Raw genomic sequence first — 126,239 nt, forward strand, 5'->3', positions numbered from 1 at the left:
CAGGCCAATGCTCTAACCGCTAAGCCAAACTGGCCAGGGCAAGACATTGATTCTTTAAAATTATTAAAATAGCCTGGCCGACGTGGCTCAGTGGTTGAGCGTGGACCCCTGCACCAAGAGGTCGCTGATTTGATTCCTGGTCAGGGCACATGCCCAGGTTGTGGGCCTGATCTCCAGTGGGGGGCATGCAGGAGGTGGCCAATAGATGTTCTCTCTCATTGATGTTACCATCTCTCTTTCTCCCTCTCCCTTCCTCTCTCTCTCAAGTCAATAAGGAAAAATAAATAAATAAATAAATAAATAAATAAATAAAATGATTAAAATGTGGACAAATTTCTGGTAATGAGAGTTAAAAAAAGAAAGAAGAGACAAATAAATATTGTAAAGGAGGACACCATTACAAAGAAAGCGGAGATGAAAATGATAATAATTTTTTAAAAAAATTATTTATTTTTTTGTTGCAGATATTTTACCTTTTTTACCCCATTGGCACCCCCCTCCCCACCCCACCCCTACCCCGTCCCCGGCTTAGTTGTCCATGTCCATTGGTCATGCATACATGCATATAAGTTCTGTGGTTTATCTCTCCCCCACCCCCTCTTCTGAGGGATGTCAGTCTGTGCCCTACTTCCATGTTTCTGGGTCTACTGTATTCCTCAGACTGTTATGTTCATTATATTCCGTATATAAATGAGATCATGTGGTATTTGTCTTTTTCTGCTTGGCTTATTTCACTTAGGATAATACTTTCCAGGTCCCTCCATGTAGTCTCAAAGGATAAGAGATCTTTCTTTCTTACCGCTGCATAGTACTCCATTGTGTATATGTACCACTGCTTTTTTATCCATTCGTCTACTGATGGACACTTGGGCTGTTTCCAGATCTTAGCTATTGTAAATAGTGCTTCTATGAACATGGGGGTACATATATTCTTCCTGATTGGTGTTTCAGGCTTCTTAGGGTATATTCCTAGAAGTGGGGTTACTGGGTCAAATGGAAGTTCAATTTTAAATTTTTTGAGGTAACACCATATTGTTTTCCACAGTGGCTGCACCAGTCTGCATTCCCACCAGCAGTGTATTAGAGTCCACTTTTTTCCACACCCTCGCCAATACTTGTTGTTTGATGATTTGTTGATGGCGGCCATTCTGACAGGTGAGAGGTGATACCTCATTGTTGTTTTAATTTGCATCTCTCTGATGATTAGTGATGTTGAGCATTTCTTCATATGTCTCTTGGCCATTTGTATGTCCTGTTTGGAGAGGTGTCTATTCAGCTCCTCTGCCCATTTTTTAATTGGGTTCTTTGTCTTCCTTTTGTTGAGTTGTATGAGCACTCTATATATATTGGAAATTAACCCCTTATCTGATACATCATGGGCAATGATGTTCTCCCATATAGTGGGTTGCCTTTCCATTTTGATGATTGTTTCTTTTGCTGTGCAGAAGCTTTTTAGTTTGATGATAATAATGAATTTTACCAACAATTTTATTGCATTTGAAAGCTTAGAAAAAATAAACATATTCTTAGAAAAATATAACTTATTAAGACTGACTTAAAAAGAAATAGAAAGCCTAAAATAGTCCTTTAAATAGCCCTGTTAAAGAAACTGAAGCATTGGTAAAATGAAACAAAACAAAAACTTCCCATAAGGAAAACATCAGTTCCAGATGTGTTTCAAACAAACTTACTAGAGTACTCCAATTTTATACAAACTTTTACAGAGAAAAGAAAAAGAGATAATACTTCTCCAACTTATTCTATGAAACTAGGATAACTTAGATACCAAATCCTAGATAACAAAGACAGAAAAATATCAGGCTTGTTTTATTTATTAATATAAATAGATATAAAAATCCAAAACAAAATATTAGCAGATCAAATCCAATGGTATCTGTAAAATAAATAATAAAGCTCCTTGAGTAAGTTGAGTTTATCTCAGGAAAGTAAAATTTAGTATTAGGAAACTCTCTAAATGTAATTGATCAAAACAGACTAAAAGAAAAAAAAAACATGTCAAAAGATGCAGAAAAAGCCATTGATAAAATTCAACATGAATTTTGTTGTTGTTGTTAATCTCCATCCAAAGGGGTGTGTGTGTGAGTGTGTGTGTGTGTGTGTGTGTGTGTGTGTATTTATTTTTTCTTTTGTTAATCCTCACCAGAGGAGGGAGGGGGGAGGGGAGAGGAACATAGATGTGAGAGATTGGTTACCTCCCTCATGACCCTGACCAGGGCTGGGATTGAACCTGCAAACCAGGTATGTGCCCTTGACCAGGAATCAAAATCGAGACCCTTCCATCCACAGGCTGATGCTCTAACCACTGAGAAAACCATCCAAGGCGCAAGAATATTTTTTTCATTGATTTTTTAGAGAGAGGGGGAGAGAGAGAGAAAGAGAAACATCAATGTGAGAGAGACACATCAATTGGCTGCCTCCCACACTCACCCTGAGTGCTCCTACCAGGGCTGGGAATTGAACCTGTGACCATTTGGTTCATGGGCTGACACTCTAACCACTGAGACACACCAGCCAGGGCCATCATACATTTGATTAAAGCTCTCAGTAACTTAGAAATAAAATGGAACTTTCTATAGCTGATCGATAGAGGTCTCCAAAAAATCTTACAATAAGTATCATCCTAAAGAGGAAATGTCAGAGCATTAAAGTTATTATGAACAAGACAAACATATCCACCACCACCACTTCTAACATTGTTTTTTGGACCTAGCCAGCACAATAAGACAAAAAGTAAGACAAAGGCAACAGGACTATTTTATTTTTCTAAATGTATGTATGCATATATATCTAAATATATATCTATGTGTATATATTTATACACACAGTTATTTTATAGTATCTCATAATTCTAACTGAGTTCTTTGCGGATGTGTTTCTGCTAGTCTTGTGCCATGTTTCCTTGTGTTTGGTGATATTTGACTATGTACTGTTCATTTTCTTTGGAACATTATCTGTGGAAATTATTCGAGGCCTGAGATGAAGGTGGGTTCTTCTAACAATGATTTACATTTCCTCTGCCAGGCACTTGGGGCACTATCAGTTTGGGACCATTTCATATTAAATTCTTTTTGTTGTTGTTGTTTGTTTATCTTTGCCAGAGGATATTTTCTTCATGGATTTTTTTAGAGAGAGTGGAAGGGAGGGAGAAAGTCGGGGGGGGGGGGGTTGGTGGAGAGAGAGAGAGAGAGAGAGAGAGAGAGAGAGAGATTGATGTAAGAGAAACACATCAATTGCTTGCCTCCTGCATGAGCTAAGACCAGGGCATGAGCCCTTGACTGGAAATAAATTTGTGACCCTTCAGTGAGCAGGCCGACGCTCTAACCACTGGGAAACACTGGCCAGGGCTATACTAAATTCTTGATTTGAAGTTTTTCAGATCACCCAGGTAGACTGAATTTGATTGCATATGGTGTGAGGTCTAAGTTGTAGTTATGGATTCTCAGGAGGAGATTCTTCCTCCTTATACTCATTGCTATTGTCAAGGTTTAAAACAGGTAATTTTCCTTGCAATTTCCTAGGTGTGAGGATGAGGTGAGTATTTTTCCTAGATCACCTGTACATGAAATAGAGAGAGGCCTTTTGGCTTCTAAGTTTATGCAGGGGCGTATTTTCTCGACTTGGAAAAACCCCGTACTTTGTCTTCTTTCCTAGGTGCCCTGAGAAATCATGAAAACTGAAGTTCAATTTCATCTGTTAGACAAGACACGTGTATCAGTTATTTACATTGTGGAATAAAACATCATTAAAAAATTCAGTGGTTTAAATTTAAGCATTTGTTATATTTCAAGAGTCCTCAAATTGGCTGGATGGTTCTCATTCAGCTGGGCTCACTTAAGTGTCTGTAGGCAGCCATGGCCAGGTATATATATCTGTTGCTTTTGGCTAGGCTCTGTCACATGTTTGGGGGTCAGCTGGCTATAGGCTGGTCTAAGATGGTCTTGGCTGGGATAGCATGGCTGTCTTGCACCTTATTCTCATCCTCCAGCAAGCTATTCTGGGCTTGTTCCTATGGTGGAAGCAGAAGACCAAGACAAGGAGTAAAAGTATACGAGCCTCTTAAACAGTGGTTCTCAACCTTCCTAATGCCGTGACCCTGTAATACAGTTTCTCATGTTGTGGTAATCCCCAACCATAAAATTATTTTCGTTGCTACTTCATAACTGTAATTTTGCTACTGTTATGAATTGCCATCAGAAATATGTGTTTTCCGATGGTCTTAGGCGACCTCTGTGAGAGGGTCGTTCGACCTCCAAAGGGATCGCAACCCACAGATTGAGAACCACTGCTCTTAAAGCTTAAGCTTAGAACTGACATACCGTGACTTCTTCCACATTTTATTGGCCAAAGCAAGTCACAGCTCACCCAGATTCAAGGGCTGGGAAAACAGAGTTCAACTCTTGCTACAAGGAGATGCAAAGTCATGTGGCAAAGGCCATGGATTCAGGGAGGGGTGAATTGGTGCCATTTTTGCAACCAATGTACCACAGCCCCTGGGCTAAAGTTGGCTTCAGTGTTCTGCTTACTTCTCTGGTTCTGCTTTCACTTACGTTTTGGCTGGAATAATTTTTATTTTTTGTCAGCTCATTGAGGCATTTAAAAAGTTTAAAAATATATATTTTCTCTATCATTTTAAATCATTCATCACATTTTCAGTGAGAGGATCAACCAAGAACCTCGTCTGCCATACTGTAACAGTAGGAATTGTAACCCCCTTACCATCCGTTTGGCATTGTTTCTGTAAATGCTAGCTATTCTCTGGCTCCAGGAACAGGCCAAGCTGTTTGGAATGGGTTAAGCTGCTTTGACACCATGGATGGATTTTCTTACAAACCCTGGGAAACTAAAGGACGTGTTATAAGAAGGAGAAGAGGTCCTGGTGATAAGGCAGCCTGGAGTGTGTAGATCAAGGACAGGACCTATCTGAAGGAAGACAGCGTTCTGAGGCTAATCTTTGCAAGGACAGTGAAAGAAGGCAGACCCTGGGAACTCGCTAACTTTAGATTTTTTTTCCCACCTACTAACCCTATATAAGAGTTTGGTTGAAATGAAATGTCAGGGCAGTTTTTCAAAGTACTAATGCCTGCTGCTCTCTCAGATTGCTGCTCACAAAAGATTCAACCTCGCCTCTGCTTCTTGGCTTAGTGGCGATAGGCAGCTTGGACTCATTGTAGTCCTGTAACAATACTGCTTGATTGACATTTTGATGAGTTTCTGTCTCTGCACATGTGTGGCTCTCTGCCCTCATTCTCTCTTCCAATCTTTGAGACTACTCAAATGCCTCCTTAATGCTTCTTTACTTCTTTGATTGCCCCTCTTCATCTAGGCAGAGCTGCTGTTGCCTCTAGACTCTACGAGTATTTTGCACCCAACTCCATCAAGACATGGGATTGCTAGCATAGCAATCATAATTTGTGGAGTGCGGGGTTCCTTGCTAAAAAATTATTAGGAATTTCCAGACAGTGACAGCAGAGCATTAAACTGAGAGTGGGGACCTATTTATTTATTTATTTGTAATCCTCACCTCTGTGTGTTTTGAAAATTGATTTTGGAGAGAAAGCAAGGGAGAAAGAGAGAGAGAAAAACATGGATGTGAGAGAGAAACATGCACCTGTTGCCTCCCGTATGCACCCCAACTAGGGGATCACATCTGCAACCTGGGTATGTGCCCTGACTGAGAATTGAACCCACAACATTTTGGTGTATGGAACAATGTTCCAAATGACTAAGCCACCTGGCCAGGGCAAGTGGAGACCTTTTTAAGTGTGGGCTCTGTGTGAATACACAACACACACTCCCATGAAGCTAATCCTGATAGTAATTATTGGTTTACATCTTCATCTCCCTTGTATGTCACTGGGTGGGTACAAGACAACACTTCCCAAGGTAAGCCTGTCTGCTTAGTCTTTATGCCCCAATAGGCTAGCAGGGTGCCAGGTATAATCAGTAAATGGTTGTTGAATGAACAAATGAAAACTACACTATGATCTAAAACACATCAACTCTTTGATAACAGCTTTAAGAAAAAAGTAGATAATCATATTAAATGTCCCTCTCCACTTTAATATGCTTCCCAATTTCAGAACAGTTAACAAAATGTACATCTTAGAACGGGAAAAACATGGTGGTGCCTTTTAGCATCTTACATGATAGCTGTTCTCACACTTCATGGAGAGTGAGATGTTTCTTTCAGTTCTATAGTGGGTTCCTGGGACCAACTTTCTATCTTATTTTCTCTGATGTCTGCTCTTGGCTGATCCCTGGGTTGGGAATATCTGATCTTAGTTCATGATTGAAAAGTTTTGGTTTTACTGGTTTTGAAGGCAAGATAGGTGACCAGTTTGCCAATCTCCCACCAGACTTCTAGGTTTCCTTGGGGGAAGGGCTCTCCAAACTCCTTTATGTCATTTGGCATCTTTAAACATCTCCCTGGGGAAAGGAGAAAGGGCTTGGCTCCCAGTTATAACTCTTTTGGGCCTGTGACTTCTGTTTTGTGTCAGTTTCCGTTTTTATACAAGGAGGAGAGCCAGTGACCAGAGTGGTACAGGGAGAAAGGAATTGTTGGGTGGGAACTACTTCAAGGTCTGTTCCTAGAGAGGAAGACAGTCAGTCTCCCAAATCCACGCCTCACCACTCCAAAGCTTTCAAGATCAGAAAAGGTGGAGGAAGGGAGAGAGGAACAGGTCTTTAAGGATGCACACTATTCTCCACCCCAACTTCGGGTGCCTGGGGCAGTGTTCCCTCACACCCACCGTGGGAAATAAGAATCCAGAACCAGACCCTCCCCCACATCTTCAGCCCCTCCCCCTGCGGCTTCCCCAGTGCGGCCCCCTCCCCCCATTACAGCATTGCTCTGGGCGCCAAGACGGATTCAAGCCAGGGACTGCTGCAGTCAGCTTCCCTCCGCCTCTCCTGGCTCCTGCAGCCTGTGTCCTGGCTCTGCAGCCTCAGACTGGGCTTCGGACGGTTCCCTTTCCCTCCTCCACCCAGCCTCCGCCTTGGCACAACCCCTGGCTCAGGGCCTAGAGGTGGGCGGGCACCTTGGGCACAGGTGGGGGCCCCAGCAAAGTCGGCAGGTATAGCGGGGTTCTCCCTCCACACTGGGGATGCCTCGGCTGTGCGGACAGTGGGTGGGGGACGCCTGTCAGTGGCTCTGACGCCAGGCACAGCGCCCCACACTGGCAGGGCTGGGGCAGAGAAAGGGGGCTCCTTGACCTGGGCCAGGAACTGAAGTCGGGTGGCTGACCGGGAAAACCTGAGGGAGAGTCTCCTAGGGGATGTGCCTAGGGGGCTGTGTGTGACATTCAGGGTGTGACTGCCTCGATGGGGCGCCAGACCGTATTTGTGAAACTGTGTGACTGTCTCCCCAACAGCCCGCCTCTGGGCTTCGGTCCCTGTGCCTGGGTCGGCTGTTCGTGGCTGTGACACTGTGTGCCTGGTCCTGGGTCCCCGGTGGACACTAAGCCGGTGGCCCCCCAGCTGGGCCTCCTCAGTGCGGCCGCTCAGTGAGGCGTGCGCTCCTTGGAGACCCCAGCTGCCGCCCGCTGGCTGCGACCTCGGCCCTCCCGGGTCCGGTGCGGGGGCGGGGAGCTCGGTCAGCCTCCCTCACCCAGCTCCGGGCTCCACAGCCCTGCGCGGGGGCGGGGGCGGGGGCGGAGCGCGCGGGCGGGATCCCCCCGCCTCCCCTTCCTGGTCCCCGGGAAATCCAGCCTCCGTGGCTTGGCCGCCTCCCGCTCCCGCGCCCGCTGCCGCTCGGCGCTCGCTCGGGGCTCCGCAGCCGGCGCAGCCCCTCCGCTGGGGGCTCCGCAGTGCCGGGCCCCGTCCCTGCCCGCCTGCCCGCCGCCGCAGCGCCCCCAGCCCGGGCCGCCGGCACCATGTAACCCGGCTGGAGCTCGAGCCGGGCCAGGTAAGCCGCGGGGAGGGGTGGGGACGGGCCGTGCTCGCCGCGCCCTCTGCAGCGCCCCCCATCCTCGGCCTGGCTGCGGCCCCGGCGCCGCCCACGCCCCGGGCTCCGGCGGGCTCGGCTCCTGGCTTCAGGAGGGGCGAAGGCTGGGCCTCCTCTGCTGCCCCCACCCCCGCCCTCGCCCCGGCCTGGCGGCCCGCGAGTCTGACCCGAGGGACGGGCGGAGGGACCACGCGGAGCGAGGACCAGCTCTCCCGGGTAGCGCCCCGGGGGTTGGCCAGCCCCGGTCCGGCTCGGCCAGGCTGGAGGCTTGGGTCTGGGAGGGAGAAGTCAGCTGGGTTGTGGGGGGAAGTGGTGGTGTTGGGGAGATCCGGAGAGAAGTTTCCTCTGCAGGTGTGTGAGTGTGAGTACGTGTCACTATGTCTGTGATGAGTGTGTGAATGTGTCACCGTGTGGGTCTGGAGGTGATTGTGTGTACCAGTGAGTGTATGCAGTGAGTGTGTGTCTGTCCTTGTGGGCGAGTGTGTGCGTGTCAGTGGGTGTATGCAGTGTGAGTGTGGAGGGTGTTACTGTGTATGTATCTGTGGACATGTGTGTGAATGAGTGTGTTGTCACTGCATGTGCCTGTGTATGTCTCTGTGAGTGTGTATGTATGCATGTGTGCCGGTGTGACTGTGTCTCTGTGAGTGGTTCAGGTATCTGTGGCCTGTATGAGTCTGTGTGTGCGTGCGTGTGTTGGCTGTGTGAGAATGTATTTGAGCAGGGTTCACTCTGAGTCACCCACATCTGGGCTTCTTTCTCTCCCCCCTCCCCCAGGGGATTCTGATGGTGGTGGGGGGGGGACATGGGACAGGTATATCAGACTTTTTAGAGGTCAGATCACCCCTTTCACCAGGGACTCCTCCCCTGGACACCCGCTCAGGCAAGAGCTGAATTGCACTCCCCACCTTGGTCCCCACCTTCACCTACCTCAGGGGGTACTTTCTGTGATGCCAGTTGTGTCCTTGCTGCATGCTGGGGCCCCTGGTGCTAGTAGGGCCTCAGGTGAGCTAGAGTATGTGTGTTTCTTCTTGGGGCCTGGGAACTTGTGTCATCCCAGTACTGTTTCATCGAAAGACCTTTAGAACCAGGAACTGAGGAGGCCAGGTGGAAGCTTCTGTCCTGTTCTTAGTCACCAGAGTAGGTGGACGTCCCCCAAACTTCCAAGCCCTAAATTTCCAAGTTCTAGGTCATGGGTTCAGCCTACTGGCTCTAGGTGGGTCTGTGTTGAAGCTCTTTGAAGTAGTAGTAGTCCCAACAACAACAACAGCAGTGCCCTTCTAGCAGCCCAGAGCTTCTGAAAAATGCTACCCTCTCAACTCTTTCTTTTTAACTCACCAACAGCTCTGGGAACCAGAGCCAGGTTAAGCCATATGAAATTGCCAATATTCAACTGTTTCGTTTTGTTTTTCTTTTACCTACAAAAACAGCAATTTCATATAGTTCATCCTAATATAATGCCAATTTATAGATGAAGATGTTGAGGCTCAGAGATGAATTGCATTTCCCACAATCCCACACTGCTAGTCAGTGGTATAGAAAGGTTCCAATCCAGGTCTTTTGGTGACTCAAGGAGCTGTGTTGGGCCAAGGTTAGAGAGTGGTATTCCCTGGTGTGCTGTCTCTGACCCTGGGGGCACTTACCTCCACTTCTGCCCAGCATTTCCTGAGTGCTGGGGCTACTTCTGCACCCAGCTGCCAAGGCCTAAAAGGGAGAGGTTGGGGGGGGGGGCGCAGAGAAGGGTGGGTACGGAGAGGCTTCGTGAGTTGGCAGTGAATCAGGGTCTAAAAAGGGAGTTGGGAGGGCTAGGGTGGCAGGTGTTTCTAAAAAGAATGTGAACACAGGATGAACATCCTTAGATACCACCCCCACATACTCGACCCCCACTGTGCCACTGTTCTGACAGGCAGTGCCCACTGCATTTTATGCCAGGGGGCTCATGTGCAAAGAATGAGTTTGTACATAGCAATAAAACGATGGTTAGGGGAGGAATTAGAATTAATTTGGTCCAAACTCTTAATTATAAAGTGAAGACACTGAAACCCAGGGAAGGGAAGGGACTTGCCCAAGGTCACACAGCAAATGTGTGGGTTCCTGGCTAGTCTTAGCCCAGGAACCTTATAACCCTCCATGTTGCTTTCTATTCCTGGAAACCCCTCCTCCTTCCCCAAGCCTATCAGAACTCAGCAGAGATTTGGGGAGAAGAATGAGACTCAGTAAGCTTAAGACTATATATAGATCCTTCAACCTGGGACCCCTTTCCAAAGAGAGGGAGCTACAGATGTTTCTGGAGATGGGGATTCCTAGCCATACCCACCACCAATGTAGACCATGGACTTGTCTTGATTGCTGCTGGTGAGGGGCTGGAGCTGCTGCAGGCCAAACTCCCAGACTTTGTTCTGTGGCAGTGCCTGCTTTCTCCTGCTGCCTGGCACCTCACATCATCTCTCTCCAGCTGATGTTGGGGCTTGAGCCGGCTGAGCTATTTTCTCTCATTCCACCCAATTTCCAATGCATTTTGCCTCTAGCTGGCCTGACAGTTCCTTACTTTATGGGTTCCTGTTGGACAGAGAAACTTCTGGGGCTTGTTTGATTTTGTAAAGGTTTGTAATTACCCTTGAGCCCTTTCTAATTAAACCTTCCAGGAGTCCAGGGTAAATGATAATTGTTCCCATTTTGCAGATGGGAAAACAGAAATTCAGAAAGGGACCTCTTGTTTGGTTGGTTTTCTCTTAATCTAGTAAGATCAGTAGAAGAGGTTCTTGGAATGAGGTGACAAAGGGAGCAAATAAAACAGAAGCTTTTGTCTAGAGGGGCTTGTACTGACCTCTTCCACTGTCTTACCATCCCCATGGTCAGGACACCTTTCCAGAGTCTGATTTCATTCCCACTTGGTGGGTTCAAAGCTTTATCTGTCAGTGGGGGTTGGAAGAACAGTTGTGTACCCTCCGCTATACAAGGATTTGTCTCGATTCCCCCTTTACCCACCCTCCCTGCAGTCTGAAGGCTGCTGGCTCAGCGGGCCTCCTGCTGTCTGGGGAGTCTGGGTTTGAGCTGGGGTGAGGCAGTGGCACCATCGTTATGGTAACGGGCTGCCAGCTCATCGTTGCTAATAACTTGTTAAGTCCCTGGGCTCGAATGCAGCATGCCTTCCCACCAGCTCTTCTCCCCATGTCACAGAAAGAAAAAGTGAGGCTGTGAGGGAGGGGCCTGTGAAAAAGGGTCTGGGGAGGTGTTTGGCCTTGTCCTTGGGGTTATAGCTGAAGAGCCGGGGGAGGTCACGTAGGGCTGGTTTATGCATATGATTACGTAATTTGCATATGATTGTATGGGCTGTTACATGTCAATACATTCAGAACATACTTGAATAAACCTGTACATGCTAGGTGACATGTTCATGAGTTTTTACACAGCAGCCCACATTCACACATGTTTCCAAGCATCAGAACATGTTTGTGTATGAATAGTGCCTCTACCATCTGTACATAAGGCACCCAAGAAATCTGGGTTTGTGGGGGTGTCCAGGTATGTGGGTTGGGATCTGATCTTTTTCTGATGCAGCTTCAAAGTGTCTCGTTAACAAAGGGACAGAATAGTCCCAGGGTTCCTTCTTCCTTCCTTCCAGTCAAGAGCTCAGAATAGGAGTGGGTTGGGGATAGTGTGGGGGCCCCAAGCTCCCAGCTTCCAAAGGCCCCTGCCTCTATGCCCTTTGAGCTCAGGTATCTTCTGCCCCCTCACTCTCTGTTCTTTCTCACCCTCTCCTCTTCCTGTGTGTAAATATTAAAGAGCTGAGCCTGCAGAGCTGATGTAGACATGGGGAGAGAATGAAATTAAAAAGGATTCCCTCACCCCCATCCCAACACCCCCACCCTGCAGTCCCCTGCTCCTGCCTCCTTCCCTCTCCTTTCTCCTCTCCCCATCACTCAGTGCTTCCACATGTCTCTCCTCCCCCCAGTCCAGATGGGAGCTGGCTCCTTCAGAAAGGGGGCTTAGAACAGGGTGTGGGGAGCTACCTCTCTCTGCCTCCCCTCACTACATCTGCCTACAGGGCTGGCAGCCCCCACGTGAGTATTTCCTTTATTTTGGGGGTGGTGGTTAGGAAGGAAAGTGATGTTTAGAACCAGCTGTGAGTGGCGTTAAGAGGCTCAGGGCTGAAGGAGGTGGGTGGGGTCCTGTCTCTAGGCTCCCTCAGGGAAGCCTCGTGTCTGGGTTTCTTTTCTCTCTTTGGACAGAGACTGATAGGAGGGGTACCAGATGCCTCCGGTGAATAAGAGCTAGTGTGGGAGGGGCAGGAGAAGAGGGGCTTCTGTTCTAAAGAGGGTATGTGGTAGAGCAAGCCTGTTCCTTTCTGGCAGGCTGGGTTTCTGGCAACGCGGCCCGCAATCCCTGGGAGCTGTCCCGAGTACTGAAAGGGACTCAGCGGGGATTTGCTCCGTTGGAACTGTCCTGGGTCCTGAATGGGGCTGCGTTGGGGCCCGAAGATGATGGAAAGGCGGTTGGGGCAGTGCTGAGGGCTCACTAGAAAAATTCTCCCAGATGACCCACTTTCCAAAGACAGAATTCCTGGATGGAAACATAGATTTGGGGGTCCTTCTTCTGGCTTTAGGCCTCACAGTGGTATTTGGAAAAGGGACTCCCTTTCCCTGTTTCAGTTCCCCCTTCCCTGTCCAAAACCACCTTACTGTTAGTGTGGGGGTAGGGATGGAGGGTGATTTTGGCTGTGAGCTCTCTTCTCATAGATCGTTTTTAGTACAAAAGCTTTGGGGTACTGGCACCAACCCTTCTACTGGGTCCCAGAAGTTCAGGCTCCAGGCAGTTCTGGATTAGGAGAGTTCAGGTTTTGCTGGTTAGGCCTAATGTGGTTAAAGCTCAAAAGTTAAGTATAATTTGAATGACTATGTGGCACCCCCCTGCCCACCATATCTTGAGATTTGGGATGGCGCACAGTACAATATCCTGCAAGCCTGTCTGTTCTCTGCACACCCCAACCACAGCTCAGAGCAGCATTTGGGAGAGGCTTTTACTGGGGAGGAAGATTTCCAAGCAAAGGATTCAGGGAGTGGGTGGGGTTGTTCAATGCCATGGAGCAGAGAAGGAGGAGGCTACTGGAGATGGGGCAGTGGGAAAAGAGGAAGAGCTGGCAGAGAAAATCAATTCAAATGGGGGATAGGTTTGGGTTTCAATCCTCAGTTCCCTTGGAAATCTTTTCCCCACCAACCCAGGGCCAGAGTAATTTCAATTTCCGGGTTCTTATACTCTGTTTTTGTAACTCTGAAGGGAATAGAGCAAGGACTTATGTCTCCAGGCCCCTTCCCTTGTCATCCCAGGGGGATGAGAGCCAAATGTCAGGACATGCAGATGAGACCGTGGGGGAACAACAGGCAGGAAGAGTTGATGGCTGCTTTGCCTTCCATCCTCAAGAGCACAATCAAATATTCAAATAGGATCCTTCTTGAGGGGAGAGAAAGGAGAGGGTTTCCAGATGATGTTGGGCAAAATTAGGTGTGGCAGGAAGTTCAAGAAAAGAGGTTGGGTATCTAGGGACCCCAAACTGCACCAGTTCATCCCTTTCCAGATGTGACTTCTAGTTAATAAGGAACCCCCTCACCCATCATGTTTTTGATGTAACTCATCAAGTTGATTTCTCCCATTCTCTAGCTACTTGGGAGGAGCTGAGTTTTCCTATGCTGTGGGTGCTGGGAGGTGGTGGGTGTGGGTGTGGGTGCCTGTTTGGGGAGGGGAGGTGTTTGTGCTTCACTCAGCTCCCTTGGTTACATAACAGCTTTGATAAGACTTTACTTTGGAGCTGCTGCTACTGCCTGAGGCAGTCACCCCTCCACCCCCACGTGGAATGCTGGATGTCCACCCCCTTCTCCCTGGCCTCTTGGAGAGTCCTGCTGTTCATGATCCAGTGTTTCAGTGGCAGCTTTCCTGCTGGGAGGTGTCTTCAGCTTGCCTCCCTGCTCTCTACCCAGCTCCTGTTTATTTATTTATTTTTTAATACTTGCTTCTTTTGTTATCTTGAGCTCAGGTCACCCCCTTCACATTTTTAAGTCTCCAGGTCTACCATCTCCTTGGCAGGGCCCTTGGGCTGGGCTGGGAGGGGTTCACTGAACATTATGAAGCTGCCCTCTAGGGAAGAGAGAGGCATCCTAGGAGGTTTTAGGGACCAGAGATAATTTTCTTACTGTTTCTGCAGCACATCATACCCAGAGGTACTGGGAGGAAGAACTCCGGTCTTGATATTTTCTCTTCATTTTTCCTTTTAGAACTAAACAGTTGTATATATAGGGAGTGGGGACTGCCTTTTAGGCATATTCTATTGATAATAGAAACAACTTTCCAAATAGAGAAGTGGGAGACTGGCAAGAGTAGAGAGCAAACGCAAACTTGGAGAGAATATGGACTCCTGGCTTTGTTCACAGGATAGAAGCCAGAGGAGGGGCTGGATATCTCTGCTATTCCAGTTCATGAGCATGTGTATTTCTGCCTATGAGTGGGTATAGCACTGTGTATATGCACATACGTATGTGTGAGTATGCTGTTTGAATGTGTACAAACATTTATGGGTTTGTGTATAAGTGGACACACATACATATATATATATATGTATGTATTACTTATGTATGGATCCATGTATATATGTGACTGTGAAGGCAGTTACTTGATTGAACCGATGTGTATGGTCTTACCCAGTGATGCATATATGTGAGTGTAAGTATGCATGTGAACATATATGTGGGAGCACATACATGCACACATGGGTTGATAGCATGTGAATATATGTACATAAGTTGAGTCATACATGTGAATAAATGTGACAGAGAGAAAGAATGAGACACACACACACACGGATTGATTCTGACTGAACATTGAGACTGTCCCGAATTGTTTTTTCACAAGCTTCAACTTGATCCTCTCTGATGCCAGTGACTCTTCTCCAGAACGCAGGTTCCTTGAGGTCTCTCAAATTCTCATGTCGGAGGGACCCAGTTGTTCCCCACCACCATCCATATGAAGGGAGATTGCGCAGGAGAAACCTATACAGCCTTGGGGACAGCTAAGAAAGGGAGCCTAAGGCTGATCAGATGCCATGGTGCGCAGGGATGTATGTGGGGAAAGAGTTTGGGAGCTTGAAATTTCACATTACTACAGAGGTTTCAAGAATCAAACAGAACCAGTTGAGTTTAGTGGATGAAAGGGGCAAGGATAGTAGGTAGGCCCAAGTGTGTGCATAATCCTCACACATATGGGGCATGTGGTAATATGTGTGTACACGTATATGTGTATATTACTGGTCTGTGCCTTAATATGCATATCTCAAAATAAATGCACTTCTTAACATTTACACATATGAAAAAATCTACAGGAATAATATCAACACAGGGATTTGTCAACATGTATATTCATGCTAACGCACATCTATGTTTGAACAGAGTATGCAGAAATATGTGGATATATGCTAACACTGGCTTGATTGCAACCTGTGACTGCATACATACACATCTCACTCAGCCAGCTTAATAACAGCCTATAAGTAGTCCATCACTTACAGTAGTCCCAGTGCATCTGTTCATTCAACCAATGCTTATTTTATGCTTGTGATGTGCCACATACCATGCTGGACATTGGGGATGGCCCTTGACCTTGGGTAACTTACAATCTAGAAAAAACCTGGAACCAAGTAAGGAGAGTGTTAAGGAAGGTAGGAGGACATAGTGTTCATCGGGACAGTGGGGACCTCCGAGAGGTTGGTCAGCTCTGGAGTGGGGAAAGGAGGAGTTTGGTAAAGTAACTAGAGAGGAGAAGGCCTTTGAACCGAGGCTTGAAGGTGGAACAGGTGTTCATCAGGTGAGCAACTGTAGGAAGAGGTTTCAATGACAGGAAATGTCCCAACTGGACTCCCTTCTTTGCCCCTTGCCAGCCCCTCCTCCATAGATTCTCCTCCAAAGAGCAGCCAGAATAAGATGAGGTCATGCCTTTCCACTGGCTTTCCATTTCACTCGGAGTGAAATACAAAGTGCTTCGTGGGGCCTGAGTGACATAAGTGCTGTGTATAAAATAGCCCCCGTGACCTCCCCAGGCTCAGGTGCCACCCCGACACAGGCTTTCTTTTGGTCCCACAGGACGCAGAGCACAGTCCCCCCTCGAGGCCACTGTCCTGGCTTTCCCTTCGGTCTGACATGCTCTTCCCCCAGATACCTACATGACTTGCTCCCTCACTTTATTCAAGTTTTGGCTCAAAAGTCACCTTTTTGAGAGGCCAAAGTCTATCTTAAGTAACCCCTTGTCATTGTATCCTTTTACCCCACTTTTTTTTTTTCAATTTTAGCACTTACCACGTCCATCATTTCACGTATTTGTTTATCACCTTTTCCCACTAGAATATGCACTTCATTTGTTTTGTGTATTGCTGTATCCACTGTGTCCAGAGGATTTCTGGCTTAGAGTAGGCACTCAATACATATTTGTTGAATAAACAAATTTTAGGTAGATCACACTGGTGGGCAGTGAGGAGAATGGATGGAGCTGGGCCAAGAAGCGAGACAGGAGACCAGTTAGGGACCTGTCGTAGAAGCTTTGGTGAGACCTTAGGATGAGAGTGGCCTGATGTAGAACGCTGTTCGTGGGCAAACACAGATACAGGGTACTGCCACGTGCACACGTGCACACGAGTGCACAAGTATATATTGTAGCCAGTCAGATCTGTCTTAATCAGTAGGGGAAGGGTCAGGAAGAAAGCAGAAGTGTCTGTATGTGTATATGCGCTATGTATGTCACGTGTAACACCCTCCAGCAAACCCTGGCTGCTGTTCCACCTTCCTTCTGGATCTTGTCACCACCACCCCTGCCAGCCAGGTGCAGAGGGCTGCCATGCACAGGTCCCACTGGTTCTATTCAGTTAATGACACAGGGTTTCCCATTTAGGGAACAGGGGTAGGGAGCAGGGTCGTGAACAGTGGGAAGGGTCTTCGGAAGCTTAGAGACACGCAGAGAGAGGCATGTGGACCCCGAGAAGAGTGCTCAGAGTCAAGGGGGCTCAGGCCTGGCCCAGACTTCCTGAGACCAGACGTGGTGGGAGGCAGGGCAGCACCCTCAGACAGCATCTGCAGTCAGCCCCTCCACTTCTCTCCTCTCTCTGCTCCACTCCTGCTCCTCTCTTCTGATGGGGCTTAGTAGGGAGTGAGTGCTCCCCCCCGCCCCCCCCCCCCCCCGGCTGTGATGTGAATTCAGGTATGGGGACACTCAGCCGAAGGGGACCCAATTTCCAGAGGACAGGCTGGAGCTTTGGTTGGTAGAGAAGGAATCTCTCCGAGTCTCAACTTTGGCTGTTTTCTTCTCTCCTAAGAGAGCTTGGAGAATTGAGCTTGTGGTTCAGTGTGAGGAACTGAGTTTAGACCCCAGGCAGGACCAATCAGCTGTTAGCATGAAGGGACTGAGACTTAGAATGAAGGGAAAGCTGGGAGGAGAGTTGATAAGAAATGGAGGAAGAAATAGGAGTTATGGGCCAGCTCCTCCCGGTGCCATTCCCTGACCTCTGAGGGGCAGGGGCGTGGTGCTTCAAGACCTAAGATCCTCTTGGAGAGTTCCTTTCCTAGACCTCCAAGCCTGCGCCTGGGTTGCCTCATTCCCAAGAGGCCAGTGCTAGAGCCCTTTGCAGATTCTGGGGTGTATGGGGCCTTCTGCCAATCTCCTCTCTCATCTGGACTAGGGGCGGGGGTGCTGCAGCCGCTCCCCTCCCACCTGGGCGCTGAGCATGGGGGTTGGGACGAAACAGCCGCCAGAGCCGCCCACCTGCCCGCGGTGTCATGGCAACGACTCTGCTCACGTGGACGGTGAGGAAAGGGAGGAGAGGAGAGGAAACATCACGACAGACGTGAAGATGGGAGGGGGCTTCTCAGGGTCCTGCATGCTGGATCCCCCATCCCTCCAGCTTGGCCCGGCCCTTGGCCCTTTTACCCCAGGCCCCCCAGGGCATGGTGGGGTTTGTGCTCCAGTCCTGGCCTCAGAGTGTGCATGTCCTTGGGTGTCCTGAGTATGATGACCTTGGCCTCCTGTGCTGCGGGCCGGCGGAGTTCTGGGGAAAATGGGGCCTTGGTATGTGCAGACTTCTCTTTCTTTCCCCAATCCTGCAGGCCCGGGATGGTGCCTGGAGCTGAGGGGATGAGAGCCCGACCTACTTCTCCATTTTCTCACTATTTTTCAAAAGGGAAATGACCCACTTTTCAGCCAATCGGACTGGAGCCTGTTCCCAGGCTGATTGCCTTAGCCCCCCTGCCCAGGCCTCTACCCCATCCTCAGCCTATTAGCCACGTGCTGGACCCACTTCCTGAGGGAAGCAGGTGCATTTTTGTGGAGGGGGCCTTCCCTGCCATCTGTGCCAGGCTGGGGAGGGGTCTATCCTGATTGGAGCAGGAGTGGGCCAGGGCCCGACTGATCCTGCCCTCAGCTCCACTTTGGGCAGACCCCTTTGATAGCCACAGTCCTGGGCATTTGAGTGTCCTGTCCACTGTCCCCATACTCTCCCAGGACTCACTCTGTGGAGGGGCAGGGTGGGTTGTGGGTATGGAGGGAGGGCTGTACCCCTCCTCTCACTCTGTGTAAGTGGATAGTGCTGGGCTGTCATCACAAGCTGCTTCATTTCCACCTGGTAAAGGAGTGTCTGTGGCACTGGAGAACCATGTTTGTGTATCTGTCTGCTTGCCTGTCAGAGCTCCTCCCAAAAAGCCTTCCTAGAGAATTCTGTCTGTGCTTCTCTCTCCAAGCCCCTTCCCCCTCTCTAGGATATTGGTCTGGGCCTCAGAGCCCCCTCCCTCCCTCAGCTATATTGGCCTGGCTGGCTTGGGGGGTGATTAGGGATTTAATTATTTAGTTTCTCCAGCTCAGTAGATTAATTCCATCCATCACAGGCAGGCTGAGCCTTCTACCCCTCTCAGGGCTGCCTGGCCAACCCCAGAGGGAGGAAGCATCATTGCTCACCTGGGCCTAGTATTGGATCTGGGAACAATGGATAAAGTTCTTGTTGGGGGAGGATTTGGTGTGTGATATTGAGGAGATGTGAGGCCTAAGTAATGTGAAATGAAGGTGAATATCCGCTGTATGGGTATAAACATGGGGACATGTATGTAAGGTTCCATATCTGTGCAGCTTCTGTGCGCACAGGCGTCAGTGTCCATTGGATGAAAGTGCACGTGGACATGAACCCCGTGGGAACATTTGTGTCTGTGTACATTGTTTGATGATGACTATATATGTGAGGACAAATGTCATGTGAGTTGTGTTGGGTGACTCTGCATGGTTGTGTAAGCTGCCTCTGGAATTGTGAATAAGCTGTCTTGGGAATATATATGCCCATGTATGAGGGAGGGATGGCAGGGGTGGAGGTTTCCGGAGGCTGAGTGGTGAGTCAGGGCTCATTGGGGGTTCACCTGGTGGCCTCATCAGACCAGTTGGGTCAGAGAGACACACTACGTTAGACCTGCCAGGGCTCGGTCTCTTAGTGGTTGAGAATGCCGAGGCCTGGACTCAGACCCAGATTCAAATTCCTCTTCCATCACCTGTTGTGACCTTGGGCAATTTTCTTTACATTTCTAAACCTCAATTTCCTCATCAATAAAGTGGGAGGAATGTATCTAGTGATAGTTGCAAGGACTACACGAAAGAAGTGCATCTAAAGCATTGAGCGTAATGCCTTCTCAGTTGTAGCCATTCTGAGCCTTAGACTTCAGACGCTGTCTGGTCTAAAATGTGTTCAGTGCTTGAATCCATCCTATACCAGCTTCCAAAGTGCCCAGCAACCTCTGCTCACATGCCTCCCTGGACAGGACACTCCCGGGTCTACAGGGAACCCACATCATACTCGGCCTGCTGAGGAGTTCTGGTTCAGCTGCAGGAAGTCATTGCCCTCCTGCCTTCTCCTGTTTCTTCCCCTCTCCCTATGCCCCAGCTGAGGGGTACTGCTTCTTGATGGCTCAATCACTGATCCTGACCTTATTGAGCACATGCTATATGTCAGGTCTTGTTCATACAGAGATAGATCAGATGAATACTAGTTTTCAAGGAGTTCATAGCCTGCAAATATTTACCCCACCATTGAAGTATGGTGAAGTATGGAACCCATGATGAGGTAGCAACTGCTGTTTCTTGGGGTTGATGGGGTGGACACTCCTAGGGAAGCTTTCTTAGAAGAGAGGATACCTGAACTGCATCAGAAGGCAGAGTTGGGAGGACAGACCTTCCACATGACGTATCTCACAGTCTGTGCTGCCTCCTCTCCCCATGCTCTCTCTCACTGTGGTCCTGCCTACTGCTGAGCCCAGAATCCAGAGATGAGAGCAGGGGCTAAAGTACTCTGGAGGTTGGGGCAAGATCAGGCAGAGCCAAGGGGTGGAAGGTACCATCACATGAAACTAGCAGTCAGCCAACTCACCAGCTCTGAGGGGTCCTCTGGGGCTCAGCCCTGAGCTTGACTCCTCTGTGAGAGAGGCTGAGAGGAGACAGGCCCTGGTACAGGCAGCCCCTGTCCCAGCTCACAGAGAGACCTTCTAGGAGAGTGTGCTAACCCAGGAGCAGTCCCTAAGCTCTGGATTCCATAGGGGAACCAGATATTTGGGGTAGAGGGTAGGAAAGGCCGTGGGCCTAGTCTGGATGAGAAACTGCTGCCCAGTGGACCTTGCCATTGGGTTGGGGTCCTACCTGTTGTTCTCTGATGGCCCTGGAAGGTTCAGGTCTGCAGTATCCTGGAAACCAGGGCAGCACCAGCCCAAAGCTCTCAAATACATACAAATGAAAGAAGGCACCAGGAGGCTAAAGTCAGGAGAAGCCAACACATGGAGATATGTGTGCCAATTGCCTTGGGTAGATCCGTTTATTTACTCATTGCCACAATCTTAGGAGGTAGGTATTATTATTTCTGTTTTACAGACATGAAAATTGAGGTTCAGGCAGATTAAATAAATTGTTCACTGTCATGCAGCTAGGCTGCAATACAATGGTTGGAGGCAGATGATGGTCTTTCTAACACCCAGCGATAAGGTCGCTGTTCCTTCCCTTCCAGGTCCCTGGCTAAAGGGGTTGGTGCGGACTGCAAATCAAGGGCCTCTAGTTCTCTCAGATGCCACCATCTTTGGCCACCAGGGCTGCTCTGCTGTCTCTGGCATGCTCAAGGGGTAGGAGGTCTTTGGAAGGAGTCCAGGCAAACAGAAATCTAGGCTGGATTTCTAATACCGAATCCTCCAAGGGCTCTCTGAAGCCTCTAGAGGAAAAGGAGTAGAGGTCCTTTCTGTGGGCTGTTGGGCACAGGAGTAGAGTGGATGAGGACAGCAAGCAAAGACTCATTCATGCGGTAGATAGTTTTTGAGCACCTGTCTCTGCCAGGCGTTGTTCTAGATACTGAGGATATACTGCAGTGTGTGAGGCAGACATAGTTCCTGCCCTCCTGGGGCTTCTATTCTGCCACGGGGAGAAATACTCTAAATTATGTAATAGATAAAGAAAATAATTTCAAGGAGCAATAAGTGTTATGAAGGCAATGAAACAGGTGATGGAGAGGGTACTTGGGGGATGGGGCTCGACTCTGGTGAGTGGTCAGGGAAGGCCTCTCTGAGCTGAGACCCAAAAGATGAGACAGAGAATGGGAATATCTGGGGCAGAGCGTTCCAGCAGAGAGAACATCAAGTGCAGAGCCCCCTGAGGTGGGATTTTCAAAGAGATTATAGGTACTGTGGGTTATTCACAGGCTGAGCACTGTCCAGTGGGTTCAGAAGATGGATTTAGATTTGGGTCTGCCTAAATGTTTTCAGTGTTTTGGAGCAGTAAGTTTTTTTTCTTCTTCTGTGAAATTCTTACCTTAAACTCCTAGGAAGAATTGATTAAATAAGATAATAAAGGTGGATGAAAAACACCCCAGAATTTTCTCCTATTTTGTTTCTCTTTCCTTAACCAATTTTCTGGGACAGTGAGAGCGGGAGAAGGTTTTCTTTCGGAATCCTAGGGGCTGGGGTTGGGCCCCAGGCATATCGAGTCTTCAGCAACAGGGCTTTGGGGGGGCGTTGAGAGAGGCCAGGGGCCAGGACACCAGCCCTGCCACAGAGACCCTGCCAAAGGCAGCTGGGCAAAGCCCGTGTTGAAATGGTCAAGGGGCTCAGGCAGACCTGATGCAGGAGGAGGTGGGGGCTAGGGGAGGATGCTTATCCATGGGCTCAGGAATGTGGGCTATAGGTCAGAGGCTCCGTGTTAAGGCTCCCTAGGAGCTGGCCCTTTCACAGTGGACACTCAGCGCCAGCCATCCCAGCCGCTGTCAGGATGGGGGTGGGGGAGAGTGGAGAAACTGAGCAGAGTCCTGGTCATTCTGGTTAAGCCAACATAGGGAAAGGGGATGGGTAGCCAAAGCCTGAAACTTTGGGGTCCCAAGGGCACGCATGGCTCACCCACAAGCATGGAAGAGCTCAGGTCTACCAAATGAGTTCCAGGCCTCACCTGCTGTAAGTTCTGCTGTGTTGGAACTGGTATGGGGATGACCTCACAGGCTCCAGTGGGAAGGGACTAGATGGGCTGATCCCCAGCAAGAGAGCAGCTGTACCTGTTTGCTGCCATCTGGACTATTATGTCTAGCTTATAGCCCTCCCAGACAGTTTTCTGAAGAAGTGAGTCACTTAATATTTGATATTTGAAATCTTTATCACTACCTACGGCATCACTTTATGTCAACTTCTGAGATGCTAACGTTTGTCAGACACACCTGGATCCCTAGGTGCCCAGGTGTGGACCATCTTGAGTAAGAACTGTTTTTCCTCAGCAGAATACCTTTGGTCTTATGTGGCTGCCCCAGAGAGATTAAATGACCTGCCCAAGGACACACTGTAAACTAATGGAAGTCATGAAAATGAAAGTACAAATAATGATCACTACCTTTATTGAGTAATCAGCAAGGTACAGTACTAAGGGACTTAATACTTTACCTCGGTAACCATCATGTCATTAGTCCCTTTCTGATGACTCTGTTATTATCCCCATTTTACAGATGAGGAAATAGGCAAAGGAAAGTGAATCACCTGCTCAAGTACACACAGTAGTAAGTGAGTGGAAAGGGACTTGAACCCGGAGAGTCTACACAGATGAGTGCTTTGATCCAGGGAGTGTGTGAGCTGCCTAGGTCTCAAAAAAGGAACATCAACCGATCTGGCTGGGCAGGGCCCTGGGGGAGAGGAAAACGCCCCGACTCCTTCCTCTGCAGCCCTTTTTCTTCCCTCATTTTCCGTTCTTTTTCTGGAAGGTAATTGCTTGGGGCAGTGACAACCTCCTGGCGAATTACACAGCTGGTTTCCCAGTGAGATTTGTAACAACAGCCCCACCAGCCTGGCAGCCCCCAGCAAGTTCCGGTTTAAGAAACTAATTGCTGGATTGTGTAGTTGGTGCTAAATTGGGTAATTTCTTGGTGACGGCATGTGTGCCACTTCTTCCATTCCCAGATAGATTCAAGCTGCACCAAAGAATTTGTCACACAGGGCACCCTCCCGGACTCCACTCCCCACTCCCCAGCCAGCCACAGGCCGTTTCGAAAGTGACTGCTTCCCTGGGCCCAGAGGGTCACCATGTGGGCAGCTCTCTGTGCTTTGGGGCAGAGAGAGATGACAGAGCAGTCAAATGGGGAACATAACTCCAGCACCCAGAGTTGTCACAGGGCTTCAGGAAGCTTCCTTTTGTACTTATCTGACCTTGGACTTGGAACAAGCTCAGGACTCACCACGCAAGGGGAAAGGCTAAACCACACTCTGGTTAGCAATAGAGTATGTGGTGTGTGTGAGGAAATCCGTTTGTTTGTTTCCTTTTCTTAAAATTCGTTTCCATGACTGTGTTCACTTCCGAGTAGCATTTAATAAGTTTGACTTCTCTGGGCTGGCGTCCCAGGGGGGAGAAAAGCTAAGCGTTGGAGTAAGGCCACACTGGGTTCGACTTCTGGCTTTGCCACCAAATCTGTGACCTTAGGCAGGTCAGTTAGCCTCCTCAAGCCTCAGTTTCTTCTTCTGTAGATTGGAAAGGGGGATAATATCTATCCCTTGGAATAGTTGTGGGAATTAATAAAAATGTCATAAGTGAAAGGATGCTGTTCCTTGTAAGCTCACGTTCACTCAGCACACACCTGTCATCTGCCAAGCACTGTTCTGGGGGTTGGGGATAATGCAATGAGTAGTCGGCTTACATTTCTGCACTTACATGGAGCTTACATTCTAGTGGAAGAGACAGACAATCTCTGAATCACTCAAATGGAAAATGGTAATGATTTAAGAGCTATCCAGGCCCATGGTGCCTTGAGAGCAAACAGCAGGAGGATCTGACCTAGTCAGAGAGGCCAGAGAAAGCTTCCCCGAGCAAGCAACAACTGGGCTGAGATCTGAAGGGTGTGTAGGAGTTAGGAAGGCAGAGGTGGGCGGGCAAAGCTTTCTGGACAGGGGGAATAGGCCCCATGATGGGAAGGATCCTGGGACTGCAAAAAGACTGGCTTGGCTGGAACAGAGGAAGTAAGGGGGAGCATGTTGTGAGAGGAGGTGGAAAAGAAGGAAGGGCCAGACCCTGCAGGCCTTGTTGGACAGGCTAGGGTGTTTCATCTTAAGAACATCAATAAGCCAATGAAGAGTTTTAAGCAGAGAAGTGACAGGACCAGGTTTGTGTTTTCAAATGACCATTTGGATTGGATCAGGGTAAGAACAGAAGAAGGGACAGCAGTTAGAAGCTTTTGCAGACTCTTCCAGGCAGGAGGTGACGTTTCTGAGGTAGTTGGATTAGTTAGCAGTTCTTTCTGCTGCAAATACAGAAAATCTGGCCAACAGTGATTTAAATAACGAGGAGTTTATTTCTTACCACATTTAGGTCTGGAGGAAGGCAACTGCTTGTGTTGATTCCATGGCTCAAGGACTGCAAGACTAGCGTTTCTGCAATTCTCTGGGCGTTTCTCTCATGGTGGCAAGACAGCTGCCTAGCTCCCGCATCATGGTTGTATTCAAGCCTAGAAGAAGCGGGGCAGGGCGTGGGTGGGGAGAATGGTACTAGCAAGTTTTACCCCTTTTTATTTCAAAGCCAAAATCTTCCTTAGAAACTGTCATTCGAGATATATATATATATATATATATATATATATATATATATATATATTTAACCAAAAGGGAATCATGTGTCCTCTAGTTCCAAGGGAGGCTGGGAAAGGGGAAAGGAGGTTGTGAATGGGTGTCAGCTAGTCAGCTAACAGTGATTTGGTAGGTATGGAAACAAGTGGGCAGATCTATTGTTAGGGAGCAAAATTCAGAAGACTTGATGATGGATCGAATTATTAGCCCCTTCTTTGATTTTCCTTTTTATTGATTATGTTTAGTAATAAGATGGCGCTAGGAGGAATGTGATGGTAAAATATAATACAAAGGAGAAAGCTTATATAATTAAACCTATATCGATTCAATCTTTTCTTTAGTGAATCCATAAATTGGATATCTCCTTCCTTCAGTAATTTGGATTTGACCGTATTATTTACTATTTAGACATTGGAAATTTTGGAAATCCCAAATAAAGGCTGTTCCATCAGGGATTACACTGTATAATCTTTTAGAGTTGGTGAAGTGGTTTCACATACATTGTATAATTTGATATTCAAATCCTGGGAGATGGGTGAGCAGATGTCATTAGGCTTAGAGAGGGTAGGCCACTTGGCTAGTGTCACACACCTTCTGGTCTCAGAGCTTGCGTTTTTCTGCTAGACAGTGTTGCCCTATAAGACATGAATAAGGAAGTTGGGAGGGGTTGTCTGGAGAGGAGCAATTGCAGGGACCCATCTTCCCCGAGACCAGAGCTGGGAGGGCATGGATTGATGCTAAAGACTGAAGTTTGATAAGATCTTGATGAGGGCTCAGTGGCTTGACAGCAGCCCCTGTGTGGGTGTAAGGCGGGGGGGGGGGGGGATCCTGGGAACAGTCACCATTGGGAAGCTCAGTGTTAGGCTCTAGCTTGATGTGACCACAAGCAAAGCAAATAAGATGGCCTTGGTTTCTGTCAAAGTGGTCTTTTATGCTGTGAGTCTCAGACATGGGTCCTGCCTGGGGCAGGAAGAGGAGGACCATGTCATGGATGAAGGGCCACGCTATCTAAGCTTCTTTCTAAAGCTGGGAGATGCTGTCAGGTGCTTTTCCAACAATGGCTTGTGAGACCATTTTGGTCTGAAGTCACCTCTGCTTTCCCAGAGAAGGGCAATGGAGGAGAAGAATTGTCACCCAGAGCCAGCAGTTGATATCTGTGAGGTCAGTGCAGTTTCCTTCGAGGCAAGATAACCAGTGGCCTCTCCAGCCCAGGCCACAGGGTGGACTGGGGGTTGGGAATGTCTCAGGAGACTCCACAAGCTTCTTCACTGTCTCACATCCCTCAGAGTCAGGAAGTTCTTCCTGATGTCTAATTGCATCTCTTTCACCACTGTTTTTTAAAAATATGTTTTTATTGATTATAGATAGAGAAAAAGGAAGAGGGAGTGAGGGGGGAGAGAAGTGGGGAGAGAAAGAGAGAGAGAGAGAGAGAGAGAGAGAGAGAGAGAGAGAGAGAGAAACATTGATGTGAGAAAGAAACCTTGATTGGTTGCCTCCACCTGCACCCTGACTGGGAACCAAACCAGCAACCTGGGCATGTGCTCTGACCGGGAATTGAACCAGTGAGCTCCCGGGGCACGGGACCACTGAGCAACATCGGCCAGGGCTCTTCCACTACTATTAATCATGCCTGTAAAGCTGCCTCTTCCTCCTGATATCCCTGTGTTTAATAATGGCACCATTAGTCTTCCAGTCACGGCTGTTGAAAAATTTAGAGTTATCTTCCTTTTGGACTCTTTCTCTCTCACACCTCTTAACAGTATTTTGCCAAATGTCTGCTGGAACTCTCCTACCTCACCCCTCAGAGTTCCTTATTTTTCCACCTCTTCTGCCTTTGTGCATGCTGGTTCCACCACAGGGGATTCTGTCTCCCCCAGCACCTTCGTCTGTGGAACACAAAGCCATCTTGTTCCCATCTCCAACACTTTCTTCTTTGGGAAGTCTTCCTCAGTTTCCCTCTGTTGCATCTGGTCTTGCTCTCATCCAGACTAGCCTAACATCTTGGTACCGCTTCCAGCACAGTCATTTATTCATTTACATAGTGAATATTTATTAAGGACCTGCTCTGGGCAAAGCCCTGAGTTAGGTGCTAGAGATCCCGAGGTAACTAGGATTTGGTTCCTGCCCTGCAGAAGGCCACATTCTAGTTAGGGAGACAGAAACTGAAGCAGTTTCAATGCAGTATGATAGCTGCTTTTGTGGGGGAACCCAGGGTGTTATAAAAGCCCAATAGAGAGGCATAACCCAGAATAAGAGTACAGAAAGTCTTTGAGGGAAGGTGGGGCTTAATATGGGCAAATCGTAAAGGGTTGGGGTAGGGAGGTGGATGAAAGGAGATTCTAAGATGAGGGACCAGTTTGTGTAAAAATACAGGGACCTAAAATAACCCTGCTATGTAAGAGGTTGTTCCCTGTTAGACTATAAGCCTCTCAAAAACAGGGATCATACTTACATCATCCCTGTACACTTCTTACTCAGAATCTTGTTTATGGTAGCTGCTGAACAAATTTTTGTGGAATGGAATCATATTTGAGGGCAATGAAAATGCAGTGGCTCAGCACCATGGACAGATCACTAAGACACCTGCAGTTGGAGGTAGTCCAACCTGTAAGCTCATTTCCATGTATTTGCATAATGAAGCCAACCTCATTTCCCCAGGGGTCCAAAGGCTCTATACATCATGGGGTATACAATCAATCCTGGTTTGGGGGAGTTGGGAAGGGAAATGGTCAAGGCCAGAGGCTGGTTCTCAGAGGACTCTGGGAGAATCTGTGTCCTCTGCTCTTTTCACCATCCTTTTCTTTTTCTTCAGGAGCCAGTGGTCCTGAGCCTTCCGAAGTTAGGATTCTGCCTGGTGGTGGGGATCCTGACACCAAGGATGGGACACCCAGGATGGTGAGTGGTAGGAGAGTCTGGGAGATGGGGATTAGATCGAGGTTCTCAAATCAGAACAACTTGGGTTTGAATTTTGATTTAAAGTGACTTGCCCACTCCCTGGCTTTGAGACTACACCTTTTGAGCTCAATTTTCTCATGAGTAAGTGTGGACAATATCTACACACAGGATTTTAGTGGGATTAGAGAATGTCAGTTATGCACAGTACCTGGCACATAGCAAGTCCTCAGGAAAGAGTAGGAGCTGAGCTGTGAGTAGGATCTGGAGGAAACCTGAAACACGGTGGGTACTGGGAGGTGGTGGTGGAGAGCAAGGGAGAATGAGTCTTGAAGGGGCGGTTGTCTGGAGTCGTTGAGGCTGTCATCCCTCCTGGTCAGCAGATGGCCCAGGAGCCTGGTCTGGGATGAGGGAGGGCACCGTCTGCCAGCTTCTCTGTCCCTGTTCCTCCTGCTGTCACCTCCTGCCATAGCTCCTGTCCTGGCAGCTCTGGAGTCCTGATTGGAGGCAGCTCCTGCTGAGAGCTGACCTCTCTGTCCTGTAGCCTTGGAAAGCCAGGGAAGGGGGCAGGGGCACTGCTTTCAACATTTTCCCTCCATCACCTCCCTGCCCTGTGAGCCCACTGCTCCTGGGAGGAGAAACTCCTGGGTTCCGATGCTGCCTGGTACAGCCAACGTTCCTCCCATTAGTGGTTTCTCCTCCCTTCACGATTCCCCTTTAGTGGAATGGGGGTGGCAGGTAGGGGTAAAAGGCGAAAGGGGAAATTCCACTGGGGAATATTTGAAATCGGGAAGAGGAAAGGAGTCATCTCAGTTTATTCCTTCCTACCTCAGTCATGGAGGGGGAGGGAGAATGAGCCTGCAGCCAGATGGAAGGAACAGGGTGTGGAAGGAAGGGGAGGGGCTCCCCTGAATAATCAAGCTGGATATTTAGAGTTGGGTCTGTATTCTCTTTGGTTATTGCTGCTCGGGGAGTTGTGACCCTGGGGCCTGGTTCTTCACAGCACTGGAAGTGGGGGATGGGTCAGAGGTGTGGCTCTGGAGCAATTTGCCTAAAGCCAGCTTGATGAAAGCCAGTTCACCTAATGACTGGTTTCTCTGAATATTTTGTACATCTTTTTGGGTATCCTTTTATTTTTGGTAACCCTGGGATTAAAAAAAACACACATATTTGGCTGAGGGCATTTCTTTTTGTGAATAAGTATTTATCAGATTGGCATTTGATGAATGATGGTATTATTTTGTGCCCTTGTGAGTGTCTTTGTCTAGTATGACTCTTTTAAGGACTTTAAGCCTGTTGTGGAGAGATAGTACAATTAATCACCACAAATTGATATGCATTACCTAAAGGGGTACCAGAATAGCTAATAAAAGATAGTTTTAGGTAAAGTGGCTTATTGTTCAATCTGAATCCCTTTCTCCCTGTTTCCCAGGAGGTTCCTGGGGCCTGGCCCCCAACACTATGAAGAGCCCTTGCTGAGGCCATGAGGGGTTACCATGGCGACCGAGGCAGCCATCCCCGCACAGCCCGCTTTGCTGACCAGCAGCATATGGACGTGGGCCCAGCTGCCAGGGCTTCATATCTGCTGGGCTCCGGGGAGGCCTTCTCCACCGAGCCCCGCTTCTGTGCCCCGAGAGCTGGCCTGGGACACCTTTCTCCCGAAGGGCCCCTGAGCCTGAGTGAGGGGCCATCGGTAGGCCCCGAGGGAGGGCCAGGGGGGACTGGAGTTGGGGGGGGTAGCAGCACCTTCCCCAGGATGTACCCCGGCCAGGGCCCTTTCGACACCTGTGAAGACTGTGTGGGCCACCCACAGGGCAAGGGTGCCCCCCGCCTGCCTCCCACACTCCTGGACCAGTTTGAAAAGCAGTTGCCAGTTCAACAAGATGGCTTCCACACGCTACCATACCAGCGAGGTCCAGCGGGCGCCGGGCCCGGGCCCGGGCCAGGGTCTGGCTCCGCCCCGGAGGCCCGCAGCGAGAGCCCCAGCCGCATCCGGCACCTGGTTCACTCCGTGCAGAAGCTCTTTGCCAAGTCCCACTCTCTGGAGGCCCCGGGGAAGCGGGACTATAATGGGCCCAAGGCTGACGGAAGAGGTGGCTCTGGGGGAGACAGCTACCCTGGCCCAGGCTCCGGAGGCCCCCACACCTCCCACCACCACCATCACCATCACCACCACCACCACCACCAGTCTCGGCATGGCAAGAGGAGCAAGAGCAAGGACCGCAAGGGGGATGGGCGGCACCAGGCCAAGGCCGCCGGCTGGTGGAGCTCTGACGACAACTTGGACAGTGATAGCGGCTTCCTGGCGGGTGGGCGGCCTCCTGGGGAGCCAGGTGGTCCTTTCTGCTTGGAGGCTCCAGATGGGTCCTACCGGGACTTGAGCTTCAAGGGGCGCTCGAGCGGGTCGGAAGGCCGCTGTCTTGCCTGCACCGGCATGTCCATGTCACTGGATGGACAGTCGGTCAAGCGAAGTGCCTGGCATACCATGATGGTCAGCCAGGGCCGGGATGGATACCCAGGGGCTGGGCCAGGCAAGGGGCTCCTGGGTCCAGAGGCCAAGGCCAAAACCAGGACTTATCACTATCTGCAGGTGAGGCTTTGGTGGGAGTGGGGACTGGCTCGTCAGTGCTGTCACCCAGTAGCTATGGAAAGGGCTGCATGGGAGCCAGCTGTCGCCATGGTAGAGGGTCTAGATGCAGGGATGTTCTGCCCTGCTTCATTCTGTAAGACCTTGAGCCACTTGGGGGACCTCAGTTTCCCCATTTGTGCAGTGAAGGGGCTCATCTATTCTGACGTGTTGGTGCCAGGAAGCCTTCCCTTTGACTTCTGTTTGGACAAGCTGTGCTGGCCTCTGTCTGGTGAGGCTGGAGGCAGAGTGAGGTCGAGGGGAGGCAGTGGACAGGACAGCATGGTGCTCTCTGGCTGTAGCTTCCCTTGAGATTGGAAATCAGCAGCAGAAACCAGCTCTCCTGCCCCCAGACCTCTTTCTTCTCAAATGTGGGTGGTCCAGATATTGTTTGAATATGAAGGTCAGTTCCAGAATGTGCCTCTGCTAGGGTTTGTCATCCCAGGGTGCCTGTGGTAGGACACCCGTGCGGCTGTGGAAGAGCCCTGGGAGCCTGCCTGTGGGTTTTCCTAGGCTGGGGGACACACTGAAGTCTGAGCCAGGACAGGGTTTCCTGGGATTGGATGGAGCAGATGATAGCTGGCATGCTGTCCCCATCCTGTCCGACCATGTCCATGGTCTGCAGATGAGGCTAGAAGCTCCGACCGCTTCTTATGGTGCTTTCATCCATCCTACACTGTCCACTCTCCATCAGGGGCTCATCTCACCATCGATCTTCTTCTTCCCTGTCTCAGGCATCCCTCCCATCCCCCCCGGGAGGTTTTCTTGAACCCTCCCATAGTTATAGGAGAAAAAGTCAATTCAAATTCTAGAAGTCTAACAGACTTCACGCTATGCCCCAAACCCACATTCCACATAGTTAATCCACAGTCATTCAGTGAGTATTTACTGGGTTCTGTGGATACAAAGATGAAGGCATAGATGCTGCTTGTGAGGAGCTCAGCTCAGAGGCGGGGCAGACAGAATATGGTGCAATAAGGCTGTGGCAGGAGAGAGGGGTGGGCACCATGGGAGCACAGAGGAGGCATCTCTCCCACCCTGGGATGACGGTGGTCAGAGCAGCTCTGGGAAGAATGTCTCCTGAACTGAGTGTCAGTGCAGAAGTGAATTGAGGGTGTCCCAGGAAAATGCCACAGTGAGTTTAAAGGCATTGGGAATGGAGCCTACATGTGTCTTTTGGGTGTCACTGGTCTTACTGCTAAGTTGCTCACACAGTAGGACTCTCCTAGGTGGGGAACTCATAAAGCTCAAGGGAACAAATGGGTCACTGTGGAAGCAGGAAGGGCTAGAAGACACAAGGGGAGGTTGGAGACTGCTAGGATGCAGGACTTCTGGGTTGGCCTTGGGTTGCCCCCTCCCTGGGTAGAGAGGTTCTCTAAGCTGCAATCGAAGGGTCCAACAAAAAGGGCCGAGGAGGGAGTACCCACCCTTCTCCCATAACCGAGCCTTCGTCCTCGTCATTTCTGGAGCCTCACTGCCACTCCGCTGCTCCCTGCTGCTACTCCAGGGCTGCCCTGACCTCCCTGGGGGCTTCCTTTTTAATATGCACCTCACAATGTCCTGCAGAGGAGCCAAGAGCTCCGCAGTGGCTCCAGAGTGGGAGCCCTGCAGTGTGGCAGAGCACGCCCTGGCTGGCCCATCTGCTAGCCTGCCTCCCGCTGCCTGCCTGTGGCTCCCTGTGTAGAATACAGGGAAGGGGAATGATCATCAGGGTCCGGGGTTCTTGGGCATCTTGATACTGGGATGTCTGGACCCACTTAGGGGAGAACAAGGGGATGCGGGGATCCTCCAGACAGCCTGGTGTTCCCCTGACACAAAAGCAGGGGAAGCTGATCCCAACAGACTAGGTTTTTTATGGAGACCCTTTTCTCTCACTGGTCGCCAGCTCTCCCTCAACCCTGTCCCTCTCTGTGGGTTCCTTCATGGGACTCCATTGCATCCTGGGTCCCTGTGTGTACACTGATCTCTGTCCCCTCACCAGTCTCATCCCCGGAGTCTATTTCTCTCCCTTGAACCCTGGTCCCTCTCAGACCTCCAGTCCCACTCCAATTTAATGTGTGTGTGTGTGTGTGTGTGTGTGTGTGTGTGTGTGTGTGTGTGTGTAATAACAGGTGTTTTAAATCTTCCTGCCCTGCCCCAGCCCTCTCCCCCATACCTTCGTTTACACCCATTCTTTACAGTGGATGCTAACCAGCATGGACTTCCTCGCTTCTCTGTTAGCCCACTCATGTAGATTCCTGCCCACCCTCATCCTCTTCCTTCTTGGCTCAGGAGGCACCAGGACCACCCATCCCTGGCTGATGCCTCTAGCGGGGCTTAAGCCCATCTTCCCAGGGTCCCCTCCATTCCTGAACTGTCTGTGCCCCTCCCTCCCCACATTTAAAGACTATCTTTACTGGCTCTTTCGCTCATCTTGAGAACATGCCCAAGTCTCTCATCCTAAAAAAGTCTTTCCTCAACCTTATTCCTCTCTCTGTTTCCTATCTTCCCTTTATATCTAAGTTCTTAGACCATAATCCCCACTTCTTCACTTCCTTTTACCCTCCTTTTCACTACAGTCTGACTTCCACACCCTGTCCCCTAAAATGTCCTGGCAGCGGTCATTGAAAGGTACCTTTCAATGCTTATAAAGATAGTTGACATTTATTGAGCACTTCTATGTGCTGGCCCTCTGTATTGGCTCATTTATCCTTCCCAACAGCCCTGTGATGTGGGCATAATTGTTATTACCAATTCACCGATGAGGAAACTGAAGCTTAGAGATTAATCCGATTTGCTCAAGTTCACCTAGGTAAGTCATGGGGCCAGAATGTGAACATAGGTCTGTCTAACTCCTGAGCTTGAATTACTAACCTCTGAATGTCCTTGACATTTGACATTATCAACTCCTTTTATTCTCAAAATGTCTCCTGTTTCCATGACATGTCATTCTCCTGACTTCCCTCCTACCCCTCTGCCCACTCCTTCTTAGGTGACTTCATAGGTTCCTCTGCAGTCCCTTTTTAAATGTCAGTGGATTCCTCCCCAGCTCTTTCTTTTTCCCCCTGGGCTCTTTCATTCACTCCTGTGGATTCAGTTGCTGCCCATGACTCCCACATGTCTGCCTGCAGCCCAGATCTCTCCACTGAACTGCAGAACCAAACATCCAACCACCTGCTTGATAGTCTTCTGCCAAACTCAACATGCTCAACCCTGAGCTATCACCTTCCCCCACCTGTTTCTCTGGGATTCTATGGCTCAGTGAGCGACAGCACCATCCCCCAGGTCCTCAGGCAGGAGCCTCCCAGTCATCCTCCACTCTTCCCTGCCCCCTCACCCCCCACATCTCATCAGGCTCATGGATGCTCCTTAACACCTCTCATTTCCATCTCCTCTTCCCCCTCATTGTCATTGTCTTAATTTAGGTCTCATCATTTCTTGCCTGGATAACAGCATCAGCCTCCTAATTGGTCTCTCTCCCACCACTTGAGCTCCTGCCCTACTCCTGGCCCTCTACAATCCATCCTCTGCTCGGACTATTAGAATGCTCTTTCTGAAACACAAATCTGATGTTGCTCCCCTGCTTAAAGCCCTCTATGGCTCCTCACAGGAGAAAGCGGGGAGAGATGGAGGTTTGGGGATATAAGCAGTTTAGGATGAAGGACAAGGAAGGGTGAAAGGGGACTGAGGTCAGGTGATACTTCACGGCTGGGGGTGGGTTGACACAGGTCACTTTGGCCTCTGATCTTTGACCTTTTGGCACCTAGCATGTCACCACCCACCTAGACTCTCTATGTGGCCCTCAGTTAAGTAGCAAAGAGTCCATGCAGGATGGTGAGGCATCTCCTCTAAGGGAGGGTACGGCCCGAGACCTGCCTCCGAGTCTGTAAGCTCCTGAGTGTGGCCTGCCCAAGTCCGGGTATAGCGCCTCTTACTGGAAGTGGGGAAAGAGGATCCTAGCCTGCAGACTGAGTAGGGACGCGTCTGAGAGACAGAGGCCCCTGTCCCTGCAGGTGCCGCAAGATGATTGGGGGGGTTACCCCACTGGGGGCAAGGACGGGGAGATCCCCTGCCGCAGGATGCGGAGTGGCAGCTACATCAAAGCCATGGGGGATGAGGAGAGCGGAGACTCAGATGGCAGCCCCAAGACATCTCCCAAAGCAGTGGCCCGGCGCTTCACCTCCCGCCGCTCCTCCAGTGTGGACCAGGCCCGGATCAAGTAAGGATGGGAGGGGCGGGGCCGGGTGGGGGCCAGGGGCACTGGGAAGCTGACACTGGGTCCTTCAGATGTTCAGAGTGGGACCAGTCTGTTCCCTGCTTAAGGTTCAACTGGGGATATCAGTCTGCTCCATATAAAGAAGGGGTCCCTCTGATAGCCTCTTTGGGAGAGTCCCTTTACCAGGAGTCTTCTGTGGAATCTGTCTGGGGGTTTCTGAGGGATAGAACCTGCTCAGGAGCCCCAATGCTCTTGTTCCCCTCCCCTGCCTCCTCACAGACCCCCATTCTGAATCTGGAATTTTGACCTTTCCCAGCTGCTGCGTCCCACCTCGGATCCACCCCCGGAGCTCCATCCCTGGCTACAGCCGTTCCCTTACCACCGGACAGGTAGGGAGAGGCCCAGCATGCCTGAAGGAAAGGGCGGGAGGGGGTTCAGTCCCATGCTCAGCCTAGGCCTTAAAATCAAAGGTCTGGCCAGGGAGAGAGGGCAGGTGTGGCTCTGGGGAAGCTGGGAAGCCTGCCTTGAGACTCCTGGACCTGACTTGGATTGGGGATCTCAGTCACGTCCTCAAGGTGGCGAGCATGTAAGGGCACCCCGTTCTCTCAGCTCCCCAGCCCACCCCATGCCAGAGGCGGTTGTACAGACGGGACAGGCAGAGCTGCAGTCTCAGGGGATCTGGGCTTTCGTTCTTTCCCCGTCACCTCCCCCTGTGGGACCGCCAGTCAGACGTCTCCAACGACTCCATTTTCTCCTCTTTGAAATGACATTAGTCGTGGCATGTATCTCACAGGGGTTTTGTGAGCATTCAGTGAGAAAATGTATGCGAACACAAGGTACCTGGCCTAAAATGGGCACTTTATAACTTTGAGTTTCATGTCCAAGTGTAGACTCTCCCTCGACTAAAGGGAAGCAAGGCAATTCAGTAATTAAATGCATAAGATGGGTTTGAATTCCAGCTCAGCTACTTGCCAGCTAAGTGACCTGGGGCAAATTACTTGACATTTTTGAGCCCCACTTTTTCTATTTAAAAATAGGCATTATAATAGTGTTCTTGGCACATAGCCAGCAGTCCATAAACGTTAGCTATTTTTACTGTTTGCTGGGGGAAAAAGCAATGCAAAAGGCCGTCCATACTGGCTCCTATTGTTTGCTGCTGCAGTCTCTCAGCATTTCTTTGTTACAGTCCCTGAATCAGGGAGTCTGATTGGCACAGCTATCTGTCCACATCAGACCAGCCCCTGTTGCTAAAGCTACTAGTTAATACGCCGTTCTTGTTTTACCTGACCCATCAGCAACCTCTAACACAGCTGAAGGCTCCTTCCTGAAATGCCGCGCTCAGTTTGCGTTGAGGACACCACACCTTTTAGGTTCTTCTAGAGTCTCTCTCTGGCTGCTTATTTTCAGTCTGTGCCTGCAACTGTCCAGGATCTGAACACTGGAGTTTTTCAGGGCTTAGTTCCTGGATTTCTGTCTGTACTTACTTCTTAGGTGAGCTCATCTTGTCCAGCTCATGGCTTTGATGATTATTGAGAGCCTGATAACTCCCAAATGTATATTTCCAGGCCCAAACCCTCCCATAAATGCCAGGCATGTACATCTAATGGTATATGAAAACCTCACTTGGATGTTTAATAGACATCTCAAACTTAAGATGTTTAAAACTAAACTGCTGATCCCCCTTTCCCCCAGTTCCCTGCTCCAGCCAGTGTCTTCTCCATTTCAGGTAATGACACCTTGATCCTTTCAGCTCTGATCTACATGCTCGAGTCAGTCTTGACTTCTTTCTGTCTCTCCCATCCCACATTCAATCCTTCAGCAAATCCTGTTGGGCCACCTTCAGAGTGTATCCGGGATCCCACCACTCCTTGCTACCTCCACTGCCACCATTTCAGTCCAGGTCCATGTTCTTCTGTCGGGACTATTTCACTGCCTTCTAGTTGGTCTGCCGCACTTGCCCTTGTTCACTTCATTCTGTCTCCACATCGTCAGAGTGATCACTTAAAAATAGAATTACATTCACTCAAACCCTTACTGTGCCCAGCCAGTGTGGCTCAGTGGATTGAACATCGTCCCATGACTGAGAGGTCCCAGTTTGATTCCTAGTCAGGGCACATGCCAAGGTTGTGAGCTCAATCCCAGTAGGGGGCATGTTGGAGGCAGCCGATCAATGTTTCTCACATTGATGTTTCTCTCTCTCTCTCTCTAAAAAATCAATAAAAATATATTTTAAAACAAACAAACAAAACTCTCACCATACGTAGAGGAAAATCCAAGGACTTTACTGTGACATATAAAGCCCTGCATACTCTGGCCCTTGCTACCTCTCTAAAAAAAAAAAAAAAAAAAATTTAAATTAATAAAATCCAATTAATTCTGGTAAAGTATGGACGCACTGTTCCAATATATCTCTTTCTTCTCTCCCCTCTTTGTGCTGTTATTGTTATATGCATTATTTGTCTATATGTTAGAAACCCAGCAATTATTATAAACCAATGATGGTATTATTCCATCTATCTTCGGATAGAGTGGGAGGGAGCAGGAGAGCGGGAGAGAGAGGGAGAGAGAGAGAAACCTGACCAGGGCCAGGGACACGAACAGCAACTGAGGTGCGTGCCCTTGACCGGAATTGAACCCGTGACTCTTTGGTCCATGGGACGATGCTCTAACTGCTGAGTCAAACTGTCCAGGGCCAATGATGGTATTATAAATGCCTTGTACAATTTTATTTCTTTTAAATAAGTGAAAAAAATATATTTATAGAATCTTTTATATTTATTCACATATTTACCATTTCTGGTGCTCTTCATGTCTTCCTGTGATTTTGAGTTACCATTGGGTGTTGCTTCCTGTTAGTCTGAAGAACTTCTATTAGTATTTCTTTTAAGATAGGTCTTCTGCCAATAAATTCTTTGTTCTATATTTATTTGGAAATGCATTTTTACTTCATTATTGAAAGATAGTTTGATGGGTATAGAATTCCTGGTTGACAGTTTTTTTTCCCCTTTCAGTACTTTGAATGTACCATTCCACTGCCTTTAGATGTCATAATTTCTGATGAAAGTCAGTTGTTAATCATATTGTTGTTTTCTGTATGTGATGAATTGTTTTTTGTTTTTTTTTTCTTGCTGCTATTAATGTCTTCAACTTTCAACATGTTGACTGTAATGTGCCTGGATATAGATCTCTTTATGTTTAACTTTGGGTTCATTGAACTTCTTTGATCTGTAGATTGTTTTTTATCAAATTTGGAAAGTTTTTGGCCATTATTATTTCTTCAAATATTTTTTCTTCCCCTTTTACTCTTTTTTCTTGAGTTCTCATAATATGTCTACTGGTATACTTCTTATTGTCCCATAGGTCTCTGAGGCTTTGTTCATTTCTAGTCTTTTTTTCCCCTCCATTCTTCAGATTGGATAATTTATACTGATATAGCTTCAAGTTTACTGATTATTTATCATTGTGAGCTCTTCTAGTGAATTATTTCATTTTAGTTATTATATTTTTCAGCTTCTGAATTTTCATTTGGTTCTTGTTTCTCTTTTAAAAATAATTTATATCTCTTTGTTAAGATTTTCTGTTCATTAAGTTACTGTTGTAATGCTTTCCTTTAAATCTTTTTGTTGTTGTTGTTAATCCTTACCCAGGGATATTTTTCCATTGATTTTTAGATAGAATGGAAGGGAAGGAGGGAGGGAGGGAGAGAGAGAGAGAGAGAGAGAGAGAGACAGAGAGAGAGAGAGAAACATCTACGTCAGAGAGAGATCAATTGATTGCTTCCTGCACAACCCCAGGTACATGCCCTTGACTGGGAATCAAACCCACAACCCTTTGGTCCAAGGGCCGATACTCTAACTGCTGAGCCAAACCCATCAAGGCTCCTTTAAATCTTCAAACATGATTTTCTTTACTTCTTTGAACATATTTATAATAGCTGCATTGTAGTCTTTGATAAATCAAACATTTGGAAACATTTGCATTTTCTTTTTTATTTGAATGTTTCATAATTTTTTGTTGAATAATGAAATATTAGGTAATATATTGTAGCAACTCTGGATTCTTACTTTACCTCTTGAAGGTTGTCATTGTTTTATTTGTTAATCTCAGGACTAAATCTGTGAAATCCATCTTCCCTGCCAATGCAGACTCTGATGTCTCCAACAGTATTTTTCTTTCTTGTTTTTATTTTTAAGCCTGGTTTCCTAGGGGTTGCTTCTATGTCTGCATTACTTACTGTTCAACCAGAGATTGGTGAGAAGTTTGCTAAATAACCACAAGCCAGTAAGACTTTTTCTCTCTGCTTATGGTTCTATGTGTGGGTGGGGGAGTACAACCTTCAGGCTGTTTTCAGGCCTGCCCTGGCTTTTACTTTTCACCAGGCTCTCGTGTTTCCTCTGCACATGTGCACAGGCTCCACTGGCTCAGGGCCTCCCTGGTTTCTGTTGTGCATATATCTAGCGTCTAATTAATCCAGGATATGTGGAGAGCTTATCAAACTGCTTATGGCTATCTCACCCTGCCCCCTGGAACTCCCCATTAAATCCCTGGTTAGTCCACCAGTCCATACCTTGCCCCAAACAGCACTGAAACCTCAGCCTCTCAATGCTGCTGGCTATTCCTGTTCTTAACACTTAAACTGACCATGCTCCAAATTAAGTGAGGTCCCTTTACTATTGGCAGTGAAGCAGCTGTTTTTCACAGACTGCTCCTCCCTTGCTAAACTATAGCAACTAATAGAGCAAGGAGCCAGGGTAATGGGAGCAGCCCCAAGCAAGAATATCACAGATTCATGCTGTTCTTACCCGAAGTCCAGTGATTTTCACAGTGAAAAAATGATTGTTTTGGCAGTTTTGTCCATCTTTATAGTTGGGATAAGATTTTGTGGTCTCCTTTCTCTATCATGCCTGTAATTGGAAGTCTTGAAATTTCTCAACCACCATCATTATTGTTTCATGTATTGCCTCTTCCACATTCTATCTAGTCTTTCCTCTGAAACTCCTATTAGTTGTATGTGTGACCTTTGTATTCTGTCCTCCATGTGTCTTAACCTCTTCTTCATTTTTTTCCGTCTCTTGCCTCTCTATGCTCTCTTCTGGTAAGTTTCTCAGATGTACCTTCTGGTTCACTAATTTTTTTCTTCATTTGTATCTCATCTACTATTTAACTCATTAATTATGTTTTTAATTTCACTGACTTTTTTTCATTTCTAGAAATCTGATTTGTTTCCCTTTAAAATCCTTATAGTCTTTTCCAAAGCTTTTATTCTCTTCTTATATTTTCAGTTGTATCTTTTACATTTTAGAACTTTTAAACATAGTTTAAAAGCTAATATGTTTTAACTAAAGTAACACTAGCTGCTGTTATAGGTAAACCTTGAATTCTCAATGGCTTAACTCAATAACAGTTTAGTTCTTGCTTGTGTCATAGTTTGTATTAGTTACATATTGCTAACTAAATCACCCCAAACATAGTGTCTTAGAACAACAAATATCTATTATCTCACAGTTTCTGTGGGTCAGAAATCTGAGCACAACATAGCTGGGTACCACCTGGATCAGTGTCTCCCAGGCTTCAGTTGGGGTGTTAGCCAGGGCTGTAGTCATCTCCTCGACGGGAGGACGACCTGCTTCCCTGCTCATTCACATGGCTGTCGGCAGGCCTCAGAGCCTTGCTGGCTCTTGGCCAGAGGCATCAGTTTCTTGACATGTGGGACTCACCACAAGGCTACTCACAGCCTAACAGCTTACTTCCCCCAGAGCAAAGACTCTGAGAGAGTGAGAAAAGGTATCCAACACGAAAACCACAGCCTTTTTGCAATCACTTCTCAGAAGTGACATTCCATTGTATCTGCCATATTCTGTTAATTAGAAGTGGGCTAATAAGTCTAGTCCACGCTCAGTGGGAGGGGACAGCACAAGGGTGTGAATGCCAGGAATAGGAAATCATTAGGGGCCATGTCTGAGATCGTCCGTCTCTCAGTTTAATATTAGCTCATCTTCAACAGAGCTTTATCTCTGAGAATCCTGAGCAGCCTGAGGTAGGAGTAGGTACCCCAGAAAATATTTTGCAGTCACTTCTATTAGACTATTATTGGTCTGGGACCATTTATATTAATTGTTAATTTAGGTGGGTCTGGCCCATGCAGGCCCATGCAGACACAGAATCCTGTGTCTGTATGAAGATTAGCTTGTGGGTACACATTCTTAGAATATCTGCTTCCTTTCCCTTCCCTACAGTGCCTAGACTATAGCCTAGCTTCCTTATCATCAATCTGTGCTAATAATATCTTTCCCTAGTCTACCTTTTCATCGAAGGTTTGGTTTTCCCTTTCTTACTTTTATGCAGGTTCTCATTCTGATTCCGTGCTTCACGTGGTCCCAGAGTCTTACAGCTGCCCCTGTAAGACCTGGGTGTTAAAACCTAAGCCCTTTGTTACTGAGACCAACACCCCAGCACCCCACCGTCCACCTCCACTGGGCTGTTTGCAGCCTTGGCTCACACAGTTAATATTCTGATTTTCCAGTTTCCTCTTTGCTTTTGTCCTCTAGGGACTTATCTTGCTTTCTTGTGAGCTCAGCTATGCATATAAAGCAACGTTTGTTATATTTTATCTGGTGTTTTAGAGTGGTTTGAAATAGGAGGGTTTTTCAAGGGTAGCTAAACTAAATGACATATATAAAGTATACAGCATGTTGCCTAGCCCCCAGTTGGACCCACCAACTCTACCGTGGACAATTTTCAATCAGCCCCAAACAAAGTATTTTATTCTAAATATCCCACACCCTTGGGCATATTTATTGAGCCTGAGCCTGGTGTAGAGAAAGGCTCAGGTTCTTATTTCCCAAGGGGTTTCTTTTGACTTTGACTCTTCTGAAAGTGGGAGCTGGGGAGCAGGGTGGAAGGCAGTCCAGGAATAATAGGAGAATTCACAGTATAATGTTACAATTTTATAATCGTAATATAGTAAAGATCAACTCAGGTGCAATATTCCTCGGAGAGTCTATATGATTCTGCATTTCCCTTGGGTCCTGGTCTCTGGTTCAACTCCAGAAACTCTTCTTCGCCTATAGAGATGGGAGGTGTGTGGCCCCAGGGAGCTTCTGTCCCCCTCTGCCCCCCTGCCTTGTATAGAGTTAGTTGTAGGGATAACATATGGTTGGGATTTCAAGAGCGCAGAACCCTTGGGAAAGAGAGGTCTCTGAGAGGCATTTTCTCTGTGATTTAAGAACCTCCTGCTACTAATAATAGTAGCTGATGTTCATTGAGCATCTGTTATATTCCAGATATTATGCCTACCTAGTGCTTTATGCACAGAAGAGGGCTGGAGGTATAGAGATAAGCTGCAGAGTGAGAGTCCTTCCATCCTTGGTATTCTGAGTTCAGACCAGATGCTCTCTGCTGCAGTTAGGTCAGCTCTTCCATGTTCCACGAGGGACCCTTGTGCCTCATTGGTTCTGGTGGGGGAGTATCCTGAGCCTGGCCTAGAAGTAGCAGGCATTAGGTCAGTTCCTGAGCTTCAGGAAATACCCTGCCACTGTTGGTCCTTGGTACCCCAGAGGTCCACAGATAGGAAACTGAGAAGGGAACTCACAAGAGTCATGGGGAAGCCAAAGCTGCCACAGGAGGGTGGCTTATGCCAGTCAAATGTGAGTGAACTTAATTTCAAGGGATCTTGGATTGATTTTTCCATGGCCTATGACTTCTGTACACTTGTAATAAAGTTCCTGTAGAAAAAGCTTCCAAAAGAGGTCCAGATAGTCCTTTGTTAAACTGCTGGTCCCACATTGGAACCACTGAGTCTGAATCTCCAGCAAATTTGGCTCTGAGCTTCAGAGCAGCCAAAGCAAAGAGAGGCATATAGTTAAAAAACCCTGGGGTCAGATCCTTGAGGTGGGGTCTGAGTTAATGTCTGTTTAACAAGCTCTCTGAGAGATTCTGATGCTCAGTCAGCCTGGCATGAGAGCCAGGAAATCTGGCATTTAACAGGTTTTACCACATACAAGCTAGGCATCCTTAGATAATTCATCTGCACTCTTTGAGACTTAGTTTGCCCGTCAGTAGAATAAGATAGAAATTCCTCCTCAATTTGATGCAGAATCTTGTGATACCATATTATGCTTTGTAAAAAAAATTCTCACCTGAGGATATTTTTCTATTTATCTTCAGATAGAGTGGGAGGGAGAGAGAGGGAGAGAAAGGGAGAGAGAGAAAAACATCTACATGAGAGGGACACATTGACTGATTGTCTCCCGCACGACCCCAACCAAGGCCAGGGACGAACCACAACCGAGGTACATGCCTTTGGTCGGAATCGAACCCGGGACTCATTGGTCTGCGGGCTGACGCTCTACCACTGGGCCAAACTGGCTGGGGCACCATATTATGCTTTTGAGGTTAAGTTATGGAGACATTGAGGTGCATTTTACACATGGATCAAACCACTCCTTTGGGCCTCCGTGGACTGTACATAAATATGATGCCACGAGCCTTTCCTGGGAGATGTCACAGATGCAGCCATGGGATACCTGCTGTCACACGCACCATGTGGATTCTATTAAGGCCCTCGTCCATAACTTCATTCCGTGGCATCTACATAATCACTCATGGGAGAATTCCTTTTGGGCTTAGTGACAGGAAGAGTTGTGGTTCTCATGAGCGTTGGCCTGTGTTTACCAGATAGGTCCCGAGACCCGCACAGGCCACTGACTGGGCGCTTACTACCTGCCAATATCTCCACAAAGTGCCTCACAGATTCTTTTTTTGACTCCTTCAAATAGACCATGGAGATGGTACTATTCTCATTCCCATTTGACAGATGATTAAACTGAGGCCCCAAAACTTTAAGTAACTTTCTCAGTCACTGCTAGGAAATAGCAGAGCCAGCACTTGAGTTCAGGTGGTCTCACCTCATAACCCGTGCCGGCGACCCATAGGCTATGCGCCTCAATGCTCTGGCTGCTCTGAAACTCAGGTCAGATGTGCACCCATCCTATGCTCTGGGTGGCGCGCTTACCACTGGCCCACTCTCTTTTCCTACCTTTATTTTTTTCCTTTGTGCCAGTTTGCTCATATAACACAAATGAAGCTGCAGCCTCCGTGGTATATTTAGTCTTAGTGCAGTATTGTGCGACATGGTTCTGTGAACAAAATTTTTGTTTTGCTTTTTCCTTAGTTGCTTTACTTTTTTTTTTTTTTTTTATCACTGTGAATTCTGCACCACAAAATATCAGAAACAAGAGCAAGAACCTCGTCCAGAAATGGCTGAGCTTTCCTTAGGGGTGGAGGGCAGGGAAGGAACCCGTGAGCCAAATCAGAGCCCTGGTTAGTGGGCAGAAAGTGGGGGGAGGCCTGGAACATTTGAAGGTTAATAATTTTTGCTCCATCACTTACCCGTTAATTTCTGTCCTGCTGCATGGTATGTATCTCTACAAATGGTTTTCAATCAGTTTTACAATGTAGTGGATCATAAATAATAAAATAAAAGCTGGCCTTCCCTGCAGCCCCCTACCCACATACTGGGCAGAAGGTGGCTGTCAGGTCCCTGGTCCTCTTCCTCAGCGTCAGATGAGAGAAACATGAGGGGCTAGGAGTAGGTGGAGAGGAATATGGGGTGGCCTGGAAGCTGAGGTACAGCCACACATCTGGGAGAGGCATAGATGGGGTGGAGGGAGGAGTATTTAGAGGAAAGACCCCTAAGTCTTCCGAGATCAGACGAGATCGGGCGCGTTCAGGGTGGTATGGCCGTAGACTAGACCCCTAAGTCTTAAAGAGCCTTAAGGCATTTTGGGGAGCAGCACAGGGCAGAGGTGCTTCCATCTTTTTTTGCAGAGTGAGGGTTTGTTTCTTTCAGCCCAAATGCAGAAGACTTGCACAGAGACAGTCTCTGCAGATCTAGACAAATTCCAAAGGCAAAGGGTCTCAGAGACAACCCCACCCCATCCTAGCAACCTAGTAACTATTCTGTTGGCCCCTGTCCCCAGCTCAGCGAGGAGCTGAACCAGCAACTGGAGGCTGTGTGCGGGTCTGTGTTTGGGGAGCTTGAATCCCAAGCCGTGGACGCCCTGGACCTGCCTGGCTGTTTCCGCATGCGGAGCCACAGCTACCTCCGGGCCATCCAGGCCGGCTGCTCTCAAGACGACGACTGCCTGCCCCTCCTTGCTGCCCCTGCCTCTGTCTCAGGGAGGCCCGGTTCCTGTGAGTAGCCTAGTATCCAGCCTCAGCCAGGCCCTAGCTTGTAGAGCGCCCTGGGTTCGGGTTCTGGCCCCTGCCGCAGGTGTACTGTGTGACCTTGGGCAGATCGCTCACCCCTCGGGGTGGATGATGGGGAGAACAACCCTTGGCTCTGTACCTAGCAGCACGTGGAGCCCTGGGCACCGAGTGGGTGTGTGGGGTGGTCGGACACAGTCACTTGCTCCGACGCGTTTCTCACCTGCGGCGTCTCGCGTTCCTGTCCACAGCCTTCAACTTCAGAAAGGCCCCGCCCCCCATCCCGCCGGGAAGCCAGGCCCCGCCCCGCATCTCCATCACTGCCCAGAGCAGCACCGACTCCGCCCACGAGAGCTTCACCGCGGCCGAGGGCCCCGCCCGGCGCTGCAGCTCCGCCGACGGGCTGGACGGCCCCGCCATGGGCGCGCGCACTCTGGAGTTGGCGCCGGTGCCGCCTCGGGCCAGCCCCAAGCCCCCCACACTCATTATCAAGACCATTCCTGGCAGGGAGGAGCTGCGGAGCCTGGCGCGGCAGCGGAAGTGGCGACCGTCTATTGGGGTGCAGGTATGGAAGGAGAGGGCAGACAAAATCTCGGGACCTGGCCGGTGTGGGATGGGTTGAGTGGGTTATTGGGGGCCTTCTGGACACACAGACCTTCTCCTTGGCTTACTCTGAGCTGCAGTTACCCCTGTGCCTAGTTGTGGACGGGGCTGCTCCAACTAGCCCCAGCCCACTCCCATGTCCCCATGGCGAGTGGAGAACCAGAATTTGCCACCTTGATGCCGCTGACTTCTGAGTCTCGCATCTTGTTCGGGCAGATTGTCTTTGCAGGATCTGCCAGCTGACTTGGGGCTCAAGCATTGCTGGCCTTTCTGCCTGGGAAGGGGTTGCATCCTTGGTCTAGTCCCTGCCACTGACTCCCCAACCTTGCCACCAGGTGGAGACTATCTCAGACTCAGACACGGAGAACAGGAGTCGAAGAGAGTTCCACTCCATAGGCGTACAGGTGGAAGAGGACAAGAGGTAGGTCTGAATGGGGTCATCTCAAGCTTCCTTGCAAGAAAAGAGGAGAAAGGGTTGCATATTGACTTCACTGGCCTGGTCTCCCTGGGCACCCTCTCTTCCTGGCTGAGACCAAGGCCTTTCATTTTTATTTTTTTGTTAATCCTTATCCGAGTATACTTTTCCATTGAATTTTAGATAGAGTGGAAGGGTGGAAGAGTGGGAGGGAGGGAGGGGGTGAGAGAGAGAGAGTGTGTGTGTGAGAGAGAGAGATTGGTTGCCTCCCGCACGACCCCGACTAGGGGATTGAACCTGCAACCCAGGTATGTGCCTTTGACTGGTAATCAAACCCCAAACCCTTTGGTCTTCAGGCCGATGTTCTAACTGCTGAGCCAACCTGGCTTCCTTTTAATGGGGAGTAGTCAGAGCAGCTGCCAAGGTTATCCAAGGAGATGGGCAGTCATCAAATCTAAAGTGAGTTCTCTTTGTATCCATGCCTGTCCCAGGTGGTCTGAGGTGGACAGGAGATTTACAGTGGTTGAGGAGAGGGAGTGGTAGGGAGAGGTAACAGGTAGGTGCTGAGTGGATCTCCAACAATTGTCCTTTACGGATAACAGGATTTGCAAGCCTTTGTTACTTCCTGTGGTGTACAAGTATGTGAGTTACATAAATAAATAAATAGGAAGACTGTGTCTCAGGGGCCCCTGGCACATATAACTACTCCTCACTTGGCTCACACAGCATTTAACCAGAGATACCTATTATATGCCTGGGTCAGTGGTGTACCCGAGATGGTAAAATTACCAGCAGCCAGCATTCTGGCATTAGGGGGCCTCAGAAACATTGCTTCCCTAATTTCTAATGGAAAAATTAACATTGTGAGCTCTGGAGGGAATACTGGGAGACCTCCCTCTCTTGTTGAGTTCCTGTGGGAAAGTGCTTTTTCTGATGACCCTGTGGCAGTACCTATGTGGCCCATCTGCCCACTGGGTTGCACTGCTACCAGGCCAGTGGCCCTAAGTATGGTGTCTGGGAACCTGCCTGGGGCTGGCTGTAGGAGTTACACGGTCATCTGTGTTGTTCAGGACATACCCTCTGGAGGAATACACTAGAGTCCCAGTAGCAATCCCTTGCAGCTCTCTCAGTTCCCAGTTGCCATTCTTGGGCCTCCCCTAAAGTTCTCCCAACTATATCTGGGAACCCCTTGCAGAGTCTTGTGTGTGTGTGTACCTGATCAATTCTTGGGGTTCTTGTGGAATTCACCATCTTTCTCCACTTGTACTCTAGCCCCCGCTGCAGCTCCACATGCTCCTGAGGCTGGAAATGCCTCCATCAAGGGTGGTAAAGATTTGCTTTTGTTGCCTCCATCACTCCCGAAAGCTACTGTCCTCCAAACTCTTAATATTCTGCAGAGATCACATAAAAGTAGCACTTTATGATTAACCCAATTCCTCAAGTCCATGACTTGAGTTTCTTGAGAGGTGGATTAGGAGATATCGATGGACGCAGCTGTACGTTCAGAACTCTGCCTCTCCACCCCCACTCGAATACTGCCCCACGGATCGTAAACCAAGCCCATGTGTTCCCACTCACTCCAACGTGAGGCTTCCTGCTCTCTCATCCAGATACACCTCTGGGGTCCGCCTATTTCTCCTAACAAGCCTGAATCCTGGGAAGAGTGCAGTAGGCATTCTACTGAGACACCAGCTAAATCAGCAAACTCTGTCATTCATTCATTCAGAAAATACTTATTAAGCATCTGTTATATGACAGCTCCTGTTAAACTCAAGGAAACATCAAAGACATGACTCTTGCCCTCATAGAAGTTATGGTTTAGAGGGGAATCAAGGCAGTGAATAAGTCATCCATGAATAAAAATATGATTACTCATTACAGTATAATATGTAATGGAGTATTATTACACATTATGGTGGGACTGTGAAAGAAAAAAAAGGGGGCTAGGAGAGAAGGGACCTTATTTAGCAGGTGATATTTAAGCTGAGACTTGAGGATTACAAGGAATACTCAGGTGATGGTTTGGGGAGAGAGGGGGAATCTTTCCAGGAAAAGGGAATAGCATATGGGAAGATGCTGGGGCCTGAAAGAGTTTGACCTGCATCAGGAACTGGAAGAAGGTTCCCAAGGCTGCTGTGGAATGAGATGGAGCAGTGGCATGGGTCATGCTGAACATGGGCATGATAAAAAAGTAGAATTTAATTATAGCTAATGAGTAGCCATTAAAAGATTAAAGAAGGAAAGAAGGAGTATGACATGATCTAATTTATGTTTATAAAAGATCACTAGCTGCTGAGTGGAGAATGAATTTGAGGGAAGGAATAGTGGTATGGGGAAGAAAGGTGATGGTCTTATGCATTATGGAAGATCTTGTGCTGGGGATTTTTTCTATTGTATTTTATAATTTGGGCACTGCTGGTGTATGGGGATACTGTTAAGTTTTATATATTGGTTTTATATTTAGCAACTTTGCTGCTTTCTTTTATTAGGACTCATAATTTATCTGAAAATCATGATGGGTTTTCTTTTTATTAATTCTCACCCAAGGATATATTTTCCATTGATTTTTAGAGAGTGGAAGGGAGGGTGGGAGGTGGGGGGGGGAGAGAGGGGAGGGAAGAGAGAGAGAGAGAGAGAGAGAGAGGGAGAGAGAGAGAGAGAGAGAGACATCCATGTGAGAGAGACACAATGATTGGTTGCCTCCCACATATACCCTGACCAGGGCTGGGGATTGAACCTGCAACCCAAGTACATGCCCTTGACTGGGAATCGAACCCGAAACCTTTTGGTGTGTGGGCCGACGCTCTAACCACTGAGCAACACTGGCCAGGGCTGGGTTTTCTATAGTCACTTTTTCCTGCAAATGAGGATATTTTGTTTAAATCTGTTTTTCTTTTAATTTTTTTTTTTGTTTGTTTGTTTTTGTAACAGTGCATTGAGTAGGACTTGTAGTTGGCTGTTGAGTGTACCATGCTTGTCCCAATCCTGTTGTGAGTGGGTATTTTCTCAATTCCCACTCATAAGTATGATGATGTTCACTACAGGTTTTGATGAATACTATTTATCAAGTTGAGGAAATTCCCTTCTATTCTTAGTTGACTAAGAGTTTTTATTTTAATTTTTTAAAAATAGAAAATGGGAATGGAATTTTTCAGAATTTACTTAGATGATCATAGATTTTCTCTTTGTTTTTAATGTGGTGGATTATATTAATGGATTTTTCTGTGTTGATCCATTCTTTCATTCCTGGGTTAAACTCTGCTTGATACTATTATCAGTTGGGATTGTTTGGCTGTAATAGGGCTTCAATAGTGTCTTAATGTTTTTCCCTTTCATTAAAAAAAAAAAAAGCCTGGATATAGAAGTGAAGTGTCAGGACCTGAGGTTCCTTCTATCTTGCTGCATTTCCACCCTTTGTGTATCATCTCACATCCAAGGAGCTAAATGAAGGTCAAGCTCTAGCTGTTCTGTCTGCATTTTGAGCAGTAGGAGGGAAGGAGGGAAAAGGAGGGATGCAGCCCTTCTTTTTAAAAAAAGACTTTCTGACAGTTACATACACTTTCACCTACATCACATTGGCTGAAGCCTCCTCACATGGTGCTATCTAGCTGCAAGGGAGGCTGTGGAATAGACAAAGAGGAAAAATGGATACATTGAACTCCAGCAGTTTTTTTGTTTTGTTGTTGTTGTTAATCCTCACCCAAGGATACTTTTCCATTGCTTCTTAGAGTGGAAGGGAGGGAGGGAGAAAGAGAGAGAAACATAGATGTGAGAGAGACATCGATTGGTTACCTCCCGCGACCCCAACATGGGTCAGGGATGAAACATGCAACCCAGATATGTGCCCTTGACCGGGAATCAAACCCAAGGCCTGTTAGTCTGCAGGCTGACGCTCCAACTGCTGAGCCAAACTGGCCAGACCTAAAAAGTTTCCATTTGCTATGCTTTTCTTTACTCTGCTCCTCCCCTACTTTTCTGCCTTCTATTGAACTGATCAAGTTTATTTTATGTCTCTTTTTTCCCCCTCCACTGGTTTGGAAGTACATTTTAGTAGTAATTTTTCTCAAAAATTTAACAAATATATTTAGTTTTACATTTTTCTAATAAAGTCTAAAAGTAGTCATGATTTCTGTCCTTCTTAGGCACAAAACAAGTACCTTGGAACAATTTAACTTCCTTCTTATCTCTGTCCTCTCATCCTCCATGTTATATTTATCTAGTATTTTGATTATTACCTCTTCGTTTTTTCAGTCATCACCAGAGGACATTTTTCCATTGATTTTCAGATAGAATGGGAGGGAGGGGGGGATGAAGGGAGAGAGAAAGAGAGAAACGTCGATGTGAGAGAGACACATTGATTGATTGCCTCCCATACAACCCCAACCGGGGCTGGGGATTGAACCTGTAACCCAGGAACGTGCCCTTTACCAGAATCAAACCTGAGATCCCTTGGACTGCAGGTGGATACTCTAACTGCTGAGCCAAACTGGCCAGGGTTGATTATACTTCTTCTCTTTTGGATTATACCTCTTTAAAAAACTGTTCTAAATCAGTTGTTGTTATATCTTTTATGGTTTAATAGTTTAGTTTTACAAACTTGTTTTAACAATTTATGTGTTTACTATTGTTTGTTGCTGCCCACTCCTTCCTCATGGGTTCAATTTCCTTTATGCCGAAGTACTTCATGAGCTTGAGACCAGTTTTAGAGTTAATATCTCAGCTTGAGGTTTCTGTATTTCGCTGGTAGTACTCATTTGAACCCCACACCCACACAAAAAGCAGCCTTAATGTTTTGTTTTCTCAGCATCTTACTTCCTGGCCATTTTTCCTGAATCATGATGTGAGTTTTCAAGTCAAGGTTTTAAATGAAACGACCCTTTCTGGCTGCTGGCTTTATGCACAGGGTCTTGTTCCAGCTCCCCAGGATGCGCAAGTTTAGGGTCTTTCCTCTTAATCTCCCTGGGTGTTACCATCTAGCCTCTAGCATATGTCTGGCCTGATATTCCTGTGGCTCATTTGGCTTAGATTCCCACTCGCTACTAGTGTTTCGAATTTCCTTTTTGTTTCTGGTACCTGAAGATTTCTCTTTTCTATTTCAGGCTTGGCATTGTAGCAAATCCACCTTGTTCACTTTACTTCAGCCAGCATTTCTATATGTTTAGGGGGTGGTGGGAGCTTCCTAAGTTGGTTCAGTCTACAATATTGATCAGTTGTCTGGACTAGGCTGATAGCAGCAGATACGGAGAGAAGTGGACCACTTTGAGAAGCATTTGGAGGGAAGTCAGGAAGGGCGGGGACAGGCAGACAGTGAGGTCTTCCTTGCTCTTGTGTAGGTGCTCAGGGAAGTCTTGGAGGGTGGGCCAGTGAGATGGTGTTGGGTAAATGTCTAAAGAACTGAATTACTCGGGACTGATCACATTGGAACTTCAAAGGGGGTGGCAGGTGGGGAGAGAAGAAATCTGGCATGTCTTTCTGGCCAGGCTCCCTTGCTTGTCTGCTGTAGGTATCCTTAGTTATACACCTGCACTGTCCTTTCTGTCCCCTGTGTCCCTGGCACTTTCAGTCCGAGTTACCACACACCATGCCCCAACTGGCACATAAAAGTGAGCCATGAATACCAGCAGCCTTCCTAGGCAAATATCCAGGACTAGCTGCCACCCATGCTCTTGGACTCTCGTCGTTGCTCCTGTCTCATGGGTCTCAGTATCTGTCTCTCTCTTTCTCTGTACTTGGCTTTTAAAACTTGCCCGGGAGCCAAGGTCTCTCTTTTCTGCCTTGCAGGGTGTTCCTTGCTAACCTATTGGGTGAGGAGTTCAGATTTATTGCCTCTGATAGCTGGGAGTCGTCTGTGGGTCTTTCCAGTTGCCCATCACTAGTGGTGACTTGGCTTAGAAATACACAGGTGTGGGAGCTGGTGACCCTTCAGTTTCATCTCCACTGGACCCCCACCCAAGGTTCATTGGTCCACAGATATTTGTTGTATCCCTATTAGTTTTCAACGACTCTGCTGGGCAGTGAGGATACACACATGAGCAGGACCAGACATAGCCCCTGCCCTGTGAAGCTTATGGCCACGTTCATCTAAGAACCTCATAAATGAAGTAGAAGTAACAGCTGTGCAAGGTGCCACAAAGGAGAGGAATGCACACTACAAGAGTGTACAATAGGGGGCGTTGACCCAGCCAGAGGGGTCAGGCATGGCTTCCCCGAGGAAGTGACATTTGAGTGGAGATCTGAAAGATGAACAAAAAGTAACTGGGTGAAAATGGGAGATAAGAGTGTTCCAGGCAGAAGGACCAGCATGCACTAAGGCCCTGTGGTGACAGGGAGCATAATTAAGAAACAGTTACCAGCTCTGTCTTAGGGCATCCCACCTTCTTCCCAGATCCATCACCCTCGGATCATGATAAAAGAATACATCAAGTGAGTATCGGTAGAATGTTCCTGGGGCCCTTTGAGAACAGAAACCATGTGATTTTTGCCTCTGACCCTCTAACCAGGGCTATCTCCTGTATCTTTCACTTCTAGATCCCTCCCATTAGACCTTATTTTAAATTCCAGATTTAGCAGAAAGAAAACAAAATAGAATAAACAATCAAACTCCCAGAACATCTGATTAAATTTGATCATCAGATAAATAATGAATAATTTTTAGTGTGTTTCTCAAATATTAACATGAGACATACTTATACCAAAAAAAGTTCTGTTATTTATTTGAAATTAAATTTTAACTGGAGTCCTGTACTTTAACTGAAAACCCTTCTTTTACCCGCTGTGCCCAACCGGGGCCACCTGGAGAAGTCTGTGTAGGGAGGCCATTTACCCCCAATACCCCTTCCTTAGCATCATGGTCCTTTCTGGCTTTGGGACCTTGAGAAGGGCGTGTGCTGAAAGAACAGAGCCCCTTGAGCCCTGGAAAGGAAGCTTCCGTCCTCATGAAGTTATATTCCAAGAATAGTTATATTCCTGCAAAACCAATGCGTCGCTGACTGGCCACAAGCCCTGGGTGTGGACACTGCCTCCATTCTTCAGCCGTCAACTCCACGGTGGTTTCTGACGGACCGTCGTGACTCCATTGAAATCTCCCAGCCTAGCCCCCCCTTGGCATCACTGTCATGGCCTCCAGTCTGGGGTGGTGGACTCGGGAACCTCGACTGATTATATGTTTAAGTTCTTAGATGCTTTCTCAAAGTGGGAGCTGTAGTGCAATGGCTGAGTCTTGCTGAAATGTCCCTGCCTTACTCCGTCCTGCCCACTCGCCCTCCCACCCCCTGCCAGCCTGCTGCTAAGTACTCGTGGCAAAGCCTCTGGACAACTCCTGGATGCTGAGCATTCCTCGGACCTGTGTCTCCTGGGATGGGCCAGTTTTTCCCCAGAGCCTCTTGTGTTATCCCTTCAAGAATCACAGTAGAAACGTCTCCCTGCAGTAACCTCAATAACAACTCCCAGAATCATCAGAAATGTCATTGTTGTCACCCTGAAGAACTCAAGGGAGAGAGGCCTCCTTAACCTTGTCAAAAGGCTTGGGGAGAAACTATTGTAAAAGGCATTGTATGAATTAATGGCACTTCGTAACTGAAGCCAGTTTCTATATCTACAGCTATTGGTAAAGACCACAGCAGATACTGCCAAATACAAAACTAGGGACATAAGCCCTGGACTTAACTACCCTGAAAATGCATCTGTTATAGTTAGGATTAGATTTGGCTGTGAGTTACAGAAAGCCCCCAAATGACAGTGACTTAAATATGATAGAAGTTTGTCTCTTGCTCAGAAGTCCAGAGAGAGTCAGCTGAAGACTGGTAGCTGCTATACAGTGTCAGGACTCAGGCTCTTGCTCTTTTATTGTTCCTCTATCCTTAGCACTTGGTTTCCATCTCATGTTCCAAGATGGCTGCTTGAGGTCCAGCCATCAAGTCTGCATTCTAGTCAGTAGGGAGGAGTAAAGAACAAAGAAGGCAAGTTCTCCTTTTAAGAAGATTTCCTGGAAGCTGCACATACCACTTCTGCTTATATCCTATGAGCTGGAACTGAGCCACATATGGCTCCATCTAGCTGCAAGAGATTGGTAAACAAATCATTATTACAAGTGGCAATGTGTCCAGTCTAAAATTGTGGGATTCTGTTACTAAGGAAGAATGGATGTTGGGGATGATTAGTGGTCTCTACCGTCCTTTCTTCCAACCAGCCATTCAACTAACATTTAAGGATGAGCAACAGCCCTATTTAGGAAGGGAGATAGATATGCAAATAACTTACTGCAATACAATGTGATATGGAGTATAAAAGAGGTTTTATTCAGAGTGCTGTGGGAGAACAGATGGAACTGATCAACAGCAATCATAATAATTAATAACTACAATGCCCTAGCTGGGTTCTCAGTGCTACATTCTCATGATTTTATTTGTCTAGCTTCCTTTTATTCCAGCAAGAGCTACAATCCTTCCTGCCTCTCTGTTTAATAGCTAACATTTACAATGGGCAGACAAGGTATTGTTCTAAGTTTCTTACATTTCTTATCTCATAACAATTCTATAAACAGGTACTATTATCACTCTCCTTTATAGATGCGGAAACTGAGGCACAAGCAGTAGTGCTGGGTGTTGGACCCAGAAAGTCTGGCTCCAGAGTTACATGTGCTTAATCATTCTGCAGGGCTGCCCCCTAAAGCTGCTGATTTTCAATCCCCCCACCTCCCCACCCCCAAATATCCAGCAGAAAACCTCCCTCCTCACTTTATTATAATGATTGAGGTCATGTTGTGGGACCTCTCTCCACTTCTGGACCAAACCCTAACTTACTTGCATTTCTTCCCTTGCCTCCTCTACCAATCCTGCCTCAGGGGTGAGGCTTATGTCTTCTTTTTATTTTTTTATTTAATCCTCACTCGAGGATATTTTTCCATTGATCTTCAGATAAAGTGGGAGGGAGGGAGGGAGGGAGAGAGTGAGAGAAAGAGAGAGGGAGAGAGAGGAGAGAGAGAGAGAAGCATTGATGTGAGAGACACACACTGATTGGTTGCCTCCTGCATGACCCCAAACCAGGGCCGGAGATTGAACCACAACCGAGGTACATGCCTTTGACCAGAATTGATCCCGCGACTCTTTGGTCCCCTCTGACTGCTGAACAAAACTGGCCAGGGCTTATGCCTTCTTGTTTACAGCCGCCCCTCCCCCTCAGTCCCAGGGGGCCGGTGGAGTGTAATGGTTTAAGAGCTGGCTTCCACAGCCATACTGATAAATTGATAAATGTCTGATCTTAGGAAGTCACTTAACCTCTCTAAGCCTTTGTTTTCTCATCTGTAAGTAGGGGTGGTACTAACACCCTTATTATCAGACTAGTGAGGATCTAGCTTGCTTATTCATGTACAGTGCTTAGCACGTACTCAGCTCAGAGGGTGTTCGTTATTATTCATCTCCCTTATCTCTGGTTCCTTGGACTACTGGCTCTCTTCTCTAGCGTCAATTGATTTCTGTTTACAGGTTGTATTCATTTCCTATTGCTGCTGTGATAAATTACTGCAAATTTAGTGGCCTCCAACAGTACATATTTACTATTATACATTTCTAGAGGTTGGAAGTCTGAACTGGGCTTCACTGGGCTAAACTGATCCCTTCTGGAGAGGCAGGGAAGGATCCACCTGTCACCTTTTCCAGTTTATAGAGACTGTTTGCATTCCTTGGCTTGTAGCTCACTTCTGTCTTCAAAGCCGGCAATGGCCGGGTGTTGACATCACTCCAGCCTTGATCCCATGGTCCCAGCTTTTTCTCAGACTCTGACTTTCCTGCATTCCTCTTTCACTTATAAGGTTTTTTTTTGTGTGTGTGATTAAATTAGACACACCTGGATAATCCAGGCTCTTCTCATCTCAAGATCCTTAAAGTAATTATATCTGCAAAAGTCCCTTTTGCCATGGAAAGTAACATTCTGGGAATTAGGACATGGACCTCTTTGGTCAACCATTATTCTGCTTACCCCCCAGATATGCCTTGGGATATGGCTTGTGAGAACCATCCTAAACGAAATACCCTCTCTCCTTTTCCCCAGATTTATTGAGATATAATTGACAAATCAAAAGAGCTCTCCCTTAAAGGTACACGGTCTTCTTTCTTTCTCCCTTCTCAACAAGCTCTTTTCAAGAGTTGTCTTGCCTAGTTTTCTCCACCTCCTGGCAACTCCTGCCGTCTGCGTCTGCCCCATACTCCATCAGACTGACTTGCTCTGATCACCAGTGTCTTCCATTTTACCAAATCAATGGACACCTTTCATTCTTTTTATCCTCACCTGAGGACATTTTTCCATTTTTTGTACAGACAGAGTGGGAGGGAGAGAGAGGAAGAGAGAGAGAGGGAAACATCGATGTGAAAGGGACACATCGAGTGGCTGCCACCCACACGACCAACCAGGGCCGGGGACAAACTGCAACCGAGGTACATGCCCTTAGCGGGAACCGAACCCGGGTCTCTCCGGACCGCAGGCGGACGCTCTAACCGCTGAGCCAAACCGGCCAGGGCACACCTTTCATTCTTAACTGGCTGCATTTTCCATGTTGGTTGCTCACTTCTTCTTGAGACCCATCTGTCTTCTATCTGACTTTAAGTGTCTTTGTCCTTGTTTTCTTTCTTGTCCTCTCTGGCTTAGGCACCTCAGGGGCTACAATGTCTCCACCCCACCCCTGAAATGTCCATGTTCCCTGGGGCTTTATGTTTTTGTTCCATTGCTCTTTTCTTGGATGATCTTGTCCCATACTTCTGGTTATAAATACCACTTGCACAAGGATGACCGATCCCTGCCTGTGCTGTGCAAATCTCTAGCCCCTGGCTGGGAGTGTTGATGAGGATTGTGCTTCCAGTAATCCCATAAATCCTCAACTTTGTTGGTCTTCCTTGAAATATACCCAAAGACAGAGCTCCTTGAGGTACTGACTGGAGAACCATGAAGCCTGGGATACTTATGCTTCTGTTCTGGGGTTTATTCCATCAAGACAGGCTGTGCTCCTCTCAGGACCCCTGAGGGGACAGGTGAAAGGCAGCAAACCAGTGGTACCAAAGGACAGATCTGTGTTTTGTGGGGGAAACAGGAATGCAAGCAGGGAAGGCATGCCTTCGATACTGTGTTTATTGGGGCAAGCCCCACCGTTATCTGCGTGGTTTACAACTGCTGGCGCTCTGAAGGAGCCAAAGGCTAACTGGAGCTCAAAGGCACAAAAATATTCAAAAAGAGCCAAAGTTCATCCTAACAGTTCAGTTAGATGAGACTCACCAGAAACAGAACAATGTAATGAAACAGTGGGTCTTCCTCCAAATGCGAGAAGAGGTAAGGAACAGAGCTTGGTCTTGGGGGCAGTCTGGAGGTTCACAGAAGACGAGGAGACTTGGGCAGAGAATGCACAGGGAGCGAGGAGGAGGAAGGCCATTTCAGGCAAGGGAGTAGAATGGGCAAAGGCTTAGAATTAGGGCCAGTATAATCTACTTGGGGAATAAGGAGACTGCAGGGGAGAGGAGGATGCATCTAGAGTGGGTGCTAGCATTGGGTAGATGTTAGCATAGGAAGCTTGAACTATACCTGGTTGGCACTGGGCAGCTATGGAAGAGGTTTGAACAGGGGAATGAATTGAGCAGAGGTCAACTTTAGGAAGACTGCTCCAGTCTTGGATAGACTGATGAGGGAGTGTTGGGTCCCGGATCTTAAAATATACAAGGTGTAATTAGAGAGAGAGGAGGAGCCTTAGCAATTACCAGTCCATTCCTATCATTCTATATAGTGTGTGTATATTTACATATGATATATAATCACATATTTTTTACACACATACATATATATTAGCTGGAGGGTGAGTGACTTCCCACAGGCACGTAACAACAAGACCAGCATTAGTACTCAGGTCTGACTCCTAATCCAGTGCTCCTCTGTGCTGTACTGAGTGGAGGCAGAGATGTCTGAAAGGAGGCTGATGCAACAGTCAAGGCTGAGAGTGATGCAAGTCTTGACCAGGGCAGGACAGGGCAGACACCAAGGTGAAGACCATGTGGGAAGCAATGTGATATATTATTCTCTTTCTCTCTCTCTCTGGGTGGGGGCTGGGACATAGGGCTTGTTGGAGACTGCACATGAGTGCATCTCTTTTTCCTGGGTCCTGCAGCATCCTTCTGGGCCTGGTTTCTATGGCAACAGGCTCCCAGCAGGCAGCCCGCCAGCTGGAGGGAAGCAGGCAGGCAAGGCAGGCGGGGGGAGAAGACCTGGGCAGCAAGAGGAAGGCTGAAGTTGTGGGGGTTGGGAGAACCTCCTGGGAAGCTAGAGGGGCCCTTAGAGCTGGTGCCCAGGCCCCTGTCTCCTGACCATACAAGGGTAGAGGTTGCTTAGGACACATGAGTCTTTTTTTTTGTGGTCCTTAAATTTCCAGACCTAAACTTCTGTTCATGTCTCCACCCATCCCCACATCTCTTGACTCCCACTTCAAGTATTGTTTAACCCCAGCCTCATGCACCTCAGGGGCCACTGACTTCTTCATAGAACCCAGGAGGGGAAAAGAACAAGGCCAGTTGACTTTCTGTATTGCATATGATTTGCATATTATTAACTCAAAGACAAGAAATTTCCAGGCCTTATGTCATTCCTGCCAACAACTTAATTCACAACTGGCACCGGCTGACTGTGTCTGGCCAGGCTGTGGGCTGAGTCGTGGGGTCCCTAGAGGAGAAGTCCTCCCAGCTGCTTCTGCCTCCCTTCCCCCCAGCTGCTCCAAGGCAGTTCTTCCTGATGTTCTAGCAGCTGGTGCCTTGGGAAGTAATTGGGCTGTGGAGGAAGCAGCAGCCCTGGGTCCAAATCCTGGCTCTGCTACTTTGTAGCTCGGGGCCCGGGGGCCTCTCTGGGCCTTAATTTTATTAATCTCTGCAAGGCCGAGGGCATACCTGTACAGCTGGTAAATTAGCAAAGACATAGCATTTGTTAAAATGCTGAAATACTTCTGTATTCATTGGTAAAGAGGCACCACCCTGGCCCCTCCCCGGCTCCTCTGGTACACCCCCCGCCCCCAATCCAGCTTCTGTAGGGTGATGCTCTAGTACTTGGGCTGAGTCTGTTTTCCTTGGTGTATACCAGCAGCTGTTCTGCACAGGTTAACTATTTTAAATATCACCCTGTCCAGAGGCAATGCAACAGGTAGGTAGATTATGTACCCACCTGTTGCAAGGACTAATATAGTAAAGGTCATCCATCACTTTGTAGGTGTCCTTTCTCCTTCCTTTTCCTTTTAGCCTGGGTGGGGTTGAAGGCTGGGATGATATTGGCAGGGGCAGGGATGACAGCGGCCACTTCTCTCACCAGGCGGGCGAGGTTCAAGCGCTCCAACAGTGTGACGGCCGGCGTGCAGGCAGACCTGGAGCTGGAAGGCCTGGCCGGCCTGGCCTCCGTGGCCACAGAAGACAAGGCCCTACAGTTCGGACGCTCCTTCCAGAGGCACGCCTCTGAACCCCAGCCCGGACCCCGGGCCCCCACCTACTCAGTCTTCCGCACAGTCCACACGCAGGGCCAGTGGGCCTACCGCGAGGGCTACCCACTGCCGTATGAGCCTCCGGCCACCGACGGGTCGCCAGGCCCTGCTCCTGCCCCCACCCCTGGCCCCGGGGCCGGCCGCCGGGACTCCTGGATGGAGCGTGGCTCACGTAGCCTCCCCGACTCAGGCCGCACATCCCCCTGCCCACGGGACGGCGAGTGGTTCATCAAGATGCTGAGGGCAGAAGTGGAGAAGCTGGAGCACTGGTGCCAGCAGATGGAGCGCGAGGCGGAGGACTATGAGCTGCCGGAGGAGAGTGAGTGAGAGGACTGCGTGGAGGGGTCGTGGCTGCGGGTGGGAGAGGCAGCCGCACAGTAGGTGAGCTCCTTGGTTGGATGTGAGGGTGCCGTCCTGTTTGATTCTGTAGCAGCAGACCTTGGTGGGTCCCCACCGGCAGCAAGGCGTTCTGGAACTCGTGGAAGGAAGCAGGGAGCAGCATCAGAGGCCAGGGCTGGGACTGGGGAAAGTGACCAGGCTGGGCCTTCTAGGAGATGGCTGCCAGTCCAAGTCACCAAGTCCATGGGGCCAAGGGAACCTTCTGATCTGCTGTGGTGGGGATCTGGGCCTGATCCAGGTGGTGAGAGCAGGACTTAAGGCAGAGGGGCAGGCAGTGCACAACGTCAGATCGTGTCTGAGGCGTAAGTGAAGATTAAGCTAGGAAGACATGGCCCTTCCCTGCAAGTTCAATCTGGGGGGAGATACAGACTTACCTCAGGGTCCCCAATTGATGGGATACTGACTTGGAAGACATGAGTCAGATACATGAAATTACTTAGCAATTTTTTTAAAAATAGTTTTTACTGTGGTTTTTTTTTAGAGAGAGAGGAAGGGAGAGGGAGAGAGAAGCATCCATGAGAGAACATCCATCAGCTGCCTCCTGCATGCCCCCTAGTGGGGGTCATGGCTGCAATCTGGGCATGTGCCCTGACCCAGATACAACCGGTGACCTCTTGGTGCTTGGGAGGATGCTCAATCCACCGAGCCACACTGGCCCAGCTATTTAGCAGATTTTTTTTTTTTTACAAGTCAAGGAGTTGTATGCTGGTGAGTGACACAGTTCAGCCAGTAGGTGGTCATGGAGCTAGTGCCTGCTCAGCTGTAGAGCTAGGCTGGGGCTGGTGTTCTCGTTCTCTGACACGGGAGGATGCGTACTCCAGAAATGTAGGTTGTGTGAAGGAAGAAACATTAAGGTCTGAAGATACAGTCTTCTTGGTGGGATGTGAGCTGCTTGTTAGGAACCTGAGGATGAGATGGGGAGGGGGCAGGAGGAAACACACAGATAGAAAATATCAGATAATAGAAGGGTAAGAATCAGCCAGGGCGGACTCCTGGAGGCGGGGGAAGGAAAGGCATCATTCCCCTTGAATCTCCTGCTCCCCAGTCCTGGAGAAGATCCGCAGTGCTGTGGGCAGTACACAACTTCTCCTGTCCCAGAAGGTTCAGCAGTTCTTCCGGCTGTGTCAGCAAAGCATGGTGAGTGCCTCTGGGTGTACAGCCTATCAGATGTGTGTACCTGGTAGGTGACCCAGTGTGTGTGTATGCCTGGCGGTGAGACCAGGTGTTTGTACCCAAGAATGAGAACCCTGGGCTTTCTTGCCTCCCTGTCTCCCAATCCTCCCACCCCGCTCTCCCAACTTGGGCTTCCTGACAGTGAGGGTGGGTGGGGCTTTCTCTGGCCCTGGCTGGACTCAAACATCCCCGACTGGCTTTCTCTCCTTTGTCTCCTTCCTCTGCAGGACCCCACTGCGTTCCCTGTGCCCACCTTCCAGGACCTGGCGGGTTTCTGGGACCTCCTGCAGCTCTCTATCGAGGATGTGACCCTCAAGTTCCTGGAGCTACAGCAACTCAAGGCCAACAGCTGGAAACTCCTGGAGCCTAAGGTGGGGGAAGGTCTCTTCAAGCCAAGAGTCCAGACCCTGGAAAATGCCCTTCTTCATGGAAGCATGTGGGGTGGGGAGAGAGGGGGACAGGAAAAGAGACCCATGGGCAGCAAAGGCAGCCCTGGACAGGTGATGGTGACCATCTTCTTTTAAAATGACCGCACTCCTTGAACATGATATTGGTCTGAAGAAAAGCAGTGGGTGTGGTCACATGATCCAAGAGCTGCCTGTAGGCCGTCCATACCCACGTGACTACTGATGGTGTTAGATTTGGGGTGGAGAAGGAATAACTCTCTGCATGTGGCTTTGTCTCTGCCTGAGACACCTATAGGTTAAGCCAAATGGAATCTTTTCAGCTCGGCTGATTTTCAGCTGAATTGTTCGACTCTGAGCTTGAACTCATGCTGCGAACTTCACACCCGTAGTGCATGCTTCCCCCAGCACGCCACACTTAGCATCCAATGGTGTGATGTGGCTTCCAACCCTCCTGCTGTGTAACCAGGCTTAGCATTGAAACAGTGGGCCTATAAAAAAATTATAATGACCACACTCTTGGTCACTGCTGTCTGCTTGGCCCCAGTGCTCAGCACTGCCTAAGTGCCAGAACCTCGAGGTGGCAGCAGCCTCCTTGGGCCAGCTGCAGTTTGAGGGAGAAGACCTAGCGCTTTCCGAAGGGCGACTGCCCTCAGCCCGGAGCTTGAGGGTCCCCTCAGGCGTCATCACTAGAGCTTGTCTGTGACAGGTCCCAGTGAACCCCCAATGCCTTCCCTGCCTCCCTCCAGACCTGGGATGAAAACATTCACTTCCCCGAGGGAGCGAACACTCTCATTACAGTTACCAAGAACGGCGCCGCCAAGGGGCCTTTGAATCAGTCATTTTTTTTAAAAGAAAAATGTGGGTTTTGACCGTGTGGGAACAGGTATATTCGGGGCTTCGGGTGCTGGCGCACAGAGCAGCTTCTGGCGGGGCCCAGGTTAATCCTTCTGGGCCGGCAGGGCTGTGGACTGGGAAGTCAGGAGGGACCCCCACCCACCCAACTAAGCCAGCGCCCGTCTCCCCGCAGGAGGAGAAGAAGGTCCCTCCGCCGATACCAAAGAAGCCCTCGCGGGGCCGGGGCGTGCCGGTGAAGGAACGCTCCCTGGACTCGGTGGACCGGCAGCGGCAGGAAGCGCGCAAGCGGCTCCTGGCGGCCAAGCGCGCCGCCTCCTTCCGCCACAGCTCGGCCACCGAGAGCGCCGACAGCATCGAGATCTACATCCCGGAGGCCCAGACCAGGCTGTGACCTGCCCGGCCCGCCCGGCCCGCCGGGCCACGGTTTTCTACCCGTACTGTACACCCAGCGTCGAGGTCACTGTGAACGCGGGCTGCCCCGTGCGCCCGCCCCGCCGGCACCGCACGCCCCGGCCCTCCTGCCTGTCACACTCGTGGGTTTTTTACCTTCCTGACCCCACGCGAAGGCGCCTGGGCCGGGCTGGGGGCCGTGCCTCTCCGCCCTGCGCTCCCACCTGGGCCCACCTCCCTCTTGGTCCGACGCTTCGTTCCCACCTCCTCCCCATAAGCACCATCTCTGCCATTACTCCCCCCCCACGGGCCAGGCCGGGCCGGGTCCCCCATCTGGGCTCTGCGTCCCCCCCACCCCGCGGGGCTGGGCTTCGTGGGGATCAGCTTCGTGGCTTTTTATGAAGAATCCTGAACCCCGCCTAGGAGCCCGCCCCACCCTCCCAGGGGCTCCATCCTCAGCCCTCAGCCCACCAGGCCCAGGGACCACAGTGGCTGGACCAACCCAGGACCAGGGCGCCTGGGCCTCTCCCCTTTCCCAGCTGCTGGGGAGGGGAGATGGGGGCTTCCCCTCACCACACCTGTGGCTGTTCCCACATCCCCTTGAGTATCCCAGGAAAAATAAAACGGCAGAACTGCATTCGAGCCATCTGCTCTCTCCTGAAGAAGCCACCTCTGCACTGTGCATGGGGGACTGGGGTGGAGGGAGGCGAGGCAGGGAGCCCAAGCTCTTGATTTGGAGAGGGCTGGGATTGCCTGACCCAACTGGAGAAAGATGTGGCCCCCTGGGTGGCCACAGAAGGACCTGAGCCACCTGGAGGAGTCCACGTGGGGTGAAAAGGGGAGGGCTTCCACTGCCCCACTCCGTTCCCTTTGCCTCCCAGTCCTCCAGGATCCCCCAGAGAGGGGAGCCCAGAGCCCAGTGCCTTGGCACACAGCATGTGCTCAATAAACAGGGAGTGTGGTTATTCCTCGATATGGACTAATACTGGTTTCCCTTCCCCTGAGGGCTTAGTGTTCCCTCTGCTTCAGTCATCCCTCATCATCAGCAAAAAATCGTTCAATTTAGTGCTACCATATTTTCTGTTTCCTATGGGTGGGCACTATGGTGGGGGAGAGAACAGAACTTCCCTTGGAAACTAAATAATAAATCTAATGGCTAATATTTATCGATTACTTACAGTGGGTCAGGCAAAGGGAGAATGCATTGTATGAATGTGGCTCATCCTAGGACAGATGAGAACGTGGATGCTCAGGAAAGCTTAAGTGACCTGTCTAAAGTCACAGGGTGGTGGACCCAGGTCTGGCTAACCATGAGCTTTTAGCTAGCCAAGAAAGGGTTTGATAGCAGTGTCCACCCAGAAAGCCACCTTCCCAGTCCTTAAATAGTCCTTGTGGTTGATGTATCACCCCGAGGCAGGAGGAAAAGATTTCCAGGGGGTTGGCTGCTCTTCTGGGCCACACTGGATTAGCCAGTTCTCATTCCTTTATTCAGCAAACATTTATTAAGAATCACTGTTGGCATCCAACACCGGGAGATGGCCCTGAACAAGTGTAGTTTCTACCCTTATGGAGCTTATAGTTTCATGGGAAAAACTGGTAGACAAGCAGATGAAATACAAGGGTGAGTGCAGGAAAGTTGATGAGGTATTAGTCACTGTCGGAGAGCTGGGGCTTGGAAGAATGTTCCAAGATTAGACAACAGCTGTGTAAGGGCCTGGAGAAGAAAGGCATTGGGAGTGCTGAGGCTTGATCATACTGGGCAACTTGAGGGTAGGCCTGGGTCCTGAGGGCCGTGGGGAGCCATGGAAAGGTTTTGAACAGGAGAGTGGCATAAACATATTTTACAGACTGGTTTGGGAGACCACCCGAAAAGCAAGAGGTTGTACACACACACTCACATGAGACCACTGGAAGTTTGTAGAGGGCCCCCATGTGCTCTGAATTCCCCAAAGTGAATCAGCTTCAGGCTGATCTCAGATTCCTGGGCTCTGTTAAGGACTTAGTGAATAGCCCTCAAAGGAGTTTTTAACAAGTGCTCCAGGTTATTATGATGGGCAGCTAGGCCTGGGAACACTTAGATTGGATGACTGTCTAAAAAATTCCACCAGAAAGGCCCATCTGTCTATTTCCTGTAGACTTGACAAGTAAGGTTTTGGCTTAGTCATTACCTCTCTGAGATTGTTTCTCATCTCTAATGTTGGGTCACGGGTGAGGTTTGAACTAGACAATACCCAGAGCAATCCTATGAAGCAAATATTGTTAATCACCACCATTTTACAGAACAGAAAACTGAAACTTGGAGAGGCTAAACAACTTACCCAAATCACAAAGCTGAGAAGTGGCTGAGTCTGAGTTTAACCCTCTACATAATCAATTTTTTTATGAATCTATGTCTTTTCCCAGAAACTGGGCCAGCTTTCTCGGGACCATGAAGTATATGGGCTTGGACAGGGAGAAACAGGTCAGCATCTGCATCCTTCTATAGATCCTTCTATGATGTCTAAAATACCCCTACATGGGGCTGCTGGGGGTGGGTAGTTTCCTTTGGGTATTGTGGCCTGGGTAGTTGTGCTGGATAAATGGAGGATTAGATCTACTCCCTGTGCTTGAGTTGCCCCCAGTCTGGCCATAGCCAGGCACAAAAAAAAAAAAAGAAAGGTATCATATGAGGGAGACCTGCTCTCCCAGAGGGGCTAAAGAGACTGGGGGAGGGAGCCTCTAGCAGCCAGGGAGTCTGGGAAAACTTTCTGTAAAAGGGACCTTTTGAACTGGGTCTTGCAGGATGAAATAGAGTTTTAAGTTTCTGAAAGACCTTTTGGCCAACAGAATGGAAAAGTACTGCAAGGGAAAATGGAAGGAAGGGAGACCATTGAGGGAGTTGCTAAGGTGGTCCAGGTAAGAAATAATGATGACTGCCCCTCTGGTGAGGCTTAGTGGTTAAGCATTGACCCACGCACCAAGAGGTCGCCGGTTCAATTCCCAGTCAGGGCACATGCCTAGCTTGTGGGCCCGATCCCTAGTGGAGGGCATACAGGAGGCGGCCAATCAATGTTCTCTCTCATCGATGTTTCTATCTCTCCCTCTCCCTTCCTCTCTCTCTAAAAATCAATAAAGAAAAATATATTAAAAAAAAAAGAATGATGATTAATTTGAGAGACATTCAGGAGGCATAGGTGCTATGCATAAATTGGATCTTGGGAATAACACAAAGATGAAGAGACCTTGAAGATGTCACTCAGGCTTTTGGCTTAGTGAATAAGTAATGCCATAAATGGACATAGGATATTACAAAAGGAGAAATAAATCTGGAGTATACTGAACATACCAGTGACCACTCACTGATCACTTATGAGATGCTGAGTACTATGCCAAGCACTTTATACAGATTAGGTGATTTAGTAACCAGAACAACCCCAGGGGGTGGATACTATTATTGTCCATTTAAAAACATAGCTTTTCTGCCCTGGCCAGTTTTGCTCAGTAGTTAGAGTGTCGGCCTGCGGTCCAGAGAGGCCTGGGTTCGGTTCCTGCTAAGGGCACGTACCTTGGTTGCAGTTTGTCCCCAGCCCTGGTTGGTCATGTGGGTGGCAGCCACTCAGTGTGTCCCTTTCACGTCCATGTTTCTCTCTCTCTCTCTCTCTCTCTCTCTCTCTCTCTTTCTCTTTCTCTTTCTCTTTCTCCCCTATTTTATCTGAACAAAAAATGGAAAAATGTCCTCAGGTGAGGATAAAAAACAAAAACAAACAAAAAACACGGTTTGGCTCAGCGGCTGGAGAGTCGGCCTGTGGACCAGACAGTCCTGGGTTCGGTTCCCTCTAGGGGCATGTATCAAAAAAACAAAAAACATAGTTTTTCTGCCCTGGCCCGTTTTACTCAGTGGTTAGAGCATCGGCCCGCAGACCAAAGAGTCACAGGTTTGATTCTGGTCAAGGGCATGTACCTCAGTTGCGGTTCATCCCCGGCCCTCGTCGGGGTTGTGCGGGAAGCAACCAGTCCATGTGTCGCTCTCACATTGATGTTTTTTTTCTCTCTCTCCCTCCCTCCCACTCTATCTGAGATAAATGGAAAAATATCCTCAGGTGAGGATTAAAAAAATAAATAAATCGCCCGGTCAGTGTGGCTCAGTGGTTGAGTGTCGACCCATGCACTGAGGTTGCTGGTTCAATTCCCAGTCAGGGCACATGCCCAAGTTGTGGGCCAAATCCCCAGTGGAGGACATGCAGGAGATGGCCAATCAATGTTCCCTCTCATCGATGTTTCTATCCCTCTCACCCTCTCCCTTCCTCTCTCTAAAAAAATCAATAAAGAAAAAAAACCAAAACAAAACATAGCTTTTCTGAGATTAGCAGGCAGCAGAGGCAGGATTTGAACGCACATCTATCTGATTCCTGTCTTGAGCCCCACTCAGTTCTGCCTGATACAACTGCTAGCCATCACTTGGGAGTGAGCTCAAGGACAGGTTCCTCTGGAGAGCCTTCCCTAATTCTTCCTGGGGCTCCTCCTCTGTTGACATTTTGTAGACCAGTCTGCTTCTCCAAGAGTAAGAGAACTGAGCACAGGGGTGGTCCCAGTCATTTTTTTGGATCACTGATACCTAGCACATGTTAATTGGCTGACTGAATGCTGGTTATTCTATGTAATTCTGTCCTCTTCTCCTGTCTACCTATTCAATTAGAGAACAAGTTCTGCTAATGACAGTTTCCTGCATATTTCTTTATACTATTCCTTTCTTTCCATCTCCACTGCTAGAACTTAGCATTGAGCTCTTTGAGATTATAGAGGAAGGGTAATAATGTAGTCCGGGAAGCTTCTATAGTGGTATTCCTAAAGTTTGAAAAATGAGCCACAGATACTTCGTAAAGAAAATGGAAAGGGCCAGTTAGTGTGGCTCACTGGTTGAGCGTTGACCCATGCATCAAGAAGTTGCTGGTTCGATTCCTGGTCAAGGCATATGCCCAGGTTGTGGGCCAAATCCCCAGTGAAGGACATGCATGAGGCAGCCAATCGATGTTTCTATCCCTCTCTTCCTCTCTCTCTCTCTCTCTCTCAAATCATTTTTTTTTTTTTTTTTTTTTACAGAAGAAAGATGGAAAGGGCACTCCAGATAGATGAAAAGCATAATTAAAGGCACAGAAGTGTAAAACAATTTGGTCTGCATGAAGAAATAGGAGGGATTTAGCATGTGTCACTAACGATAAATAAATATGCCTGGATGAGACTAGTGGAATGAGAGTGGAGAGGCAGGGCTAGGTGGGAGCATTATGAGCTTGAGCTTTGGTATTTTTTTCTATACGTAATAAAACAGGTATCTGTACAGGGAGCGGTGAGGACAAGGGGGGAAGGGGGGAGTGAATACTTGAAGGGTCAGCTAAAACTTAGGTTTTACTATATTTCTATTGTTTGTAGACTAACAATAGTACCATTTATTTCTCTGCTTGCTAAGTGCCTGGTAAAGCACTTTACTTACATTATCTTATCTAATCATCACAATATCCTGTGGAATAGGTGTTGCTACCTTTACATATAAGAGGGAAAGGAAACAAGACAGATTAATACTGCTCCCAAGGTCACAGTTATAAAGCTAGCCCGGATTATAGATTATAATCTGCTAAAGAGAGCTTTTGAGGTCAGTGATCGTGTGCGCGCGCGCGCCCAGACCTAGGTCTTAGAAGACGCGTAGTAAAGAGCAGCTGAATAAATGAATGACCTTTTACTTTCTCCACCCGAAAAGCACGTGGTTACGGCACCGGTAAACCTCCTAACCTCCAGGGGGCGGGTGTCCATCTCAGCGCAGCGGAGATCCGCTGTGGACGCCTAGCTTGCTCCGGTCCTTTGACTGGAGCTCAGCCAATCCCTGCGCTCCGAGAGAGCGGGCGTTCGGTGGGCGGGGTCCCGGGCGAGGCCCCCGCGGGCCGCCGGGAGGGGCGGCATCGGCGTTCCCGGCGAGCGGGCGGAGGGCGGGGCGGACGGAGGAGTGCGCGCTGCGGCTCAGGTGAGCACGCGGTCCCCGCCGACCGTTCTCGTCCCCGGGCGGCCGCCGGGGCCGCCCGCTGTCTTGGCGACAACTCCTGGTTTTGACCTCTGAGTGACAGGAGGGGTGATTACGAGTGTCCGCTCTGGCCCTGGCGGGGCCTGACGGCTCTCACTCTTCCTGGGGTTCGGAGGTCGAGTCTGGGCGCCCATCTCGTCCTCTGCGGCCAGGGCTTCTCGGCCTCAGGCACGTGGGTGAGGACGGACGCCGCTGACAAGGCCGTGAGCCTGGTGGGATGGGGACAGGAGGCTGGGAACCCAGCGGAGGGAGACGGGTAGATACTAGGACCCAGACCTCACTTGCGCTCCGGTCTCTGGACCGGGCTGGAGTGACGGTCAGGGTTCATCTAACACGCTCGTAGGTCTCCTCTGCCCTTGCTGGCAATTCTCAAATCTCGGACTGCCGATTTGGGTCTCGTGGGCCTCCGGGATCCCGGCACAAGGGCAGGTTTGCCGGCAACCCAGTTGACCTTTACCTGACGTTCATGCTCCCTCCTGGCTGGGCTGGAAATAACGCGTCACAGTGCATGCGAGACACTTTTGCCTCTTTCATATTGCTACCCCGGGGATGACTTGTTGGAGCCTCTAGCTTGTCATCAGCAAAAACACCTGCTGTGTTCCTGCTACCTTTGGAAGGCGGGTGGGTGGATGACTGCTGTGGTTTAGCATTAGTGTGTTGCTTGAGCTTTCATTCATTCGTCCAGCAAACTTTCTGGAGCATTTTATGCCAGGCCTGGCCAGGTGGGAGGGGTCGGGGGATGGATAGGGCACAGTGGGCCACAGACATCACCCTTGTCTACTTGGAGCTGAAAGGGTTTTGAGGAAAGCAGACAAGTGGGGTAGGCCAACACTGTGTGTGACAGAGGAAACGGTGTATGTGTTAATAATTGAATTAATCGACTCATTTGAAAGTGATTAGAATGTGAGTAGGAGGACAGAGAGACCTTGTGCTGAATGTGACAGGTGATAGTTGTGGACTCATGAGACAGGCTAGTAAGCCAGGACAAATGAAACAGGGAAACTGAGATAGATAGTTAAATAAGCAGTTTACAGCCGTCTAGAAAATCTAGATGCCAGGCAGTTTGCAGCCATGTAGTAAATCCTATCTTCCTTAAACCAAGGACACTTGAGAGTAAATGGTTTGCACTTTTTCCCAACTAGAGGGTAAGTAGCTTAAATCACCCTACTCAAGGAGACAGCAGAAATCCAATTAGTGCCATTTGCCAACCACAATCAAGGACAGATGAAGTTAAGAGAATAAACCTTATTTTGGTACATCAGCAGAAAGCTGATGAATGTTCTGTTGAGATCTTCCCCTAAGACCTCTCCTAAATGCTCAGCCTTAAAAACCCCTCAAAACCAAGGTCCAGCAAGTGCTCTCCTCTCCTTCCCAGGAGCACACCCGAACCCACAGGCATGCATCTCCTAAACTCTAAGGGATCCCCACGAGGCTTGCAATCAGGGCAACAATAGGAAGCAGCAGTTTGTCTCGGACAAACCCCCTGAACCTGTCCTCAAGGCCCCCCTTTCTCTGACTTCTTAGTGAGCCAAAGCAGACCAGCCTATGCTCATTTCCCAGCCCTTGTTTCACTGTCCCCAGCTTTAGTAAATGTCCCCTGCAATTCACCTGGACTCGTGTTGTGAAACTTTTCCTGCATGAAGTCAAGAACCCACACACTACCAGCTGGCCCTTGAAAGACCCATTCAGGCCCAGTGTTTTTAGAAAAATTGGAAATCTGAATGGAGAATTGCTGTTTAGGGAAAGTGTTTGCTATATAAAGAGAGAACTTGATTAAAAGGTAGGAAAGAAGATGGGGAAGTATTAGATTTGAGTTTCTTCAGGGGCTATCTCTGTTAAAAACTTCTGAATCTTCTAATTTCACAAATCTGAGTATAATCATAGAGTTTGGGGAAAAAAAGTGGGGGAGCTCTTCTAGGTGGTGAAATGCCAAGGTGATAGGGAAAAATGTCATTGACGCTCTCCCCAAATTCAGGATTTATACAGAAACCATACACCCCTCTTTCCATCAGAAAGAACACAGGATTTGGAATTGGAAGGCCTGGGTTCAAAATCAGCGGCTGTGTCATTTTTGGTGATTTGGGGGCACATTAATGTCCCAGAGCCTTTGTGGCCTTAGACAGAAATCTGGGCAGATAATTCCTACCACATAGAGGTGTTGTGAGGATCATATGGTGATTAGTGTGTGAACTGTCCAGTTGAGTGCTTGGTGTGAAGACAGAGGACCTGGAGGGGAATCTTGGAGCTGCTGCAGTTTATTCTCTGGTGATGGCCCATTATAGTTTTAGGTCCACAGAATGCTGGGATTTCTCCAAAGAGAATTGGACCCAAAAAAGAGAAAGGGAGAGAGTCTTTTTAGCCTTAGTGAGGTTTTGATTTTTCACTTTATTAGCTTATTTTTAGATAGAGTAGAAGGGAGAGGGGAAAGGAGAGAGGGAGAGAGAGAGAGAGAGAGAGAGAGAGAGAGAGAGAGAGAAAGAGAGACACATCAATTGATTGAGCCTGCAACCCTTGACAAGGAATTGAACCTGAGACCATTTGGTCCGAGGGCCGATGCTCTAACCACTGAGCAAAACCAGCCAGGGCTTCTTTCTCATTCTTGAAAGGTTGGCAAACTCTGGTGGGAAGGCCTATGGTCAAGGATAGGCTTGAAGCTTTAGTAGGTAAGGCCCAGAAGTCCCCTCATGAGGAACTCTGCCATATATGGTTGCATAATTGTCAAAAAGTATAGTACATAAAATGGAGAGTCTTTTCCTCTTCCCTAACAATTGAATCTTTAGAAATTTTCTAGATTGTTTCAGGGACCCAACTGTTGCATAGAGCAAGGTACCCTCTTGCATCACTCTGCATGGAGTAGATGCTCAGTAGATTGTGTCAGGCTGCCTGGTAAGTGGGGAGACCTGGTGGGTGGTCTCTTTGGTGGGGAGGGGGAGCTGGTGTCTCCCTAAAGCTGCCTTGTGCTTTTCTCCAGATGTCATGTGGCCTGTGCTTTGGACCGTGGTGCGTACTTATGCTCCCTATGTCACGTTTCCCGTGGCCTTCGTGGTCGGGGCTGTGGGCTACCACCTGGAATGGTTCATCAGAGGAAAGGATCCCCAGCCTGTGGAGGAAGAGAAGAGCATCTCAGAGCGTCGGGAGGACCGAAAGCTGGATGAGCTGCTAGGCAAGGACCACACCCAGGTGGTGAGCCTTAAGGACAAGCTGGAATTTGCCCCTAAAGCTGTCCTGAACAGAAACCGCCCGGAGAAGAATTAATAGCTAGAGGACACAAGGCCATATGGGTCCTTCTGTAGGCTGTGATGTCCTGCCATCATGTTGACCCAGCTCCAGAACCCACATCTGATTTGCACTGTTGTTTATTCTGGCCCCTTTGGCACCACCCAGCCACACATATACTGGGTGCTCTTCTGCAGTCAGGCAGACAGACACTAGCAGCTGAGGGGCCAGTGAAGAGGAAGGCCCTGGAGGGTTCTGGCCTGCACGCTGCATCTGTTGTATGGTGGTCACAACTGCCCAGGCTTCTGGGCACACTGCTGGAAGTAGTGTTATGAAATGAACGTCGGCTCAGTCTCTGCAGGGAGGCAGTTTGGTCTCAAGCCAAAGTGCATGCGATTGGGGTATTGCCTTAAGAGAGATACCACATACCGAGTTCCCATTTGCATGGGAAGAATTCAGAAATCTACCTGGTTCCCTTGCTCGTTTGCTCTGCCCTTTGTGCTTACTCTTCCTGAAATCCTGCCTGTCCTCCCAGCTCAGGAAGTGGGTAATCCCTGGGGAAGGAGAGCATTTTTTTCTGTTCTTGGTAGCCCAGGCTGTTTGCCTCGGGGCAGGTGAATTTGCTCGAAAATAATCACCATCGTTCACCTCCCAGCCCCCCATCACTGTATAGTGCAAAACTTTATTAAAGTGGCATCTGAGAACCATATTGATCTAATTCTATCTTCCAGATGGTGTTTGGGGTCTCCTTAGGAGGTAGGCAAGTGCAGGCATTCACTTGGGTAGGATAACATTTGGCCTTCAACTAGGGACTCCAGGGTCCTGGATGCTTTGTTTTACTAGTGTGGTTGCCTTGGGCCCTGGGCGTGGTGAGTCCTGGAGGCCTAGGTTCCCAGAAGCTTTTCTGTCATGAGAATAAGGCTCTTGGACCTTTCAGAATCTAAATTAGAGTAGACCAAGGAGCTTAACAGTTGCTATCAAATTTTCCAATTTCACACACACTCTTTCCCCTATAAAAGTAATATATGTAATATATGTACTCAAAAGAACATTTGGCAGGGATTTTTTTTTTTAAAGGTCTCTAGTACAACTAAAAGGCTAACATTTTATGTTTTTAACAATGTCCCTATTGCTGGAGGACATTTGGGTTGTTTTTGGTTGTTCACTAGTATAAATAGTGCAATGAATATATTGTATAAGGCTTTTCCTGCATTTTGGATTAAATGGCAGGAATAGTAAATGACATTTTGGATGAAATGGGATAAACAGTTTTGAGGGTCTTGCCACCATATCAAATGTCTTTTCTAAAGGGCTATAGATGTTTACACTAAAAGCTGCCACTTAAGATGCTGCTGGGCTCTGGCTGGTGTGGCTCAGTGGGTTAGAGTGTTGTCCTGTTACACCCAAAGGTCTCGGGTTTGACTCCTGGTTAAGGCACATACACAGGTTGCATGTTCGATCCCTGGTTGGGGTTTGTATAGGAGGCAGCTGGTTGATGTTTTTCTCCTCCTTTCTTTCTAAAATCAATAAAAATATATCCTCAGGCAAGAATTTAAAAAAAAGGCTGCCAGTGAGGTTGGAAGGGGAGTGAGAGCAAAGGGCGGGAAGAGGTAGAAGACACCTATTACCTCATGAAGCCACCTGACATCTACCCGAAGTGAGCAAAGGCAAGTAATGCACATTCAATGAATGAACTGCCTTTAAAAAGGGGAAGGGTGGCCCGGCTGGTGTGGCTCAGTGGATTGAGCGTCATCCCATGGACTGAGAGGTCCTGGATCGTTTTCCAGGCCAGGGCACATGCCGGGGTTGTAGGCTCGAACATCAGTGGGGGGCGTGCAGGAAGCAACTGAATGTTTCAAGCTCTCTCTCCCTTCCTCTCTTAAAAAATCAATAAAAACATTTTAAAAAATAAAAATTAAATGGGTAAGGGTGTTTGCTTCATATGAGGATCTGAGGCCTGATGGTGTTAACAGGTGATGAAGGTAGAATTCCTGAGCAGGTAGATCTCTACCGGCTGCGGAGTGAGGGGAGCTGGGAGGATGTGGAAGATGTGGCCAGAGAGGAGGAGGGGAAGCGTCAAATTGTCCAGCCCTAGAAGGAATGTTGCTTCTCAGGGAACAAATCTGATGGGGAGTATGGACAAGGAGTGTCTGCTATGGACAAGTAAGAATGAGGTTTCTGGTTCTGAAAGGATATACCCAAGTCAGCTTGGTTACAGGCCTCATTGACAGACCAGTGCTGCCCCCCTCTGGCAGTCCTGAGCATGGCCAAGCCTGGGATTCCTTCACTGGGCTTAACTAGGAGTAACAAACCAGGGTGCCTACAGGGGTCAGTCAGGTGGCGCAAACGATTGTGCCAGGGCAGGAACTGGAAAGCACAGGCCTGCCTAAAGGGGGCGGTCGCTACTCAGCATCTTCCAGTCTGCTGCTTGCCCAGATTTTTCAGATTTTCTTAAAGATGCTAGAGATTCAAATTTTTGTGCATATGTAATCTTCTGATTTTTAAATGTTGATAATCCATTTATATTTTTACTATTTTTTAATTCTCACCTGAGGATATTTTTCTATTGATTTTTTTTTAATAGAATGGGAGGGAGATAGAGAGAAACTTGAATGCGAGAGAGACACATCGATTGGTTGCCTGTCACATGTGCCCTGACTAAGGCTGGGGATCAAACCTGAAACCCAGGTACATGCCCTTGACCGGGAATTGAACCCATGAACCTTTGGTCCGCTGACACTCTTAAGTCCTGATCCAAATCAGCCAGGGGACAATTCATTTTTTAAAAATGTTCTAAGTGCTCAGCTGGTGTGGCCCAGTGGATTGAGTGTCATCCCATGGACTGAGAGGTCATGGTTCAATTCCCAACCAGGGCACATGCCTGGGTTGCAAGCTCCATCCCCAGTGAGGGATGTGCAGGAGGCAGCTGATCGAGGTCTCTCTCACACCGATGTTTCTATCTCTCCTCTCTAAAAAAAAAAAATCAATATAAACATTTAAAAAATAAAAGTTCGCCCTGGCTGGTTTGGCTCAGCGGTTAGAGTGTCGGCCTGTGGACCAGAGAGTCCCGGGTTCGGTTCCCGCTAAGGGCGCACGTACATTGGTTGCAGTTTGTCCCTGGCCCCAGTTGGGTTGTGTGGGTGGTGGCCAGTTGATGTATCTCTCTCACATCGATGTTTCTCTCTCTCTCTTCCTCCGTCTCTCCTTCCCACTCTATCTGAAGGTAAATGCAAAAATGTCCTCGAGTGAGGATAAAAATAAAAAATAAATAAAATAAAAATAAAAACATTCTAAGCATGTTAGCATACCCATGGGGTTAATTTGACCTAATGGTTGCCAATTTGCGACCTTGCAAACTGCCCCTCTCCTTTTAATTAATTGCCCCCTATGGCAGTCCTGAGTATAATTAATAATAATTATTTCAGCACCTAACAATTTGTGGTAAGTGTTAGATCCCAGGAGTGGTTTCCCTTGAAGCAGTTTTGAGCATCCTGCACATACGTGGTGTACTGTCAGCCTAAGCAAAACATTAGCAGACAGAAAAGCGACAGAAACAGCACCCAAAATGTTTTCCCATAGACTAAGACATTTTTGGATTTTTCAGATATTCTAGAATAGCCCTGTCACTGCCGGTGTCCCTCCTCCCAGTGCCTGGCTGCGGAAGCCCTCCCTTTGGAAATCCAAGTTGCTCCCTTCTTCCAGGCTCACTTTAATTGTGCCCCTTTTTAAACAATTTTATTTCCTAGGGCTGGCCCTCACTGAATTTCTGCCTCCGGCAAGTCTATTAATATTCTCAGCTCCCTTTCCCACGGGGAGGCTGCGATCTGTGGCCGCTGGGCTGCTGTAAGCACGGGCATGCTGGGTGACGTTCAGCAGCAGGATGGATGTGGATGGGAGCAAAGGCAGGCCGGGGTTGCTGGCATGAACCAGGGCACACACTGGTTTTCTTCCATGCTGGCTGATTCACTTTGGAGACATGTGGCCCTCCCTCGGACTGACTCAACAGTCGTATCACTGAAACACTTTAGTAAGTGATGTGCTTGGGGCTTCTTACTTGCCCCGCCGTGGGTCTCTCTCCAGCCCAGTGACGGTGGTGGCTTTAGAACAGGGTTATCCTGCCTGAGCGCAGGAATCCCTTCTCTCCCTTCAGCAGTCCAGAGTCTGGTGCTTTTCCACTCTCTGGAGCCTTTCCTGTGCCCGCTGCTGGGTTAGCACAAGTCTGCTGGGCAGCTGCCAGGGCAAGCCTGCCAGGGAGCCCTTTGACTCTTGTGAGCTTCCCAGGGCCCCGGCTGGTGGGGCTGTTGGTAGAGTGAAACACCCTGGGATTAGGCTCCCCTGAGTCAGGCAAGGACAATGAAAAGGCTCACTTTTCCTTTTCCACTTTGATGTGGGTTTCTAAGCACTTGTAGGATAGTGAGCCAGGACAGTGTGGTAGAATAAAAACAAAGTGGGATCTAGAATCTGACAGACGTGCATAGTGAATACTGCCTCAACAATTAGCTGATTGACCTTGGGCAAGTCACTTAGCCTTTCTGGACCTCAGTATCCTCATCTGTAAAATGGGGATAAGAATACCTATTTTTGCTAGGTGGTTGTGAGGAGAAGTTAACATGTAAAGTTCTGGCAGAGTCCATGGCAACCAGTAAGTGCTCCATAAACATTAGCTGCTGTAATTTTTTTGCAAGAAAAGCCTACATTTTCTGCAATAGTTGCATGTGTCCTTGTGATCCTGGTGAGGCAGGAATCCGGAGGCGAGAGTGGCCTTGGCTGGAAGGGTGGTCAAAGGGACCCTCACACCTCACAGGCCTGGTGGTTGAGGGCTTCGTAGGGGTATTTTATAGAAAGGACTTCACATAAGAACCAAGCTGGCTCATGGATGGCAAGCTCCAGTCCTGTGCTGCTAAGGAGTAATGCCATTTGCAAGGTCAGGGAGGAGAAGTGGGGAGGAAGGTGTTGCAGGATACACAAGAGAGGGTCACATAGAGGACAGCCTTGGACTGGGATGTAAGAGAACTAGGTGACCTGAGACATGTGCCTTCACCTCCCCTAGCCTTGGTGTCCCTACTACAAAATGGGACACGTGCTCCCTGCTGATAATGTAAAAAGCAAGAAACCAGTTTAGAAAGTAAAACACTCAAGTGCTATGTTATACCCCAGTAAAACCTGCTTGTATCAGTTTGGGATGGCGGCCAGTCTGAATAAAGAAATAGAAATAAACGCTCTTTTATTCCTTTTCTGTACACAGTCTCTCAAAGTATTTGCTAAATAGGAGCCTTTGGGGAATCAGCTTTAAGAGTAAAGAGTAATTAGCAATTAGTCTATCAGTCCCAGTGGTGCCTCTGATGTACTTAAAAAGTTCATTCTCTTTGAATTAAACTTGCTAAGGTTAGTTATCTGTTTATCACATTCTTTTAACATAATGCAAAGGTTAACCCTGGCTTTGTTTTCATTTAAAAATTCCAAATGGGTCCTCCAAATATTTGCAATTTTGCAAGATCTTTACTAGCGTCCCAGCAGGGGCAGCCCTTCCATCTAGAAGGGTCCATAGTCCTTCGTGCCCCTCTCCACTCTTGCTGTTCCCTCACTGCCAACCCTGGCTCCACTGTCCATTTCTATTTGCTTCAGGCCAGAGCTGCCAAGCACAGCTGGACATATTTGCATAACCCTCTTGCCTAGCACTCTCTATTTATGGCTTCTGCGTGCCATCCTTAAGATGTATATATTTTATGTATATATTTTAATCCGAGCTCCTCAGGTTCCCCACCCCATCCCTGGACTCCTCCTCACTCTTTGCTGCTTGCTCCCCTCCACCACCACTATGGAGGCGAAGTCATTGTGGATACAAGCCTTGGCAGTTTCAAGTCTCATAACCTCATCTTGGCCTTAGTTGTATGGTGGCTCTTTGCAGTATTCAGCACCTTGATGGAGTTCTCGCGGCATCGGCACCACCTGTGCCCTGAGCCAGCTGTCCCCACCCTTCTAAATGTCAGTGTCCTCCCAGCTTGGTCCTTGGCTTTTTCTTGCTGGACAGTTTTAGCCTCATCCCGTGGCTTCAGCCACTACCTGCATCTACCTTGATGACTCCTAAGAATCTATCTCTAGTTGTGAATTTTCCTCCCAAACTCAAGATCATTCTCTGAAGCAGCTTACTATACATCTCTGTCTAGAGTTCCCAAGCAGTCCCATACTTAAAAGTGCTGACCTGGGTTTGAGGCTTAACTCTAATCTCGTGTGGCTTGGAAAGGCACTTGTCTTCTCTAAGCATCACTTGTAAAATGGGGATAATCTGCCCACCTCGCAGAGATGAAGGCTGAGAGGGTGTTTGGCAGTCTGTCTCCTCTGCCCCACCCCTCCCCCTGGGCTCCATCACCAACCTGTGGCAGCTCTCTTCTACATCCGGAATTCTCCTCTGTCCTCCACCTCATGTCCCTGCTTTAGGCCCTCATCATCTCTTGCTTAATTTTTTTTTATTTCCTCCTGAAAATTCTCCCCATTTCTGCCAGCATTTTCTTTCTAAAACGTCTTTGATCAGGCCACTCCCTGCGGACCTCTGTGGCCCCTCTCACCAGAGCCCCTTTGGAGCCCTGCAGGTTCCTCCGCTGCCTTCCAGCCTCTCCCATCATCCCCAGGACAGACCCGAGTTTCTGCCATTTCCTGCACACGTCATGCTTGTTCAAATCCTGACGCACTGTGCCTCCTGGGCCACCTGGCGAACGATGACGTGACAAGATTTAGCATCTGTGGGTCTATACCCACTGTCCTAAGCAGAGATTGCCATTCTACTCCCCGCGTCCCTCCCGCTTCTCCTGCCCTGGGTTCATTCTCCCGCAGCATTTATTCCAAGGCAGTGTGATGGGCGAGTGTCTGTTCCCCCACAAGACGGTTCCAGAGGGCAGGCACTAAGGCTCACTCACCTCTGCTCTTTGCAGAGGGCCTTGCGCCAGAGTCATTTCCAATACACGTTGAACGAACGAAGAGGCCCTGAGTGGGATTCTGGGATGGAGCAGGTACTTGCCTGGGTGTGGAGATGGAACTACCAAGTGTGTGCTTTGAGGTGCCAGCAGGCTGAGCTCAGGGCAGCAGTGTTTTGCGACAGCTTGGCCTTCTTCGAGGCTGATAAGAGCTAAACCCAAAGAAATGACTGCCTTACTTTTCCCAGGGGAAGTGGGGCTTGGGCAGAGGGCTGGCTTTCCCCACTGGGCAGGACATGGACCAGCACAGTCCATGATGAATTTGACCCTGATGACTCTGTAGTGGGGAACAATGTCCTCAGGAAAGCATTCAGGAAGCCCTTCGTGTGGTAGTGATCAAAGCTCAGCAGGGTGGATGGGAGCACTCCAAGGGATCCGCAAGGCCCTGGGGCGGTGCCCAGGGGGCCACTTGAAGCCCTTAGCAGGTGGGGCTCCCCTCAGCCTCAGCAGGCCCCTTGGCTGACCCCAGGATGAGGAGGCATGGGAATGCCTGGGAGCCAGAGGAACTACCTAGGAGTGTCTGCTTTGTCTCCATTTCCCCCGTAGTGCCTCCCCTCTGGCCGAGGCTGGCGGGGGAGGGGGCTGGCAGGGTGAGGCAGAAGGAACCCTTCAAACAGACTGGGCAGGCTTTGCTTTCCTCATTTCAAGAGGCTGATGTAAAACCTCTTTAAAAAAAATATATATATACATATAATATGTATATATTGATTTTAGAGAGGAAAGGAGAGAGAGAGAGAGAGAGAGAGAGAGAGAGAGAAACTTCAATGAGAGAGCACATCAATTGGCCGCCCCCTGCACGCCCCCCATCGGGGATCAGGCCCACAACCTGGGCATGTGCCCTGACTGGGAATCGAACTGGTGACCTCCTGGTGCATGGGTCCGACGCTCAACCACTGAGCCACACCAGCCAGGCTGATGTAAAACTTCTTGCACGTATATGACTCCCTCTTTTCACTTGTCCCTCACCCCGAGGGGTTCAACTGGGAGGCTGAAGAGCGCTGGTTCTCCTTAGCTAACAACAGGGATCTGAGCCCCAGAGCAGGAAACGGCTCTCCCAAGATAACGCAGGGAACTCTTGGCGGGGCGGGGCTCCCAGCCACCCTGTGCCCTCCCCTTCCCAGTCTGCATCTTGTCATCACCCCAAACCAAGGTTGGCTGGCCTGCAGACCGGTTGACTTGCCGAGGGTTAGTCCCTCAAGGGCCAGCTTACTGTGGGGCACAGAGTGGCACAGCCGCAGCCCTTCTGCTGGCAGGCCACGTGACTTGAACCTCTGCCAGCCTGCAGTTTGCTTTTCCTGCCCCTTCCCGGTTTCATTTTCCCAGTGCACAGATCAAAGATAAACCTTTGGGGCAGCTCTGCCCCTTTGATGCTCTCTCTCCAAGCTGTTTTCCCCACGTGTGGGAGGTCACAGTCTTTCCCACAGATGGAATCCTGTGTGTTTATAATGTGGTCAATTGATGACAAGGTGGCTTGTTCAGCTGCTGTCCCTAAAGGCCTGTCCTTGGCTGGCTTTTGCTTTGCGGACATAGGCGGGGGCTTCAAGGGCTTGGATCCCAGCCCCCCCTTAGCCCCTCCAAGAAACCGGGTCTGGCGTTAGACTGCTTGGATTCAAAGCCCAGCACTGCTGCTTACGGCTGTGTGGCCTTTGCCAAGGTCCTTAACTTCTCAGTGTTTCAGTCTCATGTGTCAGACGGGGCTAGTATATTGCTTGTCTCTTAGGATTGAAAGAAAACACACAGGGTGTTTGGAACAGAGACCCAAATATAATGAACACTTAGGAGGAGTTGGTTATTTTGAGCAGTGGTATTTTTCTATCCTGTGGATTAACCCACACTTCAAGACTCTGGTCCCTCTCTGGGCACTGAAAGGGGGTGCCTGAGTGTAGAGGGGAGACTGAGGCACACCGGTCTGAGGCCCCGAGGCCTGGGAGCTCTGCCTCCGCTTTGCCTCCCCCACCGCCCAGGCCCTCCCACATTGCCCCCGATGGGTCCTGTACGGATGTAGATGTGAACAAAACCAGCTCCATCTTTGTACCAGGCTGTGACCTTGGACCGACTTTAATGTCCTTAGCAAAGCAGACCAAAAAAGCTTTCTAGTTGATTACTTATGTTCCTTAAAATATGTAGCCATAAATATTTTTGTTAGTAATATTGGAAATGGCATGTCAACTGAGCTAAATATCAAACTGGTAATAGTATTGATTACGAACAATCATCTATCACGAGACCACCGGGAGGGATGGCCCCTGCATTCTTGGTCATGTGAGTCATTAGTACCCGAGTTATGCTATAAAGCAAGCATGGTAAAGGGTCTGTTAGCAGAAAATAATTTTTGCAGAACTGCTGGCCATCTGTCTGTTCTGACCCTACATCCCTGTAAGTACACTGCCCTCTAGTAAATTTGTTTTTGTGCGTGGAGTTGGTCTGCTTTGATTGTCGGTCTTAAGATACCTTCTTGTTCTGGTGGCCTAGCTGGTGGACAAGTCCTCAACACCCACACAGGCCTACCTTGGCTGGCTCACTGATTGGCCTACCGGCAAGTGGAGACTTCTGGAGGAGGCTGTGAAGCTGGGCTGAAGGGGTCCTGCCTGGTTATTGTGGATTTGGGGGCTGGGAGGATTCAGCCTGTGACAGGAGGCTAGACAGGACGGAGGCAGGGGAGGGGCTGCCTCTGGGGAGATCTCCACAGGGGAGAGTGGCAGCAGCAGAGCCTTGGACATGGGCTCCCCTGCCTGCTTGCCTGGTCCTGGGCTGAGGCTGGTGCTGGCTCCTCCTCCTCCTCTCCCCCAGAGGCCTTAGGGTGGGAACTAAACTCCAGAGGCCGGAAGGCTCTGGGAGCTGATTATCCCTGTGGTCTCAGGGGTGAAGGAACAGTCGGGGCCCCAGGCATGGGTCCTGTTCCTCCCTGGCCTTATCAGAGCCTGGATGCTCTTCCTCTAGACAACTGTTAGGAGGCTGGCCATGACCAGGCTCTCCCGGTGGGGGCACGTGGCTTTGAAGGGGCGGCCCTTGTTTTGAATGTGCTCTGTACCCTCTGTACCTGCCTCTCTCTGTACTCTTCCAGGTAGGGAGTGACAGGAATCGCACTGAGAATCCGAACGTCAGTTTTATTATTCCAGAAGATTTACCTGCCTGACGGGTTGGTTCAGGCTGACCCTGTTGTAAAGCCTTTCCGCCCTAAGCTCATGTAAGCAGAATGCCGGGTGGGGAAGTGGCTCGGACGGAGTTTTCTGGGATCCTGCATTGGCCGCAGGTGACACGTGAGCACCTGGCCTTGACCTGGAGACGCCTCCCTGTCACTTCCACGCAGCTTCATTGGGTGGGCTGGAGAGCATTTCAGGGGCCTCTGGGGCGCATTGCTCTTCCCCAGCTCTCCGTGCCTCCCTCCGAGGTCAGCGGCCTGGGCCTCGGTGGCCGCTGGTTCCCCCAGGGTCCAGGAGCCAGCAGCGGAGGCAGGGCAGATGGGTGCTTTATGCTTTAGGTCAGGCTGCCGCGGAGGAGCCAGCAGCAGCCACTCTGAGTCCCAGGACTGCAGAGGTCCCTGCTGCCTGGAAAAGGGCAGGAGGGCAGCCACCCTCTTTCTCCAGGGACCTTGTGAGTCTCGGGAAACGGGGGCAGACCCATCCCAGAAACAAAGAGAAGGAAAACCTGCTTGCTCACTGAGCTTCAAGCCAAGTGCTGGGCTGGGTGCTTCACAATATTTCATTGTCCCTCCCCCAATTCCTGCCAGGCAGGGAGTGATATCTCCGTTATTATAGATGAGGAGGAGACGGAGACCAGCAGCCTCTCGGTGCAGGGGGAGAAGCTGATGGGTTGGAAGTCAAGCCCAGCTCAGCCGGCTTTGCAGCCCTTTCCTGCGAAGAGCATGATGCTCTCTGCCTTTATTCCCCCGTGACTATGGTGGGAGGGGGGCGCCTCGGCGGGCTCTTTGTTGGATTCCTGGACACTCGGGCCTGGGGCTCCTGTATGGCTGAGCTGCAGCTCTCAAGTCTCCAGTGCTAAGTGGGACGAACTGGTTGTCACCTCTTGGCTGGTCCCCGCCTTACCCCCAGGTGACCACAATAGCCTGAGGCTGATTCAGTGCCCTGTTGAAAGTGGAGAGCAAGACTCACAGAGGCGAGCCGCTGGCAGGGTGGTGCAGCGGGGGCCCCTCTCCAGGGCTGCTTCTCCAGAGCCAGGAAGTCGGGGGATATGGAGTGGAGATCCTAAGGGGGTGTGAGAAGAGGGGGCAAATGGTATCCTCGCCTTTCCCTCCGCCTAAACCTGTCTCCCAGTGCCAAGCAGCACTGGGGGCAATAGGGCTCTGCCTCTCACGTGCTGGGCGACCCTGGGCCAGCACCTACCTCATCGCCTACGTCGCCAGGTAATTGAGGGGAGGCCTGACTCTACAGAGACACTCAGCACATCCGCTCCCCTCTTGCCCCCGCCTCCCAGCTAGTTGGTAGGCGTCTCGATCTCTTCACCAGCTTCTGCTGGCAGGCCAGGTGCGTGGGGAGGCGAAACCTGGGGAAGCCTTCTCCCGGGTCCAGCTGAAGCCCGCAGAGGAGGCCTCCTGTGATAAAGAACACAAAGGCTTCCTCCGCCCCAGCAGAGCCAAACAATAAACACCGGGAACTGCAGTGGAGAAATACTGGCTTTTTATTGTGAATGATGCCACCCCAGAGAGCAGGAAGCTGATGCTCAAAAGCCGGAACTCCCTGATGGCTGTAGGTTACAGATTCTATAGGGCAAAGTCACAAGGCACCTGGGGTTTGGGGTTCGGGGTGGTTCTGGGAGCAGACTGATTGGAGGTGGGTGATGAATCATTTCTTCAGGTCTTGAGGACAGCTCTGAGGTCTTTTCCTCTCCCCGGTCTCATGGGAAAATAGCCAGGGGGTTGTTCCACCTTAGGGCTCAAGAACTGAAACATAACTTAAGATGTGATTATCTTCAACTTGCCAGAGGTCCTGGCCTGTGGCCACTACTCAGGTGGGGCTCCTGTGTTCTGCTGCCTCACGGGTATAGACGGGGTGGGCAAAAGTAGGTTTATCGTGGTGAGTACGTGAAACACAGAGTTTATTTTTGTATGATTAGTTATTAATTATTGTTTTATTTCCCATACTATGTATAGAGAAATATGATTTCTAGGATTAGGCTTTAAAAGTAAATTCAGCCCTGGCTGGTTTGGCTCAGTGGTAGAGCGTCAGTCCCCGAACCAATGAGTCCTGGGTTTGCTTCCTGCTAAGGGCATATGCCTAGGTTGTGGCTGGTCCCTGGCCCTGGTTGGGGTCGTGTGGGAGGCAGCCAGTTGATGTGTCCCTCTCGCGTTGATGTTTCTCTCTCACTTTCTCTCCCACTCTCTCTACCTGAAGATAAATGCAAAAATGTCCTCCAATGAGGATTAAAAAAAAAAAGTAAATCCTATCACAGTCATAAGGACCCTCAGTATCACCTGCCTCCCTGCCGCATTGCTGTGCTTTGCTTTTTGGGACAGGATTTGTGACTGTCCACCCTGGGAAGATAAGGTTGGAGGGGCAACACTGTGCATTTGTGAGCCTGTGGGAGGTTATCGTTGGGAGCGCAGTGACCAGCGGGCTCCAGGAAGTGCGTTCCTTGTGCACCGAGATCAATGTCAGTGGACGTGGGAAAGCCTTTCCCAGCAGAAGGCCCGAGATCCTGGAACTGGGTGGGGGAGGGGCCACTGGGGACGGTGGTGGAATCTTTAAAAATAGGTCCCTCTATTCTGACTGGGCTGGGAGGGGTTTGGCCAGGAGGCGGAGGGACTGGGCAGAGGCCAGCAGGGAATGCATCCGTGAACCAGAGATCAGGTGGGACTGTGGCATCCTTGGGGGACACGAATATTGGAATACTGTCTGAGAGCCTGGCTGGGGAGGGGTAGCTGGGAAAGCCCTGTGTCTGCCCCTGCCCCCAGCTTTGCCTTGCTGTATTTTTGGAGATAGCACAGGAAGTGGGCCTTCACAATGTCAGGATACAGGAAGCTATCAGACTATTGAACGCCACTTCCCGTGAGCTGGTCACTCACATACATTTGTCACCGGCTATCAGGCCTCTGGGCGCTGCCATTGTCCAGAGGGGCTGCAAAAGGCCGGGGGCCGCAGCAGAGGCTCCTGGACACTGAATGCACTATTGTGCTGAACTGGCAGCACCCCATGGGGTGGGGAGGGAAGTGGTGGGTAAGAAGGGGACGCCTGCCTGTCTCTTATTGTCATTGACTACACAATGGGGTTGGGGGTGGGGGTCGGCTCCTGTTCATGGGAGCCTGAACTTCTGGGAGAAGGGAAGGCTGCAGCAGGAGCCGGGCTTCAGGCGTGATGCCAGACAGAGCTGGAAGGAGTGCAGGACTTCTCTGAGCCGTGGTGGGTTTCCCAGATCTCCGCCAACAGCCAGTGTGATGTGAAATGGGCTGGGAGTCCAGCAGACCACCTTCTACCGCTATCAGCGCGTGTGACTTTGGCCTCACCTCTGAGCTTTGGTCCTGCTCGTGTAAAACAATAGTCATGGCTGCCTCCTAGGGACAATCATCGCTTGAGATAATCTGGTGAACTTCTTAGCTTGGTACCTGGCCCACAGCAGATATCTAAGAAATGTTAGTTCCTTCTCCACCCTCATCTCCTTCCCTTCCAGCTCACTTCTGACCCCGCTGTCCGGTCCTCCCGCGAGTGAGCGAATCAGCGTGTGCAGGGGGATGAAGAGGTGTTTTAATATCGCCCGAGACAAAGCAGAACTCTGCCTTCCTTTATGCCAAGAATATCAAATCAGCAGTTAATTATCTGCACTAATGGACAGCCTAGAAGCAGATAATTTTTCTTTGGCCATGTGCCTTTGGCCTTCTGTGTGCATCTGGGTGTGTCTGAGTTCTAGAAATTCACTTTTAGCCGATAATGAAGTTGTGCCGGGGCAGACCGAGCTCAGGAAGGGGTGACTTAGAGAGCTGACAGCCGCAGCTTTGCTTGTGCAACCCTGACCCGCTGGTGCCGGGAAGGGGCACCTTCTTCCTCAGCTGTGTGATGAGGTGGAAAAGCATGGACTTCGGGCTCAGGCACTTGGGGTCAGACCTGGACTCCATCTCTAACTCACTGTGGGACCTTAGGCATACTATTAGACTTTTCGGAGTCTCAGTCTCTTCATTTGGAAGGTGGGGATCATCGTATTCACTTTGCAGGGTGTGAGGATGAATAAGGTCATGCCCGCCATCTGGATGTGTTTCTTTCACTTTCCCTCTTGTCTCTGTCCTGTCAGCCCCACCCTGAGGAGAGAATTCTCCATTGGTTCCTGGCAGGGGACGCGGGGAAGTGTCTGGACCTCATTACTGTCCCACCCGCCACGCGGAACAGCCAAGACGGCGCTGTCCAGTACGGTAGTTACTAGCCATATGCAACTGTGAAAAGTTAAAACGAGCTAAAATTACAAATCCAGTGTCTGGTGGCCACACGTGGCCGGCAGTTCCTGAATCGGACAGTGGAGAGAGGACTGCCCACCGCTGCAGGAGTTCTGCTGGACCGCGCGGAGCTGGAGGATGTGCGCAGCTGGAATCTGATCAGCATGGATCCGCGGAAGAGAGGGTTCAGGTGCCGGAGAGCCGAGTCGATAGTGGCCCTCTGCTGCTTGGAGTGTCTGTGGGTTTGGACTCTTCGTGGGTGCTCTTCCTCTATCAGTGGAATTAATCCAGAGGACACGGGCCAATGCTCAAATGCCAGGGACCGCTGAGGCAGGGCTGAGAAAGCCACCCACGCAGACCCCATGCTCCAGGGTTGGGTCATCCCCAGGCCTGACAGACTAACACAATGTGCCTTCCGTTCGGCGCCCCAGTGCAGTTGTGAGTGGTGGTTGCGGGAGCCCAAACCACCGTAGACTCTGTTCCCCAGGCTGCTGCTCTGGACTTTCTTTCCCCTTTGCTCCCCATCCTTGGCCTGGAAACTGGAGCCATTCACATGGTGGAGACGGTAGTTCTCGCACATGTCTCAGTCTCTCCTTAGTCTCCATGCTTAGCCACAGGTGCTGGTCCCACGACAGCCTGGCCCGGTCCCCGGGCTCTGGAATTGGCCTTGCTGCCGACAGCCCGCTGTGTGTGACCTGGACCTTCGGCTAGCCCCAGCTGCCCTCTCCCGGGGACACAGGCTCTGCTCCTGGCACCCTGGCCGCCTCATCAGGGTCCTCTCCTCTCCCCTGCTCCCGCCCCGAGGGGATGGGCTGGGTTTTGTGCTCCTAAGATGTGGACTGTGGTCCTTCTCTGAATACACACACCTCCTGAAACTCAGGTCTGAAGTCTGTCTGTCTGAACATCCAGCTGGCCTAACGGCATTCGTGTTGGGCTGGGTCTTGCCTTTGGAGTGGCTGACACTCCCTGCCTATGTAGAGTCCCAGCTCCGTCCCTTCCCAGCGGTTTGCACCCGAGGCCACTGCTGTTGCCCCCAGGCTTGCCCTTCTTGGGCAGGGACTAAGGTTAGGAGTTGGTCTGGGATCCCATGTGAGGCCAGTTGGTCCCCCGCTTGAGAGAGATCAGAGTTCTCTAGCACAGAACCTGTTGCTTGTTTCACAGCTGGGGACGCTGAGGGGAATAAAGGAGATGGCTGGCTCAAGGGCACAGTGCGGGTCTGGGTGGGATCAAGCATCCACCTTGCTCCCCACCTTGTTAGTCAGAGGTCTCCCAGCCCCTCTCCCCACCCAAGCCTGGGGTCACTCCCTTCCTCCCGAGCACAGAACAAGTTGTTTTCTTGTCCCCCATCTGACCTCTCCTCTTTCCATCCCTGCCGTGGGAGTCGTCAGAGAGGTGGTCCCCAGGCATCAGAAGGTTTCCAAAGATACTGGCAACTGCCCCTCTCACCCATTCCTGTTTCTGCTTCACCTGACTGCCAGCTGAGGGGTGGGGGTATCCGGGGAGGCGTCTCGACCCAGAAATAAACAATGTGCTGCCCACACCATTGTTGGGAGAAACCCAAGGGACAGCCCGACTGGTCCCCCCCTTCCCCCGCTTTTCTTTTCCCTAGAGCTGTTGCTCTTTGTCCTGCCTATTCTGGGATGGATGGGAAAGGGCATGTGGGGGCTGGACAGAGCCTCAGGCAAGTAACCAAAATCCAACTTATACTTTTCAGGCAAAAAAGATCTCAACAGCTCACAGAGCAGCTTCGGCCGCAGACCGGAGGGGCACCAGTGCCCTCTCTGCCTCTCGCCTCTGTGTCTCTCTCTGCAGTGGCTCCAGCCTCTCACCGCGCACCTGTTTCTTCCACAGAAAGGAAACCAGGGGTGTTGAGAGCTCCCAAGCCTGGTCTTAGAGGTTCTGCCACAGCACCAAGTGTGACCCTTGGTTTCCAATTCCAAAAAGCCCAGGGAAGGGACACACCAGCTCAGGTGCCTGTCCCTCGACTAATAGACAGTGGCTGGAGAGGACGGCTGGGTAAGAACACGGCAGCTGCTGCAGTGGCCGGTGGCTAGGGCCACAGTCCCAGAGGAGGCAGGTGGTTTCTCAGATGACATGACCGGAGGAACAGGTGCGATGATGTCGCCTAGGCAGGACAGGTGCTTGCAATGTGGGTTCCCTCTTCTCTGCTGTGGTGGTTTCCGATTAGGAGTGCACTGACTTTAGAAATGGCGCCGAGATGGGAGTCACCAGAAGGGTTCCTGGGACCTTGGCCCTGAACCAAGCTTTGGAGGTGGCCCGGGGGGACTAGTATTTTTGGAAAGAACATGGCTGTGGAGCCAGAGACCTAGGCTTGGCAGTAGCTCCACCACCTCCGCAAGTGACTTGGCCCCTTTGAACTTGATCTCCCTCTAAAAGCACATGAGATGTGACTTTTTCTGGCCTCATCAACCTGTGACTGCAAATTAAATCACATTGACCTGAATGCCCCACTGTTTCTGCCTTGTAGCCCCCCATCCACAGGATCCCAGATTTCTATCTACTCAGAGAGCCCCCAGGATATCTCACATGTGTCAGTAGCCCATTAATTCATAACTGACCCTGGCCTGCAAGCCATAGGAGGGCTTTGGGACCCCCAAAAGAGCCCTTACTCCATGCCCAGTGCATCCCAGAGCCCTCAAACCCACAGACAGACTGGGTGCCAGGTCGATTATGTTTCTCTTAGTCCTGTCTGAACTGGACCACTTAGAGTCCCACGAAGAAGTGGGGAGCCCGGCTGGTGTGGCTCAGTGGTTGAACATTGACCCGTGCACCAAGAGGTCACTGGTTCGATTCCCAGTCAGGGCACATGCCCAGGTTGTGGGCCTGATCCCCAGTGGGGGGCATGCAGGAGGCTGCCAATCGATGTTCTCTCTCATCAACATTTCTCTCTCTCTCTCCCCCTCTCTCTAAAATCAATAAAGAAAAAAAGAAGACGAAGAAGTGGGGAGAAGGTTCCCCTCACCGCATCCAGATCACACCTTGTCACTGTGCTTCACAGCGGTGTGGGCTGCCAGCTTCCCTGACAGTCCCCAGGAAAGAAAGCACTTTTGCTCCTGCACCCTGTCTCCCTAAGGTGCTGACCAGTCTTGGGAGCTGGGCTGGGGAAAGCTCACCTTGCTCTGGCCTCTCCAGGATCCTGCCTCCCATCTACCCACCTGCAGGTCAGACCCGCCCCTTGTGAAGGGATGCTGGGAGGAGGAGGCATTGTCCTTGCCACGTATCAGACACAACCCAACTCTGGATCCTGATTTAGCCTCATCTGAAAAACTCTTCTTCACCAGGATATCAATTCCCTTTTAAAAGGCTGGCGTGTCAGGTAAAGGAGATGCATGATAGATGCTCAGCAAATGTTACTTCCCTTTCCTTGATCCAGGAATCCATTGGTCTCCTTTTGGGAAGGCAGGAATGGTGGCACCTCTGATTTGTGTGCTGCCTGTGGGCTAGAGGAGCAGGCCCAGTGAGGGCCAGGAGGACCTGGCATGACCTGGCCAGATGAGGCCAGTGTATGTCCAGCCTGGCAGACCTTTGGTGGTCTTATCGGGTGAGCTCCATGGGTTCCAGTGTAGTGGAATCAACGATCCTGGCTGGTGGTTAGGAGTGTCAGGGTCTGAGCCAGAAGTGTGTGGGAAGGTAACCTGGCTGAGACCTCAGACTTAGGAGGAGAGCGAAGGGGACACTTTTGGATGTCCCGAAAACCCCTTTTCACCTGGAACAGCTCCCGCAGTGTGCATGTGTACCTAGCTGGCACGGAAGCCCAGCGTCTCTCCTGGGCAGGGCTCCCTCTGCAGCAGCCCTCAGAGGGCCACTCAGTCTCTGCTAGTGTTTCTGGAAGCGGGTCCATCAAATAGGGAAAAGGCATGCTCTGCATCCAAAGGCATCTCCACGTGTGGGAGTGATAAAAATCCAATAGGGATAGAGGGCAAAAGAAAATGCATAAATACAGAATAGGGAGAACCGGTGTAAAGATGGTCCCCAAAACAACCTTGAAGATGGTGGGGTGGGGACTCAATGGGGAGGCTGGGGAAGGGGCTAGGCCAACGGTGTGGAGAAGTCACTGGGGGATGTGTGGGATCTCCTGGGGAGGAGGAGATCTTCCCCCATCGGATATTCTGGGTTCTGGGAGCTGGGCCTAACTGTCCCCCAACCCCTCCTCCTTTTCCCGGGGAAAGGCCCTTCAGAGAAGGTTCTGGCTGGATCACTCAGTCTCCGGCAAAAGTTGGGACCAGGTAACTGACCTGTGAAAGGAGCAGATGTGGTGTCCTTGCAGACCAGGCAGGAGAAAGAGTTACTAGAAGCTGCTCTGGAACACGGACACTGGCAGCTTCCCCAAGGAGATGACTTGTGGACCGAAAAGGGCTCCTGGAGCTAGGGAGGTGGCCACTTTGACTGGCGGTGTGTCCACGTAGCCTTCGTTTTCCATGGAGAGACACAGAATCCCAGGGTTAGCCATGTGCCTACGTGGAGGAACATCACCTGCTCCCTAGGCACCCTCATACACACACATCCCACACACATCACATACGAGGACCCGGACGTGTGCACACCACCTCCTTCCAGTCTTCAGTCACTCTAGTCCTGGAGAATTCATCCAGGCCTGGGACTTCTTGTCCCCTCCTTCTCTGCCCTCACTACCCGCCCCCCCCCCCCGTCAGCCCCACCCCTGAGAACATGCAGCTCAGGGGTCCCCAGGGCTGCACAGGAAATGCTTTGCACACTAGGGGTCAGCCAGGCTATTTTCTGTCCCAGAGCTGGAGGAAGGTCAGGCAGCAGCAGTCGGTCATGGCGCAGGCAGCTGTTTTCTGCCCCTTGCTCTGTGGCTTTTGCTCTGCCTCTACAATTTGCAGCCAGTGTTTCTCCATCTCTCTGTGTCTCATCCTGTCTCTATGTTTCTCTTTCAGTCCTCAGGGTCTCTTTGACCCAATGCCCTTTGCTACCTTTCACTCTGTGACTGCCTGCCCACATACCCTTCAAAACTCAGCTCAGTGCCCCCCTCTTCCAGAAAGCTTTCCCCGTCCCCTCTTGTCCAGTCTGGACACCCTCCCGCTCTGCACCCAGAGCTCCGTGCAGGATGCTCTCAGAGCACTGCACTGGGCGGGGGAGTCGTGTCTGCCTCCTGGCTGGACGTGAGAAATGAGCACGGGTACTCTGCCTTGACTGTTCCTCAGCATCTGTACCCACAGACATACATCCACACATGCATCCATGCACATGTGCCTCATTTATTCATTTATCTGTGTACTGGGAGACAGGATACAGCAGTGGTTACAACCCAGACTCTGGGGTTGGATTGCCTGAATAGAAATCTCAGCTCACCATATGACCTTGGGTAAGTTACTTAAGGTCTTTATGTCTCAGTTCTCTTGACTGTGAAATGGGGCTGAGACTAACACCTGCTTCAGTGAGCTGTTGGGAGGATGAAATGAGTTAACACATGTGAAGCACTAATAATAGTGCCCGGCCCACAGTAAATACTCCCAAACGTTACCTGTATTATTATTCTCACTCATGGTGGTGTTGAACAAACTCAAAAAGTAGCTGAAGAGAAAAGGTTTCTTTATATCTATCTGGAAAACAAAAGATTAAAGAACCAGTAATATTTCAAATAAAAGTTATAAAAACTATAGTTATCCTCCTAAGTTAATCTGGTCCCATGTTATTAATTTTTTATTGGTTGTAATCTTTTTGTTAGAGGTTTTATGAATTCATTTTTTTCTAGAGTTCTGCAAATCCTCATCCAGTTCAAGGTATGACCTGAGAGTTTATCAGAAATCTACATTGTAGAATAAGTGTCAGAGTCCTCTCTGTGAATCTCTGTGAACATGAAACATGTTTGCGGAAAGTATCAGAGTAAAATAATGACTCTGTTAATGACAAAGACTTAAAATGACATCGGTAAAGATCTGATTACAATGTAATTGACTAAGAAAGAATTTTTCTCTTTTCTGTAATATTGAGCATTTTAAGATTACAACTAGAATTACAAATAAAAACATATTGGGACATTGTAGATTCTTAGAAATTTTATGTAATTTCTAGGACATTTATTTTAACAACCATAATATATGCATACAACATAATTATTATTTATTATTTGACAATGCTTCCCATGTAATTTTAGCATATCAAATAGGCCTAATTAGTTTAAATTTGCCCTTTTATAAAGAGAGAGAGCTGTCCTTTGAAATGTTTTAGGGATCCTTCTAAAAATTTCACAGTTGCCCTGGCCAGCAGCGGTTAGAGCATGGGCCCACAGACCAGAGAGTCCAGGTTCGGTTCCCGCTAAGGGCACGTACCTCAGTTGCAGTTTGTCCCTGGCTCTGGTTGGGGTCATGTGGGTGGCAACCAGTCGAGGTGTCTCTCTCACGTCGATGTTTCTCCCTCTCCCTCTTCCTTTCATTCTATCTGAAGAATAAAAAAAAATTTTTTTTTTCAAAGTTATTTTCAGGTTAAGAAAAAGACAATTTAATTTTGGGGAAGTTTATCAAACATATCAAAAGTTATAAAACAATAAAATAGGATCATAAGTCACTGTGAAACAATATTTGGTTATCTATTTAATCATGGTGACAATTAAAAACTTTGCAGGCAAATACAGAATGTTAAATAGTTATAAGCAAAATTTAGCTCTTTAGTCATTTTGTCAGTAATCTTCACTTGAGGATATTTTTCTATTGATTTTTAGATAGAGTGGGAGGGAGGGAGGGAGACAGAGAGAGAGAAACATCAACGTGAGAGAGACACATTGATCGATTGCCTTTCACACGACCCCGACTGGGGCCAGGGATCATACCTGCAACTGAGGTATATGCCCTTGACCAGGAATTGAACCCGTTATTTTTTGGTCCACAGGCAGATGCTCTAACTGCTGAGCCAAACCAGCCAGGGCAAAATTTAGCTCTTTTAATATTAAAAAGACTTGGTTTACCTAAGCAATCAAAGACTAATGAGACAGAGCACAGGAAATAATTTTATTAAAACACAAAATATTTGCTTTCTTTTTATAACTGCTTCTTCAAAGCATATCGATAGTACTGGAAAACTTGGTCCTTCTTAACAGAGAAAGAACCAAACTCTAATTTTGCATCTGTGTACTTTTGATGTTCAATTCACTTATCTAATTAAATTCATTTTAGTCATATCTAGCTTGACCACACATAAAATTCCTTTTTCAAGATTTCTTTTTCACAAACCTTCTACAATTTTCCTGTCCCTTTAGTTTATCTTTTCTTATTCAGAAATAACCAACTTATTTTAGAATAAACAATTTTCTTTTAATTCCATCAAAAATGCATTTCAATTCCTATATGTTCTTTTTCTGAAAACACATATTATTTTCTTCTATATTAGTTAGAATTCTTAATTCTTTTTTTTTTTCAATCCTCACCTAAGGACATTTTTCCATTTTTTGTTTCGATAGAGTGGGAGGGAGAGAGAGGAGGAGGAGAGAGAGAGAGAGAGAGAGAGAGAGAGAAACATCGATGTGAAATGGACACATCGAGTGGCTGCCACCCGCACAACCAACCCGGGTCTCTCTGGACCGCAGGCTGACGCTCTAATCGCTAAGCCAAACTGGCCAGGGCAGAATTCTTAATTCTTAAAAAACTTAATTTATAACAACTATAAAGTAAGCCATCAGTATTCTTTAGATTTGCAAGTTTATGAATATATTTTATAACCTCTAGAAACATAAGTTCTTTTACTAGCAAATACATTTTTTTTTTATCCTCACCCGAGGACATTTTTGCATTTCAGATAGAGCAGGAGGGAGAGAGGGAGGAAGAGAGAGAGAGAAACCTCGATGTGAGAGAGACACATCGACTGGTTGCTGCTCACACAACCCCTACCGGGACCGGGGACAAACTGAAACCGAGGTACGTGCCCTTAGCGGAAACCAAACCCGGGTTTCTCTGGACCGCAGGCCGATGCTCTAACAGCTGAGCCAAACCGGCCAGAGTGGCAAATGCATTTTGTAATTTTTAGAAACATATGCTTTCTCAACAAAGTATAAAACATACTCATTACACCCAGCCAGTGTGGCTCAGACTGGACTGAGAGGTCCCAGTTTGATTCTCGGTCAGGGCACATGCCTGGGTTGCGGGCTTGACTCCCAGTAGGGGGCGTGCAGGAGGCAGCCGATCAATGTTTCTCCCTTACTTCGATGTTTCTATCTTTCTCTCTCTTCGTCTCTCTCTAAAAAATTAATAAAAAAAATAGATGCCCTGGCCGGTTTGACTGAGCAGTTAGAGCATCAGCCCGAGGAGCAATGAGTCACTGGTTCAATTCTGGTCAAGGGCACAACTTCGGTTGCGGTTTGTCCCTGGCCCTGGTGGGGTTGTGCAGGAGGCAACCAGTTGATGTATCTCTCTCACATTGATGTTTCTCCCTCTCCTTCTCTTTCTGTCCTTCTCTCTTCCTCCCTCCCATTCTGTCTGATGAGAAATAGAAAAATATTCTCAGGTGAGGATTAAAAAAAAAAAGGACAAGCCCGTTTAACCAAACCAAGCTCACACTAGTTTTAATATCATTTTCTCAGATCCCAGAAAACACTTGGGTTAGTTTCTATTCTTTGTTTGTTAATCCTCACTTGAGGATATCTTTCCATTGATTTTTAGCGAGAGTGGAAGAGAGGGAAGGAGAGAGAGAGAGAGAGAGAGAGAGAGAGAGACATATCAATGTGAGAGAGACACATGGATTGGTTGCCTCCCGTATGACCCTGACCAGTGCTGGGGATTTAACCTGCAACACTGGTCCATGCCCTTGACTGGGAATCTAACCCATAACTCTTCAGTCTGTGGGCCATTGATGCTCTAACCATTGAGCCAAACGGGCCAGGGCTCTATTTTATTTTTGAAAACTTTTTATATAAGTGCTTAATTCTTTTAAGCCAATTAAATAGAATTCTTTCCAAACCAATTCAAGCAATATTCTCTGGTGGTAGACATACATACATGCATACAGACAGACACCATCAGAGACCTGATAGTTTTGTTGTAAAATTTTAGCCATGAGACAGGCACAGTGAGCCAAAAACCCTCACTAGTTTATAACAAATGGAGCAAGTTAAGTGTATTCGTTCAGGTGGCCAAGGCCTTTTCTCGTCACTGTTTGTGAAGACGATTAAGGCCTGGACTTGTCCTTGGCAAGGAGCCTTGTAGCCAGAGCAGCAAGTTGGTGCTGTTTTTTTTTTATCCTCACCCAAAGACATTTTTCCATTTTTTGTTCAGCTAGAGTGGGGTGGGGGGGGGAGGGAGGGAGGGAGAGAGAGAGAGAGAAACCTCGACGTGAAAGGGACACATCGAGTGGCTGCCACCCGCACGACCCAACCAACCAGGGCCGGGGACAAGCTGCAACTGAGGTACGTGCCCTTAGTGGGAACCGAACCCCGGTCTCTCTGGACCACAGGCTGATGCTCTAACCGCTGAGCCGAACCGGCCAGGCAGGGCAGCAGTTGGTGCTTTTTACAAAGGTTCTTGTTTCCTATTTTTAAATTCAGTCTGAGTAATTGAGGTTGTGGGCAAAGAAAGGTGACTCTGAAGTGCTTCTAGGATGCATTTCAGGATTCGCAGAGGTCTCTGAGATAAGGAAAATTGCTCTCAATTTCCAAAGAATCGGGTTGTAACTTAGGTGACATCATAGGTGTATCTACCCATCCATCTTCCTAATTTGTTTCTTTCCCTCTGAGTACATAGTTTTATTTTAGCCTAGGGGAGGAGGCTTTAAAAACATTCCTACCAGACTGAATATTTAGCTTCCAATTTGGCCACATTTCTTTCTTTTTCTTTTTATTAAATTTATTTCCTTCTTTTTCCTTTTAGAGAGAGGAAGGGGGGTGGGGGGAGAGAAACATTGATGTGAGACAAATATCAGTTGGTTGCCTCCCGTGTCTGAGGATCAAATCCACAACCTGGGCATGTGCCTTGGCTGGGAATGGACCTCGCGACCTTTTTCACTGTACAGGATGATGCTCCAACCAACCGAGCCACACCGGCCAGGGCAATTTGGCCAAATTTCTGATTAAAAAAATGATCAAATCCTGTCCTTTTCTATATCTTGTCAGGCTCCAGGCAGGAGAAACAGTAAGACATTTTAAAATGTCTGCTCGGATGGGCAAAGTTTCTTTTAGGATCCTTTCAGAGCTGTTTTTTTTTTTCTTTCTTTCTTTTACTTTTCCTCCTAAAGTCAGTTTGTCTTTTATTTTATTTTATTTTTTTATCCTCACCCAAGGACATTTTTTGATATTTTGTTCAGATAGAGTGGGAGGGAGAGAGAGAGAGAAACATCAACGTGAAAGGGACACATTGAGTAGTTGCCACCCACACGACCCATCCAGGGCCGGGGACCAGCTGCAACTGAGGTACGTGCCCTTAGCGGAAACCGAACCCGGGTCTCTCCAGACCGCAGGCCGACGCTCTAACCGCTGAGCCAAACCGGCCAAGGCCAGTTGGTCTTTTAAAAGGTTCTGCACGAGGCTCAGTAGTTGAGCGTTGACCCATGTACCAGGAGGTCATCGGTTGATTCCTGATCAGGGCACATGCCCAGGTTGTGGGCTGGATCCCCAGAGAGGGGCCTGCAGGAGGCGGCCAGTCAATGTTCTCTCTCATCGATGTTTCTGTCGCCCTCTCTCTTCCTCTCTCTCTAAAATCAATAAAGAAAAAAATAAAATGAAAGCTTATGCATGTTACTAAAAGAATGGATTCCATTGTCCTGCAAAGGTTTGGAATTCTCTCTTCAAGGGAGGGCCCTTGAGGTGTACTTAAAACTAAGTTTTTCTTTAACGGCCATTTGAGGTTTAAATTATTTTCACTATGTTGTTCCATTTCATTATAAAGGCCCAAGAGGGGGACCAACATGTTTGTATACATGACTAGCCAGCATTTCGGAGGAAAGGACTTGCAGAAACTTTCAGAGGGTGGGGACCCCGTGGTGAAGATAATTCCCCTGAAAGCTGTCACAGCTGGACAAGAAGACAAAAGAGCAGTTAAGACTATCTTTGGATCATTTAATTTTTGCAGGCCTCTAAATGCCAGTTGAAAAAGGCGTCCCAGTTGGCCTGTTTTACATTTCTAAGAGTCTCTAACTGTGCATGTAAGTATACTAATTCCAGAATCTCAAAAGATCCCCTGAGTGGCCACTGTAATTCCAGATTGTCCTTTTCAGAAATCCAGGGAGACAGCTTCTTGGCAGAGCTGCCAGTCCCGCTGGCATTCCAGAGGAGATGGGTCCCCACAGCAGACTCAGGAGAGATCCCCGTCACAGAAACCAGTGTCGGGGGCCCAAGAATAGGAGCTCTGACCCTCAGTGGAAGGAGGGAGGTTGGGAACCCAGAGAACGCACCACTGCAGTCTCAGCGTCATCGGGGAGACGACGGAGCACATGTTAGGAGGGGCGGTGTTAGGAAGGAATATTTTGACTAGTTGCTAGGTTATGAGCCCTCTCATCAAGGGATACATCCTGGCGTAACAACGGTGGCTGCTAAATGGCCGTTCTGGGCGGGTGGGTTTGTGGGGAACCTTGCAGGGCTTGTGGGGAGCTTTGCCCGTTTGGGGCCACAGTGGGACTGCTTGAGACAGGAGGGTCCGGATACGGTCAGGATCAAGGGCAGGAGGGTGTGGTTGGTCCTTTGCTGCTGTAACAAATTCCCACACGCCCCATCACATCACCCTGACCACCACTCTGCCGTCCTCTTCCACGTTCTACCCCCTCGATAACCTCGGATAACCTTCCCACCTTAATGCCGGATGACTAGCAATCTTCATTCCATCTGCAACCTTAGTTCCTGTTTGCCATGTAACCTGACATATTTACAGGTTCCAGGGACTAGGACGCGGACCTCTTGCAGGGGGCATTGTCCTGCCCACCACAGGGACGACTGTGGTGAGAGGGAGATGGAGTAACCATGTCTGATGATTACTACGGGGGGGTCTTGCAGTGGGATGTGCATGTCCTCTGTCCTCCTGATAAGATCTCCAGCACACAGATACTTTGTGGAATGTATTTTCCTCAGGGCAGATATGAAGACATGTGGACTCTTGCTTCCAGGGTTGGTATGAGGACAACCCCCGGGCTTCCCACAACAGAAATTTCTGGATGCTGGATTACACATTCATGCCCTCAACCTCTTTCGGCCTACAGCCCTTACCTCATTCACAACCTACTGGAGGAGACAGGTAACGATTCCCCAAGGGCAGGAAGATCAGCAGTGAGGATCTGTACAGACAGAGCAGAGAAGGCATGCAACTTACCCTGCAGGGACAGGCCAGGACTACCTGACGAGGTGACACCTCATCTGAATTTGGAAGGACAGTAGAAATTTCCCAGGTGAAGATGGGAAAGCATATTCTAGGCAGCCTGGGTCATCATACCAAAGGCATGGAGATGAAGGTGTCGGCTGGCATGAGAAGTGTGTGTGTGTGTGTGTGTGTGTGTGTGCGGCGCAGCAGCGGCACTCAGGAGATGTATTTGAAATGCATCCTTCAGTGTCCATGCTCTCTAATGTCTGCCAGATATAACCAAATAGGAGACACCTCTTTTGGTGGAAGTCCCCCCAGTGTTTCATAACTGATCTCCAATATAACAATAACTCTTCACATCTGAAGAATGCTTCATACTTTACTGAATCATTTATAACGTTTCAACGGATCTTTCTTTTTTCAGCTAAAGAAACCAAGGCTCAGAGAATTGACTAACCCTCCCCAGGTCCCACAGCCATGTGGCAGAGCTGGGGCTGGGCTCCCTCCAGCACGTCTGCTTCGCAGCCGGGCCCTGAGCTCCTGCTAATTGCAGGGTGTCCCACCGGCCCTCCTCTGGTGCTGAGGCAGCTGGGGGCTGGGCCTTTGTTGCCCAGTGCTGCCCAGGACTGTTCTCCCCCTCTTCCCCAGAAGGGGTTTCCAGGGGTGGAAGTGGGCCCTGAAGGTCTAGAGGGAGTGCATTGTTCAGCTGCGCCTGGAGGCTGAGCTCGTGTTGGTAGTGCCAGACAGAGGAGGGCCTCCGTGATTCCCTTGGCCCCGGCTCCTGCCTTCATGTTTGCCTCCTCTTCCTTGGAGTGAGTCCCTTCTCTAAATCCTGGGCTGGCAGTCAGGAGATGAAGGACCCAGCGAGACCAGGAAAGTCCCTCAGTTTCCCTGTCTGAAACTGAGGGTTGAGTTAGATTGGGGTTTCCCTAAGTGTGGTCTGCTGAACAGTAGTCCAACAAATACTCCCCAAGAAAAGGGTTGCCTGGTCAAATAAGGGCAAAGCTGACGACCTCCTCCACGCCTGGGCTTTCATGGTGCATGCTGGCATGTCCAAGGCCCTGGAAGTACGGAGATAAAGTCTAAGCTCACCAGCATCGCTCACTTAACCTTTCTCAGACTCCACTGAGTGCACTTGGGGAAATGGTGCGGCAGATGGTCTCTAAGGTCCAGCCTCACTTCTACTTCCAAAATGTAAGCTCCTGACGAGATCCTCAGATTCCTGGTGGTTCTCTGAATGTTGCTTTTAAGTCTTCCCGTTGCTACTCTATTATCCCTCCAATAATTTTCTCCATGTATGTTAGCCAGGGCTGTTAATACTATTTACAAACAGGAATCCTGACTGAGCATATAGTAGGTGCTCAATAAATATTGGTTGAATGAGTCGACACAACTAATTTCTGTCCCATGATTGAGTCTACTGCCTATTTTCAGCAATTCAATCCGATTCATTTGTCAGGTCCCACAGCTCCTGAGTGCAGACCAGTGGATTGCAACCAGGGAAGCCAGAAGGTGGGCCAGGCTGCCCTTGTACAAGAACCCTAAATCCGCGGTGGGAGGCAGTGCCGAGGGGACATAAGGAGATTTCCTGGAGAAGGGGCACCTAAGCTGGGTCTTGAGGAATGTGTAGGTTGGGATATGAGGGAGGACAACCCAGGCCAAGGGAACAGCACAAGCCAAGAGAGGTGGGCACACTGGACCATGATGGCCTGGTACGAGCACAGCAGTAGGTGAGGTTCCAAAGTTCATGCTAATGAGATTGGCTTTTATTCTGTTAGACATGGGAGCCGCTGAAATCTTGAGAAGGGGAGAAACATGGTAAGAGCCTGGAAGGCAGTTTGGTGCCATAGGAAGAGCCTGAGTTTTGGGACCAACAGCTAAATGTTGCCACTTATGAGCTATGGCTTGAGCAAGTTACATGAACTCCCTGAGCCTCACTTTCCTCATCTGTAAAAATGGACACAATACAACTCCGTAGGAAGGATCGGAGATATTATATGATATCAAGCACTTGGCCTACAACAGGCACCCAGTGAAGGATGATGCTATCAGCACTCTCCCTTCCTGGAGCACACCCACGTCTCCCCTCCCCCCTCCCCAGGTGTGCTACCTTACTTAACCTTTCTCTTTCCTAAGCTCCAGTGCCCTTTGTTTTCCTTTGTAACTTGTTTTCTGAACCCATTTCTTTATAGCTCACTTCTTCTACTTCTGTGACTTTCTAAATAAACTTTATCTTACAGTTCAAAAAAAATAAAAAAAGGATAATAGTATCATCAGATCCCTGTGCTAGAAAGGTGAGTCCCGTCATGAGAATAAGCATGTGCCTTTCATGTTTTAACCCTAGCACAGCTCCCGGACGGAGCAGGTAACCTTGGAGGGAAAGGGGGAGGATGCGTCTGGGATGCTGCAGCTGGAGGAAGGAATGGAGGTGTGAGGCTCCCTGCTGGCGGGAGGCAACTGCTGGAGGAATGTAGGCCGAGAAACGGGGCCGCCCGAGAGTGATGTGTGCCTCTGAGGAAACAGAATCTTCATGACTTGGCAACTATTTCAATGCAGGGGGTGAGGAGGAGCAAGGCTTCGGAGATTCCCTGTGCAGAGCAGAGAGAGGAAAAAGCTTCTCATTTTGGACATGTTGATTTTGAAGTGGTTGGATGATGTCCATATAAACGTGCGGATGGGCCCAGGACAGACATTAGGCCACTTTCCTGGGGATCTAGGAGTTTGTTACAAGGGTCGAAGGATACGGAGACAGATTCGAGCCCTAACTATGAAAAGATGTTGCGACTGGGTTGCCTTGGAGGGAATCCGATTCCTGGTGGAGGTGTGTGAGTGGAAACTGCTCAGCTATTGATAAAAAGGCTAGAGCACAGCGGCCCGGGGCTGCTGGGCAGCGCGTCGGCCAGCTGTGTCTGCGTAACAACCGCAAGACCTCAGTGGTGAGGGACAGTAAGAGTTTATGGGGCGTAAACTGGGGCCTGGCTAGGCAGCTCTGCTGATCTTGGATGGGCTCATTCACGTGTCGGGTGGGTTGGCCGTCGGCTGATCTAGACTGCCTCGGGAGGGGTGACGGTGGCTCTGCCCTGCTCCACGCGTCTGTCATCCTTCCTTGGGCTGGCCAACGCATGTTCTCTTGAGGTGGTGGAGACGCAGGAGAGCAGGTGCAAACACGCGAGGCCTCGGTTGCCTGGGCTCAGAACGGGCCCGCGTTCGCTTCTGTTGCATTTTTGGGGTCAAAGCAGGTCACAAGGCCAGCCCAGATTCAAGGGAAGTAGGAAAGTAGACCCATTTCTGCAGTGAGGAAAACTACGAAGTCAAATGACAAAGGTTGTGGGTTCAGGGCAGGGTGAGGAATTAGGGTCATTAATGCAGAATGGGTGGCGGTTCGATTAGTGTTCAAGCTGAGCTCTGTGCACATCTAGTTCCAAACATGTTCCTCAGTGATCCCTCTAAGGCTTAGGGAAGGTGAGTGCGTTGTACACTCTCCTCTGGAACCCCATCAAAGCCTCTTCACTTGATCCTAACAACGTATTACTCATTGATTAACTCGGGGTTGACGTTCCCGGTTTTACTCATTGCAGCAGGGGCTGTCGGGGCCCCCCTCATGTCGCCTTGACATTGATTATTCCTGCACCAACTGTCATGTCAACTTGCATTTTTCTGCCTGAGGACATTCTCTGGCTTTAGAAGCAGGCTCAGCTGCCTCACAGCGCAGTCTGGAAGCTTGAAAAGTTAGGGTGCCAAGAGCAGCCCTTAACTAAGACTGAGTGGGAGTGGTGGAAAATGCTTGCATCTCAGGGGACAATTCTGCTCTGTGCTGTGGCCCAGAGGTCCCCGGGGAACTGAGCCCCGCAGGGTGGTTCGGCCCACTGCTGCACCCTGTGTTGATTTCCTCCCTTCCTTGTCTCTCTTCCCCAGGACAGCTTCTTGGGGTCAGCTCCCCAAGAGACCACTTTGCACTCAAACCTTTACCTCAGGGTCTACTTTGTGGGGACTCCAAGTTAAGAGAGCAACCGAATGGGTTTGCTTTGAGCTTCTTGATAAAACATGAAGAGTCGCTGTGGCAAGTTGATAATGGATCCCCCAGCAGCCCTGGGAAATGAAACGGTAGCCTACCAACAGGAGGGGCTGTGGGGGCTGGCTGGGGCCCGAGGAACAGGCAGATGGGGATCATTCACTATGTGGTCTTGGACAAGTGCCGTTGCCTCTCGGAGCCTTAGGCTCCTCGCGGACAAAGGTGAGGGGCAGCGATCTACGTTGCTTACTCTCTGAGCACTGGAAGCAGGGATGCGGGGAGGGGACTGACTGAGAAGCAGGCACGCAGCTCCCAGAGGTCAGCCCACTGTGCTGCTGAGGTCAGCGATGGTGCTTGTGGCCTGCTGGCCACTGGGGTCTTCAGTGAAGGAAGACTTGGGGTTGAGCGCTTTATTGCCAGAGTAGCCAGGACCGTGCTCCCTGTCCCCACCCTAACTCTGAACCTGGCATTCTGGCCTGAGTGACCTCCAGGGTGGGCTTGGCCTGGTCCCTGCCTCGGCAGACCCAGTTGGCAGCCTGGCAGCCAGGCCTCTCTGGCTTATCAGCTCCCATGTTTGCTCAGGATGGGTACCGGCTCCCTCCTCCCCATCAGAAAACAAGAAAACATGTTTTGCCAGTGGCGGGGTGGAGTGGGGTGGCCTCTCTGGCTCCAGGCCGGCCCCCCAGCGGCCGGGCAGCCTGTTGTTGTTGGAGGACAGAGCGGCTCCTGGCCGCCTGTTTCCTCCAGCTGTGCAAGCACTGTCGGCTGGGGAGGAAGCCCCTGGTCTGCGCCGGCCAGCCCAAGCCCCTGTCACAACACGGGAACAATGGCCTGGGTGATCTGGGGTGGGTGGGTGGAAGGGCAGCCCCCGTTGTTCCCGCTCCCACCAGTGACGGGGACAGGTTGCAGGGAGGTCTGCTCCCCCTCACCTCCTCCACCCCGTCTTGTTTTCCACCTTGTTGGGCACTGTCTCCCACCACAGGGCCAAGGAAAACAGGCCTCAGGAAACGTCTCTGGGCTGTTGCTGGGGTTCCGCAGCTCTTGGAGGTAGCAGAGCTGGGGGAGGGGACCAGCATTACACAGGCTTCGTTCTGCCTGGGGCTGCAGCTGAGTCATGGGTCTGTTTGTCTCCCAGGATCTTTGTGTCTTCAGGTCCAGCACAGGGCTTGCCACAGAGCAGACGGCAGAAATAATTTGTTAACTAAATCAATGACAAATCAAACATATAGATAGGTTTGATTTCTAGCTCTGCTATCTGGTGGCTGTGTGATTTTTAGCAGGTTACTTAACCTCTCTGAACCTTATTTCAGAGTAGGAAGTACTCAGTACTTCAGTGTTCAGAGCAGGAAGGATAAGGCTAGAGCAATATTGTATATGGGTCTACACATAGAGGGTGGAGAAAAGGTAAGTTTATAGTTGTTCGTCTGGAAAATAAAATGATAATTAATAAACAATAATACAAGAATAAACTCTGTTTTGCATACTCACAACTGTAAACCTACGTTTGCCCCACCCTGTATATATGTATTGGATTAGTCAGATAGGCTAACGCCATAACAACAATACCAACAATGAAAACTCACCCAACTCTTTATGGCTTAATGCAATAAAGGTTTATTTTTTTGCTTATTTCACAGTCCACCCAGGCTCCTTCCATGTTGTGGCTCCATCATCTTCTAGGGTCTCAGAGCCCTCCATTGGATCCTCTCTACCCTCCAGCAAATAGAGAGCATGGAAGGCAACCCGCTCTTAACTGCCTTGTCCAGAGGTAAGTCATATCACTTTCATTGACATGCTGTGTGAGAACTAGTTGCACGGTCCTACCTAGATGCAAGGAGGCTAGAAGTGGGGTCTACGGTGTGTCTAGAAAGAAGAGGACAACATGACGTGGGTGAGACCTAGGAGGCTCTGCCACAAATATGTCAATGATTAAAAAATATATAGCTAACAATTAATAGCTAACAATTAACTCTTTCCATGTGCAAGGTACTGTGCTCATTTCATTCTTTCAACTACCCTGTGAGGAAGGTACCAATGGATATGACTCCCCATTTGACAGCTCAGGGAACTGGCAACCATCAATCTGCCTTGCCTCACTGAAGTTTTGTCTTTTGTAGAATTTTATATAAATGGAATCATGATGTATGTCAGCATAAGTGACTCCATTTTAGGCCAGCTGTCTTGGTTTTAACAGTTCGATCAGTTTTTGCTTCATGTATTTTGAGACTCTATTACTAGGGGCCTGCGTGCCCATTAAGGGTTACTGTAGCTCCTGGAATTGGTGCCTTTGCATTATGAGATACCCCTCTTATCCCTGACCACATTCCTTGATCTAAAGTATATCTTATGGCCACTCAACTATATGTATTTGCATGGTATATATTTTTTCCATCCTTTTTACTTTTATTTTAAAATAGATTTTATTTTATTTTGTTAATCCTCACCCAAGGATATTTTCCCATTGATTCTTTTAGATTGAGTGGAAGGGAGGGAGGGAGAGATACAGAAACATTGATGTGAGAGAGACACATCGATTGGTTACCTCCTGTACAACCTCAACTGGGGCTGGGAATCGAACCCATGACCTTCCAGTCCAAGGGCCAGTGCTCTAACTGCTCTGCCAAACTGGCCAGGGCTTACTTTTATTTTTAAATAGACTTTATTTTTTACAACACTTTTAAGTTCATAGCAAAGTTGAGCAGAAAGTACGGGGAGTTCTCATATACCCCCTGCCTCCTACCTTACTGCCCACTCCAGCCTTTCCCACTAGCAATACCCCATGCCAGAGTGCAATCGATGACCCTACACTGACATACCATCATCACCTAAGTCTGTAGTTTACATTAGGGTTCATTGTTGGTGTTGCACATTCTATGGGGTTTGACAGCTGTATAAGAACATATATCCACCATTATAGTATCATAGAAAAAATTTCATTGCCTAAAATCATCTGTGCTCTGCCTCTTCATTCCTCTCTCCTCCCTAACCTCTGAATTTTTTTTTTTTTTACTGTCTCCATAATTTTGCTTTCCAGTTGGAATCATACAGTATGTAGCCTTTTAAAGTTGGCTTCTTTTACTAAGTAACATGCATTTAAGACTCTTCCATGTCACCTGACCAGTGTGGCTCAGAGGTTGAGCGTCGACCCATGCACCAAGAAGTCAGGTCAGGGCACATGTTCAGGTTGTAGACCCAATCCCTAATGGGGCGCATGCAGGAGGTGGCCAATGAATATTCTCTCTCTCTCTCTCTCTCCCTTTTCTAAAATCAATAAAGGAAAAAAAAAAAAAGACTTGGCTTTATAGCTTTATTCTTTTTAGTGTTGAATAATATTCCATTGTTATCTACTCATTCATTTACTGAAGGACATCTCAGTTGTTCAAGTTTTGGAAATGATGAATAAAGCTACTATAAACACCTGTATGCACATTTTTGTGTGGCCTTAATTTTCAACTCTTTTGAGTACAACAAAGAAGTAGTGAGAGGGGACATCCTTGCCTTATTCCTAATCTTAGTGGGAAATCTACTTTCTCACCATTAAGTCTGGTGTTAGCTAATGTGTGTGGGTGTATGTGTGTGTTTTGTAGATATTCTTTATCAAGTTGAGGAAGTTCCCCTCTGTTATGAGTTTACTGAGAGTTTTTATCATGAATGGGTGTTGGATTTTGTCAAATGCCTTTCTGCATCTATTGATACGATTATGAGAGAAAAATAGGCAAAAAAAGTACAAAGAAAACACCAGTGCTGAGGAAGTATATGTTAAAACGTTAGCTTCACTAATAATCAGTGCTTATACAATGACAGCTGATAACATATTTTTTGCTTAATAATGAATAAACAAAGAAGTTTAAAAATTTTAATAATGCTGTTATGGGTGCCTTGAAATGGGCACTTTCATACAATGCTATTGAATATAGAAGTATTTTTTTCTGGAAAGCATCTTGTAGTCCATTTAAAAAATAATCCTAAGCAATGAATATATTGAGCCCCTTCCTTCTTCTTAGAGCCTTGGAGAATGCTGTTCCCTCTGCTGGGATGCTCTTCCCATCTCTACCCTGGATCACTCCTCCTCACCTTTCAGGTGTTGGAGCTCACCTCCTCAAGGCAGCCTTCCACAAACTACAGTCTAGATTAGATCCTGTTTTGATAGCCTTAGCTATCCACCAGCATTCTGGGGGCCGATTGAGGGGAGAAGGCTGAGGGTCTCACCATTCAGTATGTTAACTTCCACTTAATTTCTCTATGAAATGCCCACCCTCTACTGTGTGAGATGTTTTCCAGAGAATAGCTTCCAGCCTTCCACGGGGTGGGGGAAGGGTGGTCACCTGGCTGCTCAGAGTGGAGGAGGGGACCCATGGGCTGATGTCAATCAGTTCTGTTCTCACCTTCACTCCTCTCCCACGCTCGGAGGCAGGCGGTGCCTTGGCTCCCCATGGTTTACCAGCACGCTTTTCTGTATTTCTGAATCATCCACAGTGAATTGCTTTCTCAATCAGGAAAAAAGCCCCTAACTTTTTAAATTTAACATTTCAGACCTTTTGACCCAGTAATTTTACTTCTTGCAATGTCTATCTTTTAAGGAAATGGGCAATTTGGAAAAACATTTATATACAGGCATTGGCCCCACAGTGCAACTTATAATAGAGGAAAATTAGTTGCTAACAATCTGAAAATTCAGTATCAGGATCACATTTAAGTAAATAATGATAAAGTCATATGATAAAGCCGGTAAGTGGTGTTTCCAGAGATATTTATGACATGAGGGGAGAGGCTTATAATTTATGTAAAATAAAAAAAGCAGAATATAAAATTATAGGTACATCTTTACTCATATTTTATTAAAAATATGCATGGAGAAGGCTGGAAAGAATTACTCCTGGATATTAACAACTGTTACCCCTGGATGATGGGATCTCATTGCCTACAATGATCATACATTACCTTTATTATCTGAATAAAAATTTCTATATATACACAAAAGAGAAGAAAATAGGAAAGTTAAGGTAATTCTGGGTTGCATTAATAAAGGTAGAAGTTTTAAAATGTAAATGGATTAAATGCTCACATCAAAAGACATAGGGTAGCTGAATGGATAAGAACGCACGACCTATAGATGTGCTGTTTACAGGAGATCCACCTCAGAACAAAAGATACATACAGACTGAAAGTGAAAGGATGGATAAAGTATTCATGCAAATGGAAAAAAACAAACAAACAAAAAGTTGAGGTAGCAACACTTATATCTGACAAAATAGACTTCAAAACAAAGGCCATAATAAGAGACAAAGAAGGTCACTACATAATACTAAAAGGATCAATTCAACAAGAGGATACAATCCTGGTAAACATATATGCACCCAACATAGGAGCACTTAAATATATATATGTGTGTGTGTGTATATATATAGCCTGGCCAGGGTGGCTCAGTGAATTGAGCATTGTCCCATGGACTGAGAGATCCCGGTTCGATTTCTGGTCAGGGCACATGCTCAGGTTGTGGGCTTGATCTCCAGTGGGGGTCATGCAAGATGCAACTGATCGATGTATCTCTCTCATATCGATGTTTCTATCTATCTCTCTAAAAAATCAGTAAAAACATATTTTTAAAAAATGACAACAAATCTTGGTGAACAATAAAGGAGAGATTGACATCAATACAGTCATAGTAGGGGATGTTAGCGCCCCATTGTCATCAGTGGATAGATCTTCTGGACAAAATATCAACAAGCCAACAGTGACCTTAAACAACACACTGGATCGGATGGATTTAATTGATATTTATAGAACATTTCATGCCAAAAAAGCAGAATATACATTCTTCTCAAGTGCACTTGGAACATTCTCAAAGATTGACCATATGTTAGGACACAAAATAAGTCTTAACAAATTCAAGAAGAATAAAATCATACCAAGCATATTCTCTGACCCCAGTGATATGAAACTAGAAATCAACTACAATAAAAAACTGAAAAACATTCAAACACATGGAGGCTAAATAGCATGTTATTAAATAATAAATAAGTTAACAATGAGATCAAGGAAGAAATAAAAAGTTACCTGAAAACAAATGAAAATGAACACAAAACAACCCCAAAACTATGGGACACAGCAAAAGCAGTCCTGAGAAGGATGTTCATAGCATTACCTCAGGAAGCAAGAAATATCTCAAAATAAGCAATCTAACCCTACACCTAAAAGAACTAGAAAAACAACAACAAACAAACCCCAGAGTAAGTAGAAGAAAGAAAATAATAAAGATCAGAGTGGAAATGAATTACATAAAGAATAAAACAACAATACAAAAGATAAATGAAACTAAAAACTGATTCTTTGACAAGATAAATGAGATTGATGAACCTTTAACCAGACTCATCAAGAAAAAAAGAGAGAGGACCCAAATAAATAAAATCAGAAATGAAAGAGGAGAAATAACAACTGACATCACATAATTACAAAGGACTGTAAGAAAATACTACGAACAATTATATGCCAACAAATTGGACAACGTGGAGGAAATGGGTAAATTCTTAGAAATATACAATCTTCCAAGACAGAATCAGGAAGAATAAAAAACCTGAATAGACCAATTACAACTAATGTAATTGAAGCAGTAATAAAAAAATCTCCTAGCCAACAAAAATTCTGGCTTTGCAGGTAAATTTTACCAAACATTCAAAGAATAACTACTACCTCTCCTTCTCAAACCATTCTAAAAAAATTCAAGAGGAGTGAAGACTTCTAAGCTCTCTCTCTCTCTCTCTCTCTCTCTCTTTTTTTAAATTAGGCCAGGATTATCCTAATTCCAAAACCAGATAAAGACACTACAAAGAGCCCTGGCCGGTTTGGCTCAGCGGTTAGAGCGTCGGCCTGTGGTCCAGAGAGACCCGGGTTCGGTTCCCGCTAAGGGCACGTAGGCACGTACCTCAGTTGCAGTTTGTCCCCGGCCCTGGTTGGTCGTGCGGGTGGCAGCCACTCGATGTGTCCCTTTCACGTCGATGTTTCTCTCTCTCTTCCTCTCTCTCCCTCCCACTCTATCTGAACAAAAAATGAAAAAAAAAAAAAGGAAAAATGTCCTCGGGTGAGGATAAAAAAAAAAAAGAAAAAAAAAAAAAAAAAAAGACACTACAAAGAAAAAAAATTATAGGTCAATATCCCTGGTGAACCTAGATGCTAAAATCCTCAACAAAATATAAACAAACCAGATCCAGCAATACATTAAAAAGATCATATAGTATAATTAAGTGGAATTTATTCTGGGTATTGGTACAATATTCTCAAATCAATAAATGTGATACATCACATAACAAAATAAAGAATAAAAAGCACATGATCATATCAATAGATGCAGAAAAAAAGCACTTGATAAAATCCAGCACCCATTTATAATAAAAACTCTCAACAAAGTGGTAATAGAGGGATCATACCTCAACATAATAAAGACCATATATGACAAACCCACAGCCAACATCATACTCAATGGGCAAAAACTAAAACTGTTTCCCTTAAGATCAGGAACAAGACAGGGATGTCTATTTACTCAACATAGTACTAAAAGTCCTAGCCATAGCAGTCAGACAATAAGAAGAAATAAAAGGCATACAAATTAAAAAGGAGAAAATAAAATTGCCATTATTTGCAGATGACATGATATTGTACATAGAAAACCCTAAAGACTCCACCAAAAAAAGCTACTAGCAGAATACAAAATTAATATTCAGAAATCAGTGGCATTTTCATATGCCAATAATGAACTATTAGAAAGACAAATTAAGAAAATGGCCTCATAAGGTACCTAGGAATAAATTTAAATAAAAAGGTAAAAAACGTGTACTCGGAAAATTATAGGATATTGAAGAAAGAAATGGAAGAAGACAAGAATAAGTGGAAGCATATATTGTGTTCATGGATTGAAAGAATTAATCCACACTACCCAAAGCAACCTGTAGATTCAATGCAATTCTTATTAACATACTAATGGCTTGCCCTGGCCAGTGGCTTAGTGGCTAGAGCATCAGACCTCAGACCAAGAGTTGTGGGTTTGATTCTAGTCTAGGGCACATACCAGGTGCCCGGCCCTGGTCAGGGTCATACAGGAGGCAACCAATCGACGTGTCTCTCTCACATTGATGTTTCTCTCTCTCTCTCTCTCTCCCCCTTCCTCCCACCCTCCCTCCCCCCTCCCTCCCACTCTATCCGAAGATAAATGGAAAAATATCCTCCAGTGAGGATTAAAAGAAGAAATACCAATGGCATATTTCACAGTTCTAGAACAAACGATCCAAAAATTTATATGGAACCCATAAAACCCTGAATAGCCTCAGCAATCTTGAGAAAGAACGAAGTTAGAGGTATCACAATACCTGCTATCAAGCTATACTACAAGGCCACTGTAATAGAAACAGCATGAAACTGGTGTAAGAACAGACATATATTTGGAACAGAACAGAGAGCCCCAAAATAAACCCACGCCTTTATGCTCAGTTAATATTTGACAAAGGAGGCAAGAACATACAGTAGAGTAAAGACAGTCTTTTCAATGAATGGTATTGAGAAAATTGGACAGGTACATGAAAAAAATGAAACTAGACCACCAACTTACACCACACACAAGAATAAACTCAAAATGGATAAAATATGTAAATTTAAGTTGCAAAACCATAAAAATCCTAAAAGAAAACATAGGTAGTAAACTCTCAGACATCTCATGTAGCAATATTTTTGCTGATATACCTCCTCGAGCAAGGGAAACAAAGGAAAAATAAACAATGGGACTGCATCAAACCAAAAAGCTTTTGCACAACAAGAGAAACCATCAACAAAGTGAAAAAGGAACCAACTGAAAGGAAGAACGTATTTGCCAATGATGTATCTGATAAGGGGTTAATTTCCAAAAAATATAAAGAACTTATACAACTCAACACCAGAAAGAGAAACAACCCAATTTAAAAATGGGCAAAGGACCTGAATAGACACGTCTCTAAAGAGGACATACAGATGGCCAATAGACATATAAAAAACTACTCAGTCACCTCACACCTGTCAGAATGGCCGCCATCAACAAATCATCAAACAACTAGTGTTGGCGAGGGTGTGAAGAAAAGGGGACTCTAGTACACTGCTGGTGGGAATGCAGACTGGTTCAGCCACTATGGAAATCACTATGGTGTTACCTCAAAAAATAAAAATTGAACTGTCATTTGACCCAATGATCCCACTTCTAGAAATATACCCTAAGAAGCCTGAAACACCAATCAGAAAGAATATATGTACCCCCATGTTCATAGCAGCACTATTTACAATAGCTAAGATCTGGAAACAGCCCAAGTGTCCATCAGTGGACAGATGGATAAAAAAAGCTGTGGTACATATACACAATGGAGTACTAGGCAGCTGTGAGAAAGAAAGATCTCTTATCCTTTGAGACGTCATGGAGGGACCTGGAAAGTATTATCCTAGGCGAAACAAGCCAAGCAGAGAAAGACAAATATCACATGATCTCACTTATTTGTGGAATATAACGAATATAACAGTCTGAGGAATGGGGTAGTCCCAGAGACGAGGAAGTGGGGTACAGACTGACAATCCCCTGAAGAGGGGGTGGGGGGGAGAGATAAACCACAGAACTTCTATGCATGTATGTATGAACAACGGACATGGACAACAAAGCTGGGGCCAGGGTGGGGAGGGAGGAGGAGGGGGGAATCAATGGGTGAAAAAGGGGAAACATCTGTAACAAAAATAAATTAATTAATTTAAAAAAACTGCTCAGTATCACTAATCATCAGAGATGCAAATTAAAACTACAATAAAGGATCACCTCACACCTCCCAGAATGGCTATCATCAATAAATCAACAAACAACAAGTGTTGGTAAGGATGTGAAGAAAAAGGAACCCTTGTGTACTATTGGTGGGAATGCAGAATGGTACAGCCACTGTGGAAAACAGTATGGAGTTTCCTCAAAAAATCAAAACTGGAGCTGCCTTCTGACCCAGTGATCCTACTTCTGGGAATATACTCTAAGAAATCTGAAACACTAATTCGAGAGAATATATGCACCCCTATGTTCATATCAGCATTATTTACAATAGCCAAGATCTAGAAACAGCCCAAATGCCCATCAGCAGATGAGTGGATAAAAAGGTTGTGGTACATTTGGAATAATATGCTGCTGTAAAAAAGGAGGAAATCTTACCTTTTGTGACAGTGTGGATGGACCTGGAGATTATTATGCTAAGTGAAATAAGCAGGTCAGAGAAAGACAGATACCATGTGGTCTCACTTATATGTGGAATCTAATGAACAAAATAGAAACAGAGGCATGGATACATAAAACAGAAAGACAGCTGTCAGAGGGGAGGGGGATTGGGGAACTGGATGTAAGAAGGTGAAGGGCTTAACTATAAAACATATATACATAACACGTAGACACAGACAACAGTGTGGTGATAGCCAGAGGGAACGGGGGCTGGGGGGGGGCAGAGGTGGGCAAAGCAGGTTGGAGGGGGGATTGGGGACAGAGAAAGACTTTGCTTGGGGCGATGGGCGCATGATACAGTGTGCAGATGAAGTTTCATTGAGTTGTACATTTGAAACCTGTTTGGTTGTGCGAGCCAATGTCACCCCAACAAATTCAATAAAAAAAAAAAGGTAGACATTTTGAGACAGTAGGTGATAATCTGGATTCAGACACCCAGGAGAGGGTGACACGTATTAAGAGGAATGCAGACACACTGCAGCTTTGCCAGAGACTTCTGGAAATCGTAGTCAGTGGGAGGAGTAGAAGAGCAGGCTCAGGATGGGCCTGGTGGTCGTCTCCAAGTGGCTGCGCACTCATGTGAAAAGCGCAGAGCAGTTGAGCCTTGCGTGGCCCTTGAGGTCAGAGCCAGGGCTGGTGGGAGAAGCTGGACGGTGGAGACAGAAGTTCCAACAGTCCCGTGATAGATTCCTCTTCCTGCAAACGTCAGTAGTCATGCTAAGGTTAATGTAAAAAGGAAATGAAGGACCCCCAGTCAAGGCCCTGGAGGTCACCGTGAGAATCATGAGGTCAGCAACCCAGCGGTCAGTAAGCCAGCATGTTCAATGGGGAAGAAGTTCTGATATTACTCAGCCCAACCGCTGTCTACTTTGTTCATGCGTGTCCTGTGACGTTCACATGCTCCCATGGGTCCCACACAAGATGACGCGGCGTCATGCAGAATTCCCAGTGCACGCCACAAAACCCCACCCTTTTTTCCTTACTCAGGAAGGCAATGTCAATTCAAGTGACTGAGATTTATCCTAGTGTAGAAATAATCTTGAATCTGTTCTAATTCATGAAAAATAGTACATCACCGGAATGATTAATAACAAGTTATCATGCAATGGTCCTCATACCTAACTGCCACATACCTGTTTCTCAACAACCCTTTTATTTCACAACGAGGAAAATGAGGCTCAGAGAGGGGAAAGGACCACCGTCGACGGACTGTGAGGCACGAGAGCCAGGGGTCAAGCTTCCTGTGGCTCTTTCTGTGACTGAGAGTGGCCTGTACCCAACTTAGATTTTAGTGGTGTGAGGGGTAGGCTCCTGGGAGGACCAAGGAGGTGAAGGAAGAAGTGAGATGTGAATCTGCTGTGTTCCATCCAGGCCACATCACCAGGGAGATGCCCGAGTCCAATATTAATATTCTCTTTGGCCTCCCCCGACAAGTTTGGAGGTGAGGGGAGGCTGGCAGGGTGCTGGTATAGGTTGAATTGTCTATCTCCAGAAAGATATGCTGAAATCTCAACCACTAGTACCTCAGAATGACCTTATTTGGAAATAGGTCTTTACAGGGGTGATCAAGTTAAAATAAAGTCATTAGGCCCTGGCTGGTTTGGCTCAGCGGTTGGAGCCTCAGCCTGCGGACCAGAGAGTCTTGGCTTCGGTTCCCACTAGGGGCACGTACCAAAAAGTAAAACAAAATAAAGTCATTAGGGTGGCCCTAATGTACAGGGACAATGTGTGAAGATGAAGAGAGAGGTTGCGAAGATGCTTCTACAAGCCAAGGAATGCCAAGTTTGCCAGCAACCCACGGGAAACCAGGGGTGAGACATGGAACAGATTCTTCCTCACAGCTCTCAGAAGGAAACTCTGCCCACACATTGAACTTGACCTTCCAGCCTCCAGCACTGTGAGGGAATAAGTATCTGTCGGTGAAGCTCCTAGTCTACGGTACTTTGTTATAGCAGCTCTAGGAAATGAACACGGATGGGATGAAGCTTATAGCCACTCATTGGATGTCTTCACCCTACAACAGAGTGTCTGCCCCGGCCCACTCTGTGTGGTCCTCTATCTCCAATACACTGTTCTTACCTTTACCACCCCCTCCCCAGTCCATTTGCTCTTGTGTTTGTTACCACCAGTTCAGGACCCCACCTCAGTCTTGCCAAAGGTCCAAATACCTGGGCCCCAGATTGACCACAGCCCCAACACCAAGCTCAGAGCTGATGAGCTTTGAGAGAGAGGAAGGATGCCCTCCTCACATCGAAACCTGTCTTCTCCTACCTTTGCAAGCCAGAACAGGTAGGGATACCAGAAACACAGGCTTCCAAGGCCCTCAGGATGTGCTGGCTCCAACAGACCAACCTTTAACCTACTGATCTGGCCTCTAACCCTGGCTAGGGGTGAATCCCTTAGAAGAGGACCTCAGCCTCCCAGATTATGCCCTTCCAATGAGTGAGCAGCCTACTTTCTGCCAGTCTAATGCAATCCCTTATCATAGCCAAAGTGAATGCAGGGCTAGGCCCATGGAGAATAAAAGTGTCTTCCTGGTGATTCTTAGAGACTCACTGAGGAGATGAAATAGACTCATACTAAACAGTGGTCCAGATTCCCAAGAGGTAGAGATCATCGTTGGAGACTGGGTGGAGAAGTCAGGGAAGGCTTCCCAGAGAAAGAACCTATGATGGCCTTGCTGGAGAGGGTGAGCTGATTTTTATTGCATGAGTTCTAGGAGCCAGGCATATTCATATACTTTCTCTTATTTTTATTTCTTGTCACTTGTGAGGCAGGTGATGTTATCTAAATTTTATAGATGAGGAAATGGAGACTCAGAGACATGGAAAGATCTGCCTAAGACCACATGGCTTTATACATGTTAGAGGCATCATTTAAATTGAGGACCCCCTGATATCCCAGCTCATCTTTCTTCTGCATTCAGGCTCTGCCTTTTCCAGGGCACAGTAGTGTTTAAAGGACTGATGAAGGTTGGAAGCACTTAGGAAGAAGTACTCCAGGTTGTCAAAGGAGCAGGGTGGAAGTCTGGGGAGCCAGGAGGCGGCTGGTCTGTTGGCTTTCAGGGATTCAGAGGGAACAATGGGGACCAAAGCAGGAAGAAGAGGGCTGGTACTTTATCAAGCTGAGCATTCAGACTTGAGGGCTAAGTAGTGAGCAAGTGAGTTCTGGAGTGAGGGATACAGAGCTGGTGTTTTGGAGACCTATCTCGATGGGAGAGGGGCCAAATTGCCGACCTGCTAGGAAGTCCCTCAAGCAGAGGCATGTGGCCATGTGAGAAGGACCCATTCCCTCTTCCAGTCCCAGCCCCAGATCTCCCTGGGTAGGGAGGACGACCAGCTTGCCTCCAAGGGTCCCTACCTGTGTGCACCCTCTACCTGGTCACCTTCCACACAGGTCAACTCTATATTGCAGGGCTCATTTGAGCTGGACTGTGAAGGGCTCAGCTGGCAGGCAGGCGTGGGGAGCAGAGTGTGTCCAGTGAGGAAGCACACTGTGGGGGGCGCAAGTGGCTGGGGCACTGGATGGCCATGGGGCAGGCTGGGGACGGACACTGCTTTGGCCACTGATTAATGGACAGATTGAGGGGGCTTGGGCAGGGGATGAGAAGAGAATGGTGCCCGAGGCATTTCAAAAGGCAGACTGTTTAGAACTCAGGGCTGCTGAGGCAGGATGTATGAGTTTGAGGGTGTAAGGTGCTACCTGGAGTTGGGGTTGCAAAAGCCAAAGGGAGATTATGCAGGACGGAAAAGAAAAGCAAGCCTGGGGAGAGCAACTGCACCCCTCAACTCCCACCCCGGTGCACGTTACGACAGCATCAGTATACACACCTAGCTTGTGGTTGAGTCCCGTTTATTTTAGAAGCATAAACAATGAGACTAGGAAGGAGGGAGGGGAACAAGATACCCAGTCTTCCTGACAGGGCCAGACCCCGCACAGGCTCTGTTGTGTAACCAAGGCCGACCCAGCAGCCTCGACCAGGATTTTCCTGAGAGCAGAGGGTATGAGGAAAACCTGGGTGGGGGAGAATCTCCCATGACAGTGGGGGCGGAGTCACTTGGCTTTGGGTCCCTCTGAAAAAAGTGAAAAATGCTAAAGGGCCCACACTTTTGGCCAAGAGCAGCCCAAGTTCTCTCTGCCTGTGCCTGGGGCAAAGCCAGGTTTTGGAGGGGAAACCATGAGGTGTCCTCTGGTCACCAGGAAGGCTCCAGATGTCCAAGAACAACCTAAAGTGAGGCCCTCTGGCCAGCAAGCACCTGCTACCCCCAGTCCTAGTCATCTCTGCAGAGCCTTCAAGGAGGGGCCACCAAGGCAGCCAGACTTCCCAGGCCCCGCCGTTGGGTGACATAAACCCCAGGTTCCTACAAATACTGCTTCTTGTAAGTATTGCTTCTGAGGCTACTGGGGGATTTCTGGCTACTCTGGGGGTACTGGTCCAGGAAGGGGGGTGGGCTAGAAGCCAGATTCTCTTGTGTAGTCAGGTTGGCCCAGTTCCATGGCTCGGATGCAGGCTCCTTGCCCATGGGGAGGTAGAAGACCCGGTCAGCTTGAGGCCCCGATGTGGTGTCCTGATGTGGGCGGGCATTCTGGCCCTGCTGGGCCCTTAGTCCTTGGATGAAGCAGCGGCACAGCAGGTAGACCAGCTCCAGCAGGTTGAGCAGCAGGGAGATGACTCCGACCACCTGCATGAAGATGATAAAGATCGTCTTCTCCGTGGGGCGAGAGATAAAGCAGTCCACAGGGTGGGGGCAGGGTGAGCGCTGACACACATACACGGGCTCCATGGTCCAGCCGTAGAGACGCCACTGGCCGTACAAGAAGCCTGCTTCTAACACGCTCTTGCAGATCACGCTGATCATATAGGTGCACATCAGCGGCCCCTGGATCCGCATGTGACCATCTTCCGCCACCGAGATCTTGGCCATCTGACGCACCACACCTGCTAGCGCCTGTTCCACGCTTGGGTCTTTGTCCAGCAGTGCCCGAAGCTCCCCCTCCTTCTGCCGCAGCCGCTCCTCACGCCGAGACAGGTAGATGACATGGCCTAGGTAGACCAGGGTGGGCGTGCTGACAAAGAGGAACTGCAGCACCCAGTAGCGGACATGGGAGATGGGGAAGGCCTTGTCGTAGCAGACGTTGGTGCAGCCAGGCTGGGCTGTGTTACACTGGAAATCCGACTGCTCGTCCCCCCACACTGATTCACCAGCCAGGCCCAGGATGAGGATGCGGAAGATGAAGAGCACTGTCAGCCAGATCTTGCCCACCAGCGTTGAGTGCTCCTGAACCTGGTCCAGCAGCTTTTCGAGAAAACCCCAGTCACCCATGGCTCCTGGGGTTCCGGCTGCAGGGAGACAGAAAACACTGTCAGCGTGATACCTTTCGGAGCTGTCCTGGCAACAAGCTCGCAGTAAGACTGGCCATGCCCTTTTTATCCTCAGGGAAACTGAGGCTCAAGGCCTGGGGGCTCACACCCAGCAAGGTGGTCGGGACTAAAAGCAGGTCTTTGGATGATGGCTGCTAAGCTCTGGCAAGGGTCCTGTCTGGTCACACCTGTGTCCTTCTGGTTCCCAGCCGGAGTCCCAGGATGACCACAGTCCAAAAAAGACTCAGATCAAGTAGAGGCTTCTGGGCTTATGGGAAGAGAGAATTTGAGGAACATATCCAAGGTCACACAGATGTGCCATACCCCTCCTCCCTTTTGTCTAGGACAGGCTGCCCCCGACAGTGGAAGAGGGTGTGGTGCTATCTCCAGCTTCTCAGGGTGCCCAAAGCCTCAGGTCCCTACTCATATCTCATTCGAACTTTTGAGTTTGTGGTAGGAGGGGTGTTAGATCCTAAAGGCAGAATCCTGCATTAGCTCCACCTCCCAGCAACAGTGATCTGCTCTTAAGTATGGATGCTTGACCCTGCCCCCTTTCTCCATCCCTCCTGCCCCCTCCCCCAACACCCCCAAGCTGTTGCTACCAAATTCTAGACTCTTTGGGTTGTCTTAGTAAGGTGGAGGCACAGGCTACAAAGTTCCCAGAACATGGGGTGGGTGGGGGGGCAATGCTGTTTAGAGCTAAGCTCTGGAACCAGACCTGGGTTCCAATCCCAACTCCCTCTTACACACTGGGACCTCTCTTAAGTGAGGACCTCCCAGCCCCTCTGTCTCCACTCTTGGAAAATAGAATTGGTACTATTCCTGCGTCCTGGGCTTAAGGTTGAAAGAAGGTAGGAGCCTTGCTCAGCACAAAGCCTGGCCACCCGCAGACTGGATGAGTGCGGCTGTGGTGGCTCGCACCCCTTCCCTTACTCCCCGCATTGCACAGCACCCCCAGCTCCTGTCAGGTGGCAAGTGGTGCCCCGGCCCCCCAACCCCAAGCACAACTCACTGCCTGTCTGCCTGGCGGCCCAGGTGGCGGTGGGGACGGACGCAGGCCAGAGCGGCGCCGGGGAGCCCTGCTGGGACCCTGGCTGCCGGCTGGGGCGCCTTAAATAGCGCGGCGGGCGGGGCGGGGCGGGGCGGGGGCAGGAAGCCGCGGGAGGCGCGGGCTCCGGGGGATGGGGCGCGAGGTGCCGGCTCCTGAGCGGCTGTCGAGGAAGGGCTGGGGCGGCGGCCCTGGGACTTGGCGGGTGTTCCAGGCGTTAACTCTCCCCGCCACTTCTTGGGCGACGGAACAGTTCTCCAAAACGGAGTTTTTCAGGGCGGCGTGGGGTGGGGGACTCGAAAGCAGTGCTGGAAGGGTTCGCGGCGTCCCGCTCCTGGCTGCGGGCAGGTGGGGCGCGGGTGCGGGAATGTGGAGGAGACTGTTCTAAGCGGGACGGTGCCCGGTGGGTACCTCGGGGCTGGATGCCGCCACCGGGGAGCCGGCGCTCCTAGAAGCCGAGAGGCTGCTCCTCCGCCCCTGCGCTCCTGGCCGGCTGGCTCCTGGGACAGGCTGTTGCCCCGTCCCAGCGACCTGTAAGCATTTCCCCTTCTCTGGGCGGGTCTTCCCCAGCACCCCGTCCGTTCTGACCCGTCCTGTGTGACACCTGCGCGCCCGCCACGAGGCGTGGAGGACGTGCCCACCACTGTTCCTCACAAGCTGTGCCTCCGCGGACGCAACGTCCGTTCCCCTGATCAGCTCCTGATGTAACTCATGCTCTCCAGTCTCCGAGCCTGGGGAACTGCATGCACAGGGCATCCAGGGAGGGCCTTTCCTTGACTCTGGGGGCCTGTCGTCCTCGGTGAGAAGAAGAGAGACCACGCATTCGTCAGGCAGCCATGGTGTGCCTGGCACTGTGCCCGCACCTGGCAATAAAGGCGCATCAGGACCGCAGTGCTCCCTGGAGGGTGGGGCGCCTGGGTCTCAACTGAGCCTGTACCCTTGCGGAATTCTCAAACATCCCCACTCCTGGGTGGCTACACAATCAGAGGTCACTACGCAACTCCCCGGGGCCACTTGACACTGCGGAGGGGGGACTCTGTCCACCTTTAGCTTGGATCTAAAGGGTGGGGCAGACAGAGCCCACCATGGTTCATTCAGGCTTCACCCTGTGGATGAACTTTAATGAGGGTCTGCTGTGGCGTGGAGCTGGGGATTCAGCCATAAACCAGCCAGATGTGGTCTCTGGCCACCAGCTCTCACTGGCAGGAGCAGGAGGTGGGAACGGAGTACATCAGCTCCTGGGTAACAGTAAACTGGTAAATGTGGACTGTTCTCCTGAGAAGGACAGGGTGACTTCCAGGGGACTTGCTTAGGGACATTTTCTGGAGGAGACTGCATTAGCTAGGTTGGGGATGGGGGTGGGGTAGGGGAAGAGCATTCTAGGCAGAAGGAACAGAAAGAGCCAAGGCCCAAGGAGCTGGGGCTGCCAAGTCCTGAGATCTTGGTTACTGTCTCCAGGGTGGTGGCCTTGGTGGGTAGAAGCAGTAGAGCTGAAATTGAGACTTTGCTGTTGACCCCTTGCCCTTAGGCACATTGCATAAACTCCTGTGCCTCAGTTTCTTCCTCTGCAGAATGGGGATAGTAAACAATACTGTGTAGGGTTGATAAGGGATCCAGGCAAAGCATGTAGCATAATATTGGTACACAGAAAGTTTCAAGTGAGTGGTGGCTAAAAATATGTGACAAAAAGTTTCTGACAAAAAAGACCTGTGGGTTGGTTTTGGTGGGGGCGATGGATAAAAAAAAAGGGGGAGGGGGTTCTATGGAAAGTAACCTCACAGGGTGATTTGATCATAAAATTCCTAACTGGGGAGGACACAGTGAGTAGACACCAAAGGGTGGCCACCCTCAAGAGAGCATGTAATCTCATTAACTATCCTGTAATCCCATCCGGCCTTGCTTGGTTTTCTCCCAACTTTACATACTCTTTCTTAGGTTCTCTTTTTAATTCCAAATGCATAAAAGCTGCAAGCCCTGGCCAGTGTGGCACAGCAGTTAGAGTGTCAGCCCGTGGACTGAAGGGTCGAAGGTTTGATTCCCAGTCAAGGGCACATCCCCAGTCCCGGTCGGTCGGGGCTCCTGCGGGAGGAAAAGGGCTGGGGTTTGTACATTTCTTATATTTACAGAGCAGAAAGGGTGGGTGTAGGAAGCTCAGGGGTGGTGGTGGGGATGGCACAGGTGGAGGTCGAAGCCTGGGGCTGGTTTCTCCACAGTAGGATTTAGTCCTTGGACTCCTAGTGCCCCAAGGGTCCTGTCTTCAGCCCTAGCAGGACTTTTGGAGCAGCAAATGGGGTGGGCTTTGCTCAGACCTCAGAACTTCCAGATCAGTCTGAGCTGTCTTCTGGATTCCCAAAGCTGACAACTGTCCACTTGGTTCTGACCCCGAGGTCGTGAGAACAGAGGTCCCTGGAGGCCGGTTCTCGTCATGCCCCACGGCAGTCCCTGCTCCCAGAGCTCTTCTCCTGTGGCCGGGCCCAGGCTCTCCCAAGCCTGTGCACCCCTCTGCTGGGTGGGGGGGGGGGGCGGGAGAGGTCACGGCTGCCCTCACCCTGCTTCTACCACTCCAGGCGCTCTGGAGGTCAGGTTTGCATGACCTGGCCCTTCCCAGGGCAAGGAGGGTCAGCCAAGACAGTAATTCCCATGACCTGGCCGTTCCACCTGGAAAACATGCCTAGAGGCTGTCAGCTTCAGAAATATGTATACCTGTGAAGAATGTTGCGAGTTTATTTGAGCCAAACTGTCGACAAATGTCAATGCCAGAAAGCAAAACCTGAAAGGATTGAGATGCTGCTCTGGAGAATGGCCGTGTCGCACCTTAATTTATACATTACAATCAGAAGAGAAGGTGCAAGTGGGTTACACGAAATCCACTGGTGACGTTAGGGAGGTGGGAGAAATGAAAGCCGGGAAGTCTCTGGGGTCAGATAAAAAGTAATACGATAGACACATCTTTCTTCTATATAGGTGGGTACAAAATAGTTAACAGTCAACAGTTAACATGATAATAACAATGTTGGGATTTGTAGTTTCCATCCTAGTGTATAGATTGTGCCCTGAGGGGTCTGGAGAAAAGGAAGTTACCCCACATTCCAAAGGTATGTTATCTTAGATACAAAAAAAAAAAAAAGAAAAGAAAAGGCAATCAGCTCGATTAAAGTGAAAATTGGACCTTTGTCAAGGAAGATGTCGGCCTAGAACATGACTACCTACCATAAACTGCTTGTGGTTAAAATGTTTAAATTTTAGACCATCCTTTGTGGTTACTTTAGGTCTTTGAGTTTGAGGCTGTCATGCAGGCCTTCCCTGAGCCTGTCCCTTAGCTGGTGTGTGGCCCCTTTTCAACCACAGACCCCACTCCTCCCTCCATTCCCACTGCCCTGACCCTGTGCAGGCTCCGCATTGCTCCTGGCCGCGGCCACCTCTCCAGCCTCACCCCCCTCCTCTTTCACTGGGTGGTCCAGCCCGACTCAACTGACTGCGGGCTCTGTGCACTCTCGCTGTGTCCATGTAGTTTCCCCTGCCTGGAGCACCCTCATGCTGAACCCTGTGATTGCTCAGGCCTTTGCTCCGCGTTACCTTCTCCCAGAAGTCGCCTGGCTGTCCTCCCTGGGTTAGGTGTTCCTCTGTGCTCTCAGGGGCTCAGGTACTGCCTCTGGATGCATTTTTAAAAATGTTTTAATTTCACTTGTGTTAAAAAATGTAAAATATTACTTACCATCTGTAATACTTTCAACAAGAAAATGGTTAGTATCTTAACCATTTTCAAGTGTGCCATTTGGTAGTGTTAAGTACAATCACACTATTATGCAATGGATCTCCAGAACCTTTTCACCTTGCAAAATTGAAACTCTAGCCTGGCTGGATGTGGCTCTGGACCGAGCATAGTCCCATAGACTGAGAAGTCCGGGTTTGATTAAGGGTCAGGACACATGCCCAGGTTGTGGGCTTGGTCCCCAGGAGGGGGTGTGCAGGAAGCAGCTGATCTCTCTCACATCCATGTTTCTATCTCTCTCTCTCCCTTCTTCTCTCTAAACAATTAATAAAAACATATTTAAAAAAATTGAAACTCTATTCCCTTTGAACTCCCCACTTCCCCCTCCCCCAGCCTTGGTGCATTGTTTACTCATCTTTACCCCTCCCCCATTAGACTGGGAGTCCCTTGAGGACAGGCAGGGTCTTGATTACATCTGCAGCCCCAAACAGGGCACCAGGCCCGTATATGAATTTATTAATTCAACACATATTTATTGCCCCTGGTGTGGTAGCGCTGTCCTAGCCCCTGGAGAGCAACCAGGGAACAAAAACCCTGTCCTAGTGGAGTTTGGATTCCAGCTGGGGAGACGGACAAAATGAAGTGTAGAACCTGTTAGGTGGTAATAAATGCTACGTAGAAGGTACGGTAGGAAGAGAAGACTGAGGGTGCAGGGGTGGCAGTTTCAATTTTGAACAGGAGGCAGGAGACGTTCTTACTAAGGGACTGGCCGCTGACTCTTGTCGGGAGGGAGGCCCGTGGCCCCTGGGGAAAGAGATTCCCGGCTAAGGGAACCCACAGTGCAAAGTCCGAGAGGCAGGAGTGTGCCTGGGGTTTCCTTCCCGGGGAACTGCAAGGTCAGTGTGGCTGGAGTGAAGTGAGCAAAGAGAAGGGATGAGTTCAGAAAGGGAACAGCCGAGCTGTGAGCTGAGGCAGAGATGCAGGCTCTCGAAGTCCTGTGAGAGGCTTTCGGAGGCTTTGGGCAGAGGAGTGACGCAGCCTGACTTCGGTTTTGACAGGATCGCCCTGGCTGCTGTGCTGGCTGGCAACGGACTACAGGGGTGGGTGATGAACAGGGGACATGCCCCTTTAATATAGGGGGCGTCCCCTGTGTGGAGTCTGGACAGCTGACAGCCTCCAGCTGTTAATACTTTCAGGTCTGCTTCAGCTGTCCAGGTGGCCAAGTTCTGCTTGGGGTGGTCCCTGGCAACGAGTGAGCCCAACCACTGCCACCCAGTGCGGGCTCTTCTAATAGACAGGCCTTGTCTCCAGATACAGAGCTCCCTGCCACAGGGCTTGCTGCTCAGTCTACTTCTTCGCTTTCCATGCACGGGTATTACTCCCCAGAACACCCTTTGCACTTGAACTCTTCCTCAGCGTCTGCGTCCCAGGATCAGGGGCAGGCGAGAAGGAGATAGCTGTAGCAATCCAGGCGAGGGATGATGGGGATGTCTTTGTCAGCTCGGGCTGCTAGAACAGGACACAGACTGGGGGACGTAACACCGTTCTGGAGGCTGGAGGTCTGAGATCAGGGTGCCTGCACGGTTGCGTTCTTGGTGACTGCCCTCTTGCTGGTTTACACAGGGTCGCCTGCTCAACCTGCCCTCACATGGTGGAGAGTAAAAGATCATCCTTCTCATGTCTCTTCTTACAAGGGCACTAATCCCATGCATGAGAGCTCCAACCTCATGACCTGATCACCTCTCACACTGAGGGTTAGGATTTCAACATAGGAATTTGGGGGGGAATGCAAACATTCAGTCCACAGTGGGACTTGGACCAGGGTGATGAATACATAATCTCCTGTTTACCTAGGTCTGCAGGGTGGCTATTACATCACTACATTACGATGTGAACTTGACGTCTGTGTATGTGAAATGGAAATCTATCATATGCCCAATTGAAGGGAGCTTGAATTCATGCAATGGGGGAGAAATAGAGGTGTGTGCCCTGAGCAGAGAAGGCCAAGGGGCCATGAGAGCTACCTTGTGGTGACAGCGAAGTGCACTGGGGACTTTGGGTGAAGCACATCAGCCCAACACATACTGGATGAGAACAGTACACTGTGATGCTCAAAATAGCTCTCAGGCCAAAGGCAAGATGTCCAGGGCTGGAATGTCCTTCACTCATGGTCCTGGCCTACAGCCTGGAGAAACAGGGTGAGGCTGGAAGCTCAATCCATTCTGGGAGAGCCAATGATATTCTAGGATTGCTCTGATCTCTAAGCCACTCTTGGCCAGGCAGCCGGAATGTCCTAGAAGATGCCGAAATGTATGGTGGTCAGTAGGTAGAGATCACCTCTCCCTGAGACCTTTGCAACCATCCTGTCCAAGCTGGGGCTCAGGTACCATATGGCTTGGGCAGCAGGCAGAGACTTTCCTAAGAGTGGTTGTATGACCTATAGTGTTTCCGTTTATTTCTACAGTTGTAGGTACTGTCCTGAGTGCTGGGATGAATATGTTCCCTTTGACCCTCTGATCTACTCCCCGCTTCTCCACCCTGCTCTGTGCCCTGGGAGGCTGGCTGCCTCCTTGCTCTCTGGCTTCTGGTTGGGTTGGGTCAGTGGGAGCCACTGGCAGGTGAGCAGGAGATGGGAGAGTGAAGTTGGCGTAGTTATTTGGTCACTGTGGTTGGATGCATCCTGTAGCACCTACCTGTGTGGCAACCCAGTCCATTGCTACCCTGGCACTACCCTGGGATACTCCAGTCACCCTTCGTGGGTTTCCTTAATCATGCCCATGCCCAGGCCTTTTAAAAACAGCCCCTTCAGGAAACTCTTTAAAGTTATATGCTTTGAATATGCCATGTTTCCTGCCACGACCCTGATTGTATTGGTGACAAGACTGAGGTTCTGAAAGTTTGCCAAGATGCAGCATGGTGAAGCTGTGATCGTGAAGTGGTTAAGCTCTGGTTCAGACCGAGGCCCTTAAACTTGGCTGGCATCCCCACCTCACTAATGGTCACACTTGAGAGCAAAGGTGCACCACAGCCTGTTCTGTCCACACAGACACCCGACCTCTCTCGGCCTGCCTTGACTCTTGGCTGACTGCCCCCTGGATTTCTGGCTCCTGGCCTTGCCTTTAATAGTTACTACATGTTCCTCTAGGTCAGTATAGCCTTTGTCTCTCTTTTGCTTCTATTCTGATCTGGCCTTGGGTGTTGGTGTATCCTAAATGTCACGTCCTCACACAGTGCTGGGAATGGGAC

The 126,239-nt window shown here is 48.9% G+C and overlaps 3 protein-coding genes across 4 annotated transcripts; 2 read left to right on the forward strand and 1 right to left on the reverse strand.

Annotated features, from left to right (window-relative positions):
- The first annotated feature begins 7,725 nt into the window (after nt 1-7,725).
- DLGAP3 (DLG associated protein 3) lies at nt 7,726-63,373 on the forward strand. The gene is made up of 12 exons (XM_036256363.1): nt 7,726-7,924; nt 27,896-27,978; nt 29,408-30,565; nt 34,594-34,799; nt 35,113-35,185; nt 44,777-44,990; nt 45,254-45,567; nt 45,941-46,026; nt 59,347-59,831; nt 60,957-61,048; nt 61,312-61,455; nt 62,519-63,373. Exons 3-12 carry the CDS (start codon nt 29,459-29,461, stop codon nt 62,735-62,737), a joined length of 2,940 nt encoding a protein of 979 aa, XP_036112256.1. The 5' UTR covers nt 7,726-7,924; nt 27,896-27,978; nt 29,408-29,458; the 3' UTR covers nt 62,738-63,373.
- Nucleotides 63,374-68,664: 5,291 nt separating this feature from the next.
- SMIM12 (small integral membrane protein 12) lies at nt 68,665-73,062 on the forward strand. Of its 2 annotated transcripts, none has more exons than XM_036256450.1 (2): nt 68,665-68,728; nt 71,757-73,062. In XM_036256450.1, exon 2 carries the CDS (start codon nt 71,762-71,764, stop codon nt 72,038-72,040), a length of 279 nt encoding a protein of 92 aa, XP_036112343.1. In that variant the 5' UTR covers nt 68,665-68,728; nt 71,757-71,761; the 3' UTR covers nt 72,041-73,062. The 2 variants fall into 2 exon arrangements, with proteins under 2 accessions (XP_036112343.1, XP_036112344.1); XM_036256451.1 differs by lacking the exon at nt 68,665-68,728 and adding an exon at nt 68,867-68,961.
- Nucleotides 73,063-116,811: 43,749 nt separating this feature from the next.
- Nucleotides 116,812-119,306, reverse strand: GJA4 (gap junction protein alpha 4). The gene is made up of 2 exons (XM_036256626.1): nt 119,246-119,306; nt 116,812-118,212 (listed from the first exon to the last, which is right to left on the reverse strand). Exon 2 carries the CDS (start codon nt 118,193-118,195, stop codon nt 117,233-117,235), a length of 963 nt encoding a protein of 320 aa, XP_036112519.1. The 5' UTR covers nt 118,196-118,212; nt 119,246-119,306; the 3' UTR covers nt 116,812-117,232.
- Between the last annotated feature and the right edge of the window lie 6,933 nt (nt 119,307-126,239).

The sequence above is a fragment of the Molossus molossus genome, unplaced genomic scaffold (assembly GCF_014108415.1).
Source record: "Molossus molossus isolate mMolMol1 unplaced genomic scaffold, mMolMol1.p scaffold_m16_p_12, whole genome shotgun sequence".
NCBI classification, from domain to species: domain Eukaryota; kingdom Metazoa; phylum Chordata; class Mammalia; order Chiroptera; family Molossidae; genus Molossus; species Molossus molossus.

Coding starts and splice junctions, on each gene's coding strand:
- DLGAP3 (XM_036256363.1), top strand. CDS start 29,459: ATGAGGGGTTACCATGGCGACCGAGGCAGCCATCCCCGCACAGCCCGC. Junction 34,800..35,112: donor GTGGACCAGGCCCGGATCAA/GTAAGGATGGGA, acceptor GACCTTTCCCAG/CTGCTGCGTCCCACCTCGGA. Junction 61,049..61,311: donor GGCTGTGTCAGCAAAGCATG/GTGAGTGCCTCT, acceptor CTTCCTCTGCAG/GACCCCACTGCGTTCCCTGT.
- GJA4 (XM_036256626.1), bottom strand. CDS start 118,195: ATGGGTGACTGGGGTTTTCTCGAAAAGCTGCTGGACCAGGTTCAGGAG.
- SMIM12 (XM_036256450.1), top strand. CDS start 71,762: ATGTGGCCTGTGCTTTGGACCGTGGTGCGTACTTATGCTCCCTATGTC.